Genomic DNA, 104,745 nt, shown 5'->3' with positions numbered 1-104,745 from the left:
ATCCGACCTCGCGGCCCTTTGCTGCGTGTCATTCCCTCTCTCTCTCCCCGTTCCTGTCTATCCACTGTCACTCTCGAATAAAAAATAATAAAAAGATGAATGACTAGTCCAGCTGAGCGAAGCGTCAAGTATGCCTTTCCAGTTCAATAAACCAAGTACTGCCATCTGACTCACACATCACAAGACAGTGTTACAATTAATTAAATCATACCAAAGCGTTGTATGGCTCAAGACTATGGCGATATAGTATTCACTATAAATCACCCAAGCAGAAAGCACAATAGTAATTCTGAAACGTGATTGACTGAAGATACAACAATGCCATCACACAACACAGCTGAGTGAAGGTTGTTAAATAACAGTCACTTAGTCAGCTGCTACTTCACAAACTGCAAAGCCAACATATAGGCTACTGCACTTGACCACTAAGTCTCACACGGGCCTATAGCAGCATCACAAAATTATGATGCAATACGTCTGATATGCATGGCTTTTCAATAAACTAAACTAAATATGTACATTATCTGGTCACACGGTCACAACAGATTATATTAACCTACTCAATTTACAGATAGCATAATAGCTCTTACCTTTACAAGTTCTAATTTCTTGTCTTTTTCTTTGCAAAGTGGCAGATCAAATCCTCAAAGTCCAGCTCCCTCAGCAGCTCGCTAAACCCTACTACAGATGCGCTGCTGTGTGTTGGTAGAACTTTACAGGCAACGCAACAAATGTCTCCGGTGGACAGTGATATAGAATCCACTCCCGTGGTACCGTTTCACCGTTGTGAAGGTGTCGGGTCAGTGCCTCGTTAGTGAGAGAGCGGGTCTTTCTGCCGCCAGCCTCGTCCCCCCTCCGAGATGCTGGACATTGACATCGCCCCCGATTCTGAAAGGCGATTATCCCTCTGGGTATAACTTCCTCCCGGACGGTCTCTGTAATCGGTCCCCGTAGTGCAGGGTCTTCAGAGATGATGGTACCTGAGGTGCCATTACCTTGTTCTGTAATGCTGATGACCGTCCGGCCTCATCTCTGTCTTTTTCCACAACAACTTTGCTAAAGTTAACGTTAGCTACCGTTATCTGTGGCAGATTGTAGCTAGCTGGTAGAAGGCAGCGATTCTTCCAAGCTAACGTTGGCTAGCTCCTCGACATCCTCCTCTTCGGTCATCCAGCTCTTTTTAAAAGCTATTTATTCGCGGGACATTTTTTATAGCAGCCGCTTCTTTCTCTCCCTTTTCCACACTTTCACTCGCTGATACAACCCAATCTGACCGGGGATCAGTTACAAATTAATTCCACTCTTTCAATCTCAACTCGTTCTTAGAAAACTGATCTTGATTCAGTGCGATGTAAACAACCTGCTCTATGCCTACCCACCTTTATCTTTAGCCAATCTACACAGTGCATGCGGCCTTCTCCCAATCATTACATTAAACAACTTTTATTTTATTCTGATTGGATAATTATCACCATAATGATTAATGCCCTGCCGAATGGGTATCGGGCTTGATCGCGATTTCGCCAACAAGGGGGTGCTGCCGCCCACCAAAGGGGTGCTGCCGACCCCTAGCACCCCTACTTCCCGCCTATGAACACACATACACAAACAAAAAAGAGACAAACACACACACACACAAAGACACACACACAGAGACACACACACACACAGACACACACAAACACACACACATGGTTTTAAAAGGATTGTTTTAGCAGTAATAGAAATGATTGATAGCCCAATGACTTCACTGTGTTTTCATTTAAATTTACATTTTATATTATAATCAAGTTGATTTTGTACTGTTAACTGTCTGGTTTTATACAGTCTGCATGTGGCGTCTCCATGGTACGCTGCCTTAACATTCGCTGTGTTTCTTTATTTTGGGTAAAAGTGTCTTTTGTATTTTTTATATTCAGCATTCAGTTCCTTGAGTAAATGCAGTATGTTGATTTGGTTTCTTTCATGGTTATAAATGGTGTTTTTCTCTTCATTTGTTGTCAACATGTAACCTTTTTGCTTTAAATTCTCTCCATTCTTATTAGTTTTAGCATTGGGTGTGAGAACTGTGACCCTGTGTTCCTCATCAGCTGGTTGGAGCCAGAGAGAAATAGAGGACATGTTTGGTGATATATATACTAGCTGTGACTAAGCATTATCTGGCTGGGAGACATGCTTTTAATTTGAAAATGTAAAATATCTTTGACTGTATTATTGCACGTCTCATATAGTCTTCTCATTGTGTGTGTGTTTGTGTTTGTGCTTGTGTGTGTGTTTGTTTGTCTGCATGCTTGTGTGTGTTTGTGTGTTTGTGTGCGTCTGTGTGTGTCTGTCTGTCTGTGTCTGTGTGTGTGTGTGTGTGTGTGTAAGAGTACAGTGTTGTTTTTTACAGTTTTTTACGATCACCATGACAATTTTTTAAATACTTTTAACAACTTTCCTAAACTCTTAACCCAGTTATCACAACCTCTGTGTGTCTAATCTTCCTGATGTTAGTGTGTATGATTAACAATTAACATTTTTACAATATAAATATTGCTGGGAAACCTGTGCAAAAAACCAATAAAGATAATTTCAATACTGTGTATGATTGACTACATGTTTCTGTTGTGTGTGTTAGTGTTCTGGAAGAATTATGTGATTTTGAGTCATGTTTGCATTGTTTTGGTAGACATAGTGTATTGTTCTAGTGTATTATTGGGTTTTGAATATTAGTGTTGGAGTTAAGTTTAAGTTAAGTAACAAATTAATATGATTGAGAAGATATGAGTTTTTTTTTTAAATCATGACTTTATTAGTTATTAGTTATTATAGTTGTATTGTAGACATTAGAGATCCTGATCCACACTCCATACCTACCAGTTGGTGGCGGTAATGCACCAAATCTTTGTTTAGCAACCACCAATAAACTCTAAACAAGAAGAAGAAGAAGAAGTCAGCCAATCACAGCTGGGAGAGGTCCAATCAGCCAGCTTAACAGGAAACACCTGTAAGGCTGCTCAGAGACTTTAAAGCACATGTGTCAAACTCAAGGCCTGTGGGCCAAATCTGGCCCCTTGCAAATTGTGATCCGGCCCGCATAGCAATTAAGATTCACAATAAATTTTGTCCCCACTAGTTGTGCGCCAAACCAAAAATATGGGAAACTGTTTTTCAGCTTGTAAGTATGCAACACTCAAAGCAGAATTTGGCAAATTTGCCGACTTTGAGACTCAGAAATTCCCCCAGAAGAACCAGAGAGTTTAATATTCAGGCTGTGAAAGAGCTTGTTGTGAGTCAGCTGGGTGGGAGCATACTTAGAAAATGTAATCATTGTTTTGCTTGATTTGCTAAACTGTAGGATGGCTTTGGAACTTTTTTGCTGACTTTTTCAGGGCTTTATGTGGACCAAACTGTAAGTGAGAAGACTATATGAGACATGCAATAATTGAGTCAAAGATATTTTACTTTTTCAATGAAATAAAAGCATGTCAATAAACTCTACATGTCTGGCCCTTGACGTGATTCTCTTTTTCCAGTGTTGCACGTATGTAAGTAGTTCTTTTGTAGATTATGGTGAACTTGTGTGTGTTGTAGCAGTGCTTTGCTATTGAGAATAACGTAGCATGCTAGCGTTAGCCAGGTCATTTCAAAATTCAAGATTTTGAACAGCTCACTAGGAGACTGAAGGCAGGACAGATTCAGAAACCGTATCTCACTCAAAACCGCATGGATGGATTTTTTTCAAAGTTTGTATGTGTGTGGAAGCACCAGAGACACAAAATAACACCCCAAATCCCAGAAAAAGTGAATTTTTTCATAATATGGGCACTTTAAAGGTACTGTTTTGAACTTGTTTTTCTGAGAGTATGTATGGTATGTAAGTAAAAAAAGCATCTGTTAAAAGAATCCTTCCCTCCCACCATCTCATAGTATGTTGCATCATCAGATATCACTCCTCGTTCTTCCTCCACGCTGTCGGTGGCCGTCCTGCGTCTGATCATTCTGGATGAAACAGAGAGAAACTTGCTCCAGAGCCACAGACCGCTTTCACACACTACAGACCTCATCTTATTGACAATAATGTCATAAAGGGTTAATGTAAATAAACTATATAAAGCTCAAATATGGGCCGTTTTACGAAAATTGATGGCTAATTGCAAATATGGTAAGACGTTTGGTAAGTGTCGGACTTCAGCGGCGGTGCTGCTGCTTCGCCGCCCGGCCTGCCTTCCTTCACAGACCCCGGCCTGCTGTCAGCTCCGTTAGGCTGGCAGCCCTGACAGAGCTCCAGTGCCTGTAACTCCCCTCTTCCTGCTAGCTAAATGGCCCGTTGTGTGAGAGTGAGAGCGCGGTCAGCGAGCTTGTTACACCAGCAATCTCTTACCATGTTACACACAATGTCACGCCACTTAGCTATACAACATACCTAAATGTCTTATAAAGCTAACAACGGTGTCCGATTTCAAGTTAATGAATATTTGTGAACTGTAAGGGTTTCGTTAGCTGCGACTGTCCCTACAATCCTATGTGTACAAGATTGCGGCTAGTTAGCTTTGTTTTTGGTCGTAATTCGAGTATATTTACAGTTTGAATTTCATCACGCCACTTATACAACATCTAACTGAATGTTTTATAAAGCTAACAACGGTGTCCGATTTCAAGTTAATGAATATTTGTGAGCTGTAAGGGTTTCGTTAGCTGCGACTGTCCCTTCAATCCTAGCAATGTGTAGCTGCAAATCACGGATAGTTAGCTTCATTTTCGGCGTAATTCTGAGTATATATACAGTTTGAATTTCGTCACGCCAGTTATACAACATCTAACTAAATGTCTTATAAAGCTAACAACTGTGTCCAATTTCAAGTTAATGAATTTTTGTGAATTCCAGAGGAATTCTAAGAGGAGGCTAGCTAGCTCTCATTGATAGAGCTACATCCAGCCGCAGGCTCTATCAATGAGACTCACGGACAAGAGGCGTGTATTTCCCCAATCGTTTGTTTAAATAACTCAACACATTATAATTACACACATTAAAAGATTAACTGAAACCTGTGGTAAGACATTGCTGGTGTAACAAGCTCGCTGACTGCGCTCTCACTCACACACAATCGGCATTTAGCTAGCAGGAAGAGGGGAGTTTCAGGCCCTGGAGCTCTGTCAGGGCAGGGGCATTTGGTTGTCATTAGCCCAAGAGACGGTGACTTTGCGCGGGTATGGAGTGCTGTGGGCTGCCAGTCGTGACGGAGCTCCAAGTACCTCATAGCAGGCCGGGGTCTGTGAAGGAAGGCAGGCCGGGCGGCGCGGCAGCAACACAGGCAGCACCGGCGCTGAACTACGACACACAGTCGGACAAAATTTGCAATTAGCCATCCATTTTCGTAAAGCGGCCCATATTTGAGCTTTACATAGTTGATTTCTCACATAAAAAAGTTCCAGAAGTGAATTTTGTAATGGAATAGCAGAGATCTGCGTGACCTAGCTAGATTCAGAAGACTACCTGATCTTAGGTCAGTTGTGTAGCCTATGTAAATGTTGGGGTGTGACCGTTCTCTTAATACACCCATGGGCTGACAAAGGTTCCGGTTTTTGGGAGGTTGACGTCCACTTCCAGCTTTGTTGAGATTCACCCATTTTCGGTGGCAGTTTTAAAATATGAGATTTTCATAGTAAAGGGGTGTCAATGGGATTTTGAGCTTCTATGTATGTCCTATTTACCCACCGAACTGTCGTTATTCAACTATGACAGGGTGAAATCAGTTTTGCATTCTATCACCCCTTGTTGTTTCTGTGATCAGTTCAGTAGAGTAATGGCAGTGGGAAAGAAGCTGTTCTTATGTCTGGTTGGTTTTGTGCACATTGATCTGTAGTGCCTGCCAGAGGGGAGGAGGTTCAGCAACGACAAAACAACTTCTCTTCTGCAGACGAGGACTCTCAGTAAAAGCTGACTGTTTAGTCTAAATTCTGAAGCTGTCGTTGAAGTTGCAGTATAGGGAACGACCTGACCATGTGATGGCTGTATATCTTGTTCTTCTTGCTGCAGGTAAAATGAAGACAGTATCTCTGGAACATGAGATTTCTACTTTCTCAGTTTGCTCTCTGATTGGATGAAGAAACAATGGGTGGGATGGCTTCAGACCAGACGTGGCATGGAAATGATCAACCGGTGCACTGTTGTTGAACAGTAACAAAAAGGGACCAAAGTTTGGAAAGTTTGCATGATGACATTAAATGTGCTGAGGGTTTGTTTAACATGATTCAACCTGCCTCCACACAGAACCATTCACCTCCAGTTCTTTTATTCTTCTTCTCTGTGTGTGTGTGTGTGTGTGTGTGTGTGTGTGTGTGTGTGTGTGTGTGTGTGTGTGTGTGTGTGTGTGTGTGTGTGTGTGTGTTGGTGTGTATGTGCATGTGTGTGAGTGATTTCTGTAAAGAGTTGCTGTTCAGAGAAAATGAAAGTAAAGAGTCCCATTACATGATGAACCTGTTAATTGTTGACTCACGTTGGGTTTATTTGTTTCCACCTGCCTCCACAAAGTACCATTCAGCTCCAGTTCTTTTATTCTTCATTTAATATTAGAAAGGTTTAGAGAGAGTTACCCTAAATATGTTCAGCTCAACGGAGAAACATACTTTTTTTCTTTCTACTAGTGTGAAAGATGTTTCTGTCTGTTAAGAGTCTGGCTTTAAAATGAACTCCAGACTGCAGTTTACCTGCTGAGAGTTTAGATTTCAAACTGGAGTCATTGTTAGTGATATATTTCCCTCTCTGTAAACAGGGAGTAACAAGTTCCTGTGTGTGTGTGCGTGTGTGTGTGTGAGTGTGAGCTAATCGAATGAACACCATAAGTAGACTACAGCCTACAGGTGTAGTATTTGTGGAACCAATCTGTGATTCCCTGATCACAATGATGGCAATTATATCTGATTTAGCCTAGCTTATTCACCACGGAGTCCAACTTTGTTGTGCAATGTTAGATAAAATTGCTAACTGTAGGCAAATGTAGCTTAGGAGTAGCTTACAACGAGTTTTTAAAGTGTTCCATAACGGCTTGAGCACCGCTAAAAATAGCCTAGTGCTTATATATATATATATATATATATATATATATATATATATATATATATATATATATAGTAGGACTACTGTGTTTTGTTTTCTCTTTTATATGAAGATCATTTTCTAGTTGATTACAAAACGTTTTGTATGTGATTGTCAGTGATATGATGGAGGGAGGGGGATATAGGGAGAGAGAGAGGACAAAGAGAGGGACCTGGAAGAACCAGGTGAGAAAGTGGACATATATTGTATGGGCAACAACACTTAAAACACTCAAAATATTCCATTCACATTATATTTCCATATACATTTCATGGAGGACTAGGCTCTTAAGAAAAAGAGATGTTGTATTTTCCCAATCTGGTTCAGAGGCATTATTAGATTAGATTATTCATCATTTAGCTGTACAACCATATCGGTTTCTATCAATGTTGTAAATGAAAAAGCCCCCCCAAAGGTCAGATCCTAGAATCGCCCCTGGTGTGTTCTTGTAAAGAGTTCCAGTTCAGAGAAAACAAATGATACATACGAGTCACATTTCATGTTGAATCATGTTGACTTTACTTATGTTGGAAGTTAGAGTCCTCTTCATCAGGGCCGGAGTTCAGAGTTTTTAAACCGTCTAACAGAACAACGTATTTATGAACGGGTTTGTATGAAACTAGAGGGCCGCCAGCCGGTCTACAACAGTTACATTTATTACAGAGCTTGTCTTTAAAAGTGTGTGTGTGTGTGTGTGTGTGTGTGTGTGTGTGTCTCTGTGTGTGTGTGTCTGTGTGTGTGCATGCGTGCATGAGAGATTTCTGTAAAGAGTTGCTGTTCAGAGAAAACGAAAGTAAAGAATGACATTACATTATGAACCTGTTCATTGTGGAATCAGGTTGGGTGTTTTGTTTAAAGACTTCACAAATGTGCTCACTGTCAGCAAACATTCTCCCCACCATCAAAACTGCTCCATCCATGTTTGACTAGCTAACTACAACAGTAGGACCTGTTCCCATAGCTCAAAATAGATTTTCTTCGCCACCTCATCCCAACACAGACACAAGATTTTACGTTAATCTTGATCGCTATACGTATGTGAGTACTGTCGATAGCAAAAAAAAATTAGCCGAATCGGTGGTAGCAACACGGAGCTGCTGCAGCCAGGGTGCGAACTACGGGGGAGCTAGGGGGAGCTCGGCTCCCCTTAATAAGACATGGGCTCCCCTGAAAACGTGATTTGTGAAATTTTGGGGGGTCTCTAAAAATATTGACAATGTGTCATTTTGACGTGCAATTTCAGTTTTGTGTAATGTGATCATCGTGGATTATTATGTGTAAAACTGCAAAAATATAATTCATGCGTGATGGTGATTTAAACCCAATTCACTTCAATAAAGATAACTGCTATTCTTGTTATGAGCATCAAGGAGTTGGCGGTGCGGGGTGCAAATCCAACTCATGTTTAGTAGGCTACATGTTAACTCAAAGATTCGTAAAAAATATAAACATTGGAGGACCGGTGTCGATTACGCAAAGTCCTTGAAATCCATTCTGCAGTAAGCATCATATAGCCATGGCAAAAAGAAAACAAGGTAGTTTAATTAATTTTGGTTTTACTAAGAAACTGTGTCGCGATGACGTTAATAGCACGACTAATTCACCTGCTGCGAGCCCTGTTAGCACACCTCCCCCCGGGGTGACAACGCAAGAAGAAGCTGAAGAAATAATTTCCTCTCTGACTGAAGATGATCCTAACCCCTCTCGCTCCTCTCTCCTGTTAAATTGGAACAGCCGGCAGTGGAGAGCCTGGAATAGCCGATATATATACATGGCTGTTTGTTAAGGATGGAAGCTTGGGGTGCGTCGCTAAGGTCTAATTGAACGGAGGAGTTCTGGTATTCTTCGGTAGCCTGAGTAACTTTCACCGTTGTTCATGTGAAATCTCAAAAACAGCCTGATGCTTTGTTTATATATTTCTGGCTGGCTGTTTGCCCTATCTATTCCTGTCGATAAAGTATGATAGGGTAAATCCTGTAGTGCATACACTTGTAGCTGTTATGTATCTTTCTAAGTCATTGTAAGTTGCAAGCGCACGACCCCCACCCCCCTCGCGTGGAAAAAAATGGGCTCCCCGAAGGCCACGGTATAGTTCGAACACTGGCTGCAGCTAATGCCGAGAGCTCCCACTCAGCTAAAACAGCAGTTTTGGGGTCATAAGATAAAGAGTGCCTTTGTGACTCTTAACAGACACAAAATGCATTAAAATATCTGTGCAACATAAACAGGGCCCTTACTTGACAACACAATGTGTTTTCAACCCAGATATTGTTTCAATTCACCTACCCTGTTAGCTGCTAGCTGCCGTCTGGGATGAGTGAGTGTGTTCAGCAAGGGTTCGGTAATAAATTCTTGCAGCAGTTCTGTATGTATTTGTAGCATATATATCCATTTTGTGTGCAATCCATCTGGTTTGATGAATAGGAGTCTCGGCAATGGCGAAGTGCATGTTAGTGGTCTTAGCTGAGCTAGCAGGCCCGACCGGCATCCTTCTACTTCCTCCCCGCCTCCCTCGCCTGCTGCGGCCAACAACAATCCACAGGCACCCGCTGGTCTGGTGGATGTCCTCCAGAGGACAGTTCATGCATTCGTGGCGAAATCTTTAAGTTTATTGCCCCCTCAAAAATAGGTAATTGAGCACTGTAGTGGTTATGATCATATCAGTGATTATGTAACTACATGGAAACGGGCCAAATTATGTCTGTTTCTTGTAAAGTAACAGTGTTACTGAAGGCTAGCTATAGTCTTGCACTGAAGTCCCGTGGGAAAGAGCGGAGGTGTTTTCAAGGGAAGAAGCTTGGAGTAATGTAACTATGGAGCTAGTGCTAGTCTTCAGCAACGCTATTACTGTACAAATAACAGGCATCATTTGGCCTGTTTCCATGTAGTACCCAAGTGGGATGGCTTCAGACAAGATGTGGCATGTTTAATGATCAAACTGAATAGAAACAACAAGGGACCCAAGTTTGGAAAGTTTGCATGATGACATTAAATGTGCTAAGGGTTAGTGTAAAGTGCTTCAACCTGCCTCCACACAGAACCATTCACCTCCAGTTCTTTTATTCTTCATTTAAAGAGAGCGTTACCCTAAATATGTTCAGCTATGTTCAGAGAAAGATCCTTTTTAAAAAGCTGCTGTCTATGCCACACCTGGCAATATGGGGCTGTTGAAAATACTACATGGTTTATTGGAGAAATTTAAAATATAGTCAAAGTGAAGTCAAATAAATGTTTTCTTTCTACTAGTGTGAAAGATGTTTCTGTCTGTTAAGAGTCTGGCTTTAAAATGAACTCCAGACTGCAGTTTACCTGCTGAGAGTTTAGATTTCAGACTGAAGTCATTGTTAGTAATATATTTCCCTCTCTGCAAACAGGGAGTAACAAGTTCCTGTGTGTTGTGTGTGTGTGTGTGTGTGTGTGTGTGTGTGTGTGTGTGTGTGTGTGTGTGTGTGTGTGTGTGTGTGTGTGTGTGTGTGTGTGTGTGTGTGTGTGTGTGTGTGTTCTTGTAAAGAGTTCCAGTTCAGAGAAAACAAATGATACATATGAGTCACATTTCATGTTGAATCATGTTGACTTTACTTATGTTGGAAATTGGAGTCCTCTTCATCAGGGCCGGAGTTCAGAGATTTTAAACCGTCTAACAGAACAACGTATTTAATATAATGTATTAAGAAATCTCTTTGGCAGTGAACATGGACATGTTCATGTCAATGAAGCTAATTTGAAATTGATGAATCAACTAAAACATCTCTCACTAAACCTTTTCTAACTGATTTTAAAATGGGAAATAAAGAATAAAGGAGTGTAGGTGTCATGTTACAGTTGGAGCACATTACACACAACGTCAGCAGATTTCATCAGCCAAACTGTTTTCTGACCAGAGTGGTGCAGAGAGAGAGAGAGAGAGAGAGAGATAGAGAGAGAGAGAGTTGCTTCATCCATCATGGAGATGTAGAACATTGTTTCTACATCAAAACATCTTTTATATAAAACAATATTCTAACAATACAATTATACCAGCAGTTAGATATCGTATATAACATCTAGTACTGATATCAGTCACACAACAGTTTTGACTTGTCACTGGTGCAACTCTGTCTGTCTAAGACTCTGGATGTGATATCTCACTCCGCCCTGATCTCATCCCATTTCTTTGTCGTCCAATCAGAGAGCAGGCTAAAAGCAATAAAACACAGATACCAAAAAGCTGTCCTCATTAATCTGCAGCAAAGAAAAGAAGAAGACCAAACATCAAACCGTCATGGCGTTACTAACCTTCATACAGAGTTTGGAAATCAACGATCATGATCTGCAGATGAAATTCGGCAAAAAAATTGTTGTCGTGTCATTCGTTGACCCGACGATGAATTATAAAAGTTACAGTTTACTAGAAATTGTTTACCGTTTACTTAAATCTGTTCGGATCAATGGGGAAATGCTCGGCCGTGTTCTTTTAAAGAAGCTGCTCTCCTTGCTGTATAGAGCCGGTCTGTGGCTAAAGAGGAAATTTCACTGTTTCATACCGAGAGATAAACGGTATCGCAGCCTACACCTTACTACGGAACTACGACATCTCATCGCAAATACCTGCAACGGTGTAGCAGCTGTTCAACCCATTACAAACGAGTTGAAGCGGCGTTACAAACGGGTTGAAGCGGCGTTGCAAACGAGTTGGAGCGGCGTTGCAAACGAGTTGGAGCGGCGTTGCAAACGACACAACTAATCTAAACCGACCTGCTATCCGGGAAAACACCATGCCAAGATAACGCTAACGGGTCCACGGCACAAGCGACGCTTTAATTCTGGTTTATTAATTGTGTCTAAATGTCAAATAAACAAAAAAATACTCAATAAGTCACGTGTCGTTTGATATTTCTCTCAGTTGTTAACCCTGCTGTAATGTGTACATCCTATGGTCATTTCACATGTAAAATAGGTGCATCACACTGCTTTTTTTGTTGAAGAACAGTTGCGTCTTTTCGTTTCACTTTTTTTCACTCAAGGCGTTCACGGCGCTCTGAAACTCAAAAGCAAAATGCTTCACTCTCACTGATAATCATAACAAAAAGTTGCCCCAGGCTGCTAAAACAAGCCCTGTCTGAACTTTAAACACGCCATAACTGTGTTGGTGAGTTGGTGACTGTGTGAGCGGTGTGACGATGGCTGTCTCCAGTGTCTTACAGGAAATGTGAGTATTCAGATTCACTTTTCATTAAGGTTTTTGTGTAAAGTCATTGTTAACTAACAACCTGATTTCTCCTATACTCATAAGACTTATTTCATTAACAGGAGGACAAGTGCATTTCTGAACTATGTTCCCTTAAGAGTACAGTGTTGTTGTTTTTTACAGTTTTTCACGATCGCCATGATCATTTTTTCAATACTTTTAACAACTTTCCTAAACTCTTAACACAGTTAGCACAACATCTGTCTGTGTAGCCTATATAGTTAACACTTTTCTTATTGCTTTGACACAAAATGCATACAGTTAACACAAATTTAAAATGCTTGAACTTCTTTTACACACAAGCTCCACCAAGACCAAAACAATAGATATTTACTGCCAATTTACAAATGCTTTCACACTGTATGTCAGAACAGATAACATCATGTTCTGAAATTGAAACAGGACTATATCCCCTGCATGTTATTCCATTGCTACTGACAAACAGCTGATTGAAGTTAAGCAAATTGATCAATAACTGCTTATTGACATCTAGGAAACACTCAGGTGTTGAGGTTATTTTAATCACATGACCATATGGTAGTACATAAAAGAGGACCTGTTTGGGCTGATCTTGTGTGGAAAGGGAACAATATAGATGAACAAAGAAAGTAAGAAAAATGCCTGCAGTAAGGAGAGGAAGAGGAGTACCAGGACAATTCTGTCTGTCTTCTTTTTTTCATAAATGGTACATTCTATAAAGCTACTCTGAGAGGGGTCATTCATTTTGACAACAAACAAAATGAATGCATTTACTAAACCCAAAAAACAAAAATGTAGAGAGGGTTCAAGAGAAACTGCAGTGTTAAACACAATCTATGATCAATACAATATACTATTGTCTATTGTCTAAAGGGAAGACCTCACACACAATACAGTTTTTTACGATCACTATGACAATTTTTTTTTAACAACTTTCCTAAACTCTTAACGCACCAACACACCTACATCACACGATTGGCAAAACAGCTAATTTCATGCTCAAAATCACACATTGTAAACTAAACTCCAACACTGATTTTCAAAATACAATAATTCACTAACACAATACACTATGTTTACCAAAACAATGCAAACATGTCTAATATTCTCTCCCAACAGGAATATTTAGTCAATCATAGAACAATATCATACAAAACAATAACATCAGATGGAATTACAGAAACTGCATTAATGTATGTGTCAGGTCTGCCCTTATACAACAGAAAAATAGTAAATTGGGTTGATCATAAATTGTGTTTTACACTGCAGTTTCTCTTGAAGCCTCTCTACATTTTTGTTTTTTTGGGTTTAGTAAATGCATTCATTTTTATTTCCTTTGCTGTAGAGATTCAATACAAAAAATAAATGATCCATCTCAGAGTAGCTTTATAGATTATATGGTTTACTGTTTGAGAAAAGAAGACATAGACAGAATTGTCCTGGTACTTGTCTTCCTCTCACTCGTGCAGCATTTTTTCTTACTTTCTTTGTGTTCATCTTTATTGTTCATTTTCACACAAAATCAGCCCAAATATGTCCTCTTTTACTGTATGTACTACAGTAACATATGGTCATGCGATTGAAAGAACCTCAACACCTCTGTGTTTCCTAGATAGGAGTCAGCTGTGATTGATCTATTTGCATAGCTTCAATCAGCTGTTTCTCAATAAATGCATGTATAAAATCCAGGGCATATATTTGTGTTTAAAATTACAATATGATCAGCTGTTCAGGTTTACTTTAGCCTATAAGTTAGGTTTAGAATATGATGTTATCTGTTCAGACATAAAGTGTGAAAGCATTTGTAAATTTGGCAATAAAGATCTATTGTTTTGGTCTTGGTTGAGCTTGTGTGTAAATGAAATTCAAGCATTTTAAATGTGTGTTAACTATATGCATTTTGTGTCAAAACAATAAGAAATGTGTTAAATGTATAGCCTACACAGACGGATGTTGTGCTAACTGTGTTAAAAGTTTAGGAAAGTTGTTAAAAGTATTAAAAAAAATTGTCATAGCAATCGTGAAAAACTAAAAAACAACAGTGTACTCTTAAGGGAACATATTAAAAATTGTAGGTTTGGATCCAAACGCAGAGGAGGACATGAGAAGACAAATGAAAAGGTAACGGTAATCAGGGACTTATCTAGTAAAGCATGCAAACAATAGAATGGATCAAGGATAACAAAACAGAGAACACAAACAACACAACAAAACATTTTCCTCTAAGTTTACCTCTAAGTAAGGCATTTTTAGTACTACTGCAGAAATAGGTGTTATAATATACATTTCAATCTGATTTCACCAACTGGCAGAATTTATCAGTTTACTTTTCTCTTTTGCCCAAATGCATAACAACAGCTTTATTTTAACTCTGTTATCGTTTTTTACAGTCTATATAATTTAGCCAAGATAGCTTAGAGTTTCTTCCTATTTGCAATTTGTTAGAAGTTTAATTTGGATCTTCTCCTTTGACTGTACAGTCTGAAATACTGTAATAAATAAAAAAAGTTTTTGTTGCTATTTTAGGATGCTGATGAAGACTCTGTCGCAAGATCTTGCTGTGCAAGGAGGAAAATCTACAACATCAATACTAATGGGTCAGAGGGCCCTGACAACATCAGTGTGGTGGTAGATGGTTCTACCATTGTTAAGGTTAGACTGTTGGGGGACTTCCTACACTGAGCTCCTCTCTCTCTCTCTCTCTCTCTCTCTCTCTCTCTCTCTCTCTCTCTCTCCATCTGTGTGCATTCATGTCCCAGTGATGCTTGTTACTAACCTATCTCCGGGGAGATTGTTCCCCGGAGTCCTTATGTTTTATCTCCTCACAGATTTCTCTGGATTGGGGTGGCACCTTAACCGTTGTTGCCGCTGCCGTGGTCCTGCTCTACGCCCTGAAGTCTTATTTCTGTATCTCTCTCTCTCTCTCTCTCTCTCTCTCTCTCTCTCTCCCACCAACCGGCAGCGTCAGATGGCCGCCCCCCCCAAAGAGTCTGGTTCTGTCTGAGGTTTCTGCCTGTTGAAAGGAAGTTTTTTCTCACCACTGTTGCTCTTGGGGGGAATTGTTGGGTCTCTGTCAATCACAGAGTGTGGTCTAGACCTACTCTATCTGTAAAGGGTCCGTCTGTGATTTGACAAATAAAACTGAATTGAATCCCAATGTCCTGTCAGACCATATTTACACTTTCCACACACTCATCCTAAACCACGGTCATAAAAAACACAAAGGGAAAATAATTGTCTGTTTTGTAGATCTAAAAAGGGCTTTGATATAATTTGGCATCATGGATTGTTCTTCCATCTCTTTCAGTGTGGCATATGATGATTTAATGAAATCCAAATACCCTGACAACTAATGCTGTATAAAAACAGGAAACAATAAAGAGTTGATGCAACTTATCCCTCTTTAATAGTAGCTAGCTCCAGCTAAATGATAATTAAACTTCTGCCTCCCTGTATTCCAGTTAATCTAACACGTTAGCCTTCTAGATCCAACAGCTCTGACAGAAACTAGTTAAAATCCATGATACTCTGCCTAAATTATTTTTTAAATGTTTTTAATTGCATAGCTCTAAATATATTTCAAATATTAATTATCTTCAGTCAGGTTAGTTTTCAAAGGCCTTGAAAACTGCAGTAATACAACCTCATTTAAAATAGTCTAATCTGGATGCTTCTGCAATAACTAACTGTAAGCCTATATCATTGGACCGGGATCACATGGCTAGAAAATGCACGTCACAGCAGTGAGTGAACAAACACTAACTTGCTTTCACTTTACTTGATACTGTGTGACTCCTGTTTGTAGAAAGGGAAATATACTGTCTGTTAGTGTAACAGGTGTGATCTAGTGTTGTGTTATAGAGAGACGCCACAGGCCAGTATTCCTAGTTGAGTGTTTTCAACAGACAGTTTGTTGAGACCAGTTGGAGAGTAGAAGATAAAAACCAACCAACCAAACAGGAAGAATATTCTAATATATGAAAGATGCTGACAACATACCATAATATCCAGAATAAAATGAAAGAGATTTATCGCCCTCTGCTGATCAAAGTGTTAAACTTTAGGCCACTGTGAAATCTCTGCATGGAGCCTCCACACAACCATAAAGACTGTTTAAAAAACCTGAATCATTCCCATGGGGAACACCAATGTCTTTACAAAATGTTCTGACAACATTCAGTCTGGACCAAAAGGGCTTCACCAATACGTTCAAGTGCCCATAATATAAATGTTGGTACAGAGGCCTCATGATTCAATCTGCTCATAAGAAACTAAATATAAAAAACAGAGACCTGAACACAGGGTCAAAAGAGGAGCTGCAGCAATGTGCAGTACAACAAAAATATGGTGTTTTTTGAAAATGAAACCTTGTAAACCTATTCTGACATAACCTCTAAATACAACTATGAACATGAAAATGAACATAATATGGGAGCTTTAAATCCTCAAATACAACATTAGACAAAAACATCAATATTACGAATAATATGTATTACGTAGTATCTACCAAGCAGTAATTACTACGTCACTTCCGGAATATTTCGCTGTTTTATTTTTAACGTTACTACGGTGCATAACTTACTGGAACAAAACTGAGCAACGTGTTGTTGCTGGTGACCAAACCACTGATTAAATAAATGTACATTGAAGCGATACATTGATCGCTGTCCGATTCTCTGATATGAATGCCTGCATTGTATTGTGGGATATGGGCTTTGCATGCGTCCAGCTCGGCCCATATCTTAGTGTTCTGTCTTACAGCATACTGTAATATTTTACTGGTAGTAAGACCAAAATAATATTATTACAATAAAGAAATGAATACCATGATAACATCTAAATAAATGTTGATAGAAATGTTGTTGTTAATAAACAAAGCAATCTAGCTTCCTTGGTAATAAGACTGAAATAATAAAATTAAAAGAAATACATATAAACCGCCAGGGCTGCGCTTTGTCACCAATCCTGTTTGTAATATTTATGGACAGGATATCGAGGCGTAGTCGGGGTGGGGAGGGGTTGCAGTTCGGTGGGCTGGGGATCTCATCGCTGCTCTTTGCAGATGATGTGGTCCTGATGGCATCATCGGCCTGTGACCTTCAGCACTCACTGGATCGGTTCGCAGCCGAGTGTGAAGCGGTTGGGATGAGGATCAGCACCTCTAAATCGGAGGCCATGGTTCTCAGCAGGAAACCGATGGAATGCCTTCTCCAGGTAGGGAATGAGTCCTTACCCCAAGTGAAGGAGTTCAAGTACCTTGGGGTTTTGTTGCGAGTGAGAGGGGACAATGGACGGGGAGATTGGTCGGAGAATCGGTGCGCGAGCGTGCGGACCGTTGTAGCCAAAAGAGAGCTGAGCCAGAAGGCAAAGCTCTCGATCTACCGGTCAGTTTCCGTTCCTACCCTCAGCTATGGTCATGAAGGCTGGGTCATGACCGCGAAAGACACAGATCCAGGGTACAAGCGCGAAATGGGTTTCCTCAGGAGGGTGGCTGGCGTCTCCCTTAGAGATAGGGTGAGAAGCTCAGTCATCCGTGAGGAGCTCGGAGTGAGCCGCTGCTCTTCCGCGTCGAAAGGAGCCAGTTGAGGTGGTTCGGGCATCTGGTAAGGATGCCCCTGGGGCGCCTCCCTCGAGGAGGTGTTCCAGCGCACGTCCAGCTGGGAGGAGGCCTCGGGGAAGACCCAGGACTAGGTGGAGGGATTATATCTCCAACCTGGCCTGGGAACGCCTCAGGATCCCCCAGTCGGAGCTGGTTAATGTTGCTCGGGAAAGGGAAGTTTGGGGTCCCCTGCTGGAGCTGCTCCCCCCGCGACCCGACACCGGATAAGTGGACGAAGATGGATGGATGGATGGACATATAAACCATGATAAGATCTGGTGAATAAATGTTGATTAAAACAGCTGTTATTGGGCTAAAAATACCAATAATAGCAAAACTGTAAACAGGTTCTCTGCTGCAGCCCGACTGGCAGAAAGATTCGTGCTGTCATCACCAAAGATGCTTCCCATTGAAATTTGATGTCATCACGAAAAAAAACAGATAAACATGATCAATAGATTAAATTAGGTGAATATTTCACTAACTGCCGTGAAACTGGGTTGCACCAACACACACACACACAAATATCCAGTTTATTCCCATTAATTCACGTTAATTCCCATGGAAAGTTTCCAACTTTGAAAATTCCCGGAATTTTGCAAACCTATTAACCCCTCACGACTAGAGTTCTCTACACACACACACACACACACACACACACACACACACACACACACACACACACACACACACACACACACACACCAGTAGGATACTGTAACCCTTATCATTCAGTTAGCCAAGTATAGCTTGGCTTACTAAATAATAAAAACAACAAAATATCAAAGTTAATTTAACCAGCATCTCTATTTTTTATATTCAAATGCATTTAGCTATTCTTCTATTCATTTCATGAACTTAACACAGAAACAAAACATCCCTATTCCTGAGTGATACACAATTACTTCAGTGTAATGACAAAAATCATGCACAAACGTTTGCCTCTGAATTCTGTAAAAAGATAATCTGTTTCCCATCTTGCCTGGAAGACACGATTCTCTTGGTCCAGTTTTCTATTTTGGGCTGATTATGTCTCTCTTCGCGCCGCGTGTCGTTGTGAATGAGGTCAGACAGTCAAGACCTGATGAGGCTGCGGTTGCTTGGCAACTAACCTCTTGTCTTTTGAGGGAGCGCCCTCTAATGGCGGCCAGTATAACAACAATGTAAATGTTATAGGTCACTTGGCTCCCAATACCTGTGAAACCACAAATTTGATATTTGGAAATTGATTTGTGGTTTGAACTGAGTGGGCCAGCTGATCTAGAGACGTGATTTTAACTCCTAAAATTACATCATTAACCCTGTGAAAAAGTCACAGTTTGGTTAGATTTAGGCACCAAAAATACTTAGTTAAGTTTAGAAATCTCCTGTTGTGTGTCTTCATGTTAGAAAGCGAGACTGAACCGTCCAATGTCCAGAGAATCTCATGTGGACATCGTACAGAGTTGATATGTTATGCCATCATTTGTTGAAATAGTTCTTATCACGGTCTCCCCTGGCTGTAGATAGGTGGGCCAACGCATTTTTTTTGTCTCAGTGCAAGTAATTAGGTTGTTTTTTTGTCTTTTGTTGGCTCACTTTAACTCACAACATGCTAACCGGCAACAGAGGATTCCATTCACTACGCTAAGCTAACTAGCGGCGGCGCTGCCGGTGTTGCACCGGACTAAAACGATGCATGCACAAAAAATGCGTTGGCCCACCTATCTACAGCTAGAGGAGACCCCACCTATCTACAGCTAGGGGAGACCCCACCTATCTACAGCTAGTGGAGACCTCACCTATCTACAGCTAGGGGAGACCCCACCTATCTACAGCTAGTGGAGACCTCACCTATCTACAGCCAGGGGAGACCTCACCTATCTACAGCCAGGGGAGACCCCACCTATCTACAGCTAGGGGAGACCCCACCTATCTACAGCTAGAGGAGACCCCACCTATCTACAGCTAGAGGAGACCCCACCTATCTACAGCTAGAGAAGACCCCACTATCTACAGGTAGAGGAGACCCCACCTATCTACAGCTAGAGGAGACCCCACTATCTACAGCTAGAGGAGACCCCACCTATCTACAGCTAGGGGAGACACCACCTATCTACAGCTAGAGGAGACCCCACCTATCTACAGCTAGGGGAGACCCCACCCCCACCTATCTACAGCTAGGGGAGACCGTGATAAGCCCTATTTCAACAAACGGTGGAATATCCCTTTAACATTCTCTCTTTCTTTATACTGCTATGATGTTGATTTGATTATCTGCTTTCAATAAAGTTGAAACAAGAACAACAAGAAACACAGATATAATTGCAATGATACATGTTTATTATTTGATTAAAATGACAGAAACAAGAGAGAATCAGAAAAATTAATCACTTTGTTTTTGAAGGAAAAAAGATTTCTGTCGATAATTATTACTTATTATTTGGATGCAGATGAAATCAGTTTAAATTAATGAAGTGCTATATGAAGACTTGTTTAAGACAAAAAAACCTGCGTGACTATCACAGAGCTGCTGTTTCTGTCTTATTTGGGGAACAGCAGATGCCCACTGAAGGTGTTGGGGTGACTTACATTGTCATACACCAAATTGTTAGCCACCAGACACACACACACACCCCCCCCCTCCCCCACAAACAAAAAAACACAAAAAAAAAAAAAAAAGCCACCAGAAGCAAAAAAACAAACCCCCCCCCCCCCCCAAAAAAAAAAAAAACACCAACAAAAAACTCATAAAACCGGCCTTCTGATACTCGTATGCCATGAAAACATTCTCTGTGTTCTTGACCAACCAAGCCCCTGAACCGAAAGCGAAAGAGAGGGAGAGAGAGAGGGAGAGGGAGAGAGAGAGAGAGAGACAGAGAGAGAGGGACAGAGAGAGAGAGGGAGAGAGAGAGAGAGAGCGAAAGAGAGGGAGAGAGAGAGGGAGAGGGAGAGAGAGAGACAGAGAGAGAGGGAGAGAGAGAGATTGAGACAGATTTTTTTTAAAACACTATTGTTATTACTGTCGGAATGAGAGAGAGATTTTTTTTATTTACATAAACACACACACAACTGTAATATTCTTGTTTTTCATGTTGTTATACATGTTGATATCCATCAGTTGTGTTCTTATTGTTAAATGTTGTTGACATGATTGTTGCTTTTGCACAAATGTTAACCTAATGCTTTACTGTCTGCATCCTACTGGACTACTGGATGTTAATGTGTAACATGGTTCCCTGTTCATGTGCTTTAGCAGTACTGTATGTCAATATGGTCATGCTAATAAAGCCTCTTTGAATTGAGAGAGAGAGAGAGACAGAAAGAGAGAGAGAGAGACAGAGAGAGAGAATGAGAGAGACAGAGAGACATGAAGAGAGAGAGGCAGATAGAGAGAGAGACAGAGAAAGAGATAGAGAGAGAGAGACAGAGAGACATTCCAGCATTCCATGAGAAGCAGCTGCTTCAAAATGAGCTCCTGATTTTGTTACTTTTTTTTTTTCGAAAATGAGACAAACTCCCAAATATCTAGACTGAAAACTCAACTACACCTTGAGGAAGAAAAAGAAACATCAGGAGGAGGAAAAACCACAAAGGAAAACAAGAAAATCCTGGCTGAACAACTGAAAGAAACCACCAACTGTCAACTGCCCCCATCTGGATGAACAAGAAAACATCTCAAATCTAGACCCATGTTTCTACAGAGTGAGTGACCACGTAACTGTGCTGAGATTTTGAAGTATTTTATGTTATTACTCTAAACCTCGATTTTAAATTGTTTTTAATTGTTTTCTAATTGCTCTTTACATTTCATTTTTTGTCTTTTAATGCATTGAAATTGTTTCATGTAAAGCACTTTGAATTGCCTTGTTGCTGAAATGTGCTATACAAATAAAGCTGCCTTGCCTTTCCTTGCCTAACCAAGTAGCTAGCATATTAGCTAGCTAGCAAGCAGAGTAAGTCAGCCAACAGCAGCAGAACATAGCAACCGTTGCTAAGCTCACAATGCCCCAACCATAGATATCTATGGCCCCAACTGCCAGTCAGTGCTGAGAACATCCTCTACCTGCCAGAGGCCAGAAGTGACAACAGCAGAAAACAAACAAACAAAAAGTATTGAAGGAAAGACCAGAGGATCTATTTGCAGACCACTACAAAAATGGTGATGTGAGTAATCTCATCCTTTTCACCCAACTGCCAAGTGCGTGGCACTCAGCCATCTGCTCACACTACAAGTCAGTCAAAAGAGAAGGGATCTGCAATGGGTGGAAAGTCAAAATTAAAGACAAAGAAGATCCTGACACTGTCGCCATCACAGTCAACATCTATAAAAAATGCGACAGTAATGGTACAAGGTGACCTAAGACAGTTTGAGAAAGACTTTCGGACTATAAAAGAAAAAGCACAGAGAGAGAAGACCACTCTGAGCGAAACCATCCAGGAAAGTCAAACAGACACCACATCTGAAGCTCCAGAAAGAGAAAATGACCCTACCAGTTCAGATCAAGCTCAGATGCAAAACACAATGACCCTCCTTAAAGAACAGTTTACACAACTGGAAATAGAGCGTACTAACACGAATGGGACACAGGTCCTACAACTCTGTCGTACGTTAGGTCTATATATTGTCAATGGCAGAGTAAGAGGAGACTCTTTCGGTAGATACACCCACAGTTCTTCCCTTGGCAGCAGTACTGTTGATTATTTTATCTCTGACCTTGCCATTTCTAATATTAAGGCATTCACAGTCAATCCCCTTACTCCCCTGTCTGACCATAGTAAAATAACAATCCATCTGAGTAGAGGAAATCTCAAACACAAAGAACCAGATTCTAATAATCTACAAACCTCTACCCAGTCCTACAAATGGACTGCGAACAGCACTGATCTCTACAGAAAGGCAATGGAAATCCAGTCACTCTTGGATGATTTTCTTTGTATATCCTTTCCTTACAATGAAGAAGGTGTGAATTTAGCTATTAATAACATGAATGCTATTTTTGACAAGGCAGCAAAACTAACAAATTTAAAGAGAAAAACAAAAACAAAAAAATATTAGTGGTGAAAAATGGTTTGATAATGATTGTAAAAATCTAAGAAAAGAACTAAGAAATGTATCCAATCAGAAACACAGGGATCCAAATAACCAAACTGTACGCCTTCTCTATGGAGAAACACTAAAAGAATACAAACATTTATTAAGAACAAAAAGGGAACAGCATAACCAAAATCAGCTAAACCTTATCGAAGAATCAAAACAGTCAAATCAATTCTGGGAAAATTGGCATAAACTAAACACATCTATAGAGGAATTAGCAAACCAAAATGGGGATATTTGGACCACTCATTTTACTAACCTTTTACTAATCCAGGCCAACAGGAAATACAGAGGAAATTAAAACTCCTTGAATCAATAAATTAAAGACTACCAGAACCCCATTGACACCCTGATTACAGAACAAGAACTAAGAGACAAAATAAAAAAGCTTAAACTCCAAAAGGCCTGTGGTGCTGACTCCATTTTAAATGAAATGATCAAATACACAGATAATAAATTCAAATTGGTCATCCTAAAAGCTTTCAATATCACCCTAAATTCAGGTATTTTCCCAGTTTGGAACCAAGGACTAATAACCCCAATCCACAAAAATGGAGACAAGTTTGACCCAAATAACTACAGAGGAATCTGTGTGACCAGTAACCTGGCAAAACTATTTTGCAGCATTATAAATGGCAGAATCTTACAATTCATTAGTAAACACAATATCCTGAGAAAAAGTCAAATTGGATTTCTCCCCAAATATCGAACTTAAGACCACATCTTTACTCTCCACACCCTCATTGACAAACAATTAAACCAGAACAAAGGAAAAATCTTTTCATGTTTTGTAGACTTTAAAAAAGCATTTGATTCAATTTGGCATGATGGTCTTTTCTATAAATTGATTGAAATGGGTATTGGAGGAAAAACATATGATATCATAAAATCTATGTATACAAACACCAAATGTTCAGTTAAAATTGGCCACCAACAAACACATTTCTTTCCCCAAGAACGTGGAGTGAAACAGGGATGCTGCCTGTCCCCGACTCTGTTCAACATTTATATAAATGAATTGGCAAAAAATCTGGAACTTTCTACATCCCCTGGTATCACTCTGGGAGATACTGACATCAAATGTTTGTTATAAGCTGATGATCTAGTCCTGCTGTCCCCTACAGAAGAAGGCCTACAACAACACCTGGACCTCTTGCACAGTTTCTGTTAGACATGGACTCTGACTGTCAACCTAAACAAAACCAAAATACTGATTTTCCAGAAAAGATCTGGGAATTACAGTAAACATCAATTCTATTTAAATACAGTTCAATTAGAACATGTGAAAAACTACACATATTTAGGTCTCAATATTAGTTCATCAGGTAGTTTTCAAATTGGTGTGAATGAGCTGAGAGACAAATCAAGAAGAGCATTTTATGCAGTTAAAAGAAAAATCAAAACAGACATTCCAATTAAAATTTGGTTAAAAATATTTAAATCTGTAATAGAACCCATTGCTCTATATTGCAGCGAAATATGGGGCCCGCTCAGTAGACATTTAAAATTTACTGACTGGGACAATCACCCAATTGAGAAATTCCATGTAGAAGTTTGTAGAAACCTTCTACACCTACCAAGACATATCCCAAATAACGCCTGCCAAGCAGAACTAGGCCAATATCCCTCCAAATATATACAAATATCCCTCCAAAATATATAAAAATATCCCTCCCAATTACAATTGAAAAAGATCCATCAAATTCTACAACCACCTGAAAACGCAAGTGACCCCCATTGTTTCCACTACAAAGCACTACAACACCAAGAGAGAAACATAGAGAAAAGTCCCCTCAGTCAGCTAGCTCTGTCCCTCAGCTCCCTCACCTCACAGCCCCCAGAGCGAGCGAGAGAGAGAGAGAGACAGAGAGCGAGAGACAGAGAGACAGAGAGACAGAGAGAGAGAGAGAGAGACAGAGAGAGAGAGAGAGAGAGAGAGAGAGACAGAGAGACAGAGAGAGAGCCAGCAGCAAGAAAAATTATCAGAGAACAATACTATGGGTGTGCAAAAAAAATCTATTCACATTCGTATCGCACTTTCAAGCTCTACCGATTCAAAATCGATTAATTTTTTTTTATGTTTTTATTTATTTTTTTATATAAATTGTATGTCTACTGCAATCACATGGGAATAGTAATTACATTTACATACCGTGAATCTTTTTAATCGAGAATTGTTTTTGAATCGAAAATCGATTTTAAATCGAATCGTTACATTTTCTGTACAAACACGTAAACTTGTGTGATGTCAGCTTGTTAAATATGAATATTTTCTAGTTTCTTCTCTCCTCTGTGACAGGAAACTGAATATTTTTGAGTTGTGGACAAAACGAGACATTAGAGGACGTCATCTTGGGCTTTTTGGGGAACACTGATCCACATTTTTCACCATTTAGAGACTAAACAAATAACACATTAATCCACAATGAAAATAATCGGTAGCTATGTGCACCTCTACTTTGCTCCAATATATAGAAAAATACAGATTTCTCTCCTTTTGTATATCTCTGAACTGCTATGACACGATGTACAACAGTTCATTACTGTACCTTGAGTCTCTCTTTGCAACAAGCTCATGTCTGCCTTCAGTTGATCCAACGAGGCGGTCATCTGTTCCAGCGCAATGTAGATATCTTGAGGAAAAGGCAGCTGATAATCGGTACTTTCTTCAGCGGAGACGGCGCCGAGCAGCAGCAACAGCGTAAAACTCACAGAGATCTTCATTCTGTTGTATATCTTATGTTGAAAGTATGGACAAAATTACTGGAGTTCTCTGAAAGATTCGTTTTTACTTGTAAGTAGAGTCAGTTTACACTCACAGCAACATGCAGAAATGACTGAAAGTTGTTCACAACAGTATCTTATTAATGGAGTTAAAAAGGTTCATGCTATCAGTAGTTTTATAACACATATCTACATGAATAGAAAGTATTTGCTGTTATTGAGTCAGGCTGTTTGATTTCAGGAAATGAGGGCGCGACCAGTTTGGTCAGGGAGGAGGCTAGTGTTACATTTTGTCATAGATGTGAGTTGTTAATCTCCATGTGCTATGTCTTATTGGCTTGTGTGTAGAGTTTAGACATCATGAGCCAAATTCCGAAGAAAAGTGTGTAAGCAACAACTGTAATCCCATTGAGTTTAACACTTTGACCCGCAGAGGGCGATAAATCATCAGTAGAAAACTCCTTCATTTCATTCTGGATATTATGGGATGTTGTCAGCATCTTTCATATATTAGAATATTCTTCCTGTTTGGTTGGTTGGTTTTTATCTTCTACTCTCCAACGTTTGTGTGTGTCTGTGTGTGTGTGTTTGTTTTCTAAAATCCCTTCTGTAAAAACCTTTGACTCTAATATGTCGGCAAATGAAAACAAGAACTTTGATCCCGGCTTTATCCAAATGTTCACATTTTTGTTCTGGACATTTATGCAAATGAGCGCATATTTAATAAGCTAATTTCTCATTTTCAAAACATTTTAAGAAAACTTGTTATATTTCAAAACTATTAGTCTTAATGTGAGTTTGTGGTCAGTGTGATTTCAGTGAAGATGAGATGAATGTGAGCTAAAGGATCAAACCTGTACACAGACTCAGATATACAGGAAACTACCAGTGGTGGAACAAAGTACAAACACTTTGGTACTCTACTTAAGTACAATATTCACATATATGTACTCTACTTTGTTAGTTATACTTCTTCAAACTTTAACTTTTACTCCAATACATTTCCCCTAAAGCCGTCTTACATCACTATAGGAAAGCCTTTTTTTTACTATGAAATTAATTAAAGTTTTTTTTTTTTACTTTTACTTCTAATAATGAAGTACTTAATTTAATATCATAAAATTACTTCTGATACCTAAGTAAATATCAGACACTTTAAGACTTTTACTCAAGTAATGCTCCAAAAGGTGACTTTATCTTCTATCAAAGTCTGTTTCTGGTAACATACTTTTACTTTAAGTATTGCTTTCAAGTACTTGATACTGGAAGCAACCCAACAACAAAACAAAGACACAAAACTCACTGATCTCTTTTGTTGTCTTTATTGAAATGAATAAATATGAAATGAATGAATAGCTGAGGTTGGCCAACCACAGACCTTTTTGACCCCTCTGGGCCTCGTGGCCGGCATCTGGCTGCCACAGCTCTTCCTTCGTCATTAGGACATGAAGATGGAAGATCTGGACCTGGAGCTCCATCCAGGAACCAAGAATAGAAAGAGGAGATAGTGAGGAAGAGCCCACCACAAAATCTCTAATCAGCAACCAAGCTTACTTATACTGGGTTAACTCATTCTGCCCTGTTAGTCTTCTTTGTAGAGTTTTCTACAACTATCCCTTCCCCCACTAATTCCTCCCCACACACACACACACCTGAGTATGTACTGTCAGAAAAAGAGGTACAATACAGGTCCATTTTATTCCCTAAGGTACAAACTTAGCAAATGTTCCCTTAAAAGTACAAAAATGTATCTTGAAGGTACAATAGACATTTTTTCACAGCAGACATGTTGACATGTCATAGTAGGAAAAGCACCAAGGTGTATTCAAACCATGAATGATTCTTGGTTTCTGATGTAAGCACTTTGGATACCTGCTGGTTGCTGTTAAGTGTTAAGCCTTGACCAACTGCCACTTTGCTCGTTTGAAAGCCATGATGTCTCTCTCTCATGGGTGGGCCAAATTCTCTGGGTGGGCAAAGCAGAGAAAGAGGAGGTAACCTTGCTCCTTATGACCTCATAAGGAGAAGATTCCTGATTGGCCCATCTGAGCTTTCATTTTCTCAAAGGCAGAGCAGGATACCCAGGGCTCGGTTTACACCTATCACCATTTCTAGCCACTGGGGGACCATAGGCAGGCTGGGGGAACTCATATTAATGTTAAAAAACCTCATAAAGTGAAATTTTCATACCATGGGACCTTTAAGCACAATCTTGATTTTTAACTGAAACCTGGCTAGACCAGAGTAACAGTGCTGCTGTTCTCATTGAGTCAGCTCCCCCTAACTTCAGTTTTATGAGTGAGAATAGAGTGAATAAGAAAGGAGGTGGAGTCGCCATTTTGTTTAATGACTCATTCCAATGTACTCAAATATCTTATTGAAACTTTGCTTTTTTTGAATATGTGGCTCTTCAGCTAAGGTCCTCCCCTTGAGCTATATTTCTAAATATCTATAGGCCACCTAAATACTGTGCAGCTTTCTTTGATGACTTTACAGAACTGCTGTCTATAGTCTGTATTAACTTTTTTGTGGAACTATGGACTGACTCAGCATGTTACACATCCGCACAAATAAGGGGCACACACTGGATTTGATTATCTCCAAGGGTATAAACATTTCCAAGGTTGTGGTGACTGATGCTGCTCTCTCTGCTCATTCCTGTGTTTTCTTTAACGGCACTATCTCTGTGCACAAAAGTGTCAAGACAAAGTTAATAAAAAAGATATATCACTGAAAACACCAGTGAAACATTTCTGTGTGTGTGTGTGTGTGTGTGTGTGTGTGTGTATGAAAGAGCTACAGGACAGATGTGTGTAATAAAAAGGTAAGACGAGATATTTACAAGCAAAACACACTCACACACACACACTCTCATTGTGCATCTGTGTGTACCATTGTATTTTAACTTTTGTACAAATAAGAATTGGAACTAATATAAATAAAAAGGGACAGCAATGTCTCCAACAACTCTCTCTCTGCAGCTGCAGGCTCTCTGCATTATAATATATAAACGAGCTGAAAACTCAGGTTCCACTTCCTCTGAAACGTGTTGTGTCATGTGCTGCAGTAACAAACACACAAAGACAACTTATTCAAACTGAAATGGAGTGAAGTTCATGGGAATATCTGCAACAAAACACCCTCAAGTTTGAAATCATTCACACACATGCTGCCAAATACATTTTACAGTTCAACACATCTCCTTTAGTCCCAAACGTGAGTCAACTGCTGCCCTCTCAGGACCAGGATGTGAAGTTGTGTGTAGAGAAACACTGTCTGCTCTTTGTTTCCTCAGTATAATATTACATCCCACAAGGATTAGACACGCACACACAGTGTGTTCAGTGTTTAAATTCCCAGTTAGTGACCAGAGATAACATGGTGTGTCTGTGTGACCAAGCTGCCATATTGACAAGTTAAGAGTGAGAACCGGTTGAGAATGTCAGATATTACTCCAAAACAGACAAACTTTCTTACAAAATAGATACTTTTTTCACTAGTAATTGTTTGCATCATCATCATCATCTGGAGGGCATTGTGTACACCATTTATCCATCTCGTGGTATGTCCACAAATGGATTACATGGATGAATGAACTGCATGAAGAGCAAAACAAAGAATGAGGGATTTACATCGTCAAATGCACTGTAACAACACAAGCTGGCAGAGGCAACCTGATCTCTCCATCTTTCTGTTTACTTTCATGTTGTCTGAGGACAAACTTCCTTGTTGAAAGCATTCATCCGGAAAACCGGATCTGTTACAGGACACATGAGGTGGTGAGGAGAGGTAAACAGCAGCGAGAGGGAAAGCAGATTTGAGGAGGGTAAAGAGAACACTGCATGAAAAGTGGGATTTTTCGTCTTTTCTCGTAAACGCCCACAAATCTCCTAATTTTCAGCAGTTAACGACAATTTACAGGCCGTGAACGTTGCGTGTTTGTCTGTGCCACATATTGTTGGAAAAGAACCATGAGGTATGTGGAGAGATCCCACAGAGGTGCTAATGGCTCTAATAAGCATATGGATATGAGATTGAGAGAGATTTAGAGAGATTGGCGTGTTTTTATGTTGGTTAACCTAATAGCTGGTTTGATTTGCATTGAGAGATGATTTTATGGAAAGTACCCCATGCCAATCTCTAGGTATGGTGAAGGGTATGTGATGATGTGGGGGGGCCAAGCGAACTTTATCAGGATGCATAGTATCCTGGATCCATGAAATAACTGGCCTTTAAAAATAAACATCTGCCTGCCTCAAGGGGAATTTAACATAGGGGTGGACTGACTTGTGACCCCTGTATTTTAAGGAAGAACATTTATTTATTTACGATACATTATTCATTCACAAAGATAATTGTAATTATCCTTAAAGATTAGATTTTTCCAAAAATTTTTAATTAAGAAAACTTGTTATATTTCAAAACTATTAGTCTTAATGTGAGTTTGTGGTCAGTGTGATTTCAGTGAAGATGAGATGAATGTGAGCTAAAGGATCAAACCTGTACACAGACTCAGATATACAGGAAACTACCAGTGGTGGAACAAAGTACAAACACTTTGGTACTCTACTTAAGTACAATATTCACATATATGTACTCTACTTTGTTAGTTATACTTCTTCAAACTTTAACTTTTACTCCAATACATTTCCCCTAAAGCGTCTTCGTTACAAGAAATGTTTTCCTACGTTGGAGTCAACAAAAAATGTAAATTCTGTTTCTGTGTTTCTCTTTATTGATGTCAGACTTTGAGTTTGATGTTTAAGAAAGTATGAAAACTCTGAATATTATACTTCACTATAAGGAAGCCACTATGAAGTTAATTAAAGTTTTTTTTTTTACTTTTACTTCTAATAATGAAGTACTTAATTTAATATCATAAAATTACTTCTGATACCTAAGTAAATATCAGACACTTTAAGACTTTTACTCAAGTAATGCTCTAAAAGGTGACTTTATCTTCTATCAAAGTCTGTTTCTGGTAACATACTTTTACTTTAAGTATTGCTTTCAAGTACTTGATACTGGAAGCAACCCAACAACAAAACAAAGACACAAAACTCACTGATCTCTTTTGTTGTCTTTATTGAAATGAATAAATATGAAATGAATGAATAGCTGAGGTTGGCCAACCACAGACCTTTTTGACCCCTCTGGGCCTCGTGTCGGCGTCATCTGGCTGCCACAGCTCTTCCTTCGTCATTAGGACATGAAGATGGAAGATCTGGACCTGGAGCTCCATCCAGGAACCAAGAATAGAAAGAGGAGATAGTGAGGAAGAGCCCACCACAAAATCTCTAATCAGCAACCAAGCTTACTTATACTGGGTTAACTCATTCTGCCCTGTTAGTCTTCTTTGTAGAGTTTTCTACAACTATCCCTTCCCCCACTAATCCCTCCCCACACACACAACACCTGAGTATGTACTGTCAGAAAAGAGGTACAATACAGGTCCATTTTATTCCCTAAGGTACAAACTTAGCAAATGTTCCCTTAAAAGTACAAAAATGTATCTTGAAGGTACAATAGAACTTTTTTCACAGCAGACATGTTGACATGTCATAGTAGGAAAAGCACCAAGGTGTATTCAAACCATGAATGATTCTTGGTTTCTGATGTAAGCACTTTGGATACCTGCTGGTTGCTGTTAAGTGTTAAGCCTTGACCAACTGCCACTTTGCTCGTTTGAAAGCCATGATGTCTCTCTCTCTCGGGTGGGCCAAATTCTCTGGGTGGGCAAAGCAGAGAAAGAGGTTAACCTTGCTCCTTATGACTCTCATAAGGAGAAGATTCCTGATTGGCCCATCTGAGCTTTCATTTTCTCAAAGGCAGAGCAGGATACCCAGGGCTCGGTTTACACCTATCACCATTTCTAGCCACTGGGGGACCATAGGCAGGCTGGGGGAACTCATATTAATGTTAAAAAACCTCATAAAGTGAAATTTTCATACCATGGGACCTTTAAGCACAATCTTGATTTTTAACTGAAACCTGGCTAGACCAGAGTAACAGTGCTGCTGTTCTCATTGAGTCAGCTCCCCCTAACTTCAGTTTTATGAGTGAGAATAGAGTGAATAAGAAAGGAGGTGGAGTCGCCATTTTGTTTAATGACTCATTCCAATGTACTCAAATATCTTATTGAAACTTTGCTTTTTTTGAATATGTGGCTCTTCAGCTAAGGTCCTCCCCTTGAGCTATATTTCTAAATATCTATAGGCCACCTAAATACTGTGCAGCTTTCTTTGATGACTTTACAGAACTGCTGTCTATAGTCTGTATTAACTTTTTTGTGGAACTATGGACTGACTCAGCATGTTACACATCCCACGCACAATAAGGGGCACACACTGGATTTGATTATCTCCAAGGGTATAAACATTTCCAAGGTTGTGGTGACTGATGCTGCTCTCTCTGCTCATTCCTGTGTTTTCTTTAACGGCACTATCTCTGTGCACAAAAGTGTCCAGACAAAGTTAATAAGAAAAAGATATATCACTGAAAACACCAGTGAAACATTTCTGTGTGTGTGTGTGTGTGTGTGTGTGTGTATGAAAGAGCTACAGGACAGATGTGTGTAATAAAAAGGTAAGACGAGATATTTACAAGCAAAACACACTCACACACACACACTCTCATTGTGCATCTGTGTGTACCATTGTATTTTAACTTTTGTACAAATAAGAATTGGAACTAATATAAATAAAAAGGGACAGCAATGTCTCCAACAACTCTCTCTCTGCAGCTGCAGGCTCTCTGCATTATAATATAATAACGAGCTGAAAACTCAGGTTCCACTTCCTCTGAAACGTGTTGTGTCATGTGCTGCAGTAACAAACACACAAAGACAACTTATTCAAACTGAAATGGAGTGAAGTTCATGGGAATATCTGCAACAAAACACCCTCAAGTTTGAAATCATTCACACACATGCTGCCAAATACATTTTACAGTTCAACACATCTCCTTTAGTCCCAAACGTGAGTCAACTGCTGCCCTCTCAGGACCAGGATGTGAAGTTGTGTGTAGAGAAACACTGTCTGCTCTTTGTTTCCTCAGTATAATATTACATCCCACAAGGATTAGACACGCACACACAGTGTGTTCAGTGTTTAAATTCCCAGTTAGTGACCAGAGATAACATGGTGTGTCTGTGTGACCAAGCTGCCGTATTGACAAGTTAAGAGTGAGAACCGGTTGAGAATGTCAGATATTACTCCAAAACAGACAAACTTTCTTACAAAATAGATACTTTTTTTCACTAGTAATTGTTTGCATCATCATCATCATCTGGAGGGCATTGTGTACACCATTTATCCATCTCGTGGTATGTCCACAAATGGATTACATGGATGAATGAACTGCATGAAGAGCAAACAAAAGAATGAGGGATTTACATCGTCAAATGCACTGTAACAACACAAGCTGGCAGAGGCAACCTGATCTCTCCATCTTTCTGTTTACTTTCATGTTGTCTGAGGACAAACTTCCTTGTTGAAAGCATTCATCCGGAAAACAGGATCTGTTACAGGACACATGAGGTGGTGAGGAGAGGTAAACAGCAGCGCGAGAGGGAAAGCAGATTTGAGGAGGGTAAAAGAGAACACTGCATGAAAAGTGGGATTTTCGTCTCCGTAAACGCCCACAAATCTCCCTAATTTTCAGCAGTTAACGACAATTTACAGGCCGTGAACGTTGCGTTTGTCTGTGCCACATATTGTTGGAAAAGAACCATGAGGTATGTGGAGAGATCCCACAGAGGTGCTAATGGCTCTAATAAGCATATGGATATGAGATTGAGAGAGATTTAGAGAGATTGGCATGGTTTTATGTTGGTTAACCTAATAGCTGGTTTGATTTGCATTGAGAGATGATTTTATGGAAAGTACCCCATGCCAATCTCTAGGTATGGTGAAGGGTATGTGATGATGTGGGGGGGCCAAGCGAACTTTATCAGGATGCATAGTATCCTGGATCCATGAAATAACTGGCCTTTAAAAATAAACATCTGCCTGCCTCAAGGGGAATTTAACATAGGGGTGGACTGACTTGTGACCCCTGTATTTTAAGGAAGAACATTTATTTATTTACGATACATTATTCATTCACAAAGATAATTGTAATTATCCTTAAAGATTAGATTTTTCCAAAAATTTTTAATTAAGGCATTAAGATCAATTTGCAAAATTGGAGGTAATTGAGGGGCCCCTTATTGGCATGGGTCCCTGGGGTAAGCACCCACGCACCCACGCACCCACGCACCCACGCACCCACGCTATCTCCGCTACTGGTGACACGCCAATTCGTATGCCATTATTGGCATGTTATAAAGACGCATATTCGCTTTTTAGCATATTTATCAACGCCGTTTGGCCTCCATTGACTTACATTACCTTGCAATTATGTGTGAATAGGCTTAGGCTATGTGAAAATGTGTCATTTGTGCGATACGTAGGCTACTTGGGTTGTGCATTATGTCATTTGTGCAATACGTATGCTATTTGGGGTTGTGCATTATGTCATTTGTGCAATATGTAGGCTATTGGTGTTATGCATTATGCAATTTGTGCAATACGTAGGCTATTTGGGTTGTGCAATATGTTAGTTGTCCAATACATAGGATATTTGGGTTGTGCAATATGTAGACTATTTGGGTTGTGCAATATGTTAGTTGTGCAATACATAGGCTATTTGGGTTGTGCATTATGTAATTTGTACAATACGTAGGCTATTTGGCTTGTGCAATATGTTAGTTGTGCAATACATAGGCTATTTGGGTTGTGCATCATGTAATTTGTGCAATACGTAGGCTATTTGGGTTGTGCAATATGTTAGTTGTGCAATACATAGGCTATTTGGGTTGTGCAATATGTTACACTATTACGGTTTTGTGGGCAAGAGGCAAGATGGCGCCAGTGTTAGCGACTTGTCGTCTGTCACCACTGTTTTTGTCACTTGTTGCACAAAATGTTAACCCTCTGCTGGTGTATGATCGCCAGGCACTAGTGGATATTCAACTCTCTGCCAAAGACCTAGTAAAGTCAGAGTATGGATATAAAACTTTGCCGCCTTCTTCTATCGGGGATCCCATCCTACCTGTGCCGACCCACAGCTCCACTTCCCCGGCGGAAACGCTACCGCCACAGGGAGAAACGCAGCGGACGGCTGGTGAGGATAAAGGCCCGCCTTGACACAATTTCCCGGAGTGAATACCGTGTGGTCTCTCGCCTCTCCACCTTGCGGCGATTGCGGGACCCTGCCCCTGCAGACGCCTGGTTGTATTCACTGCTTTATGTTCAGTTTACTTATGATGGAACTTTTTTTATGACAGAAACTTGGATGACTGTTGGTGAGTTTAGTGCTTTCTCTGAATTACTGCCGCATGACTGTTGTTATTTTAACTCCCCACGGAGATCGGGCCGAGGAAGAGGAATAGCAACTATCTACAAGAATGACTATACATGTAAACAGTTATTGCTAGAATCCTTGCACACAAGCTCTGAACTCAGCTTATTCGAGCTGGGTTGCTCTCACACAGTGCTGTGTGCCAACCCGGTCTAACGGCAGTTCGTGTAAATGTACACGTTATTCTTAATCTATTGATACGTGTTCACGGAGACGTTTTACTCGTTTTTTACGTGTAACTGTCACGTTATTTTTTACGTGTAAATGTCACATTATTTTCTCGGGGAAAGGACGCCGGGAGGCGGCCGAAAAGGTCGCTCCATAAGCCGGGAGGCGGCCTGCTGCGGACCAGCCGGGAGGCGACCGAAAAGGACGCTCCATAAGCCGGGAGGCGCCCGCGAGACGGCCCGCAAGACGGACCGCTGGGGACGCCCCACAATAACGGGATGGCGGAGGTTGGGTTTAGGAAAAAACTTACGGGGAAAGGGCGCCTTAAACGCCGGAGAAAGGGCGCCTTAAACGCCGGAGAAAGGGCGCCTTAAACGCCGGGAGACGCGCCACAGTAACATGCGGGACAAAAAGCCACACGCAGGGACGCCATCCCCGGAAACAAAGCGCGCGCAACGGGACGCCGATCCGCTCGCCTCGGGTGAAAGTCCTGTGTTGTTTGACCCATCCACCACCCGACCAACCTCCCTACGCGGATTTTCGGCTTTTTATATTAGTCCCTACAATTTCGTGCTGTGGTAACGAAATATGCTTCCCATTGAAATACATTAGTTCACATTTTCGTGTTGTCCACCATGTAAAAAACGACAAAAACGTCTCTGTGAACACGTATCAATAGATTCAAATAACGTCACATTTACACGAACTTCCATGAGACCGGGCTGTGTGTGCAGTGGTCTATCGGCCTCCCAAATATAATAAGGATTAATAAATCACTTTGCCATTTTTTTGGCTAAAATCATGCCTAAATATGACTTTATTATTGTTGGGGATTTTAATATCCATGTGTGCTGTCCTGACAAGCCAATGGCAAAATACTTTTTATATCTTATTGACTCTTTTAATGCAGATGCAATATGTGTCTGGCCCCACACATGAACGCGGGCACAAACTTGACCTTGTTTTATCCTATGGTTTGCTTGTTATTAAGGTAGAGATCTGCGATGCAGCATTTTTTGACCACATGCCTGTATAATTTCAGTCTGTTCTTGCCTGTAATACATTTAAACCTTGCGCTGCTGCTATAGGTGCTGCCGGATAATTAACCCTTCCACTGCTGTTCAGTTCTCATCTGTCTTCAATCAGAATAGTGCCATACCAGACTCTATTTGTGATGATCCAGAGGAGCTCAGCTCATGGCTTAACTCCACTTGTCAAATGGTTATAGATAGGGTAGACGATTGTTGGTCACTTGAAGACCTCAGGTTTTCCAAGTGACAGTGTCCCTCCTCGACTGTTTAAGGATGTTTTCCCTACTATATGTCCATCTGTTCTTGCAGTTGTTAATGGAACGCAGTCATCTCAGGTGTGATGTCATTCCCAGCTTGTGTGTGTGTGTGTGTGTGTGTGTGTGTGTGTGTGTGTGTGTGTGTGTGTGTGTGTGTGTGTGTGTGTGTGTGTGTGTGTGTGTGGCTTTGGAGAGAGTAGAGATAACCTGAAATATTCAAAAGTTAAAGCCCTCATCATTCAGAAGAAACCCTCTCAGGATGTGTTATTGTCCTAGGCCGAACTATATTTAACATGTCAGCAGCATTTTGATGATGGTTAAGATGGCGCTAAATCTATTCTATATATTTCACAGATTGTAGTTACTTTGCACATTTGCTATTTACTAACAAATACCTGTGATTCATTCATGTGTCTTCCATGTTCTGTGTTTGGATTTTTTTAAACAATATAAATTTAATAACCGACAACTCAGTCATTTACACACTAAAAACTCCTGGGTCAAAAATAACCCAACTCCTGGGTTAAAAAGGGACCAACTAATTTCTGGGTTATTTCAACCCAAACAAACTACCAGTAAAATGAAAATGATTACCTCGCCTCCCTGCCCCAGGAACCAAAGTGTCGTTTAGAGGAGAAAATAAGCCGCTGGTCCGATGTCAAGACACTGAGAGACGATGTGGGGTGACTTGGTTACGCCAGTTGAAGAGGTGCACTCGTTTTTTATTCCTGTGTGAAGATCCAGTGGGCAGGGTGCCAGATGGAGCGCACTCCTCAATGTGTTTCTGTCTCCGCCCACCATAGTCCTTTATTGGTATCTATTTGCAACGCATATTGTGTTGGATTTATTTTATATTTTATAACTTTACTTGAGTAAAACGAACCTAAATAAAATAAAATAATTATAAAATCGATAGATTGTTTTTAAACTAAGCTAAACTTATACACATATGATATGATCTGATGTAATGATTTTATACGTCTTTTATGTCACGTTTTTTATTTTTTCCATACCATGTCATTCCTCATTAGTGTGTGTGTGTGCGCAAAAATACATTATAGAGAGAGAGAGAGAGAGAGAGAAAGAGAGAGAGAGAGAGAAAGCCAACCCTATAAATATAAAAATAACCCAGAAGCTCAAATAACCCAGGAATTGGGTCAAACTATTAGCCCTATAACCCAGAAAATGGTTACTCTCTGAAAAAATAATCCATAATTTTAGCCCAACACAAATAACCCAGAAAATGGTTTGAAGAAATATCCCAGAAGTTTTTAGTGTGTAGTAAACTGGGGATCTGTCTCCAAACCCTCTGATTCTAAGAAGAGTTTATCTCCTAAAAGCTGAAGTCAGCAGAGTTTTTAAATGAGAAATGAGCTCTGTTGTGTTGCTGCGTTCCTTATCTCATACTTTTTCTTTTTTACTTTAGTACAAACTGCAGCTGCTCTTATAAAAGTACGTACTGTCGCCTGCAGTACAGTCTGTATACAATTGGTACTTCTGCCATACTAATGGTAGAATGGGTATTGTAACACACCCAGTATCTCTCTCAAACTCCTCCCAAGCACTGTTTTTAGATCAGAGCTTAATCTAGTCTCACTTCTCAGGAAGGGAGGCTCAGACAGTCGTTGTCACTGAGCGAGAGGTGAAATGGCGCAGAAAGGAGTTCAGCTGGACCGGGAAACTTTCTGTTGTTCCATCTGTCTGGATCTACTGAAGGATCCGGTGACTACTCCCTGTGGACACAACTACTGCATGGACTGTATTAAAAGTCACTTTGATGGAGAGGATTGTAAGTACATCTACAGCTGCCCTCAGTGCAGGAAGATGTTTACACGGAGGCCTGTCCTGCTGAAAAACACCATTTTAGAAGATTTAGTGGAGATGCTGAAGAAGACTGGACTCCAAGCTGCTCCTGCTGATCACTGCTATGCTGGAGCTGAAGATGTGGCCTGTGATGTCTGCACTGGGAGAAAACTCAAAGCACACAAGTCCTGTCTGCAATGTCTGGCTTCTTTCTGTGAGAAACACCTTCAGCCTCATTATGAATCAGAGACATTCAAGAAACACAAGCTGGTGGAGCCGTCCAAGAAGCTCCAGGAGAACGTCTGCTCTCGTCATGATGAGGTGATGAAGATTTTCTGTCGTACTGATCAGCAGCTTATCTGTTCTCTCTGCTTAATGGATGAACATAAAGGCCACGACACAGTCTCAGCAGCAGCAGAGAGAGCTGAGAGGCAGAGAGAGCTCGAGGGGAGTCGACAGACCATCCAGCAGAGAATCCAGGACAGAGAGAAAGATGTGAAGCTGCTTCAACAGCAGGCGGAGGCCATCAATCTCTCTGCTGATAAAGCAGTGGAGGACAGCGAGAAGATCTTCACTGAGCTGATCCATCTCATGGAGAAAAGAAGCTCTGATGTGAAGCAGCAGGTCAGATCCCAGCAGAAAAGTGAAGTGAGTCGAGTCAGAGAGCTTCAGGAGAAGCTGGAGCAGGAGATCACTGAGCTGAAGAGGAAAGACGCTGAGCTGAAGAAGCTCTCACACACAGAGGATCACAACCAGTTTCTACACAACTACCCCTCACTGTCACCACTCAGCCAATCAACATCCAGCATCCATATCTGTCCTCTGAGCTGCTTTGAGGACGTGACAGCGGCCGTGTCAGAAGTCAGAGATAAACTACAGGACGTCCTGAGAGAGAAGTGGACAAACGTCTCACTGACAGGGACTGAAGTGGACGTTTTACTGCCACAACCAGAGCCCAAGACCAGAGCTGGATTCTTAAAATATTCACGTGAAATCACGCTGGATCCAAACACAGTAAACACACATCTGTTATTATCTGAGGGGAACAGGACAGCAACGTTCATGGGAGAACAACAGTCTTATTCTAGTCACCCAGACAGATTCACTGACTGGGAGCAGGTCCTGAGTAGAGAGAGTCTGACTGGACGTTGGTACTGGGAGGTGGAGATGAGAGGAGGAGTTTATGTAGCAGTCGCTTACAGGAATATCAGCAGAGCAGGGGAGTCGGATGAATGTAGATTTGGACTAAATGACAAATCTTGGGCGTTAGAGTGTATCAACAACAGTTATACATTTTGGTACAACAAAGTCCAAACTCCCGTCTCAGGTCCTGAGTCCTCCAGAGTAGGAGTGTACCTGGATCACAGTGCAGGTATTCTGTCCTTCTACAGCGTCTCTGAAACCATGACTCTCCTCCGCAGAGTCCAGACCACATTCACTCAGCCGCTCTATGCTGGACTAAGGGTTTATGGGTTTCATGGGTTTTATGAAGCCTCTGCTGAGTTGTGTAAACTGAAATAGACAGAAGTCATTTAAGGGTTAAATTCTGTTTTTTGTTTGTGAAATTCTATGTTTTCAGTGTTTGTTTTCTCAATATTTGACGTTTTTCATGTTTTTTTAATGTTTTTGTAGCATTTTTTTGTTTTTTGAAACCCTAACCTGGAAACAGGGAGCGGGATGAGCGTGACTAGAGTCTCTTAAAAATCGTTTAAACTGACCTTTGTTGATCTGAAATGAAGACAGATTCAGCAACTGCACGGCCTATTTCTCTCTTCAAATGTTTTCAGAAACACGTTTCGGTGAACTATTTTAATACAATATGAGATCGTATTCTGAACGAGCCGCCATGACATTCTGGCTTTGAAATTCCAGAGAAACCAGACCCACGTGACGCGTTCGTCCAATCAGCTGGCGGTTTTCATTTTACAATACATATTAGCGCCGCCTGCTGTTATGGAGACGTATTACGTCTCGTCTCTTCGGTGTGTTCTGAGGAACTTTTTGGACCAACTCGGGGAGACTGATCAGTCACACTAACTAACTAACTAACTAACTAACTAACTAACTAACTAACTAACTAACTAACTAACTAAGGCCGGTTACACACTGCACGCGTCTCGCGAGCGTGGCGTTTCTGTCAGCTGCGTGGATTTTTCTGTGTCCTACATACCAGAAGCGTGTCTGACGCGGCGCTGCTCCTGCTGATAGGTACAGGGAGGGCTGATCTCGGGACATAGTGCCGACAGATTCAAACTGCTAAATGGGTAAGTGGGCTGTCTGAACAACTTAGTGTAGCTGTAAAGAGCCTATATAGCCTATCTGATGTTGGACCGTCACTCAGAACACACACTACGTTGTTATCGTAGCCTATCCTACCCTTTATATATAGCCTACTGATTTGATTAAAGCAAGACAACGTCGGCAGTATTGACTGCAAAATATGTTACAGAATATTTCGTTCTGTATGACAGGTGCAATATTTCAATATATCTACATTGATGTCAAAACCTAGACTTTCAAACATCAATATGTCATTTATTAATATGTATTTGTGTCTAAATGACATATAAACATATTTTCCTGTTCTATTTTGCCTGGAAACGCTTCCAACACGCTCGCGTCTCGCGTGAAAAATTCTAGCAGGCACGCGTCTCAGGCGCGTCTCGAGTCTCGCCTGAGACGGCAGTGTGTAAGCTCTAACCTGTTAACATGGGAGCCGAAATATAAACGGACACGCCACGCAGCTGACACGCTCGCGCGACGCTTCCAGTGTGTAACCGGCCTAACTGATGGAGGCAGCGGTAGAGCAGCAACTCCTTTGTTCTGCCAGGTAAAATCACTGGTGATCGATTTGTTGTTAATAGTAATTTTTCATAAAAATACGGTCAGAAAATGTTGTTTTCAGCCTCTCAAATATGAAGAACTATTTATTCTCTTTCCTGTGTTATATTATATTACACTGAATATCTTTTGGGTTTTGGATAAAATATTTATTTAAAAAGAGGTCACTCTGGGCTTTTGGGAAACACTGATCCACATTTTTCACCATGTTCTGACATTTTAGAGTCCAGCCATCCAGGGAAAAACACACTGAGGACTAATATTAGGCCTCCCCATGACTTATTTTGATACGTAGGCTATTGGTGGGCTGCCCTTGTAAATGTGATTTACCATAGTAGGCTATTTAATCTGCTGTGGTTGTGCAGCTTATTATATTATATGAAAACACGGTATAACACTTTAATACAAAGAACGAATTGTAAAATAAATGTAAATTTATATTCATTCTAAACCTTAAAGGACGTCAACGTTGTAGCCTGCCTGTTCAGGTGAGCGTTTCACTGCCGTCCTGTCCTCGAACACCGATGAGTCCCATAATCTGCAGAAAGTTTTTTCACAGTGACTTTGTGATGCTTGTCATTAATCAGAGAAGTAAGACAATGCACCAGGCTGATTAGTGTATTACTGTAAACTTGTTATTAATCACGACAAGAATTATCTCGTAGGCCTATATCTTCTGATAAACATAGTCACTAAGTTTATAACCTGCCGCTACGACACAAAAATAAGAACATAAATCGTTTCTTTTTTACAGTACTGCCAACATCTGGAACAATTGAACAACATTGAATTATATAATTAAGTTTCTTTTAAAATATGTATGTTTTAACTACGTTGTTTGTGACTGTCAAGATGCAGATCCAAGAAAATGTAATACGCATGCAAATCTACAGTAGGTAGTGATTGTAGCCTATTTTGTAATACAATGACTACATACATGCTGCGTTGTGCATAGGCCTATGTAGGCCTACATTATTTGTTTTGGCAAAACAAAATAACTCATTACCCTTGTGTTGTCTTCCCCGTCGACCATGCAACTTTTTGTTTTTCTTGGTCGAAATGTAAAAATGTCACTTTTTTCGAAGTTTCTGTCAATATTTTCAGCGCTTTTTCGACGTTTTCTTTTTTAAAAGCTTTTCCCATTACGTTTTTGAAGATTATCCTGACGTTTTTGTCACTTTTCCCAATGTTTTTGTCACTTTTTTCGAAGTTTATGTCACTTTTCCTGGCCTTTTCTCAAGGCTTTTTTTCCTACGTTTTTCAACATTCTATCAATTTTTCTTTTCATGCTATAACATTGAATAACACACCCAAATTCAATGTAAGTAGTGAACTGATCATTTATTGAACTTGTGAAGAGCATTGTAGGCTACCATCCACGTTATTTTGTTTTAAAATTTGGTTGAAAGAAACCCAAATTTCTGATAGGCCTACATAAACTTTTTGAAAATGGGTCAAATTTGACCCGAGGACAACAGGAGGGTTAAAGCAAAAAAAAAACCAGATTGTTAAGATAAAATAGTTACATAGATGAATACTTCTTTCAACATGACAATGCAACAAAAAATAAGACAGCAATTAAAAGAATGTTCGAAAGCCTAGTTTAACCCATGTCCTCCTCTTAAATGGAGAGTCAGAAAGATGAGGCTTCCTGCTGTGACTTTGTAGTCGGACAGTCTACCGGTGCTCATCTCTTTGCCTTGGTGGATGAGGTGCTGCTGGCTCTCGGCAACGCCCTCCGGTTCTGGACTTTTCTCTTGAAGTCGCTCCACGGTCTCGTCCGGGGTTGACGTCGTGAGGGTTTCGTAGCCCCGTTAACGTTTCTGAGCAACACTTGGATAGGAGCCACAGGCGGGACCACAGGCGGGACCACCGGCTCCGTTACTAGCAGGGACACCTGGGAGCCGGACTGTAAGCCGTAGAACTCGACAGTCTTTGAGTCGTCGCTGAGAAGTGTCTTCTGGTCGTTGACCAAGACGAGCTTCTGCTGCTGGAAGGGGACTCCTAGTGTCTCCTGGATGAGGTTTTTCAGAGAGCCCACTGAGAACTGTGGGTTACCGCGTCTGTGTGTGGTGTGCGTCCCATCACGAAGTGACGATTATATTCATGATGAGAGTGGCCTGAAAACATATTGCATTTAAAACATAAGAACAATGACAGCGATTACAGGTTGTTTCTTGACAGCGTTGATCAGAGAACTCCCTACCGTGAGACTGTGAGAGCGAACAGAAAGACTCGAGGTGCTGTGCGCCGGCCGGAAACAGGTGATGCTCAGATGTGTTGTGTCACAGTTTATATACAGGCTGTCTCAGCTGATCAACACGTCACCTTTACCTAACATTCGTTTTCCTTAACTGCCTCAATAACTTTTCGTTTCTATTCTCCCAACATGAGTCACTGTTAATTATGCTGCTCATTTTACTTTCATTCTCTTAACTAGGACGCTACTGCCTCAAGTAATAATAATTACATTTGTGTGAGGTAAAACATCTGTTAAATTCATGTTTTTAGTTTTAGCCTGATATAAAGGCAAATTGTCATATATTGTATTTAAGTAAAAGTACGAAAGTATTAGCATCTACTTAAAGTACCCAAAGTATTATGCAGAAGCCGCAGAATAATATTTATTATTGTATTATAATTATTGATGCATTAATGTGTTCATCACTTTAATGTTGCAGCTGGTAAATGTGGAGCTCATTTTACTTACTTTATATGCTGCTGCTGGATAGTTTAATCTATAAAAATACATCACCACTTAATAGTTGATTATATTGTTTTAATAATCCAAATCTGTAAAGTAACTAAAGTTATCAGATAAATGTAGGGGAGTAAAAAGTACTCTATGTAGAGATGTAGTGGAGTAGAAGTATATAGTAGCACAAAATGTATATCATTTTGTGGTACTTGTACTTCACTTGAGTACAGTACTTGAGTAAATGTATGTAGTTACTTTCATCCCAAACTTTGGATCAAACTGATGTTCAGTTGGTGCTGCAGAACTCTTTATGTTGTTCAGGTAAACTGTCCTCTGAAGATACTCACCTGTCTGTCTGTCTGTCTGTCAGTCTGTCGGATGGTCTGTCTGTCTGCCCTCCTGCCTGCCTCTCCTCCAAGAGGTCCAGGAGATGCTGCAGCTTTGAGGGGCTCAGTTGCTTAGCGACAGTAACTGTGACGACAGAGAGGTGATGCTGCACACCTGGAACACCTGGAAGTCGGACTGTGACTGTCACACTGAGAGCAGAGCTGCTGCTTCCTCACAGGACCAGCAGGTGTGTTTGTTTCATTCAACACGGAAACATGCTTCAACACAAAGTGTTTATTACAGAGATAAATATCATCTTCATTTACACAGCAGATGTCAAATATAACAAAATCTTTTTTTTACATGTTTTCACGAAGGCACGTTTTTCAGCTCAGTGTTGTTTTTCTCACAGATGTTGCTTTGACAGACACAGAAATATCAAGTTATGTTTTTGTCCCCTAATCACAGTAATGTCAATGCTGCATTCATGTCATTCAGGAGTTATTTTAATGACCAGTTCCTGATTTATAATATAATAATAATAAAAAACGTCCAACAGTGTTTGTTCTGATATACTGTATCTGACTAAGTAATACAGTGTTGTCAGATTAAATGAGATTAATGAGTTTATGGTGTAATATTGTCAGTTTACATAACTAACTCTGCTTTTGTCGTCGTCGTCATCTTTCTCAACATCCACCATTTGTCCCATTTGACTTGAACGCAGCATTAGCCTTGTACATGTCAACAAAACCAGCTGCTCCATAAAGTTGTTTTTGTTTTCACTTATCGCATAAAATCCTCCTGCTTGGAACTTGACCCAACCCAAGTACCTGCAAGTTGTTGTGGAAAGAAACCGAACCAAGGGAAAAACACTCAACAACACAAGTTAACAAACTCATCAACTGATTCGGACCAATTATAATGAACTGGAGTCCTTTCCATAATGTAGTAATAACAATATATGAGCCTATCAGTGGCAAAAACAGACAGTGCAGGCAGTGCAGAGAGGTGATGTCGAACACCTGGAACATCTCCCTACTGAAGACGTAAATCTATAAAAACACAAATATTGACTTTGATCAGTAAGTTTCTCAAACGGCTGGTCACTGTAGTTTTTATCAAACAGGAAATGTGAAGGGGATTATTTTCAGCGGCAGATGAGGATCTGACACACAATACGTGTAGAAAATATAGAACTGCTGCTGCTCTTGTTTCAGGCAACTATTGTATATTATGGGCTGGAATGTGTAAAAGTAACATTTCTTAATGTTGTTACCATGACAACCGTGTGTTTTCTCTTTGTGCAAATCAAAGAAAAAGAGATAAACAGTGTGTATATTCAGCCTTGTCCAATTCATCACCTGTATTATTTGGTATTGTTATATACTTTCTCTCACTCTGCCTGTATTACTGTTATAATTATTATTTGTGCCGTTCGACATTAAGAACACGAAACTCCTTGTGATACAGGAAACCATTTCTGTAAGAGTTAAACGTTCAGTTAAGGAATTCCGATCTTTGATGGATGAATCTGACGTTGGTGCGAAGACGTGGCTCCTCCAGGAAGTTCCTTTTCTTCGCCCTATCAGTGATGTGTAGTAGTGATGTTGGTACAGTTAACAACTGAGTGGTCCGGTATTCATCCATTCAGTTCTAGTTCTTCTGAAGAAAAACCTTACAATCTTAACTAATAATCACCGTGAATCTTCCCCGGTTGACAACTCACAAGTTTTCTGAAATGTTATGTTATATATTTATTATGGGAAATATACAAATGAGGCATTATCTAAAACGTTTGGTGAATTTAGGATAAGTCTACAGACAATTTTTTTTAACCACTTTTCTTTCTGCTCCTTCTCCACTTCATCCTGGAGGTGGGTCATTTCAAACACTGTCATCTCATCAAAGGGGCTCTCCAGATATGTGGTATTTCTCACCCATAAAGTTGAGGGACTCACAAGAGACAGATACAAAAAAAGTCACAGGGAGGACTAATATTAGGCCTCCCCATGACTTATTTTGATACGTAGGCTATTGGTGGGCTGCCCTTGTAAATGTGATTTACCATAGTATTTAATCTGCTGTGGTTGTGCAGCTTATTATATTATATGAAAACACGGTATAACACTTTAATACAAAGAACGAATTGTAAAATAAATGTAAATTTATATTCATTCTAAACCTTAAAGGACGTCAGCGTTGTAGCCTGCCTGTTCAGGTGAGCGTTTCACTACCGTCCTGTCCTCGAACACCGATGAGTCCCATAATCTGCAGAAAGTTTTTTCACAGTGACTTTGTGATGCTTGTCATTAATCAGAGAAGTAAGACAATGCACCAGGCTGATTAGTGTATTACTGTAAACTTGTTATTAATCACGACAAGAATTATCTCGTAGGCCTATATCTTCTGATAAACATAGTCACTAAGTTTATAACCTGCCGCTACGACACAAAAATAAGAACATAAATCGTTTCTTTTTTACAGTACTGCCAACATCTGGAACAATTGAACAACATTGAATTATATAATTAAGTTTCTTTTAAAATATGTATGTTTTAACTATGTTGTTTGTGACTGTCAAGATGCAGATCCAAGAAAATGTAATACGCATGCAAATCTACAGTAGTGATTGTAGCCTATTTTGTAATACAATGACTACATACATGCTGCGTTGTGCATAGGCCTATGTAGGCCTACATTATTTGTTTTGGCAAAACAAAATAACTCATTACCCTTGTGTTGTCTTCCCCGTCGACCATGCAACTTTTTGTTTTTCTTGGTCGAAATGTAAAAATGTCACTTTTTTCGAAGTTTCTGTCAATATTTTCAGCGCTTTTTCGACGTTTTCTTTTTTAAAAGCTTTTCCCATTACGTTTTTGAAGATTATCCTGACGTTTTTGTCACTTTTCCCAATGTTTTTGTCACTTTTTTCGAAGTTTATGTCACTTTTCCTGGCCTTTTCTCGGGGCTTTTTTTCCTACGTTTTTCAACATTCTATCAATTTTTCTTTTCATGCTATAACATTGAATAACACACCCAAATTCAATGTAAGTAGTGAACTGATCATTTATTGAACTTGTGAAGAGCGTTGTAGGCTACCATCCACGTTATTTTGTTTTAAAATTTGGTTGAAAGAAACCCAAATTTCTGATAGGCCTACATAAACTTTTTGAAAATGGGTCAAATTTGACCCGAGGACAACAGGAGGGTTAAAGCAAAAAAAAAACAGATTGTTAAGATAAAATAGTTACATAGATGAATACTTCTTTCAACATGACAATGCAACAAAAAATAAGACAGCAATTAAAAGAATGTTCGAAAGCCTAGTTTAACCCATGTCCTCCTCTTAAATGGAGAGTCAGAAAGATGAGGCTTCCTGCTGTGACTTTGTAGTCGGACAGTCTACCGGTGCTCATCTCTTTGCCTTGGTGGATGAGGTGCTGCTGGCTCTCGGCAACGCCCTCTCGGTTCTGGACTTTTCTCTTGAAGTCGCTCACGGTCTCGTCGGGGTTGACGTCGTAGGGTTTCGTAGCCCCGTTAACGTTTCTGAGCAACACTTGGATAGGAGCCACAGGCGGGACCACAGGCGGGACCACCGGCTCCGTTACTAGCAGGGACACCTGGGAGCCGGACTGTAAGCCGTAGAACTCGAGAGTCTTTGAGTCGTCGCTGAGAAGTGTCTTCTGGTCGTTGACCAAGACGAGCTTCTGCTGCTGGAAGGGGACTCCTAGTGTCTCCTGGATGAGGTTTTTCAGAGAGCCCACTGAGAACTGTGGGTTCACCGTCTGTGTGTGGTGCGTCCCATCCATCGAAGTGACGATTATATTCATGATGAGAGTGGCCTGAAAACATATTGCATTTAAAACATAAGAACAATGAACGATTACAGGTTGTTTCTTGACAGCGTTGATCAGAGAACTTCCTACCGTGAGACGAACAGAAGACTCGAGGTGCTGTGCCGGCCGCAGGAAACAGGTGATGCTCAGATGTGTTGTGTCACAGTTTATATACAGGCTGTCTCAGCTGATCAACACGTCACCTTTACCTAACATTCGTTTTCCTTAACTGCCTCAATAACTTTTCGTTTCTATTCTCCCAACATGAGTCACTGTTAATTATGCTGCTCATTTTACTTTCATTCTCTTAACTAGGACGCTACTGCCTCAAGTAATAATAATTACATTTGTGTGAGGTAAAACATCTGTTAAATTCATGTTTTTAGTTTTAGCCTGATATAAAGGCACATTGTCATATATTGTATTTAAGTAAAAGTACGAAAGTATTAGCATCTACTTAAAGTACCCAAAGTATTATGCAGAAGCAGCAGAATAATATTTATTATTGTATTATAATTATTGATGCATTAATGTGTTCATCACTTTAATGTTGCAGCTGGTAAATGTGGAGCTCATTTTACTTACTTTATATGCTGCTGCTGGATAGTTTAATCTATAAAAATACATCACCACTTAATAGTTGATTATATTGTTTTAATAATCCAAATCTGTAAAGTAACTAAAGTTATCAGATAAATATAGGGGAGTAAAAAGTACTCTATGTAGAGATGTAGCGGAGTAGAAGTATACAGTAGCACAAAATGTATATCATTTTGTGGTACTTGTACTTCAGTTGAGTACAGTACTTGAGTAAATGTATGTAGTTACTTTCATCCCAAACTTTGGATCAAACTGATGTTCAGTTGGTGCTGCAGAACTCTTTATGTTGTTCAGGTAAACTGTCCTCTGAAGATACTCACCTGTCTGTCTGTCTGTCAGTCTGTCGGATGGTCTGTCTGTCTGCCCTCCTGCCTGCCTCTCCTCCAAGAGGTCCAGGAGATGCTGCAGCTTTGAGGGGCTCAGTTGCTTAGCGACAGTAACTGTGACGACAGAGAGGTGATGCTGCACACCTGGAACACCTGGAAGTCGGACTGTGACTGTCACACTGAGAGCAGAGCTGCTGCTTCCTCACAGGACCAGCAGGTGTGTTTGTTTCATTCAACACGGAAACATGCTTCAACACAAAGTGTTTATTACAGAGATAAATATCATCTTCATTTACACAGCAGATGTCAAATATAACAAAATCTTTTTTTTACATGTTTTCATGAAGGCACGTTTTTCAGCTCAGTGTTGTTTTTCTCACAGATGTTGCTTTGACAGACACAGAAATATCAAGTTATGTTTTTGTCCCCTAATCACAGTAATGTCAATGCTGCATTCATGTCATTCAGGAGTTATTTTAATGACCAGTTCCTGATTTATAATATAATAATAATAAAAAACGTCAACATCCAACAGTGTTTGTTCTGATATATCTGACTAAGTAATACAGTGTTGTCAGATTAAATGAGATTAATGAGTTTATGGTGTAATATTGTCAGTTTACATAACTAACTCTGCTTTTGTCGTCGTCGTCATCTTTCTCAACATCCACCATTTGTCCCATTTGACTTGAATGCAGCATTAGCCTTGTACATGTCAACAAAACCAGCTGCTCCATAAAGTTGTTTTTGTTTTCACTTATCGCATAAAATCCTCCTGCTTGGAACTTGACCCAACCCAAGTACCTGCAAGTTGTTGTGGAAAGAAACCGAACCAAGGGAAAAACACTCAACAACACAAGTTAACAAACTCATCAACTGATTCGGACCAATTATAATGAACTGGAGTCCTTTCCATAATGTAGTAATAACAATATATGAGCCTATCAGTGGCAAAAACAGACAGTGCAGGCAGTGCAGTTGCACTGGGGCCCCTGGGCCGATAGACAGAGGGGGGCCCTCCAACAATGTGTTTGGCAGGGTGACAGTGACTTGCGAGTGGTTCAGATTGCCACCTCGGAAATATGACTGTGTTTAAACAACTGTTTTTCAATAACAAACGGTGTAATTATCGCAATTACATTATAATAATGTATAATTTGTTTTCAACCAATGTCATAATTTAGAATGATATAAATTGCATTTAGTATTATTTCGTGATTTTATTTGGTAAGAGTAAAGTGCTTTTATTTTGAAGTCTCTGCGCAAGGCCTCTTGGGACGTGAGAGAGTCGGCAACCTAACTACAAACGGAGAATTCAATGCTCCGATAAAAGTTTTAAGGTTGTTCTAGCGGATGTCAGCGATCTAAGGAAACCTCTATTCTCTTGTGTACAGCATGCAGCCAACGAGGTATGTTGTTTTGTGTCTGTATTTTACTTTGAACATTATTATACATGCTGTGCATGTCAGTGTATGTTCATATTAAGCTAATGTGGTCTTTATTTTCTCGTTATACTGTGTGTTTAGTTTTCACGGTGGATTTGGAGAAGAAGCTTCAAATAAACCTGTAGCAAGAAAACCACTTGTGTCTGCCAGTGCTTCGAGGGAATTATTAACGCTCTCCGTCATAATTTGTATTTTTCTTTGTATAATAGTCAATAGCAATTTAATAAAAATTTAATTATATATATTATTCTACATAAATTACAAAAAACTATAAACTATTAAAAAAAAACTTTACAATTAAATGCAGGGTTGCAAACTCATCAGGGGTTAAAAAGTTGACAGATGTCCCGGGAAATTTGTTTGATTTGCAGTCAATTTTAGCATAATGATATAGCCCGCAATTTCCACCAACTGCGGATCGGCTCCGCTGCGTGTTGGCTCCGTGCTCCGCCGTCCTTCAATAGCCACCAGGGGGTGGACTTGTTGCCGAACGGCTGCGGCCATGACTGACAGCTGAAGTCACGAGGACCCACGAGATCTCACGACGTCACGTATGATACATCCATGGATATAACAGGATATAATTTCTATAAACAGACCCACAAACTTGACTTCAGGCCTGTCTCCGCCCATTATGACGTTTTCAAGGTGTAGTGCAGGGAAATATGATCCGCCGTGAGCACAGTGTATTTTATTTTGAAAATTAACCGGATGTTTTATTTTGTTTCTGTGCTTGACTTCCTGTCCCGCACAATCTGCCCTGTGCTAAATTGATGCGGAGCTCTCAGGGCATCCGGGAAAAATGTATTATTATATATTATGTAATTGCTACTACAAATGTAAGGGCAACGTCAGTTCAGGGCACTTAAATACATAAATAAACTAACTGGATCAACAAGAACTACAAAAACGACAGTTTTTGGATTCAAAACTGCGATTTTCACTAAAAGGTGACAATTTTGCACCCCTGAAATGTATCAATTCTTCTTTTCTTTGGTATGTTTGTCATACACAGATAAGCAGTGATAATTACTGGGTAATATGTATGTTGATATTGTCCAATGGCAAGTCTCTATTTGATCATGTGATGAGACAATACAGTATATGATAGCTAGTTTATGCGCAAAATCTGTCAAGACTGACTGAGCGATGTGCTCAGCAAGTCTAATGGTGTGGCCTAATGTGAGTGTGTGTGTTTATTTGTGTGTTTCATAACTAGTAACTAGTGTGCACTAGGGCCCATCGTAACTACTTTATACCACTGGTTTCAGCAGAGAAAAGTCTTCAGTGAAGAGGAGTTAATGTTCAGTCGACTAAACGTACGTCTGTTTCTTAAAGTTCTCAGAAAAAAAGGAACATTTGAACATCGAAGTAAACTGGGCAACTCCACCTGATACAATAGAACACTCCAGAACAGCTGCTAAATTACTAAATTAACTGTTTTGACAAATAAATGCATAATGTTTCACCTCAGTGCAGACAGACATGTCCATCCTGATAAAACAAACCCTGTTTGGCATCCGTTAATTTCACATGCGTGTGTGTGTTATGGAGTGTGTGTTAGCAGTGAGTCCAGCTGGTCCAGTTGGTGTTTCAGTCCCAGTAAACTCTCCTCAGCCTTCAGTCGTCTCACCTTCATATTCTCCTGCTGGTTCCACAAACTGCAGCGCAGACGAGCCTCAACCGCAAAACAACAAACACTCATTCAGGTTTTACTCACTCTCACTGGACCGATTACTACACTTCAAACATGCTGATCTCTGTCAGCTAAACTAGCTGGCTACAGGATGAACTGCTGACTAGCTTGTTAGCTAACAAGAAACATGTTGGTCAGCAATTAGCTTCAACGCTAACTGCTGCTAAAACCACAATGTCTCCTTTTTACATCTGTGCTTCTACACCAGATCAATTAACAACACACAACATGTGAAGGCTAAACACAGGAACTCTCTCTGCACTGGACACAGAGATGAAAGTGACTTATAATAATCTTTAATTTTCTTCCATCTGAAATATTTGGAGAAGATAGAACAAGATGATTTAAATATTTGAATCTCAAACTGAATTATCAAGACTAAAATCAGCCAATAGTCTAAGTATACCAACTGGTAATAAAAAGTCTGACTGGATCATCTTGATTTCATCCTGTCAAAAGTTTGGACATTTTACTGTAAACTCAAACAATTTAACAATCTGTTTATTTCTTATGTAAGTTAATAATAAAATAAAAGTTTACCTTTAGTCGGTCCTCTTGTTGTTTCAGTTTCTCTCTCTGCAGTTCAACCTTCCACCTCTCCTCCTGCAAACAAACATAGGCTATGTTTAGATGGAAACGATCTGAAGAGAAAATGCAAAAGTGGCGTTGCGTTCTCACTTTTTATTCCGCGTTTAGATGAGTGTTTTGGGGGGGAAATCTACGTGCATATCGTGACGAAAAAGTGTGTGAAATTTGATGTAGTATGCACGCCAGGCGGCTAGGTGGTAGTGTGAAGCACTGCCACACAACACCACCAAGTCCTTCCTTCCTTCTACTTCTCTCCCTCTCATCCTCCTCTCTCCCTCTCCTCTCCCTAGTAGGGCGAAACCAAAACATGGCGAAGCGAACAACAAAAGCTGACAATTTTGTCTGGACAGACGAGGAGGTGGAGTTATTGCTCCAAACAACCTTAGATTACAAAGCCACAAAGGCACAACAAGGCGTGGACTGGGAGTCCTGCCAGTCAAAATATATAGACATATGGACCGAATTTCTTCAGCAGTATCCTGTACCTGGAGGGACGTCATATCCACACGAGAAAGATGCTATCTGTAAAAGTCAGATATCATCAAAGCTGAAAGCCATGCAGACCAAGCATAGGCAGGCTGTGGATACCCAACGACAGAGTGGCCATGGGCGAGTAATCACTCTATATTTTGATTTATAAATAAATATGGGGTGGGTCAGCAGACTTTTGTGTTTTTACCCTTTAGACTGGAACGCGACAGTGGAGCGTTTTTAAGATTTCCACACTGGAGGGTGGTGTCACTTTTTTGCGTTTTTAAGCCCTAAAAATGCCTTTGCAGTCTAAACAAAAGGCACATCTGATAAAATATTTTGTTGTTTTCGCCCGCGAGCGTTGTTGTGTAAACAGTGCCATAGTCAGCGACATGATTAACTTTGTACCTGAAAATCTTTAAACTGTTAAAAAGTTGGATGTGCCCCCCAGGACTTCCCACATACTTTAAAACATAAATCTAAATACATGATTGAATAAATACATGTTTTTTAAACAATTCGCTGTAGAAATGAATTAATGACTTCATGTGTAACTGCGTGAATACAGTTTCCTTCATTTCTGTAAATGTAACTTTATTTATTTTCATGTATTTCAGAGTCAAAGTCTTTGGCTCAGAGTCGACTTGCGGTCCAGTGATCTTTTACAGTGAGATCAGGACCCAGAAATACAGACCAATCATTAAACAAATGCAGATATTAAGCAAGATTACTGATATTAATTTATTTTAATTGTGCATTATTTAACGAATATATTTAACGAATATTAGGAGATGTTTCATCTTCCATTAACGGGAGCTATGGACAATCACTAATTAATCTGATCACTGTGATATAAAGCGGACTAGGGTTGCAGTTTAATTCCTTCAAGGGTCATTGTAACTGATAAACATTGTGTAATACCGTGAAACCTTGATATTTTCTGAGACGGTTCTCGTACCGTTAAAATCTCCATACCATTATACCATTGCAACCCTAAAGCAGACAACACAGTTTAAAGTGTTAACATGTATGCAGTCACCTGAGTTCAGGTGTGTTTTCTGTCAGGACTCACCTCAGAACTGAAGGCTGATCTCAGACCAGCTGTAGACAGGTAGAAAGACTCCTCCTCGTCCTCCTCCTCCTCCTCCTCCTCCTCCCTGCTGTCCTACACACACACACACACACACACACACACACACACACACACATTAAACAGCTTGTTAAATGAACAGCAGGTTTATATGGTTTACGTAGCAAACAGTCCTCAGTAGTATAGTCTTCCTATTAAATAAAGATAGAGCACTAACTACCTAACCTACTACCTCATCTCTAGCACTGCCTTTACATACACTCATTGTTTTGTTTATACATACAGTATATCTGCTACTTTTGTAATATGCTAATGTATTTTATGTAAGGGATAATGCAGAGCTTTGTGTCGGGGTTCGATTGGCAATGACGACCCGCTCGCTCTACATTATCCCGCTTTTAACACGGCTACAAGAAATCTATGATTTTAAACAAAATATTGATTGAAAAATAATTTTATTGATTTGAAAATGGTCCTCCGGAGTCTATGATCAGAAATGGATCCATAGCAACGGTCTGCTATTCAGAAATAGCAGACTGTAGAAAGCTGTAACTGATCAATCACATTCGAGCATTTAACAAAACCGTTTAATAGTGTATCGTATTGTTTTGTACTGTAGTGCCTGCTAAAGCCTTGCATTGATAACATTAGACCATTCTTAATAACGTTACGCCCAGGGACAACAGATGAAAACAAGCTCAATAGCTAACTCTTAAGGCCCTGACACACCAAGCCGATGGCCGGGGACTAGTGGTGACGACTGCCTACGGTGGCGTCGCCTCTCGTTGGCCCTCGTTGCCTTTGTCTTGGCCAAAAATTTGCACTGGAACACACTGCAGAGACTGCAGTCGAGGGTCAAGTACCACGTACGTTCTGCGCCTGCGTGAGAGAAAATAACTCTCCGTACTAGCAGGCGGCGTAATCTATTCGTCATTATACAAAGGGAAACCTACGGTGGCCGGGAAGTGCAATGCAACATTACAAAGAATGAAACACTTTTACATTTTGGAAAACAAATTTACATTTTGGAAAACAAAATAACATTTTAGAAAACAAATTTACATTTTGGAAAACAAAATAACATTTTAGAAAACAAATTTACATTTTAGAAAACAAATTTACATTTTGGAAAACAAATTTACATTTTGGAAAACAAAATAACATTTTAGAAAACAAATTTACATTTTGGAAAACAAAATAACATTTTAGAAAACAAATTTACATTTTGGAAAACAAAATAACATTTTTGAAAACAAATTTACATTTTAGAAAACAAATTTACATTTTGGAAAACAAAATAACATTTTAGAAAACAAATTTACATTTTCGAAAACAAATTAACAAGATGCAAAACACTTTTACCAGTCCCGAAACAAATTTACAAATGACAGATTCTTCACGGAAAGGGAATGTACCACATACCGGAAGTGATGAGGTTTTGTATACATGTCGCCTTGACTACGGCAGTTATGGATCGAATGCGTCAATAGAGCCGCCATCTTGGAAACAGGGAGGCACTGCCTTATATACTGCTGTGGGCCGCCTTAATGCATCAGCGTCAATGTAGGCAAAGGTCTAACGGAAATAAAATCACTATAAATCGTCAAAATCTCATGCGATGTTCTTGTTTTTTTAAACAAAAGAGAAAGAGACTAATTAATGTGTTAATACAAAGAATATTTATTATAATCAGTTCACAGATATGAGTACAAACGGAAACTTCACCCTTCTGAACTAAGAGGTTCTGCTTCAAAGTGAAGTTTAAACAGACTGAAATGTCCAGGCTCACTCCCCCACTAATGATTCATTTATTTCTGCATGTATTTATTTATTTAACGAGACTTTTAAGTCGTGTTTTCGTAGTCCACAGTCCGAGTCCCGCCAGACTCCCTTTAGGAAACCTGTGATTTAAACTTCAGCAGGCTGTGACAGTCCGGTCCGTTTAGTCCTGGATCTGATTCTCCGGGCTTCCCTTCCCTCCAGCGGGCCCAGCAATCCGGCCTGGGTCTCCAGCTGCGTGGTGTCGGTTTTGGCTCCCAGGAATGGGCAGTGAGCTCCAGGTCCTGCAGCTGCAGACGGACTCAGCTGCCCCCTGCTGTAGCAGCCGATCCGGCCGCGGCTGTCGATCACGTTCCCTGTTTTTCCAATGTTTCCGTCAGGTCCGCGTCATATAAAAACTCCAAACACCGACCACCGTAAAGTCACCATAAACTTCATTCACGCCATATACTCACTCACAACAACACAAATTGACTGCGCTCACCAACAACACCTCATCACTTCCGGTATGTGGTACATTCCCTTTCCGTGAAGAATCTGTCATTTGTAAATTTGTTTCGGGACTGGTAAAAGTGTTTTGCATCTTGTTAATTTGTTTTCTAAAATGTAAATTTGTTTTCGAAAATGTAAATTTGTTTTCTAAAATGTTATTTTGTTTTCCAAAATGTAAATTTGTTTTCTAAAACGTAAATTTGTTTTCGAAAATGTTATTTTGTTTTCCAAAATGTAAATTTGTTTTCTAAAACGTAAATTTGTTTTCGAAAATGTTATTTTGTTTTCCAAAATGTAAATTTGTTTTCTAAAATGTTATTTTGTTTTCCAAAATGTAAATTTGTTTTCTAAAATGTTATTTTGTTTTCCAAAATGTAAATTTGTTTTCTAAAATGTTATTTTGTTTTCCAAAATGTAAATTTGTTTTCTAAAATGTTATTTTGTTTTCCAAAATGTAAATTTGTTTTCTAAAATGTTATTTTGTTTTCCAAAATGTAAATTTGTTTTCTAAAATGTTATTTTGTTTTCCAAAATGTAAATTTGTTTTCCAAAATGTAAATTTGTTTTCCAAAATGTAAATTTGTCTCGAGCTTTGTAAAAGTGTTTCATTCTTTGTAATGTTGCATTGCACTTCCCGGCCACCGTAGAAACCAGATAACGTTGCTATGATATCCACAACAAACAGCGTTTGCTCGATCAGTGGCAGAAGCCTACGGACCATTTGCTTCACTTCCCGCCGGGAAGACAGCGGATACTGGCAGATGGCTAACCGGAGTGTCCCCTCTCCCAGTTAGCTGTCATCCGTTCTCTCGGGCAAAGAAGTCTCCCTACAGTGGGAGCAGAGCGACCAAACAGCCCGCTGCTGGCTTGTTAGCTAACGTTAGCTTGCTAATTTTCCACCCAACATGCCTTCATCATACACTGGTTACAGAAAATTAGCCAAACTAAATTGTCTATGTGGCGACAGCAACGTGCTTTCCTTCGATTTAACAAGAGCATGTGAATTAAACATTAAGTTCTTACATTTTATTAATATAGAGGCTGGCTGGCTGGCTGTAAGCAAGCTTGTTTGCTATGGGGCTAATTGTTTAGCGGTGCAGAGAGAGAGAGGTCTATTACAGTCTTTATATTAAATATCACGGTGTAGGATTAATTATTAACGTTAGTTTATTTAGGTATATAGAGATCTTTTAAAAGACACGTTATTGTTGGAATAAATATGGCTACACAAGTAGTTATGTATATCTCGTTCTATGTTTGCCATCTAATGGACATAATGTGCAAAAATAGATATTCCAATCGTTCGAACTTGTGTTTTTAGAAGGAAAGTTCGAATGTCATTTTTGACCAGTTTTGACAGCTCTGATGTGTATTGGAATTATCAGATGAGAGGAAAAATTTAAAAAGCCTTGTCTGTGCCCGTCACAGTCTCTTGTTTGTTTTCCTCACTCTCGTTTTCAAGCTGAACAGCCAATCAGATGAACTGGCTGTACACTGATCGGCTGAAAAAAGGCTGACATCTGGTGACTGTGCGGGACACACCGCACAAACTAGGCCGACGATGACCGATGGTCGACTTGGTGTGTCAGGGCCTTACACTCTACATTAAGGTGGAAACTAAAGAGTTGATTAATGTGCACTGTCCCTGGTAAATAAATCAATATTTACATACAGACTAGTATCCTGGGATCACCTTAAAAACCTCTTTCACTGGAAGCTCCTCACGTTTCTTTTGTAGCCTCTCCTCTTTCAGCTGTAGCTCCTCCTCCTGCTGTTTTAGCTCCTCCTCCTTGTGGATCAGCTGTTTCTCTCTCTGCCACAGCTCCTCCTCTGATCAATCACAATCAATCAAACACAAGTTACTTTTTCCACATATACATTTATTTTTCTCAAAAATATCTCAGATCTAAATCTCCTGTAGGACGGAAAGTATGTGGAACAGAATAAATGAGTGACACTGTGTTGACTGACTGATCTGGTTGAGCTGCAGCTGCTGTTGGGTCAGACGGCGCCCCCTGTCCTCCAACTGTGACGCTGCAGCTTTAAAATCCTCCAGTCCAACACAAACTGCCTGAGGGGGAGGGACAGAGAGAGAGTGCTAAAAAGATATATCAGTTGATCAGAAGATCAACTATTATCTGGTTCCAGCTTCTGAAATATTAATATATGCTGGTTTATAACAGTAATAGTAATTTCTTTGGAATTTGATTTGTATTGTATTTGTGTTGTTGTTGGGACAAGAAGTTTGAAGACGTGACGTCACATTTAACCTAAGTCAAACTATTGACTCCAAATGGTAAGAAGCTATTGTTTAAACCTGAATACTTCTATGATTGCTGATATTATTTACATACTTTTACTAAAGTAATATTTTGAATGCAGGACCTTTACTTGTAGTAGTAGAGTATTTTAACAGTTTTAATTTCACAGTGTGGTATAGGTAATTTTACTGCAGTAAATAATCTGAATATGCCTTCAACTACTGACTGTGTTATAAATGTGCAAGGTAGTGGCAGGGTTTTTTAATTTATGTGCTCGATATTGTATGTGAAATGTTGTTTGGCCGTAATGTTTTTATTAGATCACGTTAAGTTATTGTATGTATTTGTATTGTTATATTTAAGTCAATAAACTAACTGTCTAGTATCCAAGAACAGTGTTTGTTGTCGGTTTCTGTTTTGGCCCCTACATGTTTCTGTGTAACTGTGTTAGTAATGTCTCTGTGTATCTGTTAGGAATTTAGCTATATGTCATGGTTGAATTGTGTGTGTTTTACCTTTTTGTCTTCTATCTGCCTGGCCAGCTCTTTCAGGTGTTCTGCTCTCTGCTGCTGCTGCTGCTGACTGCACACATTCATCTCCTACAGGACACAAACACGCTAATCAGAAATGTCACTTGTTACGTATGTGTGTGTGTGTGTGTGTGTGTGTGTGTGTGTGTGTGTGCACCTGTTCCAGAGTCTGCAGGTGTTTCTTCCTCTCCTCTACCTGTTCACTGAGCAGAGACAACAGCTCTGAATTCTCTGAAACACAAACATGAGATAATGTTGATGCATCCTTTAACTCTTTTCCGCTTCCAGTTGTCTTTTTTACATTTAAAGTCTATTTAGTATTATCTCAAAATAAAATATAGTATAGTTTGTAAAAAAAAGTCATAGTATAGTATGTCAAAAAAAATCATAGTATAGTATGTCAAAAAAGTCAGTTTACTATGCCAAAAAAGTCACAGTATAGAATGTTGAAAAACGTAATATTATAGTATGTCGAAAAAAAGTAAGTATAGTATGTAAAAAAAAGTAGTATTATAGTATGTTAAAAAAAGTAATAGTATAGTACGTCAGAAAAGTCATGGTATAGTATGTTGAAAAAAAGTCATAGTATAGTATGTCTAAAAAAGTCGGTTTAGAAAAAAAAGTCATAGTTTAGTTTGTCGAAAAAAAGGCATAGTATAGAATGTCAAAAAAAGTCACAGTATATGATGTCAAAAAAGTCATGGTATAGTAGTATGTTGAAAAAAGTCATAGTAGAATGCACGACCAAAACATTAATAGTATAATATGTCTACAAAAGTCGTTATATAGTATGACAGTGACTAACAGTAGATAAGGTGGCCGAGTGGTTAAGGCTAATCCATTGTGCTCTACACTTGTGAGTCCCACTAGAGTGTCTGTTGTGCAGTATGTCCAAAAAAGGTAATATTATAGTACGTCAAAAAAGTAAAGAGTATTCAAGTATAAATATAAGTATATAGTATGCAGAAAAAAGTCATGGTATAGTATGTTGAAAAAAGTCATAGTATAGTATGTCAAAAAAAAAGTCATAGTATAGTCTGTCGAAAAAAAAGTCATAGTATAGTACATCGAAAAAGGTCATAGTATAGTATGTTGACTATAAAAGTGAACATCAGCAGACAAGGTGGCCGAGTGGTTAAGGCGATGGACTGCTAATCCATTGTGCTCTGCACGCGTGTGTTCGAATCCCATCCTCGTCGCACCAGAGCATCTTTAGCGTATAACGGCCACAAAAGTAATATTAAAGCACGTTAATAGTATAATATATCTACAAAAGTCCCCGTATAGTATGACTAGGCGGCCGAGCGGTTAAGGTGATAGATTACTCAATTATCAATTGTGCTCTACACTTGTGGGTTTGAGTCCAACTAGAGTGTCCCTTGTGTCAAAAGGCCTAGTTTTGTATCTTAAAAAAAATCATGGTATATAATCTACATCAAAAAAGCCATAGTATAGTTTGTCAAAGAAAGTCATAGAATAGTATGCTGAAAAAAGTCATGGTATAGTATGTCGACTATAAAATTCACTATTGGCAGACGAGGTGGCCGAGTGGTTAAGGCGATGGACTGCTAATCCATTGTGCTCTGCACGCGTGGGTTCGAATCCCATCCTCGTCGCACCACAGTATCTTTAGTGTATTATGTCCACAAAAGTATTATTAAAGAGCGTAGAAAACATTGATAGCATAATATGTCTACAAAAGTCCCATGAGAGTACGAACGTTATAGTTTGACGAAAAAAGTCATAGTACAGTATGTCAAAAAAGTCATAGTATAGAATGTTGAAAAAAAGTCAAAGTATAGTATGTCGAAAAAAGTCATAGTATAGTACATCGAAAAAAAGTCACAGTATATTATGTCAAAAAAAGTTATGGTTTAGTATGTCGGAAAGAAAGTCATAGTATAGTATGTTGACTATAAAAGTGACCATCAGCAGACGAGGTGGCCGAGTGGTTAAGGTGATGGACTGCTAATCCATTGTTCTCTGCATGTGTGGGTTTGAATCCCATCCCCATCGCACCAGAGTATCTTCAGTCTAGTATTGCCAAAAAAAGGTAAAATTATAGTACGTCAAAAAGTCATTATATAGTATGTCGACTATGAAAATGATTAACAGTGGCCAAGTGGTTAAGGTGATAGACTGCTAATCGTTGGGCTCTGCACATGTGGGTTTGAGTCCCACCAGTGTCTTTTGTGTAGTACGTCAAAAAAGTAATAAGTATGTCAAAAGCAGAGGTGTATAGTCCAGGTGCCAGAAAGTAAAAATCCTGCCATGTTTTTGGATCTGCCTCTACATCTAGAACAGGTGTTTTCACTAACGAGCTCATCTACCTGGTAGAGGAGCTGGTTTAGTGATGGTTGGGACAGCTGCTGGACAGGATTTCTACTTTCTGGCACCTGGACTATACACCTCTGGTCAAAAGTCATATAGTATGTCGAAAAAAAGTCATGGTTTATCATGTCGAAAAAAGTCATGGTTTAGTATGTCGGAAAAAGTCACAGTATATTATGTCATAAAAAATCAATAGCATAGTCTGTATGTTATACCTTGCATATTATTGTCTGTGCATCATAATTTGTATGTCATCATTTGAATTATAAGTGATAATGTACTTTTAAACTCCTCCTGATTGGCTGCTGTATCTCTGACCACTTCCTGTTTGAGAAGCTGGGCATGGCTGTGCTCCTCCCTCTGTTTAGTAAGCTCCACCTCCACTGCTGACAGACTCCTGACAAACACACATACACACCAAAAGGTTTTATCTCAACACATCTGTCTGAATAGACTGTAATATATTTCTACAGACAGTTAGTATGTTGATATATGTACCTGTCAGCGTGCCTCCGTCTGGCCTCCAGATGTTTACACTGCTCCTGCAGACTGCGCCTCTCCTCCCTCGTCCTGCTCAGCTCCTCTTGCAGCTCCTGTACACAAAACATAACATAACATAATAGGGCATCATATTGAGTCATTGAAAAATAAAAATCACTGATCTTCATACCTATACCTGGGAGTGCCTTCTTTGATTTACTTATTCACTTGATTTATTGTTTTATGTTAGAAAAGTTGTTACATTAAAGGTTTGTGGAATTACAGGTAAACGACATGACAGTAGTAATATTTAGAGCTGCAACAATTAGTTGATTAATCGATCGGCAAAAAAATGTATCTGCAACAATTTGATAACTGATTAATGTGTAAAAAGTAATTTTCATAGATAATATTCTGCTAAATATCTTTATAGAGGCATACATTTTGAATTCAAACTTTAAAACCATCTAAAAACTTTATAAAAAAAATGTAAAGGCAAACAAAATGTAACTCATTTATATGTAAAACAAAAATGTGAAAAGAGGGAAATCTAAATATACAGCATTGAAATGTACGTGATCTACAAAGGAAAACATCATGGACAAAATGACGGAATTGTAAAAATCCTAATGGAAAATCTTAAAATGGAAAAACCAACAGAGAACCATAAACATATACTGTATATACTGAACACTGTTTTCATTTGACTTATAATTATTAAAGAATTGCAGTCTTTTCTTATCCTGGTTGACACCAGACCCTTCTCAGTTGTAACTGGGCGCATTGGATAGTCCTTCAACGCTTCGGTGGCCGTCATGTTGAATGTACACAAAAAGCTGCTCGCTGTCGCTGCGCTATCGTCGTCGCGTAAAGCCCGCCTCAACGGTTGTGATTGGTGATGGGTTCTTCGCCAGACTGACTTGCAGAGCAAATCTCAATCTCTCTCTGGGGTTTACCCAGGCTAGTCTTTTCTTAGAGCCTTGCTAAAAAAATACAGTGACATCAGTGCACTTTTAGGAAACTATGAGATAATGACTACCATGCAGTGGAAGTGCAAGTTTTTGCATGAATCCTCAAAACTGTATTTTAAATATTTTTCACCAACCTGCAGTTCTGTTTGCTGTTGTTTTGTCTCTTTCAGACAGATCTCTGTCTCCTTTTTGTGGGCCTCAACTTTCTGTTGCAGCTCAGCCATCTCTTCCCTTTTCCTGTCCAATTCTTCAATCTTTCTGTTCACCTCCTCCTTCTTGTTTTCCAGCTCGTCCTTCCTCTTGTCAACTTCATCCCGTGTCCCATCCAACTCATCTCTTTTCTTGTCCCCCTCGACCTGTATTCTGTCCAGTTCATCCTTCGCCCTGTCCACCTCGACCTGTATTCTGTCCAGCTGGTCCTGCTTTTTGTGGAGTCGCTGGAGACTCTGAGTGCGTTTGGTTTTCACTACCTCCAGCGCCTGCTGCTCTACAAGTAACTCCTGAAGAACCTGTTTTAGCTCTGGACACACACACACACACACACACACACACACACACACACACACACACACACACACACACACACACACACACACACACACACACACACACCAAGTCACACATCACCATCTACATCAATAGCCAGTTAACTTTTGTAAATAAGGCAGAGATGATCAAACATGGTTTAGGTTTCTGAACAGAAGTTTTGTTTCCTTGAGTTTGGGTATACCTCTTGCTGCCATCTTAGGAAGTTGCTGCAGCCAGAAACAGTGATGGAGTTCTTGAGTCCTGGACTTGGACTCGAGTCCGACTCAAGTCGCTATTCTCTGTACTCGTGACTCTACTCGGACTCAAACTCCGGTAATAGTGACTTGACTCGGACTCTACTTTGGTGATGCGGACTTGGACTCGGACTCGAACACTGGGGACTCAAGACTTGACCCTCGACAGTTGGTGACTTGACTATAACACTGGCCAGAGAATCATATTTTTAAGGATACCTAATAATTAAAGATATAGGGTGTTGTTCAATGTACAGAGTGTGAAACACTCTAGGACAAATTTGTGATTTTGGGCTGTAAAAATACAACTGACTCGACACAAAGTGAGATGAGGAACTAACAGCCACCATGGCTTGAGGTTTTCTCATTCACTTCAATATAGTTTGACTAGTGGACATTAGAGGAACTGCAGCTCAACACACTTCAGTGAAGAAGTTTTTTTTTAATGATCCCCAAGGGGAAATTAGATTTTTACACTCTGTTGCTGCATTACACACATGCACAAACAGGACCTTATACATGCACTAAATAGAGAGATGTCAGAGTGAGGGGGCTGCCCATTAAAGGCATCCCAAGCAGTTGGGGGTTTGGTGCCTTGCTCAAGGGCACATCAGCAGTGCCCAGGGGGTGGGCACCTCTCCAGCTACCAGTCCACACCCGTACTTGGTCTGTACAGAGACACTCTGGTGAGCTATTGCTGCTGAAGGCTGCTGACTGGATAACAATCAAACAAAACATTTAATTCCATCATTTATGGATCATTGGATCCATTACAAACCCTGCTGCTTTAGCGCAGGTGTTTGTTTTACCTGTGTGTGTGTGTGTGTGTGTGTGTATTACCTGCTCTGTGTTTATTGAGTTCAGACTGCACTGTGATCAGCTTCAGCTCGTCCTCTCTCATAGCAGAAACTGTGGAGCTCTTTTTACTTAACAGCGCCTCATGCTGCTGCAACAGCTCCTACACAAACACAAACAAAACCTGTTAGCCAGTTCTTCCTATTCTGTGACAACGGCAAGAGTTTGTTTTTTTTACAGATTCCAGCATGTCACATCATAGTATCAGTTTGTTTCACTTGTGATCCTTTATTTCATATCATATCATTATGTTTTTTATTTGTTTTATCTAAAACATTTGGCTGTGTTTAAACCCCATTTCTGTGTTTGTTGTGTTGCAAAAGAAGAACTCATGGCGACGGATAGAAGTTCCTACAGTGGAAAAGGACGATAACTGTCTCTTTCATCTCCTCCTGCTCTCCTCTGGTCACCTTGACTCTGTTCTGTAGTCGTTGCTCCTCCTCTCTGACCTCCTCCACTCTGTTCACAGCTGTTTGATGCTCCTCACTTCTCTGAACCAGCCTCTGCTCCTGCTGTTCCACCTGCAGGGAGGACAACAGTGTTAACATGTTGCTCACTGACCTGCCAAAAGTAAAGAACACTGCTCCAGTCTCTTCTTCTTTATTTACTTTACATTTGTGGTTCTTCTCAGCATTTTAAAATCCTAAGACTCCACTGACTGATAACAGAAATGTATTGCCAACTAGGTTTTCACCTACAAAGAATTTTCCTTGTAATTTTGGTGAATAAAAGTCACATTAAACATAGAAAGGAAAACACAAACAAAAAACAAGTACTGCAAAAGTCAAGAATCATAAAAAGCAGAAATGTACAATAAAACCTATGCAAAATATTTCTTTAAATGAAGAGAGCTGTACAGTGTTTAAAACCAAGAAGATGGAGTGTGCAATTGTTCACAGTATGACGAATATGTGCAATGTGCAAAAACAATAACCCAACAACTAACGCAAGACTGCTGAAAACAATTTTGTTTTGGCTGTCTGACATCAAGAAACCAGATCTTCTGTCTCATTTTTATTTGCAATGTTAAGTACATTTTCTGTAGATTTGGGTGCCACAGTCATTATTAAAAGCCAACACAAGAAGAAATACAAAATACTTCATCATTTTAACAACACAAATTTCTGAGTTTACCTGAATGTTGAGTGAGTTTAGACGCTCCTGAGATTTCTGAAGATCAGACAGCACGTCAGATAATCTGCACAGCACGCACACACACGCACGCACGCGCACGCGCACGCACGCACGCACGCACGCACGCACGCACGCACGCACACACACACACACACACACACACACACACACACACACACACACACACATACAAAGGAACATTCAAGGCTAGCATCATGTAACCTTTCTGATTCATAATTGCCATTTGTCACATTTCTTTCTGACAGTCTGAGGTCTTTTACTGTGAAGCAGCTGCAGGCAGGAGATGTGCACAGATGTCTGATGTATAACTGCTAATGTGCTGCAATAAAATGTGGTCTAAATCTATGTTTTTATATATAATTTTTATCTGAAAGAATAAAATTACAGAACATTGCAGGAATGTAATGAATTGAATAAGCACAATAAAGTAACTTGTGTTTATGATGGAAGTTTATAATCACATAAACATCACAACAACACATCTTCAAGCTCAAACTTTATTTGTACCTGTCTGAAGCTGAGTGTATTTTTGTGCAGAGTCGTTGGAACTCCTGCTCTCTGCTCCTCAATGCCTCTTCCACCTCCCTCAGCGTCCGCTCCTTCTCCTGTCTCCTCCTCAGCTCCTCCACCTCATCCTCCTGCAGCGCTCTGGAGATCAGTTCATATGATGAGGATGAAGAAGATTCATGTGAGTCTGGAGGTCAGAGGTCAACCTGTGAGACACTAGGCTCGTTCGAGATGAGCCAGATCTGCGCAGAATCGATCACTGGCGATCGGCGCCCAATGCATGCCGGTTAGATTTGTGTCCGACTTGATCCCGACTTGCTCTGACGTCATGCACACGTGGGCAACGATAATCTCACGAGACCAAGGCGGCTGCAGTTCTGAGACGCAGGCAGCGCAGTTGCTTTTCTCCAACTGCAAGAGCCAGGCGGACGCAGGCGGACCCAGTGCATGCTGGGAAACAGCTGATTGGTTCAGAATCGACTCAACATGATGACGTTTTATATAAACTTTTTATTGATTTTCAATCGGAGGGATTTTAACTGTGATTTGTCTGATTTAAAAGCTTATTCTGTACAGAACACATGTTGTGTGGCTGATAGTTATGTTTAAAAGTCAGAGAGACTAAATCTGTTCAGATTACGGATCATCTACAGTGTGTTGTTAATTAAAATCAGCAACAGATCGCATGTAGAGAATTTTGACAGCTACTCTGTCATAATAAAAACAACTGGAGACTGTGTAGGAGCTGATATATGGGTCTGATAACATTTTATTAAATCGGAATCGGACCACAGTGTTTCTGTCACTTCCTGTTCAGCCTGAAGGCTGCTGGAATCAGCTGGAAAACTGTCCGACTTCAGAGCGGACTTTTGTCCCCGCCCCTGGCTGCTGCCGCCTGCTCTCGTCTACTTTACAGGCGAGGCGCAGTTCATCTCAAACGAGCCTATTACCTGACATGCTGCGTGGCCTCCAGCAGACAGATGGCACTCTCCTCAGCTGAGCGCTGTAACACGTCGGCCTCCCGCTGAGCTGAGCTGGCCTGGAGGAGACAGTGAAATAATGTGTAGATGAGCGTGTGTGTGTGTGTGAGTGAGTGTGTTTATAAGTGTGTATGTGTGAGTGTGTACCTTGTCTCTGGCGGCGTGTATGGAGCTTTGAGCCTCCAGCAGCAGTCTGTCAGCCTGCCGGAGTTCAGCTCGTCTCTTCAGCAGAGTTTTCTCCACACACTCCACCTCATCACACACCTGCATCACACTGCTACGCACACATGCACACGCACACACACACACATCCTCATTTCGTTATCCATCCCAAAATCCCTAATTTAAACCCTAAAATAAAGTCTTGACACTAACCCTTTGAGAACAGAGGACAAAATGTTTTCACTTTCTAGGTTACAGTACATATTAATCTGGGTTTTAACCCACAATTGGGCAGAACAGTTTCTTTTTAGAGGGTCAGTGTGAGAGGGGTCATGATGTCAGATTAAGTGTGTGAATGAACGATCTTTCGGTCGTTGGATTTCTGGCAGGTGAGATAGTCTGTCTGCAGTTTCGGGCTCAGGTTGAATTCTCAATTCCACCATGTGTTCCCAGATATAGCTGCTGAAAGACGGCAGTCATCATGACATAATGACTTTTGAATTTGAAGTTTTGAAATTAATTTTGCTTAGGCGCAAGGAGAATTAGGAGTTGAAAAGAAAAATTATTTCAAATTCATTGGAAGATGTAGCATCCACTAAGTAACAACTACAACTGACTTTTTTATTATGCCCTCTTACTGATTTTTAATATGTTGTTGATTTTATTCCATCTCTTCTAACTTCCAATTTTATTACTTCAATTTAGATTTTATAATGTTAGTATTGTATTACATATTGTTTACCTATATTGAGGCAGATCCTAACTCATCTGCCTTGAATGGAAAGCTCTTTGGGTCAACTCCTATTGTTTTTAAATATGCTAGATACTGTATGTAAAAATGACTTGACTTTAAAACAACAACAAATCTGTATCTCCAAAGAGAGCTAAAACAACTAAAACTGTTGTTTTCATATTGTTATAAACTGTAGTCAGCTTGTTTTAATATTACTGCAGTAGTATTACATGTTGTGCCCGTAGTCTAGACTCAAACATAAGTATAGAAGGGAGATTAAAACATGTTAATGCAAAATATAACATTTAATATAATCATACAGTTTCAGTACAGTTTCACAAGGAGAAAACACACACAAACACATACAAGTAGAGACATTTTGAATATATTAAATGAAAAGGGTGTGTAAAATGTGTGTGTGTGTGTCTGTATGTGTGTGTTACCTGTGTTGTCTTAGTGTTAGTCGTAGTTGTTTGGTTTCCAAACGTAGTTTCTTCCTCTCTTCCTCCAGTCGCTCTGCTTCTTTGTGCACACACTCACAAACACACCGGTCTCCCTGCTAACACACACACACGCACACACACACACACACACACACACACACACACACACACACACACACACACACACACACACACACACACACACACACACACACACACACACACAGTCTTATGAAGGAACAAGTTAGCGTTGAAGGCTAACTCAAATACCTTTGTGTACATCATGTTTTTTTATTTTATTATTTTAATTTTATATACCCTTTTGTTATTTATATATCTGTACTATTTCTACCTTTGTGCTGCTGCAACAACCCTCTGAGGAACAATAAATGTTTATCTTATCTTATCAATTGAACTGAGAATCTATTTTGTTATCTGCAACAAGTTTCTTTGTCTCTGTGGTTTCTGTTAGAGAAGCCTAATTGAGACGCTCACCGTCAGGGCCGTTTCTAGCTTTGGGCTATGCAAGATGCTGTTTAGGGGCCCCTATTTTGTCAAACTACGATGGGGGGATTTAAACATTTAAGATGATAGTCCACCTATAGGAAGAAACGGTTCTGCTCACCGTGTCTCTGTGTTCTGGGATGTTACAGTGCAGCGCAGCACCACCTCCTGGAGGACTGTAGACAACAGCTGCAGGTGAACCACAGAGGAGCCAGGCAGGCCCAACCAGGGGAGTCTGGCCGTCAGACAGCCCAGCAGAGACAGCTGCACCTGGGGCAGGAGGGGGAGGAGGAGTTTGTTCTCTGGAGCTTCTGTCAGCATCACTGCCTCCTCCGCTGTCCCTCCACTCGGCTGCTGCTGGAGACACTTGACATCAGTCTGAAGTGCTGAGCATCTGATCTACAGTCAGAACATGTTTGCAAATGTGTGTGTCTACCTGTGTCAGACTCGGTGTGTGTTAGGGGAATGTAGACCCAGTACCCTCCTCCTGTGGGAGGTCTGTCCTGCTGTCGCCCCCTTTCAGGAGAACTGAGGTACTGCAGCCCCAAACCAGAGTCCTGAGTCCCCAGAGAGCCCAGACTGAGAGCCTGAGAGAGAGAGAGAGAGAGAGACAGAGAGAGCAAGAGAGAGAGGGTGAGAGAAAGACAGAAAGAGAGTTTCCATTATGCTCTGAATTTTGTTTTCCAACCTTACAAGATCAATATCTGATTAAATAACTGAAGATACATGTAATTATGTATGTGAGATCAAACAGGGACTGGTTGTCGTACATTAAGAGAGTGCACTCGGGTTACTCTTTACAAACTCTTTCAAACATCTGTCAGTTTAATGCTGCCTTCTGGTAAATACAGCATTAAACACACATTTACTCTTTTTAAATAAAACTCAAAACCTAATTCCTGCTATTTGCCTCAGTGATCTAACTCATCTTCAATCATTCACTTCCGTTTCACAGTCAGAAAAAGCAGTGAGAAGTTAAGGCTCTGACACACCAACCTGACGGCCGACCGTCAGCAGAAAAGGCCCTGAGTTGGTCAAAAAAGTGCCTCGGAACACACCGAAGCGACGCCGACTTAAGCGTACGTTCTGTGTGTGAATACGCAGGCCACAAGAAGTAACTAGGTTTTGTTTTTGTTGTTGTTAAGGTCACTTTTACTCACAAAATGCTAATGGCAACAAAGGATTCCATTCATTACGCTAAGCTAAGCTAGCAGCGGCGGCGCCGGACTAAGACAATGCATGCACTGAGACAAAAATGCATTTGCCCACCTATATAAATATAGAGGAGATGGTGAATAACCCTATTTCAAAAATGATGGTGTATTCGTTTAAAAGATTTTCAGCAGATTTTGAGAGGCGTTCGTCACGTTCATCACACTCGTCATTTCCGGGTTAGCACTCCACCAATCAGATTTGTCATTGGCCCAAATGAAGGCCAACGGCTCCTCCGACTGACGACGGCATGGAACACACCGAACAGACTCGAGTCACTGACCTTGTCAGACTGTCTGACGGCCAATAATCGGGTTGGTGTGTCAGTGCCTTTAGATGAAAAAAATATCAGAGTTTGTCTGAGATAAAAAAAAATTTAAAAAAGCTGAAAAGTCTCACACTGTGTCCAGGAGGTATGAAGTACCACTGTCCTCCATCTCTGTTACTGGTTCTGGTTCTGGTCCGGTCCAGCTTCTGTCTCAGTCTATGTGTATGTCTCTGAGCTTTATCCAGCTTCGCCCTAAGCTCCTCCACCGTGTGAGTGTGTTCAGACTGCTGCGCCGGTGTGTGTTTACTCTGTCTCTCTGAGCTTCCTTCAGGTTGGTGAAAGCTGCCGTCGAGCTCCTCCACAGAGTTCTGACAACAACACACGCAGGAAGCAGACCAAGTCCGTTTTATATATAACCCAAAATAACAAAGTTGTCTCAAGGGACTTTACAATCTGTACTGCAAAACAAAACAAAAAAGCAAACTGCAAACAAACAAAAATCTCCAATGTGTGTGTGTGTACCTCCACCATGTGGTTCAGAGCTCTCAGCTGTTCGGAGGCTGACTTCAGCTGTTCCACTGTCAGCTGATCCGAGTCACACATGGACCTGCTGATCTGCCGTAGTTTTCTTTTCAGACGTCCAAGGCTTCTCTGATGACCATCGCTCTGTGAGCGCAGCTGGATCACATCACACCACACTCAGTTTCAGCATGCACTGCTGCTCACAGATACTGTGCTGTGTTACTTCAATTTATTATAACTCACAGTCACTTTATATTAGGGACTGTTCGTTATTTAGTTCAGGGGCCACCGGAGGAGTTCTGGGCCCTTAAGTCAAAAAAGGCATGAACCTCCCCCAACAATTTATCAACACCTTCTGTACTGATTTGCACGTGGTAAAGATATACTGATTCACATTGTTTTTTACAGCAATGGCAACTAAACCTCTGCTTTCTCATCTGACGCATCACACTCCTCTGTTATGGTGTGGTGGCCGGGTTTGTTTTTTTTTCCTCTACTTTTTGGTGCCAAAAAAAAAAAAAACAAAAAAATGCACACTTCCTACATTACTGCATTACTTCAAATACTAAGTTACTCCTCTAGTAAACTAGTATTCACATGAAATAAAACATTGAGACCATTCAGCAAAGGACTCTGGGTAACATTCAACACACAAACTGGTTGCTATGGACTCGTCACTAGGCTTCCTCCACTTCGCCGTTTAAACAAAGTGGAATAAAAGTAAGTCCAAATCTACACAAAACACGCAATCAATTAGTAAGCTGACATCAAATGGGGCATTTAGGAAACCTTTATTGCAACCTTGGCACGGTAATATGTCCAGACTAGCAACAGTCATTTTCGGTTTTATCGTCCTGCTGCTCCCATCATCAGCCAGGAAATATTTTTTACTAAAGCAGAATATGAAATCAGATGTATTACCTACCACCATTTAGTTGTTTTGTGTTATTTAAGACATTTATAAAATATCTGGTCATGCCAGATGTGATTATTCCACAAATTTTTTCAACAATGCAATTATCCGTTTCAGCCACCAGGGGGGGCAGTGCTCCCTCTGCCTCCCAGCAAACTCATGGGTCAGACCCATCTGGTAGCGAAGGAGGGCTGAGACTAAGAGCTACATGGAAAAATATGCACCAAACAAGCCACTTTTTCATGAATACAAAAGTTGGGTGACCCCTCCCCACCCCCCCTGGACTAAAACATTTTGGATGACCCTCCCCTCAACAAAGAATAAAAAGACATGACCCTCCCCTATTTTCCTCCGGTGGTCCATTCCATAAATACCGAACGGTCCCTTACTGTTAAACATGTTCTGTATTACACCAGAACAATTATGATTTTTAAAAAGACACAGAGGCAAAGTTCTGAATCAATTTCACACACAGTAAATCCAATAATCGTAATGTGCTAATGTGGGTGGAAAAAAGGTAAATAAGTGTGATTTAGATTTTGGTAGTAAATTTACAGCAACATTTAAAAACACTGGTGTGGTTCTTCAATTATGTTTTAAAATAAGTAGCAAATGCAGTTCCACTCATGGAGGAAAAAGTCTAACAATACATTTAACAATTTACATTTTAACATTTAAAATCTAAAGGACATATAGAATACAAGGGAGAATAAACACAATATGAACCTCCGTCCTCTGACCTGTTGTAGCAGCGCATCTCTCTCCTGCTGGACGTCCTGCAGCTGCAGAGCGCTCTGCTTCAGTTCCCCCTCCTATAATAACATATTTGAAATGAACAATTAATTTTAATATAAATAATCAAAAACTCTGAGTCTGGCTGGTCATATTGTACTGCACTGCTGATCAGCTGTGTGTCACACAGAAATAGTCACTGGTTGCCTGGTTGCCTGATTGTCAGACTGTTGTCTGATCAATTCTGTTTTTATGAAGCAGTTCTAAATCTGTGTGATCCATAGAAATTAAATGTATCCAGTTTATCTATAAATCCATTTTATGTCTATGCTGGTCTGGACTGTTGCAGACTCAGCTGATACTGACCAGTTTGTGTTGAACGTGTCTGTTTCTGCTCTGAGACCTATGCAGTCTGACTCTCAGTCTCTCCAGCTCCTCTTGTAGCCTCCAGTCTGGCTCCTGGTCCTGCTCCACACCACCTATCACCTGGGATTCCAGCTGGGCTGCCTGGTCCTGATCCTGGGCCACCTGGGATTCTAGCTGGGTTATGTGGTCATGATCCTGGGCCACCTGGGATTCCAGCTGGGTAATGTGGTCCCGATCCTGGGCCACCTGGGCTTCCAGCTGGGTTATGTGGTCCTGATCCTGGGTCACCTGAGCTTCCAGCTGGGTTATGTGGTCATGATCCTGCGCCACCTGGGCTTCCAGCTGGGTTATGTGGTCTTGATCCTGTGTCACCTGAGCTTCCAGCTGAGCTATGTGGTCTTGATCCTGGGTTACCTGGGCTTTCAGCTGAGTTACATGGGCCTGATCCTGGGCTAGCTGGGCCTGCAGTCTGGCTATCTGTTTCTGGCTGTGGTTCTGGTCTTGTTGGAGCTGTTCTGTGCTGGTTCTGATCTGCTGGATGACCCTGTAGAGCTGCTCCACACTCCTGGACAACATGTCCTCAGGACTGACAGGATTGCTGGGGACAGAGCAGTCAACAGACATGGACACACTGCCTTTATAATGTGACTCTTCTCAGTGTTAAGTCCCTTTCAGACCTTGTTATGTAAATGTTGATCTCATGTCTAGAGACACTTTTACATAAACCCAACAACATCAGTGTCCCAAAGTCGGACCTGTAACATTTGTGTAACACTCTAGTAGGCCAAAATTAAATACATACATGTATGCCAGTACTATACAAGGACACTTGTCTGGCACATACACAATAGTGTTTTCAGTAGAGTACTGTCATGCTGCTATTAATAGACCGATATTGACACTGGACACCCCAGACCTCAAATACAGTTTGTCAGTCAGTCTGGTGAAGACCGCTTGTTCTCTGTGCTGTAGACAGTATGCATTTAAAAATAAGTGTATACAAACTTCTCCTTCACGTAGTGGAAAGTTTTTGTGCTCCCAACAAACCAACCGGCCCTGTCAGACACCGCCTACCAAGAGTCTGGGTTTTTCCTCGCCACTGTCGCAACAGCAACTGCTAATGCTTGCTCTTGGGGGAATTACTGGAATTGTTGGGGCTTTGTAAATTATCTGTAAAGTGTCTTGATATAACTCTTGTTATGATTTGATACTATAAATAAAATTGAATTGAATTGAAGTGAACAAACAGCTGAATCATGGACTCTGTCTGCACCTGCTGAGCACATGGACGAGATGGCCAAGTAGTTAAGGCGATAGACTGCAAATCCATTGTGCTCTGCAAGGATGGGTTTGAATCCATTCCTTGTTGCAATCAATTTTCCATTAGCAAAATATGCTTCATTATAACAACCCTAGATTATAGATACTGTATGCTTCAGTTTGCTAAAACAATTGTTCCCAAAGTGGGGTCAGTGGTCACCAGCAAAAGTGGAATAATTTATTTTCACTATAATTCTATAAAGTAACACAATGACAGAGTGTATAACTATTTTGGTCATGGGTTTCATTGGTTGTATACACTTTCTGTAATAAAATATGTGAAAGCAAAAATCCTATCAGGTCTAATTTCGCTAAACACAACGTAAAGCTGAGGCCGATGAAAAAATAAATAAATGATTGGACACATAATGTTGACCTGATCATGGCACTAGATGAAAAGTCAGAGGATCACCAAAGTTATTAAAGGGGTGATAGAATGCAAAACCAATTTTACCCTGTCATAGTTGAATGAGGACAGTTCGGTGGGTAAATAGGACATACATAGAAGCTCAGAATCCCATTGACACCCCTTTACTATGAAAATCTCATATTTTGAAACTGCCGCTGAAAACGGGCGAATCTCAACAAAGCTGGAAGTTGACGTCAACCTCCCAAAAACCGGAACCTTTGTCACAGCCATGGGTGTATTAAGAGAACGGTCACGCCCCAAAATGTACATAGGCTACACAACTGACCTGAGATCAGGTAGTTTTCTGAATCTAGCTAGGTCACGCAGATCTCTGCTATTCCATTACAAAATTCACTTCTGAAACTTTTTTATGCGAGAAATCAACCATATAAAGCTCAAATATGGGCCGCTTTACGAAAATGGATGGCTAATTGCAAATTTTCTCCGACTGTGTGTCGGAGTTTAGTGCCGGTGTTGGTGCTGCCTGGGTTGCTACATCGCCCCCTTGCGACCGCGAGTGTCAGCGAGCTTGTTACGCGCCGCAATCTTTACCGCAGCCCGCAGGTTCCAGTAAATCTTATAATGGGTATGTGTGTTGAGTTATTTAAACAAACAATCGGGAAATAAACGCCTCTTGTCCGCGAAGTCTCATTGATAGAGCCGCGGTGAGATGGAGTCCATCAATGAGAGCTAGCTAGCCTCCTCCTAACTCTGACATTCACAAAAATACATTCAATTGAAATCCGAAATCGGACAAGTGTTAGCTAAGCTTTGTAAGACCTTGAGGAACCTGTAATATTCATGCCGTGATCGAAATTCAAACTGTAAATATACTTTAGTTATGCGGAAGTGAGCAAGCTGCGTATTTCCCCATTGTAATGAATGGGACATATAGCAAGCAGCTGCTCGTCTCTACAAAGCAGGCGTTCATAAAAATGCCTTAAAATCAAACCGGACACAACGGTTAGCTTTATAAGACATTGGGGAATGATGTTATATAAGTGGCGTGACGAATTCAAACTGTAAATATAATTTAGTTATGACGAAAGTGTAGCTAGCTAGCTGCGGATTTCCCCATTGTAATGAATGAGACATATAGCAAGCAGCTGCTCGGTCTCCACAAAGACGCATCGCGTTCATAAAAATGCGCTTAAAATCAAATCGGGCACAACGGTTAGCTTTATAAGACATTGGGGAATGGTGTTATATAAGTGTGGACGAAATTCAAACTGTAAATATAATTTAGTTATGGCGACAGTGTAGCTAGCTAGCTGTGGTATTTCCCCATTGTAATGAATGGGACATATAGCAGCAGCTGCTCGTCCTACAAAGATGCCTCGCGTTCATAAAACATGCCTTAAAATCAAATCGGACACAACGGTTAGCTTTATAAGACATTGGGGGAATGATGTTATAGTGGCGGATCGGACGAAATTCAAACTGTAAATATAATTGAGTTATGGCAGACAGTGTAGCTAGCTAGCTGCGGTATTTCCCCATTGTAATGAATGGGACATATAGCAAGCAGCTGCTCGGTTCTACAAAGCACCCCCCCGTCTGTAAAAATGCCTTAAAATCAAATCGGACACAACGGTTAGCTTTATAAGACATTGGGGAATGATGTTATATAAGTGGCGTGACGAAATTCAAACTGTAAATATATTCGAGTTATGCCGGCAGCTGGCCGCGGAGCCCCGTAGTGCAGTATCCACAAAGGGTGACTTTGCCCTGGGTATGGAGCCCAGCAGGCTGCCGCTTTCTTGTCAGACTGTGTGGAGCTCCTAAAGTCCGACACGTCTTACCAAATTTGCAATTAGCCATCAATTTTTTTTAAACGGCCCATATTTCAGCTTTATATAGTTGATTTCTCGCTTAAAAAAGTCTCAGAAGTGAATTTGGTAATGAAACATTGCAGTGTCTGGAATATGAGATTCTGTCGCTTTCTAATGTATGTGTGGGGGGGTATTCGGCCCAACCAATCAGCGTGTCTCTAATGTCTGCGTATGGCAAGTCGCTCAACCAATCAGCGCGCAGCTCATCTAAATATTCATGACCATACCATATTTGGAAGAAAAGCTCTTGTTACAAATAGGGCCAAAACACAGGGATGCATAAGGGCCAGTAAAATATCAACCAGGCCATTTTCAGCCCAACCAATGTTACATACCCCATTAGGAGACCATAAGGAACAGTGTGAAATACCCTATATAATCATTCTATTACCCCTTTAAGATTCATCGTCGGAGTGTTGACAAAATGTGTCTGAATCCATCTATTAAATGCTGATTTTACTGGTTAACTGAAAGTTTTGACCTGCTGATGGATCTAAATAAAATGTAAATAAATAAAATAAATTACATCATAACATAATTTCATTGTAATCTTTGTAGTTGCTTCAGTCTGGATCACAGTGTTGACAGCCCATCGATAGAGTGAGTTAACATGGATCTAAAATTTTGTCAATGGGACGAGGTGGCCGAGTGGTTAAGGCGATGGACTGCTAATCCATTGTGCTCTGCACGCGTGGGTTCGAATCCCATCCTCGTCGTTATTGATTTTGACACTGACTGAGCTCAAAAACTTCAGCATGTTATCCTGACAACTTGATGTTGTTGTATGTAGTAGTTGAGTACTGGTACCTGTACTTGTCCTTTGGTCCACTCTGAACCTCCTGAGGAGCCAACATGGCAGCTGTAATCTGATCTAGCTGAATTCTTGTCTGGTCTAGGTGGGTCCTGGTGTCTTCATACTGGCTTCTCGCCTGGTGTAATTGGGCTTTGGTCAGGTCCCGTTGGACCTGAAGTCTCTGGACCTACTGTAAAATCCATTCTGGCGACACATAACTATACTGACATACACACACATACAGACACACACACACACACAAGTCACTGTCTACAGCCGCACACAGACAAACATACCAACTACACACACACACACACACACACACACACACACACACACACACACACACACACAGATGCATTGCTGTAGATTTAACTACCCAACAGAACAAAGAATGTGAAACTGACTTCACGCTGTTTTGGTACGAATTTTGTTACGGGGGCGCCATATTGTGAGGATGCGCTCTGTTGAATTGTGCAGGTTACTGTATTAACCTGCCAACCTTGTTTTGTTTAGCTAAAAATAGTCAGATATGATGGAGAGGGGAAGAAAAAAGCACAGGCACAGGTAAACAGAGCGCGTCCTCACAAGATGGCACCACAATACCTCAATACAGCAGTAACACACACATCAATGAAGCAGTAAGTGTTTTTTTTCTGACCAATAGCCAGCCCTCATTAACCATTAACCAACAAGCAGGAAACCGAGTTCATACATACTCTCTTGTCTGCTAAATATAATAATAGGTTTAATCCTATACAACATTCAAAATGAACACAGAATTATAATAAACAATGTATGACCTGAACAGTTACCTGTCCCATTGTGATCTGTTGGGTTAGCTCTTCCCTCAGCTGCTGGAGCTCCGCCTCCAGGTCCACCTGTCTGTCCCTCAAAGCCTGGGCCTCTGTCTGCAACACAGACAGCTTCTCCTGCTGGACGGACATGTCCTAAAGATAGACAGACAAACAGACAAAGACATGTATTAACCAGGAAAACAAAAATATTTTCCTTGTGAGACACAAACACTGACCTGTCTGTGTGCCGTGGCGGTGTCCTCCAGCTGTCTGCAGTGTACCTGAGTGTCCTCCAGGTGTAGCTGCAGACTCTGGTTTTCAGCCTGAAGACTGTCAACCTGCTGCTGAGCACGATGAGCCTGAAATACAAATGCAGTACAGTTTCACAGTAACAACACTTCACAAGCATCCTTTAAATTCATCTTATTACTGCTTTTTACAGTTATATATCGTAATGTTTTTGTTTTATTTTTCTATTGGCAGTGTGTAACTAGGGTTGGGTACCGTTTGGATTTTTACGATTCCGATGCCGAACCGGTACTTTTAAAACGATTCCAATTCCTAAACGATTCCTAAACGATTCCTAAACCGATTCTTGAAAAACTGAAAAATGACATAAAAGAAAGGCTTTTTATGGAGTTTTTTTTTTTTATTGAAAATTATTTAAATTTAACAATATATTAACATTTTAAAGTACTTAAATATATAATAAGTAAACCTAAGTCACCTAACACACAACTACAATAATTTAACAAATAACAGTTACACTATTAACAAGTAACAACAAAATAAATGATGTTGAGTTGGTATGCCAACCAGCTTCAAACTTTAGCAGTTCTTTTGCAGAAAAGTGACCATATTTGCCTTCTCTGGCAAGATAGGACACCTCTCCTGACTTATGGCATGTCCTGCATAGGAGAAAACTTTCTCAGACAGTGTCCAAGAGGTCTGTAGGTAGGAGTTTGAAAGGGCAGACAATTTGGGGAGGCTCCCTCCCCCACCACCAGGCTACAGGCTCTTGTCCTGAACGATAGACTAGCAGAGTAAGTGTAATGTTTACTAGCGATCACGTGCAGTCAGTGAATGGTTAATATGCTTTCACGTCCGTTTTGGTGAGCCCAGAGGGAAAATATGCCATTTTAAAAGTAGCCTACATTTACTGTAGCTAGCTAACGTTAGACTACAGAGAGAGTGTGATATTTTTACGTCCGTTTCAGAGCGTGTACAAAAAGGCGTCAATCAGCAGTGATTGTAGAGTGCATGTCGGGGGATTAGCGCGGACACGCGCTTCACACCGCGAGCGGGCATGTGCGCCACTCGGCAGAAAAGGCCGCTGTCAGGAGCGACAGAGGTTCAGTCGGAACCAAAATGAGGAACCGAAATTCGCGTTCTAATCCGGTCCGAATACTACCGTTTGCGTAGGAACCGGTACCATAGTACCCAGTACCCAACCCTACGTGTAACACTGGATTAGTCTATATCGACGACGATTCATTTCCGGGAGTGTTCGGGTGCCGAATCAAATAAAAGTTTTGCACGACTAAAATAACTTTTGAACGTACCCATGTTCCACCGAAACAAGTTCCTTCCCGAAGCGATTTTGCAGAGGCAGCGTCATTGTGTCTGGCTCTTAGCGCCCCCCAAGACGATTGTGATTGGTTTAAAGAAATGCCAGTAAACCAGAACGTTTTTCTCCAATCCCGGAAAGCTATGTGGACTCACCAGACCCTCCTCCATAGCGCTGTGGAGATAGGTCTGGCAATCCAAAATGACACTCCTATTGGCAGTGAATCACACTCCCTGGTGGTCTAGTGGCTAGGATTCGGCGCTCTCACCGCCGCGGCCCGGGTTCGATTCCCGGTCAGGGAAAACCTTATGCAATAGTGCTGTCTCAGCAGCAGATAATGATTGGTCTGCTCACATTTATTGTGTCACAGTGCTCGCTGACTTTAAGCATGGACATTTATTAGACTCTACCTGCTTTCTGAGTCCTCTCAGATACTCCTGAAGTCCAGAGATGATTCCCTCCAAATCCCTCTGAAGAGCTTCATTAGCCAAAATCTGACCTGGAGGAAGAGAAGAAGAAACCATGAGAGGAAACAAGAGAGGAGAAAAGGAAACAAGGCAAGAGGTGACGAAACAAGAGAGGAGAGGGGAAGGAGGAAAGGAAACAAGGGAGAAGAAAAGAAAACAAGGAGAGAAGGAGATGAAACAAAAGAGGATAGGAGAATGAGGAGAGTAAACAATGACAGGGGAGGAAACGAGAGGAGATTAGGAAACAAGAGAGGAGAGGAAACATGAGAGGAGACAAATGGAGGAGAGGAAACAAGAAGAGAGGAGGAAACAAGAGATGAGAGGAGGAGACAAGGAGAGGAAACTAGAGATGAGAGAATAAGGAGGAGAGGAAACAAGGAGAGAGGAAGAAACAATAAAGGGAAAAGAGGAAACAAGGAGACGAGAGGAGGGGGATGGTAAGAGAAAACATGAAGAGAGGAGGAAACATGGAGAGAGAACACAAAGAGAGGAGACAAGGAGGAGTTATGTTTTATAACTTTGCCTAACTGACAGCCAATCAAAGGCCTCTGTGATATCAGGTTTTTCTTGCCGCTTACGCATTTGGAATCGTTGGGTTTCTGTAGATTGTTATATACTGTTATAGTGTGGACTAGACCTAATTTATCTGTAAAGTGGCCTGAGATAATGATAATGTTATGATCTGACACTGAATTGAAATTGAATTGGTCTACCGTCTGTGAGCTGTTGCTCCAGCTCTTTGATCTCCTGAGTCTCCATGGCAATGCGTGACAGCATGTCGTCGAGGCGACCCTCTAGCTCGCTCTGCTTCCCGTTCATCCTGTCCAAAAGCTGTCTCCAATTGGACAGCCGGGCGGTCACATGGGCCTGAGAAAGAGAGACCTCAGCCAATTACAAGAGAAGGTTCACCAGACGCTGCTCTCACATAGGTTACTTTTATTATAATATAATAATAAGTAAGACTTTTACTTGTAATGGGGAATATGCCTTGTAAAATCTGCATACTTCTACCATAGATCTTTATTTCAGAAATAGACAGAGCAAAGAGTCCTCTGACTGTCAGGGGAATTAGCTCAAATGGTAGAGCGCTCGCTTAGCATGTGAGAGGTAGCGGGATCGATGCCCGCATTCTCCAGAATACTTTTGATGCCTTCCCCTCTAATGCAAATGGTGACAAAATGGGAACTTTGGTACCTATCGTGTTTAAAGACTGGGGAAGCTCCTTAAAGGAATAGCTGAGTGCTTAGCGTGTACATGAGAGATAGTGACGGTGAATGCGCTCAGAGCAGACAGCTGTCGCTTATCACAGCAGCGAATAAATTGGCAGTTTACTTGTTTAGTGGTAGTAAATGTACAGTATAGGTTTCAGTTTGTCTCTGAATAAATGCTGCAGCTCCTCAAAACCCAGCTAAAGTTCCTGTGTCTTGCTTCTCAAAAACGCAATAAAACAAAAAGAGCCGCGGTAGCACGGGGAGAGCAGCAGTCAGTTGGAAAAACTCCGACACCAGAGAGAGGATCATAGGTGAGGATAGGAAAGGAAGCCCGTCGACAAACCAATCAATTACAAGTAAAGGGAAACGCGGCTCACCTATGTGAAGACGACAGGACGTAGTTATGTCATAGATAGTTCTTTATTGCGCTTGCAAAACTGCAGTGTGAAACCAAAACTAACCAGATCAAATGTATAAAATGTAGCAAAAACATGAACCTTGGTTCAGACCTTCAGGTGTAAAAAGGCCCTACGTGACTAATGAGGACAACAACAGCCGACAGCTGCAAAACTGGCTGGTTTTCTTTGGCAAGTCTCTTATCAGAGTCTTGTTCTTGTCCACAATGTTGAAATTATCTAAATATTCAGCCATGACATCTAAAAACCGTTAGATAACACTAAGCTACGCTTTCTGTACTCCAACACAAGAAACTCTTCCTGGCACTCCTCTTATCCAACTCACTCCTCTGTCTTACGGCAACAAGTCACCTCTTGCAAGATTTCAGAACGAGACTTCTCTGTGAGCGAGAGTCAGACACAATAACAAACAGACCGGAGTAAAAGCTAAAGAAAAAGTTTCTTTGTAGGGTCCTTTACATAAAGTTGTCAGACATATACAGTAATAATCTGAGTCTTTCAGTGGCAAATACAGCACTTTTAGTGGGCTATTGAGGGCCAGGAATGCGCCTTCAGAGTTTGGGACGCAGCTGGCCTGAGAACAGCAATGGCCAACCTGTCTCGTGGCATCAGGAAAGCCAAGTTCACCAAAAAAGACAGCAGAGACGCACGGAGCCTGTGGTGTGGTATCCAGACCCACCACGGACTACAAACCCTCGCAACAGACCTGTGACAGCAACACCTCTCTGCTGAACGACCTCAACAGCTTCTTTGCCAGGTTGGAAGCACACAACAGCATGCCCCCACAGAAAACCACCCTACTCCCCACGACCAGGATCTGTGCCTGACTACAGCCAGCATGAAGAGAATCCTCCCCAAGATCAACACCCGCAAGGCTGCAGGTCCAGACAACATCCCTGCTTGTGTGCTGAAGGACTGTGCAAAGGAGCTCAAAGATGTCTTCACGGACATCTTCAATGCTTCTCTGAGTCAGGCTGTTGTTCCGTCATGCTTCAAAGCCACCACCATCATACCTGTTCCAAAGAAGCCCTCTCCATCCACTTTCAATGACTATCAACCCAGTGCACTGACCCCCAATATCATGAAGCGCCGTAAAAGGTTAGTCATGGCTCACATAAAATCCACTCTCCCCCCCACCCTGGACCCCTATTAGTTTGCATTCCAAGGTAACAGATCCACCGAGGATAGGAATAGTGTTGTGCAGCGGTAATGACATATAATAATAATGAAGTCACACCCCGAAACCCCCACTGACCATCAACGGTGCTGCTGTGGAGAGAGTGAGCAACACCAAATTCCTGGGGGTGCACATCAGTGAGGACCTCTCCTGGACAACAAACACTGCATCACTGGCCAAGAAGTCCCAGCAGCGCCTTTGCTTCCTCCGCAAACTGAAGCGAGCGAGAGCCCCCCCACCCATCATGTGTTCCTTCTACAGGGGCACCATTGAGAGCATCCTGTCCAGCTGCATCACTGTGTGGTATGGGAGCTGCACTGCCTCCAACCGTAAGACCCTGCAGCGCACAGTGAAAGTTGCTGGGCAGATCATTGGTGTCCCACTCCCTTCACTCCTGGACATCTACCAAACCCGCCTCACCTGCAAAGCAACCAGCATTGTGGGTGACCAGCCACCCGTCACACAGCCTCTTCAGCCTCCTGCCATCTGGGAGAAGGTACCGGATCATCCAAGCCTGTTCCACCAGACTGGCAAACAGCTTCATTCCCCAGGCTGTCAGGAAGCTCAACACCCTCCCCTCTCTCCCTCCCCTCTGCACCCAAGAACTCTGGACTCTGAACTTCCCCCCCACCTTCCCCTCAGGAGGAGCACCGACCACTTTATAAAAAGAAGACGCTCAGGAACTCGTACTTTTATAATCTTTATCTTTAGTTTTCTATGCAGTTTTGTTTTGACTTACATTTGCACTACTTAGAATGTATTACTGTACTGTACATATTACTCATCTTTTGTAATTGTTTTTATTACATATCTTTCTTTATCTTATTTGTACATATTACTTATTATTATTAAGTAATTTATATTTTTTATTATTATTTTTTGTTTTATATATTACTTATCTTTTTTTTTATCTTTATTTGTATATATTTCTTTATTGACAATAAAGTTGACTTGGCTTGTAAATTGACAGTTCGTAATTGCCCAGCCCCTCAGAGGGGGGGGTCCCAGAGGAGGGGTCAGAGGCTCTTAAAGAGGCGACAACCTGTTGTTTCTGTAGTTTCTCTGAACATGGACAAAGATTCACAAAAGAACCTGAAGCCAGAGCAGCAGAGGTTTTTTAGAACCAGGAATCTATTTTCAGCCACATGAGCATGGAGGGGGGAGGAGAAAGGAAGGAGAGGGTCAGAGGGGAGTTGTTCAGTGGAGTACAAAACAAAGACAGGGGAATTAGCTCAAATGGTAGAGCGCTCGCTTAGCATGCGAGAGGTAGCGGGATCGATGCCCGCATTCTCCACAACTCTTTTAACCCTTTCCTCTCTCCATTTCTGAGATCAGTCTGCGTTCGGCTGGAGAATTCAAACAATGAGCTCAAAGATTCAGATCACAAGATTTAAAATGTTAACCACAACAACAAACAGGAAGCATCCTATACATAAATACAGGAATTAATGGATAAATAAATGCATAAATAAAATAACAGATAAATGCTGAAACAAATGAATAAATGTATAAATGATCTCCAGTATAAAACTAAATGCATCCTTTCCAGTGATTGAAAGCTACATTAACTTCACTTGAGTATTTTTCTTTTCTGCGACTCAGATTCACATTTTACATATAAAACCTATGATCATCTTATGAAATATAATGTATTTGTATAGATTAAGGCTGGTATATAGTAGTATGTAGGCTTTACGCAGAGCCTATGTGAGTGGCCTACGCCGTTGCAGGGATTTATACTTTCTTTAAGAGAATAGCAGAGCCGGTATGTGTGTGTGCGTGGGGTAAAGCGAGTGAGAGAGTGACGGGGATTAGGTCCGGAGCAAGTACCAACTTCGGCGGTGGAGATGGAAACATAGTGTCTCCCCTGTGCTTTCTGACCACGGTCGGAAAGATGTAGGAGGAAAAGTTAATCCTCTCCTTGATTTCATGTTGTTTATGGAGAAATAGAACCCGGAAATGAGTAGGAGAAAATGCGACGCTGCCTAGCCATGGCTTGACTTGTAAATTGACAGTTCGTAATTGCCCGTAGGTTTACATTGTAGCCACTTTTGTGGCCGCATTTTGCAGCCTTCTCCTTTAATACAATAAAACATTGTTGTTCCCATTAGTAAAACACGGGAAAATAGGGTCCAGGTTGAAGAATACAGAAGTTCCCATTTAAAGTTACACTAGTTATGTGGTTTATGCGAACATTTAATATGAATGGATTGACAGTACTGCTAGAGGATCAAAGAGGAGCCAAAATAGCTACAATGGCTGGGGATTTCAAACAATGTTTGAGTCTCTGCTCTCAGAAGGTGGAGAGAAGAAAGGGTCAAAACTGTTGCGAAGAACGCGGGCATTGATCTCGCTACCTCTCGCATGCTAAACTAGCACTCTACCATTTGAGCTAATGCCCCTGTCATACATGTAAAGCAAAAATAAGCCTCTGACCTACTTCTGCCTTCTGTCTCCACTCCAAAGTTCACTCCCCTCCCTCTCACCACTCTCCTTACATGTGCTTCAGTAGCCTAAAGGCCAATTTATGCTTCTGCGTTAAATTGACACAGTGGGTACATACGTACTGTAGGTACGTGGAGTTACAGACCCTACGCCAGACCCTACGCCTTAGCCTGAAAGGCACCTATCAAAAAATTTAACTACACGTTGCGGCAATGGAGACCGCTACAACTGTGATTGGTCTGCTTGGCAGTGGCTTGGTAGCGTTGCATTTTCCCCTACTCATTTCCGGGTTCTCCTTCTTCATAAAATGTGATCAAGGAGAGGGTTCACTTTTCCGACCATGATCAAAAAGCCCAGGGTAGACACAGTTTCTCGCACTATGCCCCTAGAGTCGGTACTCACTCTGAAGCATATCACTGTCACTCTCTCACTCGCTCTACCCAGTCTATGGCTCTACCACACACTCCCCACATGTACACACATGCCGGCCCTGCTATTCTCTTAAAGCCCCAGTGTGTAACGTTTGTAGCTGTTCATTATCAAAATCTGTATTGCCCTTCACAAACTTGTCCTTTTTCATAAATATTGACCACCACCATCAATTTTAATTATTCCTATTAGCTTGGAATTTTACATTTGCACTTGCATGAACTGGGGTAGATGCTCCATAATGATGCACCATCTTGAAATACGTTAGCCGGTAAGGGACATACAGGATATACTGCTCCGCCTTTTGCGTTTACGACTCACAGCTGCTGCTAAAGGGTATTGTCGCTTCCCGGCCCCGGCAAGTTGAAGAAGGACACATGGAGGACCACACGTATTCAAAATCCAAATTTCAGGAACAGGAGTCTTCTTCTTCGCCCAGAAAAAGAAACGAATATTGAAAAGAGCAAGAGACCGAAAAAAGAGTGAACATTGGAGCTGCTTCGGAGGCACACACCAAATCCCAACTAGTTAATTATCCTCCGGACCGCTGCAGTCTCCTTTTCTTTCTCTCTCCTTTCCGTCGGGTGGCGCGCGTGCCCGCTGGTGGTGTCCGCGCCACTGTCCGACATGAACTCATGGATGTATTAAGAGAACGTATGAACTCCAACAATAACGGCTGATAGACGGCCTTTTGTACACCTTCACTTTTTGAAGCGTGAAGGCTACCGTAGCTGCAATACTGCGTGGCGAAAGAGAGTTGATTGCGAAATATGATCTCAACGCTAGATGGGAGTAATTCTTACACAATGTAGCTTTAAAGAGATCAACACGCACACCAACGCACAAGTATAATCTTCAGGCCACTTACGTAGGCTACAGCGAAAGCTCTGCGTGGAGCCTTCACAGAAGCATAAATCCCACTTTACTCATCGGAGGTAGACTGTGGGTATAAGCCTGCCATTGGCTGCATAGTTTACACGGCATTCTTCTCCGCTTCCACTATCAGTGTGGTATCGTTTCCAAAATTCCTTTCAAGTAACAACAATATTGCTCTGCACTCAACTCAGATTTCACCCCACTTTACTGAAATTGCTCACCACTCTCTCCAAAAAAGAAAAAAAGCGGTGTTGTGTTTTATTTTTATTTTAGCTAAAACCTAGCCGGGCATCCAAGACTTCTCTCCATTGTCGAGCTTGCCTTAATAGCCAATTTTTGTGTGTGCCGTGCGCAATACACAGATAAATTTTGGCTGAGTCGGGATTGGGCATGCTTAGAACTCATGGTGTGAGCAGTACTAAACCTAAGGAAGATAAGGCAAAGATTAGGTGACGCTCCAAATTTTTATAAACACCCGCTCTGGGCTCCATCCAAAATCTTCTCGCTTGCCCTTCCCGCTCGTTCACGCTCTGCTCACCTGTTCTGGATCAGACACATGTAATTAGCTTAAACTTCCTTTCCCATCGTCCCCTGCTGGCCATTAGAAAGAATGCAGGTTTAAGGCACTTCCACATTGGCTTAATTTTTCAGGGCCAGAAGTAGCTGCTTGGTCATACCAAGGGGCTAAAGGCCTTTTTATAGTTGTGGCGTTTACGGATGGCGGGGTCCGCGTAGACGCAGACCCTTCGCGCCTTACGCCCGACCCGCGCCGTAGCCTGACGTGCACCTCTCGAAAAATGTAACTACACGTCGCGGCGACGCACGTAGCTCGGCCGTGGCTTGGTAGCGTTGCATTTCTCCCGACTCATTTCCTGGTTCTCCTTCTCCATAAACAACATGAAATCAAGGAGAGGGTTAACTTTTCCTGCTACAGATTTCCCACTGTGGTCAGAAAGCACAGAGGAGACACTTTGTTTGTCTCACTATGACTCCGCGCTCCGAAGGTAATCGCCGGCACTCTCTCACTTCTCTCTACCACACACTTCACACACACACACACACACACACATGCGGCTCGACGCACACACCAGCGCACAAGTATAAACATCAGGCCACTTTTTAAGGCTACGGCGAGAGCTCTGCGTGGAGCCGACGCACAACTGTAAAAAGGCCTTAAGCGTCTGTCAACAACCCTTAGGTCCTATGGCGCCATACTGATGCTAACAAGCACTCACAAAAACTCAATGGTTAGCATTCCATTGATTGCCATTCATTTTGACGTCACTTTGACAGCGAATAACTTTACATCTGAAGCATTTAAATACTCTATTTGTCCATTGTTTATGTCTAAAGAAACACGACAATGTATAAAAGGTTCCATTACCTTGTATCGTTATGGCTCCGTAGCAGACGTTTTTGTAAAAATAGGCTAACGATTGTGTCATAACCACGCAACGTACTGTCGCATAGTAGAGGAATTACCATACAGTACAGGAGAAGCTCGCAGGCAGTTTCAACTTACATTAGCTGTTAAAGTTTAATTATTAATGTTAACTAGCATTTTAGTTAACAATAATTAGCCTGTGCCCATGTTATCTCCTTACATATACCTACACTCTCCGTCACTGTAAGATTCGGAATGATTGAGATTTCTCTTGGCACAGCTACCAGAAGACTTACAACTTTCAGACAGGTTGCTCACATCACATCTACGTCGTCTCTCTCAGTTGGAGGCTGCGCAGTAACGCTGAGCCATCACCGGAAAAGTGCTTCTAATAGACTTCACTGATCTCGATCCAGAGCAACGGGATCTGTTGGTCCAGTTTATATACTGTCTATGGGACATACACCAAAGCATTGAACACATTAAAAGAATTTAAATGGCGAAAAGTAAGAGCAACAATAAGGTGGAACTGTTACTGAAACTATGTAAGCCTTGTCTACCTAACTGGGGCACCAGTGTTTCCAAATGTCTCCTTTTTGGGGACTCAGAGACGCTGGAGTAGAGCGGACATGAGGCATAAACGTAGCAAAAGATTTTTAAACCAAAACATAGTGTAAATGTAGTCACAGACAGATGGTGCTAACATGGTTAAAAAGTCCACACAGAGACACAGGATGTGTCTCAGCTCCACACTACGTGCTAATACAGTACAGTATGTTCTATCTACATTATTTACAAGTTTTTTAAAGATGTTCCTGGATCTGTTTAACCAAAATCCACAATTTGTTTTCATGTCTCCAGCTGGGAGAAGCTTCTCTATTTCCTTTGCACTGCATTGTGGGACAACAGTGACCATCAACAACACAATCAGAAAAAACAAGTGGATTTAATCTGAGGTCTTTGAGTACTTCAAGATACTTTGTTTGGTCACTTTACCAGTGTGAACAAAATACAGACACAGAGAGGTATTTGTGTACTCACACAATCAGTTCAGTCTAACAGTCTCGTCCCCAGAGACCACACACGGCTGCTGGGTAACATCATGTCCTTCCTCCTCCCCCTCCTCCATTTCTCTAACTCTATCAGTTCACAGTAAACAACAACATCTCACCTCCTCCTCTCAGTTCCAAAACACATTTACTTCTTCATCTCTCTGTTCTTCTCTCCGTTACAAACTTCCCTTCCTCTCCTCCTCTCTCCCCTCGCTTTGAATCAACAGGAAATCTTTGTCCCAGCCAATGAGAGAGCACAGCTGCAGAGTGACAGGTCATCCTCTGTCCAATGGGAGTGAATTAAAACTGGGAAGACCCAGCCCCTCAGAGGGGGGGATCCCAGAGGAGGGGTCAGAGGCTCTTAAAGAGGCGACAACCTGTTGTTTCTGTAGTTTCTCTGAACATGGACAAAGATTCACAAAAGAACCTGAAGCCAGAGCAGCAGAGGTTTTTTAGAACCAGGAATCTATTTTCAGCCACATGAGCATGGAGGGGGGAGGAGAAAGGAAGGAGAGGGTCAGAGGGGAGATGGTCAGTGGAGTGCAACACAAAGACAGGGGAATTAGCTCAAATGGTAGAGCGCTCGCTTAGCATGCGAGAGGTAGCGGGATCGATGCCCGCATTCTCCACAACTCTTTTAACCCTTTCCTCTCTCCATTTCTGAGATCAGTCTGCGTTCGGCTGGAGAATTCAAACAATGAGCTCAAAGATTCAGATCACAAGATTTAAAATGTTAACCACAACAACAAACAGGAAGCATCCTATACATAAATACAGGAATTAATAAATAAATAATGCATAAATAAATAAAATAGATACATTCTGAAACAAACAAATAAATAAATAAATGTATAAATGAACTCCAGTATAAAAAGTGGCAGCAAAAACTGTCCTGTCCTGTTAGTAGTGTCCTGTACACTGTCCTGTGACTCAATGACTGTCCCGGGACAGTCAGACACTGTCCTGTACACTGTCCTGTGTCCTGGGACAGTCAGACACTGTCCTGTACACTGTCCTGTGACTCCAAGACACTGTCCTGTGACTCCATGACTGTCCTGAGACAGTCAGACACTGTCCTGTACACTGTCCTGTGACTCCAAGACAATGTCCTGTGACTCCATGACTGTCCCGGGACAGTCAGACACAGTCCTGTGACTCCATGACGCCAAGACACTGTCCTGTGACTCCATGACTGTCTAGAGACAGTCAGACACTGAGCAAGTAGTTTATTGTCATGTACTCATAAAGGGAATTATAAGTAATGAAATTCCTTGTGCCAGCTCAACTTTGAAAAAATAAATAATAATAGCATTTTTTTTGATGATTATTATAGGCAAATTTGAAAATAATTAGGCATCTTACCAAGTCTGTTTAAGTCATAGGCTATAACATTTGTTTAGGCTAGCCTATCTGTGGGCCTATCCATCCATGAGATATGTAGACTATAACAAAAAATAAAACTGACAACTGGACAGTTTTGGAGAACACATTTTAATCCTTAGAAACATGAACATGATAAGAACAAAAAACTTTGGGAACTGAAACTGGAAAACTCTCTCTCACTCTCTCTCTCTGTCATGGGATAGTCATGGAGTCATAGGACAGTGTCTTGGAATCACAAGACAGTGTACAGGACAGTGTCTGACTGTCCCGGGACAGTCATGGAGTCACAGGACAGTGTCTGAGTCATGGGAGTCACAGGACAGTGTATAGGACAGTGTCTGACTGTCCCGGGACAGTCATGGAGTCACAGGACAGTGTCTTGGAGTCACAGGGCAGTGTACAGGAAAGTGTCTGACTGTCCCGGGACAGTCATGGAGTCACAGGACAGTGTCTTGGAATGAGTAGAAGGAAATGCGACGCTGCCTAGCCACGGCCAAGCGGACCAATCACAGCGACATTGTACATTTAGGCTACATTTGAGTTCCCCTGCATTAACAGCAAACACTCTTCCAATAAATTCCCTCCTGCTGTGTTAAAATGTGGCTCTTCTTCAGATTTTGATGTATCATGTCACAAAGTTTAGGAGACAAAACATTTTCAGTGGAAACACCAGCAGGAGGAGTTTGTATAAACTTCTTCAATGCATACTGTCAGCAGCACAGAGAACAAATGGTTTTCAGCAGACAGACTGATGAACACACTGTAATAACACTCACATGTTGAGGGTCTGTGGCGTCCAGTGTCAGTAGTTGTGTCTCCAGCTCTTCTGTCTCTCTCTCTGTCTTCCTGCTCTCATCTGTCTGTCTGTCCATCTGTCTTTTTGTCTCGTCAGCTTCGTCTCTCAGCTGTTCCAGGACAGACAGTTTACTGAAGAGACAACACAGCACCTCCTGCTGAATTTGATAAAAACGTCAATTAAGACACCGCTGAAAATAGCATCGAAACTATGTTTTTCAGGTGAAAGATAATTAAAATGTTCCCTGTGAAGTTTGAATGTAAACTAAAAAGTTCAGTTTAGATTTAGATTAATTCCACAGAGAACCTTTATTCTTTTGTATATTGTAATTTACAGTTAATATTGTCTTAAAAACATGGCAGTCAAAAATAAGGCTATGTTTAGACGGAAACGATCTGAAGAGAAAACACAAAAGTGGTGTTGCGGTCTCACTTTTTATTCCGTGTTTAGATGAGAGTTTTGGATGGGAAATCTGTGTGCATATGGTGATGCAAAAGTGTGTGAAATTCGATGTAGTATGCATGCCAGGTGGCATTGCCACACAACACCACCAAGTCCGCTTGCCTGCGTAGAACCTTCCTTCTACTTCTCTCCTTAGTAGTGCGAAACCAAAACATGTCAAAGCCAACAACAAAAGCTTGTCTGCAAAGACGAGGAGGTGGAGTTGCATGTTTGTCTGACGATGACCAGCACAGTCGACCGTGATAAGCCACAGCACATCACCCACGGGAGCACTACCAATACCCTGAGCCTCGAGCCCTGCTGGAGAGCGAGAGGCAGCGGGCAGAGGAGGCTGAAACAGACCCTCCTCTGCCTACTGGCCACTGCCACTTGCTCTCTGTCTTTCTCTTCATCCACAATGTTGTAGCTTACTCTGGCTCAAATGAATAGCCATGTGGTCATCAAACTATAACAACCTTATCCACATGTTGAAATCATTTAAATATTGAGCCATTACATTGAAAATCTTTTAGATAACAGGAGCCTATAATTTCTGTAGCCTACTCCGTAACAACAGACTACCTGGACGCCTTTTTGTCTTCAGACTTTTGCGTTTAGCCTTTTTAAGATTTCCACTCTGGAGGTTGGTTTAACCTTTTTGCGTTTTTAAGCCCCAAAAACGCCGTCGCCATATAAACAAAAGGCACATCCGATAAAATATTTTTTCGTTTTCACCCGCGAGCGTCATCGTGTATACAGGGCCTAAGACAGCAGCATAGAGCTCTTTGATGAAAAGATGTAAATATAACAATTATTACTAGTCTTGCATTGCCAGACCTCTTTCCACAGCGCTGTGTCAGCGATGGAGCATATACACCACCTATCTATTTTGGGATAGGGGAAAAAAACGCTTCGGCTTGTTTGTATTTTCTTTAAGGCAACCCAAATCCCGTCCTCACTTAGCCCCGATAGTAGGGAAAGCGAGAAGGGAGGGACATTGTATGTCATGCTTTATCCCAGCTTTAAGCCTGACTAAAATTATCCATCAGGTAAAGGAAACTAAAAACTCAAAACTACCTGTCGTGATTTGGTTTCCTCGGGCACTCTGTGTTCAGCTACTGTCTGCAGCTCTGTCTGATGGGTCAACTGCAGGTCAACTTCAGCTTCACGCACACACACACACACACACACACACACACACACACACACACACACACACACACACACACACACACACACACACACACACACACACACACACACACAATAAAACAACATTTAGAATGTTGATAAAGACACTGAGTTTACAGTCTGAAAAGCTATGACACCAAATATTCTGGTGCCATTCTGGGAGGGGCTCTGGGATTACTCCCAGCTGTTCTGTACACATCATACAATTTCATACCAGAAACAGCTGATGAGGTGGCGGGGTGGTTAAGGCAATGGACTGCTAATGCATAGTGTTCTGCACGTGTGGGTTCAAAAACCTTCCTTGTCAAGTTGCTATATTCTTTCATAACTACTTGTCAAAAAAGAGGACTTTCTAGATTATAGCAAATCTCTTTGTACAGTAGAATATGTTTTACATATTGTATTTTTTATCCATTATCATCTGTGTCTGTGTGCTACGGAGCCCGCCTGCTTTACTTCACTTTTATGTTCCCTTGGAAGAGTTGTGTTAAGTTACTGCTGGTAAAGCCCCGTATCTACTTCTGATCCGATCACTCGGATCGGATTTTAATACCAGGTGGAAACAGTAATGTGTTCTTAAATTCAACCATATTTGCCTCCGACCACAAACACAGAGAAAAAAATAATTACTTTGGAGAATGCGGGCATCGATCCCGCTACCTCTCGCATGCTAAGCAAGCGCTCTACCATTTGAGCTAATTCCCCTTTAAAATGCAAAGATGCTCACCACTCACTGTATTTTAAGACTCAACAGCGTGTCTCCGCCACACCCAGAGCACCAACCAAACTCACCTGAGGTATGGCTGTTCTGCAGACAATTTTTCTCTCACCACAGAAGACCAAATAAGTCTTTAAAGCAGAAATCTTTCTGTCCTTACATTTACTCTGCTCTGTTTTGCAGTCCTCCAGAAAGGGGTGTGACGTTCCCATGTCAGTGTGAAGGTCTGAACCCTCTTGTGTCTGCAGGGAGGGGGATGAGGAGGAGTTTCGGGGAGTGGAGGTGATGGTGTTCCTGATGTGTCGAGCCTTGCCGATGTATGGACTCTCAGCCACAGAGTCCACAATGACTACATCCTGATGACACAGGTGAGGGAAACACTCTGACAAATGTTCGTATAAAGTATAACCCCATTCAGACTGGATATCCTGATAAAAAAAAATCTAAATAAATTATGCATTTATAAGTTGTACATTTATATAATAAAAATAAAGCTCATCCAATATATTGTTATCTGAGCTGAATCAACTCATAAATCCAGTATTGGACCAGATATACAGTCTGAAATATGTGTTATTGTTACCTGTACGCTGCAGGGGGGCAAAGGGTTAAGTTTGGCATCTATCTTGTAGAAAGTCAACTCCTGCTCCAGCTCATACAGTCTGTGTAAGGCTCTGGTCAGCTCAGCTGTCGTCTTTTCCAACTGAAGACACACAGAAAAGTTTTATTGTAAAAGAAGCTACGGAAGGTCTTGGGTTTGTTTTAACAGCAGTTTTTACACACACAGCAAACCGAAACTGATTCAAAATCAGTCAAATGAGAGAGTAAAAAGTGCAGTCTGTTTCTAGGTCATATTCAATGTCTAAGAACATTCACTTTAATAGTGAGCACGTTTTTAGAATTGATCATTTACAGGAGATATAACATGCTCAACACTGCAGGTCAAAACACACTAAATATGGCTGACAATTTCACACACACACACACACACACACACACACACACACACACACACACACACACACACACACACACACACACACACACACACACACACACTGCTCAATGTGAAGCTACCTGGGGTCACACAGCAGGAGTCTGAGGGAGCTAGGGATGATGACAGATTGAATGTTAATGTGATGTCACCTGATAGACCACGCCCAGCAGAGAGAGAGGAGGGTGGGGCTAGATGTACAAGACAGGTGAAGAAGAAGAAGCAGAAACAGGACAAGTACAGTTATTATCTCCACCAGGTGTAAGCCTAGAGGGGATCATGCTTTCGGTCTTACGTGTGTGTGTATGTGTGTGTGTGTGTGTGTGTGTGTGTGTGTGTATCTGTCTGTCTGCTAATTTTGCATACTTCTGGACCCATCAGCCTAATACTTTTGGTGCACATTTAATGCTATATGCTCAAGGACCTGTCGTGGTTGCAGTGATTCACAATTAAAAAATTTTTTTTTAACTATTTTATTGACTGCTCTGTTTTATACGATCATTGACTGCTGACTCCCCACTCTTTTTTAACCTTCTGGTAGACACAAGCCAACAATGTGAATTCATGTATCGGTGTAAAACCACATCTCTATTTCATAAAAAAGGAAAAAGCATAATGATTCTCCCCGTCTGACACCGCGCCACCTGGAGTATGTGTGGAGGCCGGAACATCAGATATCTGTGAGGCATTTTTTCTTTTAAGCGCCATTAATCAGTCATTTGTGGTAAATATAAGTGCGTGATGTCCCTCCTACAGTGAACAGTTGTTTTTCACTCTACCTTCAGCAGAGAGGAAACGACTGAAGGAGAAGAAGAAGAAAACAGGACAGCTCTGTAGAACAGCTGCAGGAAACGACAGATAAGAAGAAGAGAGACAGGCAGGAGGACTTTAGAGGTCAGAGGTCAAACACCATTTCTCTCAGGAATTCAGTCTGTCCCACTGCTGGAAATATATACAGTAGATATATGTGTGTGTGTGTGTGTGTGTGTGTGTGTGTGTGTGTGTTAGGGCTGTCAACGAATATAAAAAATTTGAATATATATTTGAATAGTAAAAAGTAACAGACACTCGAATATGAAAATGTATATTCAAGGAGAGAGAGAGAGAAAACGGCAATACCGCCTCTGCCATCTGCCTCGCACAATCGTTCATGGGCCTTGGCTGCTGCTGCCTAAACGTTCAGCTTCATGTCTGATTAAGCCCAGCTTGTTGGGACGAGGTAAGAGAATTCACAGCGAGCAAGTGGGCGTGTTGATGACGTTCTATCATGCGGCTGCTGGTACCGTATACAAACAGCGAGGGCAAGGAAGACGGCACAAAGACGATAATATCTTTAACTGCAGAGACAATGAGAAATCTGTCGGTAAGAGCCGACACCAAACTCGGTGGACATATTAATGGAAGGGCAAGAGACTCGGTTGATTATGACCATATTACGAACGGCTCCGTGACTGCTGAGTAATCTGCGTCACGTCTACTTCCTGCACACTCCAGAGACAGAGGGAGAAAGGACTAACGTTACGTATGTATATATTTTAAAATACATCCTTATGTTCATATAAATATACCTACACAAGTAGTTTTGTCTCCGTGGTGTTGGTTTGCCGTCTTATGGACATAATGCGCAAAATAGATATTTGAATATATTCAAACCTGTGTTTTTAGAACGAATATTCAAACGTCATTTTTGGCCAGTTTTGACAGCCCTAATGTGTGTGTGTGTGTGTGTGTGTGTGTGTGTGTGTGTGTGTGTGTGTGTGTCCTACCAGCTGACTCTTGGTGTGCAGCTCCTGCTCCCGCAGTGTGTGTGTGTGTCGTTGTGTTTCTGTGTGAGCAGTCAGTGTTTGGTTTGTCTCCTCCTGCTGGTGGATTCGAGTCACTGCAGCCAGCTGCTCCCTCTGCAGCCTGCTCAGCTCTGATTGGCTGCTGTCCACCTCCCGCTGCAGACGCTCCAGCTCCTCTGATCACAAACAACAACAAGAAAAACAGTCATCAGATATTTTAAGTTTTTTTTGCATATTTGTATGATAATAAATGATGTACCGGCACTAAAGCGTTGGTGGGCGTCTCTTCTCTCATCATGGGTGACTGGCAGGTCGTCCAGCCTGTCCAGAGTCCTGACGTGGTAGAGCAGAAAGAAGCGGGAGTGTGGCAGCGAGGAGGCGGGGTTTCCTGATACCGACAGCTCTGATAGGCTGCTCAGAGATCGCAGTCTGGATACTTCGTACAGCTGATAAGACAAGATACAGATAACTGAAACCATTTTTTCTGATAATCAATAAAAAGTTTAAGTCATTTAACAAACAATGTTATCAACTAGTCTAAAATTGTCTGTTTCTCTATTTTATATCTCAGTAAATTTATCTTCAATTAATCTTTGGGGTGGTTTCGGACTGTTGGTCGGACAGAAAAAGACATTCGAAAATGTTAGACTTTGTTTCATGTTTCACTGTTGTCTGAAAGAAATAATCAAGAGATACTACAGGGTTTCTCGCAGTTGTTTTTTAGGGAGAGGTGCCTCGTCTTGCCTAAAGTATGCCGCTAACATCAGAATAAATTATTACATATTTATGAAATATAATATTAGTCTTATTAAACTTTAGGGAAAATGAGCAATAAGGCTACTTACCACAAATAAGGTCACATATTTAATGATTGGGGTGTTTAAATTTGTCATCTGGTAACTACAGTGATACCCAAACGTGCAGGGTTTCCAGATCTGTCTTATTCATCACATTATAAATTAAAACAGAACTTTATTCATCCTGAAGGAATTTATTGTGCAGAAGTTTCAGTACAGAAAGTAGGGAAGAGTTAAAAAAAACACGTTAATAGTTATCGGTAAGATGATACATTCAGTTTACAATAAATGAACAGAGCAGCATATAACAGTCAGGTCAGAAAAAACAAGATGGAAAAGTTGAGACTATTAGCTCCATCAGTCATCTGCTGTGATCAGACAGGTAAATTGCAGTCCTACTCCGTTTGAAAAAATAACTACCATTTATTTAGCTCTGAACGCAATCTTTCATCCACACACACACACACACACACACACACACACACACACACACACACACACACACACACACACACACACACACACACACACAGTTGACCTGTACTCACGGATGTGATGAGGTTGTGTTGCAGGTGGAGTGTGTGTAGTGAGTGCAGTTTCTTCGGCAGCCACACAGGAATGTGGTTGATCCTGTTGTGGGACAAGTTCAGATGCTGCAGACTGGACATAAGCTCCAGTCCTTCAATCCGCCTAAAAACACACACACACACACACACACACACACACACACACACACACACACACACACACACACACAACTTTACTGTATAGTAGTGTGTTACACTGTGTTGTTGCATAGTTTGTGCAGAAATGTGCACAAAGCAATGTGTTTATTTTGTGTTGCAGAGGGACAACAGGGCTGTTTGCTTTATCTGGTTGTTGACTAAAACAATTTATGAAGGTACAAACGTTCCACTAAAACAAGTTCATTCCCGAGGCTATTTTGCAGAGGCACCGTTATTGCATTCGGCGCCCAAGATGAAGAAAAAAAAAGCCACAGCACGTTTTTCTCCTATACTGGAAAATTGTGTGGACTAGCCAGACCTTCCTCCGCACCACTGTGGAGGAAGGTCTGGCAATGCGAGACTATAAAACAAATAACACAAAACGTTACGATATATTACTGTAATATGTACACTGTATACTGTAAGATGACCAGTGATAAAATAACACAATCATGAACATAATTGTAATCAAATTAAATGAAAGGATGTTTGTGAATTCTAGTTACTGTGAAACTATTCTCAATACTGTATGTGTGTGTGTGTGTGTGTGTGTGTGTGTGTGTGTGTGTGTGTGTGTGTATACGTGCGTGCGTGAGTCTCACTCAATGTTGTTGTGAGCCAGCTGCAGCTCTCTCAGCTGTGTCAGAGCATTCAGTCTCTCCATGCTTTGGATCAAGTTGTGGTTCAAGTTTAAAACCTGCAGACGCTGACAGCCATGTAGGTTCTCTATGAACTGAAACACACAAACTGATAAAACCTCAACTCCAGCAAAAGTAATAACAGCAGTGGTGGAAGAAGAATTCAGAAAATGCATTTTCCAGCTGATCCAAGAGGCTTTTTAAAGAGTTTAATTAATATGCATCTACCATAACACATAAAGGAACACTTTATCACAAACATTCAAAATCAACACATCTGGAGATACATGCTTTTCACTGGACTGGAAGGGGAGGAAAAACTGCCATCTGAAAAGTAACTAAAGCTGTCAGACAAATGTAGTGCAGTACAAAGTACAATATTTACCTCTAAGATGTAGTGGAGCAGAAGTAGAAAGTAGCAGAAAAGGGAAATATCAAGTAAAGTATCTTAAATTTGTACTTAAGTACAGTATCTGAGTTGATGTACTAAGTCTTATTCCACCATGAGTATTGGCAGTCGCAGCACTAGCAATGTCAACAGTAATACCAGTGGTATCGACTGTAATACTTGCAGTATCAGTTTGTTCTGACCTTGATGCGTTTGTCTCCATTTGATGACAGATTTAGGGAACGAACCATTGCCAGAGACTGACAGCCAGTCCGCTTTAACAACAATGCCTCTGTCATATACCTGATACCTAAGAGGAGAGGAAGATGAGTTATTAAAAGCTGTGCCATTATATGCTATTAAAGCTTTGAGTCCAGGTTTTCTCCTCTACCTCCTCTCTTCCCCTGGGAGTGTGCTCCTCCTCCTGTCTCCGTCTGCTCCTCCATCTGTGGACCAGAGAGCTGGAAAGGCTGAGGACAGACAAGACGTTAGAAAATATTGTGATGCTGTATTTAAAGAGAGGATGGTGAGACTGGTAGGAAGACAGTCAAACAACCCTACCTTAACCATAACCTAATCCCAATTGTAAGTAATATAAGTGTTGGGTATTATTTAAATACATAAGACATAGTTAAATAAATACTTGTTAATAAATACAGACAACACATGTATCCATGAAATAAACATTCTAAAAAGTTTCTTTCCCTTTTTCATTCTTTCCTTTTATGGCCCAAAATCGTTTGTAGTTTTAGTAACGTTAGTTAACTACACGAAAAAATGGCAAAAAGTAATTTAAATACTATTTAAATATAACGAAAAATTTAGTTACTAGCTAACTAACTAGGTTAGCTAGCTAACCAGAAAGATAACGTTACACTAACGTTGGTTTAATTACATGTAAGTCAGTTCACTAGCTAGCTAGGTACCTACTCCTCAACACTAAACTAGCTAGTTTTTAAGGAGTTAGCTAACGTTAACCGGCTAGAGTCAACTAAAACACATAACCAGTAAAACATCGTACTCGGCAGACTGGGATGTTACACAGACTGACTGAACTAGCTAGCTAGCTAGTTTGTTAAGTTATCAATTATCTTTAGCCTGGTTAGCCGGACGGTTATTGGTAACTCTACCTTTGCTAGCGTTAGCCAGGTTAGGTTAGTTAATCCTCGGTCTCCATGGGAACCCGCTGATACAAACAGGTTGAAATAACGTTAGTTTATGTCGACGACTTGGAGGAAAACATTTGCTCGATTTAAAAACACGACGTGAGTGTGTTTCATAGCAGAAACAGAAAAAAAAGTTTTTATTAAAAATCCTTAGAGCCCTTTACTGTGAGCTCGAGCTGCAGGTGGATGCCGCATTCAGGGTCTCATTATAAACTCGGAATCTTCCCTTTTGTTCCAAAACGTGTGCGGTATCTACGAGCAGTGGTGAAATCATAGGGTAATACCAGAGTGATAGAGGAAGACATATATATTATATCTCTATGGCTCTGGGTAATACTAATAATATACAGTCTATGGGTAAAATGTAAATGAGTAACGTTAGTACGAAGATGTATTAAAGACACCTGAGGGGAAAATAATTTAAAATTACAAGAATAAAGTCGTAATATTAGGAGAATAAATTCGTAATTGTACGAGAATAAAGTCATTATATTACGAAAATAGTCGTAATTTAAATGCTAAACAAAATAATTTAGGCTTTATTAAATATACGTTACCAGAAACCTAAAACGAGTACGATAGCAGGCAGCCTCCTGTCAACCAGTTTATTTGACCAACGTTAAGCTGCTGTGCCCATCTGTAAATACTAAGGTTGTGCCACACAGTCAACAGGTAGGCTAATATATTTTTTATCAACGTTAAAACTGTAATACGTGCTTGCTGACCAAACAAAGGTAAATCAAAGGTATGTTGCAGATTTGCTGCGCGTTATTTAACACTATTTGCAAAAGATGTATGTATGCAAAGCTAACTTAATGAACAACTTGATTCCTCTCATGTGACCGTACATGTGGCTAAATAATAGGCTATTTTCCCAAAGTCATCCAAACCATGATTCTGTGTATGTGAGTATGACACAATTTGGATTGCCCGTAGATTTAACCAGTGATCCTTGCATCTGTCCATTGCGTTGTAGTTCCTGATGCAGAAAAGCTATCACCTCATCCAAATCAGTATTGTTTTCCTCTGAAGAGACCCAATTCACTAATGTCTCTTCAAAGTCCGGATGCTTATGATCATATGGTGATTCTGTACTAAAATCACGAATATTTCCATATTGCTAAATCCGATTACAAAGTAGGCCTATACCTAATTCCTGAAGCATATATAACACCTTTTCCCCCGACTTTTCTCTCGTAAATTTGCGACTTTAATTTGTAATGTGCACATAAATATAGCCTACAGCTTACAGTTCATAAAATAAATAACCAATTTAAATCATCTGGCAATGTTATAGCAATTTATAGTGTTCCTCGGAACACTATACTTTACATAGTTAAAGAAAGTCTGAAGTTCACCAATTTTTGCTGGGAAGAAACTGAAGAAATCTGGCCTTGTGACTATATGATGTTTGCCCAAAAGCTACAGCAATTTTATCACGTTATCAACTTCCTTGTTGTTCACTCTACATTCAAAAATAAGACCATTCACTCTGTTATAGGGACCCTTATGAGTCTCCCAAATTAATAAAGAAACTTGGGTCCAAAAGTTACATGAATGAGTATTCCAAGCAAACCAGATATTTAGCATATATATATGTTCAGCAGACTGCTTCACCCTCAGTGCAAGATTGAGCGCTACCGCAGGTCCTTCATTCCAGCAGCAGTCAGACTCTTTAAATGCAACATCATAATGTAGCACTGCTAGCTGTTTCTGCAATATGAGCCATCACTGGACAATAGTCTGCACTATGCACATTTATCTATTTATTACTTTATTTCACTTCCAACTGTGCAATATGTCATCTCTATTCATCTGTATGTCTGTGTATATATACTGTCCGTTTATATAAGGGTGTTTATTGTGTAGCCTAAGTATGTTTGTATTAGTACTATAATTATTATAACTAATTATATTTTTTCCAATTTCTTATATACTTTCTGCATATTTTTCTACTATGTCTATTTAATGGGTATTTGTGTTATTCTGATGTGTGTAATTTTTTTTCTTTTGAGCTGCTGTAGCACAGGAATTTCCCAAGTGTGGGATTAATAAAGTCTATTTTATCTTATCTTATCTTATTTGAAGGTGTAGTATCTGGACTTCTAACGGACTTTTTATAAACTTTGTCTTAAGTTTTTGGTAACAAAGAAACTCATATGAACTATCTATATGCATGATGATCTGGATGAACCTTACCCTACCTTTCCGAGGACACCTCTCTGGAAACATCTGGAAAGTGTTATCAATGGGGCCCCCAAGATGTTGAAAAGAAGGCCAGTTGGCTTGTAGCCATTGGTCAATTATTGATCCCACCCTAAGTTATGAAGAATAGATATATCATGTGTTAACAGCAGAACCTCAGAGTGACTTTTGAGAATCTGGGAAACTGGTCGCTCTCCGGGCTCTTCAGAGCTTGTAAATTGATGCTGATTTCTTCGATGTAAATAAATCTTTATAATCAAGAAACACTGTCGGCGGATTCCTCTCCACACAACATTACAGCATCACTACCAAATACACTACAAAGGGCCTCTAGAAGCTCGAACCCTGGCCCTTAACAGTTTTGGTATGTGTAAACACAAGAAAGATAGACATGGTTTGTGATTTTTTTTAAATAAAATAAAAGCTGTACATTAAACATTATTTAAATACTATTTTTTTATTCTAATATTACGACTTTATTCTCGTAATGTTAACATGTGACTTTTTTCGTAATATTACGACTTTATTCTCGTAATTTTAGATTATCTTTTTTCGCCATTGTAATAAAAAAAAAAAACAATACCAAAAATAAGGCCATACATCCTGTAATAGGGACCAAGACCTTATGAGTCTCCTAAATTAATAAAGAAACTTGGGTCCAAAAGTTACATGAATGAGTACAAGCATAAAATAAATGAGACAAGGACTCAACCTCCTTTTTACAGAAGGAGCATACAGAGGAAACATCAGGTCTAAATTTACAAATAAATTAATTGCATGGATACTATTTGTGTAACATTTTTATATGAGTTTCTTTGAACTTATTGGGTGGGAAAAAAATTGTTGAATTCAGTTCAAATATTCTTGTTAATGCCAGGAAACATTACAGGAAATAGGACTTCCTCAGGTGGCCCTTATAGTCTGTAGAGTAGAGTAGCCTATATTTACTAAAGTACTGTAATACATTTACTTGCACTTTACCACGGTATACCTCTACTGCAGTACATTTATCTGGCAGCTTTAGTTACTTACAAATTAAGATTTTTACACACAAACCTCCACCCCGGCGGGGTGCTCCGGTACTCCAGGACTCAAACCTGCAGCATGAACGGACCCTTCTTTAGTTCATCAACTGGCTGAAGGGTTTTCAAACTCTGACTCACACGAACCAGAACTTCAAAAATATTAACAATTACTATCATATCGATGAATTGAAGCCACTTTGCTCATCTATAGCAATGTATACTATTTAATTGATCATGTTAAAAATCTTAATCTACAATGTAACTACTACTAATGTAGTGCAGTAAAACGTGCCATATTTATCTACTGGATGAGTGGATCAGTCGCCTGTAGGTAAAGTGATGAAGCAGCAGAATATTTATGGAACATTGAAAAGAAACCGGATCATTATGGAGCCACAAGCAAGATATAATGACCCAGTGTTCCCAGTGTAATGTATCAGTTACACACACTGCATTTATTTAACTTTTATTGGCATTTTATGAAATGACACAATTTTGAAAATAAGAAATAATATCCATTTCCATTTAAACTGTGAGCTAACAAAACTCTCAAAACAATCTCCGAGTAGAGACAATTTCTTCTTCATCTTTATGTTCACAACTCTGTGTAAACTTCCCTCATTATTAAATTAAAAAGTGCAGTGAAAATCTGGTCTCCTTAGTTATGATTAGTTAGGACAGCTTCCTAACTGCAGTTCCAGAGCAAAGTTTTCCAGATGGAAATTGTAGTCCAAACACTCGGGAGAACTACAGTCTGTCGGCACGAGCTCCACCAGCGCCTCTGAGTCCAGAGGAAAACGATACCTTCAAGGCAAAACATACCAGGTCAGAATCACATCAAACTGGGAGAGGAAGAAGAAGAAGGGCAGGTGAGAGAGTGGTAGAAAGACACTGACTTGAAGCCGTGGCTGAGCGTGACCTCTGACCCGCTGGCTCCCATCACCAGGTACTGCTTGTTTTTCTGGATATCAACACCACTGCAGGTGACCTTTTTTAACAGCTCCACCTCTGTACCGGAACTCACCGCTTCAAACTCTACAAGAGACGAGACGACGAGAGGAGACATGACATA

The 104,745-nt window shown here is 40.8% G+C and overlaps 4 protein-coding genes, 2 long non-coding RNA genes, 7 other non-coding genes and 1 pseudogene across 14 annotated transcripts in view; 10 read left to right on the top strand and 4 right to left on the bottom strand.

The window, feature by feature from the left end:
• The first annotated feature begins 11,209 nt into the window (after positions 1–11,209).
• Positions 11,210–15,430, top strand: LOC120559984. Its single transcript, XR_005639397.1, has 3 exons — positions 11,210–12,269; positions 14,363–14,408; positions 14,814–15,430. It is a non-coding gene; the product is annotated as an uncharacterized LOC120559984 (long non-coding RNA).
• Positions 15,431–37,880: 22,450 nt separating this feature from the next.
• On the top strand, positions 37,881–39,879 carry LOC120560533 (tripartite motif-containing protein 16-like). Its single transcript, XM_039803153.1, has one exon. The coding sequence runs from the start codon at positions 38,193–38,195 to the stop codon at positions 39,867–39,869; it is 1,677 nt and encodes a 558-aa protein (XP_039659087.1). The 5' UTR covers positions 37,881–38,192; the 3' UTR covers positions 39,870–39,879.
• A 2,764-nt stretch (positions 39,880–42,643) lies between these two features.
• LOC120560532 lies at positions 42,644–43,297 on the bottom strand (annotated as a pseudogene).
• Positions 43,298–43,840: 543 nt separating this feature from the next.
• Positions 43,841–45,559, top strand: LOC120560531. The gene is made up of 2 exons (XR_005639490.1): positions 43,841–44,374; positions 45,226–45,559. It is a non-coding gene; the product is annotated as an uncharacterized LOC120560531 (long non-coding RNA).
• Positions 45,560–47,408: 1,849 nt separating this feature from the next.
• LOC120560530 (polyubiquitin-like) lies at positions 47,409–49,152 on the bottom strand. 2 transcript variants are annotated; one of them, XM_039803152.1, is made up of 2 exons: positions 48,974–49,152; positions 47,409–48,059 (listed from the first exon to the last, which is right to left on the bottom strand). In XM_039803152.1, exon 2 carries the CDS (start codon positions 48,045–48,047, stop codon positions 47,541–47,543), a length of 507 nt encoding a protein of 168 aa, XP_039659086.1. In that variant the 5' UTR covers positions 48,048–48,059; positions 48,974–49,152; the 3' UTR covers positions 47,409–47,540. The 2 variants fall into 2 exon arrangements, with proteins under 2 accessions (XP_039659086.1, XP_039659085.1); XM_039803151.1 differs by lacking the exon at positions 48,974–49,152 and adding an exon at positions 48,144–48,237.
• Positions 49,153–49,228: 76 nt separating this feature from the next.
• cntrl (centriolin) lies at positions 49,229–100,653 on the bottom strand. Its single transcript, XM_039803123.1, has 39 exons — positions 100,408–100,653; positions 99,669–99,747; positions 99,481–99,587; positions 98,854–98,984; positions 98,075–98,216; positions 96,989–97,175; positions 96,712–96,905; positions 94,535–94,654; positions 94,112–94,307; positions 93,120–93,205; positions 91,582–91,758; positions 81,146–81,299; positions 80,376–80,464; positions 78,635–78,757; positions 78,417–78,551; positions 77,616–77,788; positions 73,248–73,845; positions 72,890–72,961; positions 71,237–71,392; positions 70,846–71,082; positions 69,671–69,821; positions 69,356–69,591; positions 68,731–68,846; positions 67,540–67,669; positions 67,363–67,451; positions 66,413–66,553; positions 65,885–65,948; positions 65,161–65,271; positions 64,736–64,853; positions 63,248–63,633; positions 62,161–62,255; positions 61,944–62,059; positions 59,489–59,562; positions 59,317–59,400; positions 58,512–58,611; positions 58,234–58,370; positions 54,252–54,344; positions 52,661–52,723; positions 49,229–52,102 (listed from the first exon to the last, which is right to left on the bottom strand). Exons 2-39 carry the CDS (start codon positions 99,721–99,723, stop codon positions 51,971–51,973), a joined length of 5,568 nt encoding a protein of 1,855 aa, XP_039659057.1. The 5' UTR covers positions 99,724–99,747; positions 100,408–100,653; the 3' UTR covers positions 49,229–51,970.
• Positions 60,449–60,530, top strand: trnas-gcu. Its single transcript has one exon. It is a non-coding gene; the product is annotated as a tRNA-Ser (tRNA).
• On the top strand, positions 60,866–60,947 carry trnas-gcu. Its single transcript has one exon. It is a non-coding gene; the product is annotated as a tRNA-Ser (tRNA).
• trnas-gcu lies at positions 61,266–61,347 on the top strand. The gene has a single exon. It is a non-coding gene; the product is annotated as a tRNA-Ser (tRNA).
• On the top strand, positions 77,443–77,524 carry trnas-gcu. The gene has a single exon. It is a non-coding gene; the product is annotated as a tRNA-Ser (tRNA).
• Positions 80,196–80,267, top strand: trnae-cuc. The gene has a single exon. It is a non-coding gene; the product is annotated as a tRNA-Glu (tRNA).
• trnaa-agc lies at positions 84,458–84,530 on the top strand. The gene has a single exon. It is a non-coding gene; the product is annotated as a tRNA-Ala (tRNA).
• trnaa-agc lies at positions 89,979–90,051 on the top strand. Its single transcript has one exon. It is a non-coding gene; the product is annotated as a tRNA-Ala (tRNA).
• Positions 100,654–104,088: 3,435 nt separating the features above from the next.
• The window catches only part of c5 (complement component 5), a 33,366-nt gene continuing 32,709 nt past the window's right edge, over positions 104,089–104,745 (bottom strand). Inside the window, 2 exon segments of the mRNA XM_039802201.1 lie at positions 104,089–104,477; positions 104,570–104,708. Of these exon segments, the coding sequence (XP_039658135.1) occupies positions 104,342–104,477; positions 104,570–104,708 (275 nt within the window). The 3' untranslated portion in view covers positions 104,089–104,341.

This window comes from Perca fluviatilis, chromosome 6 (genome assembly GCF_010015445.1).
Source record: "Perca fluviatilis chromosome 6, GENO_Pfluv_1.0, whole genome shotgun sequence".
In the NCBI taxonomy this organism is placed as follows: domain Eukaryota; kingdom Metazoa; phylum Chordata; class Actinopteri; order Perciformes; family Percidae; genus Perca; species Perca fluviatilis.
Note: the sequence above shows the minus strand (reverse complement) of the source record. Positions and strands in the feature narration are given on the sequence as shown.

Bases quoted from the DNA above. Each gene is read 5' to 3' on its own strand.
- LOC120560533 (XM_039803153.1), top strand. From the start codon at position 38,193: ATGGCGCAGAAAGGAGTTCAGCTGGACCGGGAAACTTTCTGTTGTTCC.
- LOC120560530 (XM_039803152.1), bottom strand. From the start codon at position 48,047: ATGAATATAATCGTCACTTCGATGGATGGGACGCACCACACACAGACG.
- cntrl (XM_039803123.1), bottom strand. From the start codon at position 99,723: ATGGAGGAGCAGACGGAGACAGGAGGAGGAGCACACTCCCAGGGGAAG. The intron at 71,083-71,236 runs GTACACACACAC...TGTTGTTGTCAG, and splicing joins CTCTGAACCACATGGTGGAG to AACTCTGTGGAGGAGCTCGA. The intron at 65,949-66,412 runs GTACAAATAAAG...CGTGCTGTGCAG, and splicing joins ATACACTCAGCTTCAGACAG to ATTATCTGACGTGCTGTCTG.